The sequence below is a fragment of the Heteronotia binoei genome, chromosome 4 (assembly GCF_032191835.1).
Source record: "Heteronotia binoei isolate CCM8104 ecotype False Entrance Well chromosome 4, APGP_CSIRO_Hbin_v1, whole genome shotgun sequence".
NCBI classification, from domain to species: domain Eukaryota; kingdom Metazoa; phylum Chordata; class Lepidosauria; order Squamata; family Gekkonidae; genus Heteronotia; species Heteronotia binoei.
Genome location: NC_083226.1, coordinates 183,959,469 through 184,081,684, shown reverse-complemented (window position 1 = coordinate 184,081,684; position 122,216 = coordinate 183,959,469). Strand labels below are relative to the sequence as shown.

Here is a 122,216-nt window from a genome sequence, read left to right as displayed (position 1 = left end):
TGAGGAAGCCTGTTCCATTTAGGGAAGAAAAATCCAATGCATAGCTATAGGATGGGGGAGACTTGTCTTAGCAGTAGTATGTGCGAAAAGGATCTAGGGGTATTAGTGGATCATACACTGATTCATGTAAGGCCCTCTTCACACATACTACTGCTAAGACAAGTCTCCCCCGTCCTATAACCATGGGTTGCATTTTTCCTACCTAAATGGAACAGGCTTCCTCGGGAGGCGGTGGGCTCTCCTTCCTTGGAGGTTTTTAAACAGAGGCTAGATGGCCATCTGATAGCGATGAGGATCCTGTGAATTTAGGGGGAGGTGTTTGTGAGTTTCCTGCATTGTGCAGGAGTTTGGACTAGATGACCCTGGAGGTTCCTTCCAACTTTTCCTACTTAAATGCAGAACTTTACATTTATACCTGTTAAAATTCATTTTATTGGTTTTAGCCCAGTTTTCCAGCGTGTCAAGATCATCCTGGATCCTGTTTCTGGGTTCTACTGCAGGGGTGGCCAATGGTAGCTCTCCAGATGTTTTTTGCCTACAACTCCCATCAGCCCCAGCCATCAGCCATGCTGGCTGGGGCTGATGGGAGTTGTACGGGAAAAAAATCTGGAGAGCTACCATTGGCCGCCCCTGTTCTACTGTATTTGCTATCTTTCCCAATTTAGTATCATGTGCAAATTTAGTAAGTGGTCCCTCTATTCCTTCATCCAAATCACTTATTAGGATTTTGAATAAAACAGGTCCCAGGACAGATCCCTGAGTCACTCCTCTTGTCCCTCCACTTCAAGAGGATGAGGAGCCATTCACAAGCACTCTTTGGGTGTGATCTGTCAGCCAGTTACAGATCCACCTAACGGTAACAGGATCCAAACCACATTTTACCAACTTGCCAACAAGGGTAGTATGTGGAACCTTATCAAAAGGCCGTTGACACTATATAAACTCTTGTACAAAGCATGCATCTACACAGAAATCTTACCCTAACTAGGAAGAAATGTTAAAAATGCTTGGATTGTGGAAGGAGTTTCAGCCATGTTTGAAGCCCTCAAATAGATCTCACAGGGAAGAAAGCAGAGATGGGTTCTGCCGATTGAAAGAGATTCAAGACCTTATAGATGCTCAGGGTGTGGCAAGAGCTTGAAGCACAGATCTGATTGTCATATTCCTCAGAGGATCTACAGAGGGGTGAAACATTCCTATATTTGGCTCTGAGGAGGGTCTTCTTTAGACACACAGCTCAGAAAGAAGTTACACAAAAAGCTTCCGGTTTCAGCATGGCCACGAGCAGTTGCATTCCCGATCGCTCTTGCGGGGGATGGGCTTTTGGGGTCAACAGAAGCAGGTAGACCGAGTAGGACCCCAGTCGGGGGGTTCTCAAGGCAGGGGGAGCAAGAGGAGGGTTGAGCTGGGGCTGTCGGCTCCATTTTGAGCCTCCTGGTATCCCCAAAGCCCGGGTTGTTGCGGACGCCTTAATGGCGAAGAAACTGAGAATGCCGGAGAGGAGGAGAAAGGGCAGCAATGTTTTTACAACTGAGAAGACACTTCCAACAAAAGGCAATAGACAGAGCTAAGTGATTTACTATGTGCTAAAGAATAAGCAGCGGCTTGGAATTTATGCTCGGGCGATGAAAGTGGGGTGAACTGAGGGCGGCGACGGAGAAGAGGAGAAGTTTGGAACTGACGACGGCAACAGCTGAAATGGATTAAAGATTTAGCATTTGGTATACTTGGTTAGCAGGCAGATTGCGGCTGCTGATAGACCTATAGCTGATTATTGTTATAAATACAAACTTTCTATTCAATTAATTTTGACTGCATGATTTTTGGGGCTGTAAAAATAATAGTATGTAACTGCTGCTCTTGTGCTACATGGACGGTGTTCTGGAAGGGACAGAATAGCGGAAATCAAAACACTAAATGAAACTGGCTGGTGAGATTTATTCCAGAGCGAGTGGACGGGAAGAGGAAGAGAGAAGTCTTAATGCAGGGGTGGCCAACAGTAGCTCTCCAGATGTTTTTTGGCTGATGGCTAGGGCTGATGGGAGTTGTAGGCAAAAAACATCCGGGGAGGTACCGTTGGCCACCTCTGTCTTAATGAAAACATTTTGGACTTTAAATGAAAACATGAGATGATAACACGTTAAGGCGGCAATAACTGGAAGCAGGAGAGAGAGAAAAGAGTAAATGTGGTTGGTTTTGTGTGAGTGGAAAGCTAAGTGACTAGGTGCGGTTGGTTGCTTAGTAAATATAGTGGAAGTGGAAAAATTATAGACAGATACAGTGAATTGATGGAACTAGATTTATGATAGTTAAACTATAAACTGTAGAAGGAACAAGGTGGGAAGAAGGAAGGAAGAACAAGGTTGGAAGATTCAAAGTGGCTGACAGCAAGACGTGTTTATTTGAACTTTAAATTTCAGGAGAGATACTGGACTGTATAGAAGAGAGTGTGGGATGACTGATAAAGAGTGGAGGTTGGAGTGCTTGGGTTAACATGGATGAGTGATTGGTGTAGGATGCAATGATAAAGCATGAGTAAAGAGAGGAGCGTATGAGAGGCATGTATAGGTGTGAATGTTTAATTATTAGAAAATAGAAGTAATTATTACTGAGATATTGTGAACGGTTTTGGGTGTTTGACCACTGCAAAACAGAAGTAATTAATGGTTAAGTTTGATTATAACTAATTGTAATTAAAGATGTAATCAGTACTTGATTAACCGTAATTAATTACTTTAAAAAAGAAATAGATAATTTAAGTTGGTATAGCATGATCCTGTCAACTAATGAATTGAGTAGTTTAATTTGATTCTGAGCAGGGAAAGGGGGAGATATAACATTTTTGTTAAATAAGTAAATTGAGGAGTAGGAGATAAACTCAGCCCGTCTGAGATGAGTAAGACAGACAGATCGACACCCTTACTGGGGATCCCTGAACCGGCGCATATTGTGATTTCACAGGAGATCCTTGAAGAGTGGTAAACTGGCATGCAAATGTACCTAGCAACAGCGTTGAGTCAGATGCAGGCCAATCTAATGGTTCAGATCGGAGGGTCTTCTTCAGACACCCAAGCGCCAGTCATTTCCGACTCTGGGGTGACGTTGTTTTCAAAATGTTTTCACGGCAGACTTTTTATGGGGTGGTGGCCTTCTCCAGTCTTTTACACTTTCCCCCCAGCATGCTGGGGACTCATTTTACCGACCTCAGAAGGATGGAAGGCTTAGTCAACCTTGGGCCGGCTAGCTGAATCCACCTTCCGCCGGAATAGAACTCAGGTCGTGAGCAGAGAGTTCTGACCACAGTACTGCAGTACTGCTGAACATGTTCCTTAATCCTGATTCTCTTCCCACCCCCAGATTTTCCCAGGAAGGATATGCAAGTTTCTCTCCTCCTGCTCCTTCCCCCTCTCCCTAAAACCATGAGCCAGAAATGCCCCAGAGGAAACCCTGGGCCGAGGTAACTCCCCACCTCTGACACCTCAGAGGTCCCCTTGAATTCCTCCTTGGAGATTATGACCATGCAGCAGGGTGAGAGATTTCCTCTCACTACTTGATTTTGGAAAGGTCTCTGCATTAGGGTTGCTAACAGACCTGAAAGGGTGGGGGGGGGGGGGGATCCTGTCTTTTCCCTAGAGGCTTTGTGGGTGGAAATGGGCATCTGAAGAGATAAATAACAGCCCATCGTGCCTCTGTTAAAGGGAGAGAATGCTTTTTTTCTGGGAGAACCTGGTTTGATTCTCCACTCCTCCATTTGCAGCTGCTGGAATGGCCTTGGGTCAGCCATAGCACTTGCAGGAGTTGTCCTTGAAAGTGCAGCTGTTGTGAGAGCCCTCTCAGCCCCACCCGCCTCACAGGGTGTCTGTTGTGAGGGAGGATGGTAAAAGACATTGTGAGCCACTCTGAGATTCAGAGTATGGGACGGGGTATAAACAATATCTTCTTCCCTCCTCTCTCCACATTCAGCATCCTATACCTTGGAAAAGTAAAGCCCAGTTCTGAGCTGCCGGCCACTAGGTCAGGCCGTCCAGGACTTGGGGTGGGGGGGGGAGCCTCACTTTCCCCTCTGAGTCAGTTTGGTATAGTGGTTAGGAGCACAGACTCTAATCGAGAGAACTGGGTTTGATTCCCCACTCCACATGCAGCTGCTGGGTGACCTTGGATCAGCTGCAGTTCTCTAAGATGTTCTCTTAAGAGCAGTTCTTTTTCTTTCCCCATTTCCATTTTTATTACATTTTATATTACCTAACACATAATGCAATAAAAATACAAAACAAAATACAAATGCTGAATTAACATAATGGAATTTAGGGTTTCCTTTGAATTGTCAAGCAGCCCCGTGGCGCAGGGTGGTAAAGCAGCAGTACTGCAGTACTGTGATCTGAAGTCTCTGCTCACGACAGTTCTATTCCAGCGAAAGCTGGTTGTAGTAGCCAGCCCAAGGATTGACTCAGCCTTCCATCCTTCCGAGGTCAGTAAAATGAGTACCTAGTTTGCTGGGGAAGGCAATGGCCAACCACCCCGTAAAAAGTCTGCCGTGAAAACATTGGGAAAGCAACGTCACCCCAGAGTTGGAAACAACTGGCATTTGCACAGGGGAACTTTCCTTTCCTTGGATTGTCAAATACATATAACTTTCATGGTTTCAAACTTTAAAAGTATATCAAGTTAGCATACAAAGGGTTATTTGGTATAATATCATTTTGCGATAAATGTTCAATTACCGGAAACCATGGTCTAACAACCTTTTTTGATATTTGCCTGAAGGAGGCAGTGGTCCGCCCTCTCTTGAAAAAGGCTACATCAGACCTGGCCGAATTGGCCCACTACCGGCCGGTCTCAAACTTGCCCTTTTTGGGCAAAATCATAGAGAGGACTGTGGCGTTGCAATTACAGGAATTTCTGGATGACGCTTCCACCTTAGATCCGTGCCAGTCCAGCTTCCGCCCGGGCCATGGGACAGAGACAGTTCTGGTCGCCCTCATGGATGACCTTCGGCGACACCTTGATCGAGGCGGCTCGGCAGTGTTGCTGCTGTTAGACCTATCGGCCGCGTTCGATATGGTCGACCATCGGCTGCTGAGCCGCCGCCTCGCCGATGCAGGAATTCGGGAGCTAGCCTTACAGTGGCTCTCCTCGTTCCTGGAAGGTCGGGAACAAAGGGTGGCGATTGGAGGGGAGCTGTCCCAGAGACGCCCACTTAATTGTGGGGTGCCTCAGGGAGCGGTTCTCTCCCAATGTTGTTTAACATCTACATGCGCCCCCTTGCCCAGATCGTCCGGGGGTATGGGCTGGGTTGCCACCAGTACGCTGATGACACCCAGCTCTATCTACTGATGGACGGCCGGACTGACGATGTCCCTATAAACCTGGACCGGGCGTTGCAAGCCGTGGCTGGTTGGCTCAGGCTGAGCGGGCTGAAACTGAATCCAGCGAAGACTGAGGTCCTTTGGGTAGGCCGCGGCAGGCCTGGAGGGGAGATCTCCCTACCAACTTTTGACGGTGCGTCACTGATACCAGTGCGCAGGGTCAAAAGTTTGGGAGTGCTACTGGAGCCTTCCCTGACAATGGAAGCCCAGATAGCTGCCACTGCTAAATCCGCCTTTTTCCATCTTAGGAGGGCGAGGCAGTTGGCCCCCTTCTTGGAACGTAGCGACCTGGCAATTGTGATCCATGCAACGGTCACCTCGAGATTAGACTACTGTAATGCCCTCTACGTGGGGCTGCTCCTGTACAGAACCCGGAAGTGGCAGCTAGTGCAGAATGCGGCAGCCAGGCTGTTAGTGGGACTACCTCACTGGGAACACGTACAGCCTTGGCTGCGGGAACTGCACAGGCTGCCAATTGTGTTCCGAGTTCGCTACAAGGTGCTGGTTATTACCTTTAAAGCCCTATATGGCCGAGGATCTGCCTACCTTAGGGACCGCCTCTCCCTATATGTTCCTCAGAGAGCACTGAGATCTAGTTCTCAAAATCTTTTAAAAATCCCTGGACCAAGGGAGGCTAGATTGAAATCAACGAGGGAGCAAGCCTTCTCAACAATGGCTCCCCAATGGTGGAATCAACTACCAGAGGAGGTGCGAGCCCTGCGAGACCTAAACCAGTTTCGGAGGGCTTGCAAAACCGTCCTCTTTCAGCTCGCTTTTAGATGAAGGCTGGCCCTGCCGAAACAGCCCAGGAGGGGATCCCAACAGTCTCTTACAGTGGGCACGCCCAGGAGGGATTAACCTGCATGGTTGCTTTTTTGGTAGGGCTGGGAAAGGCTGCCAGCCCCGCCCCCTCCGGACGGGAATCCCTCCAGCGCTGCCCATGGAGGGCAACCCACGGCTCTCCTCTAATCTCACCTTTCAGGTGTTGCTTATGTAAAGGTGGGGGGAGGGTTATTTCACCCTTAAAGCATGAGATTTCAGGAGAAACCTGGAGTGCCGTGGGTGGGGGCGCTTTTAGCAAAGCCAGGAGTCTTCCTGAGCATATAAATGAACATAGGAAGCTGCCTTCTGCTGAATCTGACACCCCTGAGTCCATCAAAGTCAGTCTTGTCTGCTCAGACTGGCAGCGGCTCTCCAGGGTCCCTACTTGCCTGGACCCTTTTTAGTGGGAGATGCCGGGGATTGAACCTGGGACCTTCTGCTTACCAAGCAGATGCTCTACCACTGAGCCACCGTGCCTCCTGGGAGATCCTACTCGCCGACCCCCAAAGGGGGGAACACCCTCCCTGTAGGCCGGCTGCCACCCCCTCCTTCCAATGGGGCACCCGCCCACCCGAGAACTGCGCCCAGAGGAGGAGGTGCAGGAGAAGCCAGGGCGGCCCGACAGGGTGGAAGGGATCCAGCAGCCGCATCCTGCCAGGTGTCCCCCTGGCTTTCTGCCTCTTGGGCGCTGGAGCCAGACTGGAGCCCAGTGGCCCCTGGCTGGCTCTGATCCCTGGGTTTGGGCCACCGCTGCCCCGCCAGGAGATGGCGCCGCTTGGCCTGCTCAGTGGAGCAAAAAGGCCTTCAACCGGACGCTGATTCTGCTATGGAGCTTGGGGGGCCCTTGGGGTTCTTCCGCCTCCTCCCTCCCTGCAACAGCCCTGCAAGCAGGCCAGGCTGAGAAGCATGGGAGGCCCCCCAGTGCTGCTTCAGGAGGACGAAGCCGGGTATTGTGTATGTGGACTCCAGTGAGAACTGAATGGGGTGTTCCTGCCTGGCTCATTGGAGCCAGACGACCAGAGCTTGGGAATTTGGGAGCAATCTAATCCCTGCTGCCCTGCTCCAATCACAGGCCCCCTGCTGGTTTGAATGGACCAATAGAGTTGGAAGGGGCCTCCAGGGTCATCTAGTCCAACCCCCTGCACAAAGCAGGAAACTCACAAACACCTCCCCCTGAATTCACAAGATCTTCATTGCTGTCAGATGGCCCTCTAGCCTCTGTTTGAAAACCGCCAAGGAAGGAGAGCCCACCACCTCCCGAGGAGGAAGCCTGTTCCACTGAGGAACCGCTCTAAGGGTCAGGGAGTTCTTCCTAATGTTGAGCCGGAAGCTCTTCTGATTTAATTTCAACCCACTGATTCTTGTCCAACCTTCCAGGGCCACAGAAAACAATTCTACACCATCGTCTATATGACAGCCCGTCATGTCCTTGAAGATGGTGATCATATCACCTCTCAGCCGCCTCCTCTCCAGGCTAAACATCCCCAGCTCCTTCAACCTTTCCTTATAGGACTTAGTCTCCAGACCCCTCTCCATCTTTGTCTTCCTCCTCTAGACCCGTTCCAGCTTGTCTACATCCTTCTTAAAATGTGGTGCCCAAAACTGAACACAATACTCCAGATGAGGTCTTCAGAGCAGATTAAAACGATTCCATCACATAAAGTGATCTGGACACTACACTTCTGTTGATACAGCCCAAAATTGCATTTGCCTTTTTAGCCACCGCATCACACTGTTGGCTCATGTTCAGCGTATGATCCACTAAGACCCCTAGATCCTTTTCGTTGATGTGTGTGTGTATATAGTTGGCTCTGTTGGCCTAGTCTTCTGCTTCACCTGTACTATGCTGAAATCAATAAAGAGCTGACTGCCACCTCGCCTCATCGATCCATAGAATCCACTATAATATACCGGGCTTTTGAACCCAGCTGTTCTCCCAGGCTGGCTGGCCACAGCCCCATCTCAGCAGTGCTCAAAATGTTCAGGGCCCAAGAAAGGAGGTGCAAAAGCTGAAGCGATCCTAGATAGATCCATGAAGCTGCCGCCTTCTACTGAATCAGACAACCCCACTCTGTCCCTTCAGGCCAGGCCTGCCTCTACTCAGACTGGTAGTGTCTCAGCCCAGGGCTTTCCCATCAACTTGGTTCCCCCCCCACCACCATTAGGTCCTTTTCTACTGGGAATTTCATGCAGAAGGAGCATTAGATGCTGGCTCCATTAGAGCGATTCCTCAGTGGAACAGGCTTCCTCCTCGGGAGGTGGTGGGCTCTCCTTCCTTGGGGTTTTTTAAACCCAGGCTAGATGGCCACCTGACAGCAATGAGGATCCTGTGAATTTAGGGAGAGGAATTTGAGTTTCCCGCATCGTGCAGGGGGTTGGACTAGATGACTTTGGAGGGCCCTTACAACTCTATGATTCTATGAAAGATCCAGGTGGGCAGCCGTGCTGGTCTGAAGCCAAGAAGAAGAAGAAAAATTGCAGATTTATACCCCACCCTCCTCTCTGAATCAGAGACTCAGAGCAGCTTACAGTCTCCTATATCTTCTTCCCCCACAACAGACACTCTGTGAGGCGGGTGGGGCTGAGAGGGCTCTCACAGCAGCTGCCCTTTCAAGGACAACCTCTGCCAGAGCTATGGCTAACTCAGAACCATTTCAGCAGGTGCAAGTGGAGGAGTGGGGAATGAAGCCGGGTTCTCCCAGATAAGAGTCCATGCACTCAACCAGGACACCAAACTGGCTCTCCCGTAGAACAAAGCAGGAGTTTAGTGGCCCCTTGAAGACCAACTTTTATTTAGAATGGAAGTTTTCGTGTGCTAGAAGCACACCACTTCAGACGAGGAATGGGGTACAGTGAGCAGAGCTATATGGAGCTGGTGGGGTTTAGAATGCAAAGGAATACCAAGTGAAAATCCAATAGCGGAATTGTAAAATTAACACATTCAGAAAACCTTTGATCCCACGCTAATGCAATCCAGAATAAAGGGACACGGGGGGGGGGGGGGGCAGGAGTTGTTCTTGGACTCCTGCTTTGTTCTACTGGGAATTCCAGGAATTGAACCCGGGGACCTAATGCGTGCCAAGCAGATGCTCTACACCTCAGCTCCTCCCCAGTCATGCATGAACTCATGAAGCTGCCTTATGCTGCCTCAGCCCCTCTGGCTTCATATCTTCTACTCAGACTCACTGTAAATATTTCAGGGGGGGTCAAAGTCCAATGACTGAGGCATATGCGGTGGCAGTCTTTCTGGCATTGGATGTGAAAGTGGGCACTTCCAGTGATGAGCCAAAAAGCGAGGCTCTGGTCTAGGTGGCATGATACCACTTCTTCCGCAAAGTGTGCTGGCACCCTGCCCTGTGGGAGTTGCCAACCTCCAGGTGGGGCCTGGAGATCTCCCAGAATTGCAAGTGATCTCCAGACCACAGAGATCCGTTCCCTGGGGGAAAATGGCTGCTTTGGAGGGGGGGAGGGAGACTCTCTGGCATTAGACCCCACTGAGGTTCCTCCCTGCTCTCCCCAAATCTCGAGGAATTTCCCAACCCAGAGCTGGCAACCCTATCTCCCAGCCAGCCTCATAATTTGACAAACGATTTACGATCTTACTTTAGAGCAAAGGGACCTTTCACATCAGTTGGGCGTGGGGGGGGGGGGGTGGCACTGGGATAGAAGCGCTAGCAGCCCCTCTTGGGGGGGGGAGTAGAGATGGGAGGCCGGGGAAACAGAGGTGAAGATGTTGGCGGGACACAAGGGGATGGGGCAGGAGTTGTCCTTGAAAGGGCAGCTGCTGTGAGAGCCCTCTCAGCCCCACCCACCTCACAGCTTGTCTGTTGTGGGGGGACAAGATAAAGGAAGGAGATTATAAGCCCCTCTGAGTCTCTGATTCAGATAGAAGGGAGCGGTATAAATCTGCACTTCTTCTGAAACATAAGAACATAAGAGAAGCCCTGTTGGATCAGGCCAATGGCCCATCCAGTCCAACACTCTGTGTCACATAAGAACATAAAAGAAGCCCTGTTGGATCAGGCCAATGGCCCATCCAGTCCAACACTCTGTGTCACATAAGAACATAAGAGAAGCCCTTTTGGATCAGGCCAGTGGCCCATCCAGTCCAACACTCTGTGTCACATAAGAATGTAAGAGAAGCCCTGTTGGATCAGGCCAGTGGCCCATCCAGTCCAACACTCTGAGTCACATAAGAACGTAAGAGAAGACCTGTTGGATCAGGCCAATGGCCCATCCAGTCCAACACTCTGTGTCACATAAGAATATAAGAGAAGCCCTTTTGGATCAGGCCAGTGGCCCATCCAGTCCAACACTCTGAGTCACATAAGAACATAAGAGAAGACCTGTTGGATCAGGCCAGTGGCCCATCCAGTCCAACACTCTGAGGCACATAAGAACATAAGAGAAGCCCTGTTGGATCAGGCCAGTGGCCCATCCAGTCCAACACTCTGAGTCACATAAGAACATAAGAGAAGCCCTGTTGGATCAGGCCAGTGGCCCCTCCAGTCCAACACTCTGAGTCACATAAGAACATAAGAGAAGACCTGTTGGATCAGGCCAGTGGCCCATCCAGTCCAACACTCTGAGTCACATAAGAACATAAGAGAAGCCCTGTTGGATCAGGCCAGTGGCCCATCCAATCCAACACTCTGAGTCACATAAGAACATAAGAGAAGCCATGTTGGATCAGGCCAATGGCCCCTCCAGTCCAACACTCTGTGTCACATAAGAACATACGAGAAGCCCTGTTGGATCAGGCCAGTGGCCCCTCCAGTCCAACACTCTGAGTCACATAAGAACATAAGAGAAGCCCTGTTGGATCAGGCCAGTGGCCCATCCAGTCCAACACTCTGAGTCACATAAGAACATAAGAGAAGCCATGTTGGATCAGGCCAATGGCCCCTCCAGTCCAACACTCTGTGTCACATAAGAACATACGAGAAGCCCTGTTGGATCAGGCCAGTGGCCCATCCAGTCCAACACTCTGTGTCACGTAAGAACATAAGAGAAGCCCTGTTGGGTGAGGCCAATGGCCCCTCAGTTCAACACTCTGTGTCACAAAGTGGCCAAAAAAACCACCCCAAGTGTCATCAGGAGGTTCCTCTTCTTCCTTTTCCTCTGCTGCTCAATCAACCAAAGGTCTCCCTGCACCCCGGCACCTTCCACTCTCGGACCGCAGCTTGAGGGGCCCAACAAGCTGCTTTGCCACCCAGGTGCTAGAGGAGGAGGTTTGCAAGATTCTGCATGGGATAGAGAAGGTGGAAAAAGAAGAACTTTCCTCCCTTTCTCACAATACAAGAACTGATGGACACTCAATGAAATTGCTGAGCCGTCGGGTGAGAACGGATAAAAGGAAGTCCTTTTTCACCCAAAGGGTGATTAACACGAGGAATTCACGGCCACAGGAGGTGGCGGCAGCTGCAAGCATAGCCAGCTTCAAGAGAGGGCTGGATAAACATCTGGAGCATAGGTCCATCTGGATCTTAGCCACAGGGTATAAATGGAACTCTTTCTGGGGCAGTGATGCTCTGTTTTCTTGTTTCTTGGGGGGAAATAGTGGGAGGGCTTCTGGAGTCCTGACCCTGCTGGTGGACCTCCTGAGGGCCCCTGGTTTGTTGGCCACTGTGTGACGCAGTGTTGGGGTGGAGGAGCCACTGGGCTGATCCAACAGGGCTTCCCTTATGTTCTTCTGTCTGGGGCAGGGATGCTCTGTATTCTTGGTGCTGGGGTGGGGTGGGGGGCAACAGGGCTTCTCTGAGGTCCTTCCCCTGCCCCGGCCGAGGGCTGCAGCAGCAGCAGCATCCAGCCACTGTCCATCTGCCCCTCCCTGTCCTGCAGCCTCCCCAGATCTGGTGCAGAAGAGCCACAAAGCCCTGAGCAGCAGCCGGAGCTCCTCTCGGCGCAGGAGACGGCGGGGCGCCCCTTGCCTCCCTCTGCAGCGCCGAGAGGGTTAAAGCCAGCGAGTGGGCGGCTGGAGCGGCCGCGGGAGGACCGGGAAGGCGGGGAGGGGGCGGAGCAGGGTCTGCAGCCCGCGGAAGAGGAGCGGGAAGCCGCGGAGGTGGGTGGTCCTCCCGGGGGAGAGCTGGAGACCCCCCTGGAGGTTGGCAACCCCAGCAGGCAGCAGCAGACGGAGGGAGGGGTTGCCAGCTCCCGGGCGGGCGGGAAGTCCCTGGGCATTGGGGGAGGGGTGCATGGCGGGGAGGGCCAGCTGGGGGGGGAACCCGAGACGGGGACAGCCACCCCTCTCCCTCCCTCCCTCCCTCCGGGGCCCGGGCTCCCCCCCTGAAAACTGGTCTCTCCCGGCGGGAGGTGGGTGGTCATCCCGGGGGGAGAGCTGGAGACCCGCCTGGAGGTTGGCAACCCCGTTTGCAGTGGGGGGCGGGGGAGGGAGTCCGGAAGGAAGCGCCTCCCTGGCCACACCTCGGCTCTGTCTGCAGCTGGAGACAAAGGGGCAGCTTGAGCTGGAGGCAAATGGGGCTCAGTTTGGGGCCCCACATTTGAAGAAGGGTCTAGACCAGCTGGAAGGGTCCAGGGGAGGGCGACGAAGATGGAGAGGGGTCTGGAGACCAAGTCCTAGGAGGAAAGGTGGAAGGAGCTGGGGATGTTTAGCCTGGAGAGGAGGCAGCTCAGCATTAAGAAGAACTTCCTGGCCGTTAGAGGGATTCCTCAGTGGAAGAGGCTTCCTCCTCGGGAGGTGGTGGGCTCTCCTTCCTTGGAGGTTTTTAAACAGAGCCTAGATGGCCATCTCACAGCAATGAGGATCCTGTGAATTTAGGGGGAGGTGTTTGTGAGTTTCCTGCATTGTGCAGGGCTGGACTAGACGTTCCTGGAGGTCCCTTCCAACTTTTCCTACTTAAATGCAGAAAGGAGGCCCAAAGGGGATCTAATGGGATGACTCTTTCATGCTGATTGGCTGGCGGGAATGCCAAGCACTTTGGCTTCCCCTGCAGTGGAGAATGCAGTGCTGTATCTCCATTCGCTTTGACTTTCCATGTGACTGTCTGTGACTTTGCTTTCCTCCAGAGAGACGCTGCTCTTCATACCCAAGGGACTAAAGGCATCATTACCCGGTCAGAGGAGACCAGAGAGAAGGGAAAAGAGATGGAAGAGCAGAACCCAGAAGGACCTGGAACTGGCAAGGCAGCAACTGAAAGCCTTCATCCCACCCAAGCTGGGAGTGATGTTGAATTCTGGGAACGCCTGGTGCCAATTATCCATGATCAGCTCACTGCCATCTCAGATGTAGATTGCAGACGCTTCCGGCAATTCTGCTACCCGGAGGCCGATGGGCCCCGAGAGGTCTGCAGCCAGCTCCATGGACTTTACAGCCAGTGGCTGAAGCCAGAGAGGCTCACCAAGAAGCAGATTGTGGACCTGGTGATCCTGGAGCAGTTCCTGACTGTTCTGCCCCAGGAAATGCAGAGCTGGGTCAGGGAATGTGGGCCGGAGACCAGTTCCCAGGCAGTGGCTCTGGCCGAAGGCTTCCTCCTGAGTCAGGCAGAGGAGAAGAGGCAGGCAGAACAGGTGAGGGGACTCCATCCAGGTATGTCCAATTCAAGCAATCATATCTGGCCTTCTCCCAAAGGTTCCCTGCCAGACATCTGTCCAAGTGCTAATCATCCAAATGGGAGATTGTGTTTTAACAATTTATTAATAACACATGGTTACAATATTTAATTATCTTTTTCTTACACTAAACCATATGATATTTCACCCACTTCCCTCCAATCTTGACTTCCCCGAAGTTACAAATTTGAATTCAATTTTAAAGGTACCACTAATCTATCAAAATATAATACTTTTAATTAATACTAAAAAATTGCCGAATGTCTTTTTATGTTCCACTCGTTCTCCAAATATCCTTTGAATTTCTTCCACTCCTTTTTAAAGAAGTCTAAGTCATAGTCTTTTAAAGTTTTAGTTAATTTGTCCATTTCACTCCATGATAAAACTTTCACAATCCAATCCCATTTCTCTGGTATTTTTCCTTGTTTCCAAAGCTGCGCATACAATGTCCTAGCAGCTGAGAGCAAGTACCAAATTAAAGTCCTGTCTTCCTTTGGAAATTTTTCTAATTGTAATCCAAGCAAAAAAGTCTCTGCAATTTTCTTGAAGTCATAACCCAAAATTTTGGAGATTTCTTGTTGTATCATGTTCCAATACTCCTTCGCTTTTTCACAAGTATTTCTCTATTCACATTAATTGCCCATTTTACCATTTGAGATTTTACTACTTCTTCTTCTGTAAACCATTTCAATAGTAATTTATATACTTTCGATATTAATTTTTCATTATCTCCAAGCAGGACCCTTTCCAGTTCCATTTGCTTGCGTCTAATTCCATCCATTTTAATATCATTTTCCATCAAGCTTTTAATTTGTTGCATCTGAAACCATCATATTTATTATTTAACTCTTCCGCAGATTTTAATTCAATTTTGTTTCCTTGGATCTTAAGCAGTTGATTGTATGACATCGCTCTTTCTTCATCAGATTCAGCTGTTATTTTTATTACTTCCGCTGGGACTATCCAAAGCGGCTTTCTCTCGTCGACATATTTCTTATATTTTATCCAAGTGTTTAACAAACTATTTCTCATATAATGGTGAGAGAAAAAGCCGTCCATCTTATTCTTCCCATAACACAGATATGCGTGCCAGCCGAATTTATTCCCATGAGCTTCTAACCATAAAGGTTTTTTATCTAACAGCATTATCCAATCTTTGATCCATGTCAAACAGACCGCATCATGATACAATCTTAAATCTGGGAGCTGAAAACCACCTCTCTCTTTGGCATCTATTAAAATCTTCATCTTAATCCTTGGTTTCTTTCCAGCCCATACAAAATCAGAAATTTTCCTTTGCCATTTGTTAAATTGTTTGGTATCCTTCACAATCGGGATAGTTTGGAACAAATACATTATTCTTGGCAAAATGTTCATCTTTATTGCAGCTATCCTGCCCAATAAGGACAAGTTAAGTCTATTCCATTTCATCAAATCTTTGTCCATCTTACACCACAGTTTTTCATAATTATTTTTAAACAAATCAATATTCTTCATAGTTATTTCCACTCCAAGATACTTAACTTTGGTCGTGACTTCACAACCCATCACCGTTTGCAATTCTTTAAATCTATTTGGTTGCATATTTTTACATAAAAATTTCGATTTCTCTTTATTTATGTTTAGTCCTGCTAACTCTCCATATTCTTTTATCTTAGCTAACAGCAACGGTGACACTTGAATCGGATTCTCTATTATGAACACAATATCATCTGCAAAAGCTTTATATTTATAAGAGAATCCTCTTATTTTTAATCCTTCTATTTCATTGTCATTTTGTATTTGTTGTAATAGAATTTCAAGAGTCATTATAAACAACAATGGTGATAACGGACATCCTTGTCTTGTACCTTTGCTTACCTTCAACTCTTTTGTAAGATCTGCATTTATACACAATTTTGCATATTGTTCCGTGTATATTGCTTTCGTCATCTTTATAAATATTCCCCTAAATTTATTTTTTCCATTACTACAAACATAAAGTCCCAGTTTAAATTATCAAAGGCTTTTTCTGCGTCCACAAAAAATAAAGCCGCTTCCTTTTCTGGATGTTTCTCATAATATTCCACAACATTGATAACAGCTCTTACATTGTCTCTTATCTGTCTTTTAGGAAGAAATCCGGCTTGGTCTTTTTTTATAAAATTAATCAAATATTGCTTCAGTCATTCTGCCAAAATTCTTGTATAGATCTTATAGTCATTATTTAGCAATGAAATTGGTCTGTAGTTCTTTACATTTGTGACATCTTTATCTTCTTTAGGAATCAAAGAAATTATAGCTTCTCTCCGAGTATTTGGAATTTTTCCATTTTCTCTTATTGTGTTTAACAATTTCATCAGTTTGGGTGTTATCTCGTCTTTGAGGATTTTATAAAATTTAGATGTGAATCCATCTGGCCCAGGGGCCTTACTTTCTTTCTTTCTTTCTTTCTTTCTTTCTTTCTTTCTTTCTTTCTTTCTTTCTTTCTTTCTTTCTTTCTTTCTTTCTTTCTTTCTTTCCTCACAAAAAAGAATTTTATTTACAACAACAAAAGACAAAAAACAAATAAACAATTAAACAACAACAACAACAACAAAAGCATTATTGACAAACCTATATACATTTATCTAATGGAGCGAAATTACTGAGACTAATACAAGTAATGTTATTCTATCCATTCAAATCCCAATTGTTTGGCCCATTCATACATTGGATACCAAGTTTTCTTACACTCTTCCAGATTACCATCTTTCAACCTATAAGTTAACATATCCATTTCTGCAGCATCACGAAGGTTAAACATAAACTCCCTTTTAGTTGGTATCTGAGACGTTTTCCAATATTTGGCAAATAAAATCCTCGCTACTGTAATAATGTGGATTAGTAACTTTTTCGTTGTTTTAGGTAGTGGAACTTTACATATATTTAATAAATATAGTTCTGGTACGTGGGGAATGCTTACTTTTAATATCTTTTTGCACCAAAGCGATACTTGTACCCAGTATTTTTTGGCAAGGTCGCATTTCCACCACATATGAAATAAGGAACCTTTTACTTTGCCACATTTCCAACATTTATCAGATGTATTCGGAAAGGCTCTAGAAAGCTTTTCCGGGGTAAAATACCATCGATGGGCCATTTTGTATAAATTTTCTTTAAACTGGGAGGATCTTGTCAATTTCAAATTCTCTTTCCATATTTTCTCCCATTCACTTAATTCAATAGCATAACCAAAGTCCTGCATCCATTTAACCCAATTTTCTTTCACACTTTCATCTTGCATTTTCAAGTCCAACAGCCAATTATAAATTTTTGAAATAAGTTTCCGATCTGTTTCCAATATAATACGGTCAAATTCATTTAACTTTTTGGAAAATCCTAATCCCTTATCCATTTTGCATCTTGATCTAACTTGCACTTTAAGCCACCAATCCATGTTGGTATTTTCCTCAATATTCAATTCGTGCTTGGCATCAAGTAGGGACTCATAGGTGTAATTATCTCCCCAGTGAAAGAGATTTGGGTGCATCGAAGCTTCAACTGGAGAGAGCCATTTAGGAGTATACCTGTACACCTGTTTTTTGATTTCAGACCACGTCTTGAACAATGATTTTCTTATTTCATGCCTGAGGAAGATACTTCCTTTTGTTGGGTCTTCGTACCATATATATGAGTGCCACCCTTTAGCCAAATCAGCACCTTCCAGTGTTAAGAGTCTTTTATTTTCTAATAACAACCAATCCTTGGCCCAGGTCAAGACACACGCTTTATGATAGATTTGCCATTCTGGCAGGGCAAACCCACCTCTTTCTTTATTATCTTGTAAGACTTTCAGTTTGATCCTGGGTTTTTTATTTTGCCAGACAAAACTTGCCACTATTTTATTAAGTTGCTTGAAGAAGATTTTTGGAAGTATAATTGGTATCATTTGGAACAAAAACAATACTCTCGGGAGTACATTCATTTTGACTGTTGCAATTCTACCCAACAGAGAGATTTGCAGGTCAACCCACCGTTCTAAATCTGCTTTGATCTCTTTTAGTATTTTTTTATAATTATCTCTTACCAATGTTTTCAATTCTGTTGTTAAATTTATACCTAAATATTTTACTTACCATACCATACCATACCAAACCTTTAATGGCATAATAGATTCAGATAAAAATACACAGAATATAAAAATTTAAACATTGGAGATAAAATCAAAATAAAACCGAGCTTACAGATACATTCAAACATGGTCAGAGTTAAATTTAAGGATGTCAGCCAGAAATTTTGCCACAGCCTCACTAACCACCCCCTCAGTATCACTCAATAAATAATAACAGGGTGGCAGAATAGACAAATCTGGAGAAAAAGAAAGCTTGCCAAATAAATCTTTACGGAGGTTATGGTAAAAAGAACAATCAAGCAATATATGCTGGATTGAGTCAGGGGTATTCGCTCCACAGGAGCAAAGTCTGTCGGCTAAAGGGACTCGCTGATATCTCCCTTGTAAAACTTTGGAGGGAAACGCGTTTAGTCTGGCCAACATAAATGCCCTGCGATGACTTGGAGTGGTTAGGTCTGATAGATAATTGGGCATTTTGCCACAAAAAGCATAAAGACCTAAGGAAGCTGGAGAGCAAGTATAAGGGAGAGTTGGCCGTAATTTCGTTTCCTCCAATTCCCACTTTTTTTTCATAATGAAATCCTGATTTAATTTCCAGTTCAGATATTTGTTCTTTCGTCATATTTTTGGATAGAAACTTTGTTTTTTGATAGTTAACCTTGAACCCTGCTACTTCGCCATATTGTTTTAGGCAGATCATCAACTTTCCAATTGAGCAATTTGGGTCTTCCAAAGTAATTAATATATCATCGGCGAAGGCCTGCGTTTTATAAATTTCTCTCTTGATCTTCACGCCTTTGATCTCCAAATCTTCTCTGATCATTTGCAGTAACGGTTCCAATGCTAACACAAAGAGGATAGGGGACAATGGGCATCCTTGCCTGGTACCTTGCTCAATTTTTATTGGATCGGTCAGGGAGCCGTTAACATTGATTCTCACTTTTTGGCTTGAGTAAATTGACCTAACCAATTTTACAAAATTTTCTCCACAACCAATTGATGTCAAAGTTTTAAGGATGAAGCTCCAGTTAACATTATCGAAGGCTTTCTCCGCATCTAATGTGATTGCTGCAAGTTGCTTATCCGGGTGTTCCTTATAATATTCTAGGATGTTCATAAGTACTCTTACATTTTGTCTCATTACTCTTCCTGGAATAAAGCCCGACTGGTCTTCATGTATAATATTCGGAATAACTTTTTAAAGTCTGTTCGTTAATATAGTTGCAAAGATTTTATAATCCGCATTCAACAAAGAGATCGGCCTATAGTTTTTAATATCAGTTGGTTCAGTCCCTTCTTTATGCAGTAATGAGATTAGCGCCTCTTTCCATGACTCAGGCATTTTAGTTGTTTCATTTATTCCTTCCAGTACTTTCTTATATGGCAGTAGGAGAGTCTCTTCGAAGCACTTATAGAATTCGACCGGTAGGCCATCTAAACTGGGGGCCTTATTATTTTTCTGGTTTTTTATTGCTTCAACAATTTCTTGTATTGTTATCGAGTTTTCCAAAGATTCCCGTTGTTGATTTGTAATTTGTTTCATCTTAGCTTGCTCTATATACTCATTCTGTTGAGACTCAGATGTTTGCTGTTTCTGATATAGTTTCAAATAGAACTTTGTGACCACTTCTTTTAATTGTGCCTCTTTCACCACTTCTGTTTGGTTCTCATCTTTTAATGATCTAATAATTTTTTTTTCTCTTTCTTTTCTCAATTTAAAGGCTAGCCACCTGCTGGTTTTGTTTGCATTTTCAAAATAATTTTGTCTAGTCCATTTTAACTTCTTCTCGAGCTCTTCTGATAATAATAAGTTTATTTGATGTTGCAAAGCTCGAATCTTTGTTTTTATCTGATCTGTATTACTCACTTTCTGCAAATTTTCTTGTTTACGTAGGCTATCCAATAGGTCGTTATATTTTTGAGTTCTTTGCTTCTTTTTTTTGACCGAATAACAAATTGCTAAGCCTCTGAAGAAGGCTTTAAAAGTGTCCCATATTGTTTGGATTGGGGTATCTTCTTCCCGGTTACAGTCGAAAAACATTCTTATTTTTTCTTTGGATTCCATTACAAAATCTTTATCCTTTAAAATTTGCAAGTTTAAAGTCCAACGAGGTCTAGGAGTTGGATGTCGACATCGGTGGCAATATCAGTGGAGCAAGCTGATATACTTCCAAAGACCTACACTGATCATAGCCCAATTCAAATAACTTTGGGAAAATCAACTCCTAGACCTCGTTGGCCTTACCTTCTTTCATTGCTTTTATTGCTGCTTCGATTTCAATTTTCTCTATTGGGTCATTTAAAGTCTTTTTCATGTACTCAGTCAAAGGTGCCACTTGAAAATTCCGTAGATATTCTTCCATTTTTCCTTTCTTTATTTTCACACCTTTAAATAAATTTGCATAATATTTAAAAAATTCTTTTTTAATTCCATCTTGATCAACTATTGTTTTTCCATCAGTCATAATTTTATTAATAGTTTTCTTTTCTTTCTTTTTCTTCAGTTGCCAAGCCAAATACTTTCCAGGTTTATTCGCACTTTCAAACGATTTCTGTTTCAGACTTTTTAAGTTCCATTCTAGTTCTTTATTCAGCAAATGTCTTACTTGTGATTGTAATATTGTAATTTCTTTTATTAATTTCTTTTTCCCAGGCCTTTTTTTTAATTCCCTTTCTTTTTTACTTATTTCATTTTTTAATGCTGACAGACGTTCTTCTTTAGCCCTCTTATCTTTATTGTTCAATGTAATTAATATTCCTCTCATTACTGCTTTATAAGTGTCCCATACTGTTTGAAATTCCATGTCATCAGTTTCATTTATTTGGAAGAAAGCCGCAGTTTCCTTTTCCTTTCGCTCCATTGGGCGCATATAATCCTAATAATAACGTTTTTTTCGCCTCAATTATCACTTCTACAGCAATATATCTTCCTTCCTTGTCTTTAAATATTAGTTTTGGTTGTAATTGTTCTTTAATATAGAAGACTACCCCTCTTTTCTTTTGTTCCGCCAATGAAAAAAATTCCAGTCCCAAATTTTTATTCCACAGAAATTTACGGTCTTTTTGTTGTATATGGACTTCCTGTAAACATATTATGTTACATTTTTGCTTTTTAATCCAATGAAATGTTGTTCTTTTTTGTGGTGAATTTAGTCCATTTATGTTCCAAGATAGTAATTTATACTCCATTATGATGTAGACTTTTTATTCTCTTCAAAAAAGCTATGCATCTCTTGTTCGCTCTTTATTATAATCCTTGTTCCATGATGTTCAAAGCCAAGACCCTCAGGTAACATCCATCTGAATCTTGTGCCCTCTGTACGTAGTCTGTCTGTTAACTTCTTGTATTTCTTCCTGTCATTAATCACTTGTTTTGGTAGCTCTTTCATTATTTTGACTTTACTCCCTTCTATGATCCAATCTTTTTGAAAACCTTTAAGATTTTTCCTGCTATATCTTTAGATCTTAGTCTTATAACAATATCTCTTGGTAGGCCTTTATTCTTTGCATATGCTGAGTTAACTCTGTAAGCTCCATCCAACATACTTCTGAATTTTTCAGGATCTTCTTCTAAGTATTCAGTAACAATATTCACCATGTGATCCATTAAATCTGCCTCCTCCCCTTCAGGTATTCCTCTCAAGCGAACTTGTGTTTCCATCAACTTGCAATCATGTATAGTAACCTTCTCTTGGAGTTTTAACAAGGTAGAAGTATGTATATCCACTTTTTCCTCTACCTCCTTAACTCTATCCTTAATCTCATCCTTAAAGCCCTCAATATCTTTCCTGAGATCTCCAACTTCTTTTTAAAAATCTTTTCTCATTGCCAATTGCATCTTATCCATTGCCTTTAAGATTTTCGCTTCAAGGGCTTCAAATTGAGATTGCATTTTGTCAAATGAGTGGGCACTTGCACGAGTTACCCTTCCTTCTGACATAAAAATACCCCCCAGAGCTTAAAAGTTTTTCCAATCAAAGTTCAACACAAAATCCAGTAGCTTAGGGCCTGCTGTATCAAACAAAACTAGTCCTGTTTTTCTCTTAGCTTCCCAAGTTGAGATATTGATTTTTAACCAATTTGGCAGTTTTATTTCCCTTTAAAACGGCACTCGTTCTTTCTCTATGGTTAGAGGGGTCCTTCTTGATCTTTGCTTTAATTCCTTCCTGGTTCAAATGTCACAGCTTTTATAATCCTTCCAGACTTTATTTAATTGGTCAAAACCTTTAACTTCCTGGGTCAAATTGCTCTGTTCACGTGTCAAGTATCGCAGTCTTTGGAATTTGTAGGGATGTAGAATTCGTCTGCGTCACAATCCCAGCTGCAAACATTCAGAAAATCTTTCTCTTTTTCCTCCTAGCTCTTTCAAAGCGATTAAACTCAGTTCTGGCAGGCTGCCATCTTCATTAATTCAGTTGTATTTCAACTCAGTTCATTTATAAGTTCCAACAATATTTAAAGCCTGTAGAAGTGTATAATATCCACAGAAGAAAAACACCTGCTTCGTCCTTTTCCCGAGCCTTGCCAAAGCCCCCAAATGTACAAAGTTCTAAAAGTCCAAAATTGGCAGGCAACCATCCTCCCACGATTCCTTCTGTTTATAAACTCCCGCAACTTTTAGATAAGCTTAGAAAATCTCCAGAGTAGAAATGTAAACCAAAAGCACCTTAAATAGATATTCTTGGCACTTCAGCTTTTCATCATCTTGCAATTATAAATCCTTTTCTTAAGTGTCTGGATTCCGGCAGGCTTAAGTCAAATGAATGACTTTTTAATCCTCTGCAGATGTTGTTTTGACGTCCCTCTGATAACGCCGGACATCAAGATTTAAAAGAGGTGGCTCCCCACCTTTTCCAAATCGATATCAACAGCTCAAGGGTCGTGACGTCATCTTGGATTAATTTTTAACTAAAATTCATAGGCATAGACCCCCCCCGAAGAGGTCTTTTATACCCTGAACAGAGAAATAAAAATCCCCCTTAATAGGGAGCTTCCGTCTGCCTTCCAAGCCAAACAGGAAGATCATCCAAATGGGAGATTGAACAGGCTTTTTCAGCAGACTCTTCTACTAGAGAATTTCTGATCCCTCCAGATAACTGAACAGATCTGCTGATGGGAGGGTGCAGAGTCTGGGAGTGGGGCAAGATCTCTTCCTTGGTCTCGCTTCCATTCCATCTCTTACACCTCTCCCTCGCTGCTGTTTCAGATGTGGGCACCATCCGTGAAGACAGAAGCTGCAATTCCTGAGGCAGAAGGAGCTTCTTTGGAGCAAGGGCAGAGGGCGCAGGCCACGGAGCAGGCCCAAGATGCCCTCTGCTGTGGTAAAGACCTGTCGTAGCTGGGTGCAACCGTGGCACACTGTGAATTTAATGGGCAGAAACTAGTTGGGGGTGAGGAAGAGAATTAAAATCCTTCTTCACGCAACACAGAGTTAATTTGTGGCACTCCATGTCCACTCACTGTGATGCCTCTAAAAGGAGATCACGCAAATTCATGGTGATTCCTCCTATTCATTTAAATATTCATATCTCACCTTCCTTCCAGAAGAGAAACTAAGGTGGCTTTACTTAGTTATTTTGTTTGATTTTTAGCCCGCCGTTCGCTTAGGTCAGGCGTAGGGTGGGCTACATCGTAAAAACCTCTTCGTAAAAACAACCAACAATTAAAATACGTTAAAATTTATATAAAATATCCAAAATTTCAGAAAACAATAGAGACTAGAATGGCAGATTCTGCCTCACAAATATGGCCTCTTGCCCAGGGCCAGCAAGGGTGGTCCTTGAAAGGACAGCTGCTGTGAGAGCCCTCTCCAGCCCCACCCACCTCACAGGGAGTCTGTTGTGGGGGAAGAAGATATAAGAGATTGTAAACTGCTCTGAGTCTCTGTCCTTGAAAGGGCAGCTGCTGTGAGAGCCCTCTCAGCCCCACCCACCTCACAGGGTGTCTGTTGTGGGGGAAGAAGGGGAGGAAGGGAAAGGAGATTGTGAGCTGCTCTCAGACTCTTCGGAGTGGAGGGTGGGATATAAATGCAATATCTTCTTCTTCATCATCTTCTTCTAGAATGGTCATAGAATAATAGTTAGAAGGGACCTCTAGGGTCATCTAGTCAAACCCCCTGCACAATGCAGGAAACTCACAGATACCTCCCCCTCAATTCACAGGATCTTCATTGCTGTCAGATGGCCATCTAGCCCCTGTTTCAAAACCTCCAAGGAAGGAGAGCCCACCACCTCCCGAGGAGGAATCCTGTTGCACTGAGGAACTGCTCTAATGGTCAGGAATCATAGAATCATAGAGTTGGAAGGGACCTCTAGGGTCATCTAGTCGAACTCCCTGCACAATGCAGGAAACTCGCAAACACCTCCCCGTAAATTCACAGGATCTTCATTGCTGTCAGATGTCCATCTAGTCTCTGTTTAAAAACCTCCAAGGAAGGAGAGCCCACCACCTCCACAGGAGGAAGCCTGTTCCACTGAGGAATCGCTCTAACTTGCTCTAGGTCCCTGGTGCTTCTCCCATAATGTAATAAAAAGTGTTAAAGAATTTGCTCAGGGAAGGTTTAAGACTCCTGGGGGGGTGTGCAGGAGGGAAGAAACAAGCAAACTCTCTTCCTCCTTCCTTTATCTCAGTAACAAGCAGTGAAGAGATGCTGTTGAGTGTTCCTCTTTTCAGAGATGTGAAAACGACTGCTGCAGCTCCAGTCCAGGTAGGGGAGATGAGCAGGGAGGGGGGACAGCCTGGGTCCCTCTTCCTCTCGGGGGGAGGGGGCTTTTGCTCCTGCAGTCGCTACAAGGTGTGTGAGTGAGAGTTCCTCCGAACCCAGTTCCTTCTGTCTGTCCCTGTACCTTCCCAGACGACTCCCTTCCCTGGTGCCACCTCTGCCTGGTGTGATGTCTGAGGAGGGAATCTGCTTTTTCTTCCAGGGACCCTTTTCCTTCGAGGAGGTGTCCGTCTCTTTCACGGAGGCTGAGTGGGCCCTCCTGGATCCAGGACAAAGAGCTCTGTACAGGGAAGTCATGCTGGAGAACTCTGGGAGCGTGGCCTTTCTGGGTAAGGATCTTTCATAGGGGTCACAGGTGCCAATTGCTGCCATTGTGATGAGGCTTGAATCAAAAGATTCAATAGCAGTACACTGTTTTGAGGGCTATCCTGCTACTGTGGCTCACTGGCAGAGCCTCTGCTTTGCATGCAGAAGGTCCCAGGTTCAACCCCCAGCAGCATCTCCAGTTAAAAGGATCAGGTTGGAGGTGATGAGAAAAACCTCTACCTGAGACTGTGCAGAGCTGCTGCCAGACTGAGCGGACAAGACTGACTTCAATGGACCAAGTGTCTAATTCCGTAGCAGGCAGCTTCATGTGTTTGAGTGTGTGTGTACTTGCCCAGGGGCAACTGAGGCCAGTGTTGTGGCCATCCCTCAACCGGAGAAGGTGCCCTGGCTTGAGCCAAAGGGGATGAGAATTTATTTATTTATTTATTTATTACATTAAGCTTATATCCCGCCCTCTCCGCAAGCGGATTCAGGGCGGCTCACAACATCGCATTACTTCCATTAAAACCCAATAAAACATGTAAAACATAATTACATATTTAAATTATTTAAAACATTTCATAGTGCTGTGTTAATACAATACAATATAGCGGTTCTGAAAGTTTGGTGGTGACCACCGGTACTCTGCATGGTGCTTTATATGATGTCCAGTGGCAGCTCTCTCTCGGTTTAATGTTGAAGGCCTGTTGGAACAATTCGGTCTTACAGGCCCTGCGGAACGTAGACAAATCCCGCAGGGCCCTTATGGCCTCCGGGAGAGCGTTCCAGAGTTCTGGCGCTGCCACCGAGAAGGCCCTGGCTCGTGTCGTACGCAACTTGGCTTCTTTTGGTCCAGGGATGGACAATAGATTTTTTGTCCCTGAGAGCCAGTTTGGTGTAGTGGTTAAGTGTGTGGACTCTTATCTGGGAGAACCGGGTTTGATTCCCCACTCCTCCACTTGCACCTGCTGGAATGGCCTTGGGTCAGCCATAGCTCTGGCAGAAGTTGTCCTTGAAAGGGCAGCTGCTGTAAGAGCCCTCTCCAGCCCCACCCACCTCACAGGGTGTCTGTTGTGGGGGAGGAAGGTAAAGGAGATAGTGAGCCGCTCTGAGACTCTTCGGAGTGGAGGGCGGGATATAAATCCATCTACCTCACAGGGTGTCTGTTGTGGGGGAGGAAGGTAAAGGAGATTGTGAGCCAATCTGAGACTCTTCGGAGTGGAGGGCAGGATATAAATTCAATATCTTCATCTACCTCACAGGGTGTCTGTTGTGGGGGAGGAAGGGAAAGGAGATTGTGAACCGCTCTGAGACTCTTCGGAGTGGAGGGCGGGATATAAATCCAATATCTTATTATCTTCTTCTTCTCTGGGGAATATTGTAGTTTTTACTTGGCCAAATTTATATCTCAACTCAATTTAGTGGGTAAACAATCAATTAGGTCCAAATATACTCAATCAATTTACAATCAGTATTAAACCTCAAATAATAATAATAACCCTCAGAAATCCTTATTTCTCTGAAGCTAAACTTTACAACACACCTGCCTGTGATCTGGAAACGGTCATGTGCAGAACCGAAGCCTGGGTCTCCCTGAGTCCTCACTCTTTGTACCCAGGCAGCACCCAGTTCAGTGGGCACAGGAGGAGAGTGTGCACAAGTAATGCAAACCCTCTTTTAAGATATATAAAAGTTCATTAAAGATTTTTAAACATCGCTAAACAGCACAGTTTCTGCAGCACGGCAACAAAAAAAGAAGAAAAGTTAGTTGCACTGGCTTGCAGACTTCGAGTATCAGGTGCCAGAATGGAGAAAGATAGGGTTGTTTAGTCCAAGGTCAGGGCTCCAGAAGCCAAGCAAGGCAGAGTTGGTGGCTTAGCATCTTTCGTACACATTGTATCCATGCCTGACAGCCTCTCTTGGATGGCTTTATATCCCAAGGCTAAGGATCATGCTTGCAGCGAAGTGCCTGGGAACAGTCCTGCAACTACCTATCTTTGCTATCAGCAAGCAGCTGGCGTCAGGCCAGGAGACTGCACTTTGCCGTCTTGTCTGTAGCTCTGTACTCAGCCTCCATCTGCAGCGCTCTAATTTTGTGGGTGATACCCGAGGGCTGGGGACAGCTGACTGAGGTTACCTGCCGAGGGTTTCGGTGGCTCTGCCCTAGCTGTTGGCTGTGAATCCTGACAAGCCTGCAGCTCGTATTCCTTCTGGTCAGCCGGCTGGCTACAGGGGACTCCCGTTGTACTGAGGAGTCCTCACTATTGCTGAGGCCTGGCTGACCCACAACACCGACTGAACTATCTAATACATGAAATACTTTGTATTAGATGACAACTCTTGTTGTAGCATGAATATACCAGCTGTAGCCTAAGTTACTCTACATAAAACTATTCTTCATGATGAAGCAGGATAATATCAAGGTGTACTAGCATGGCTTCCCTCTGGGCGATACCCGTAGTATACATTGTACCTTTACCTCAGGTGGTCCTAACGACCCAATCAAGGGCCCTTCTTGATGGAATTTTCCAGAGGTTGTCAGCAGCCTCCTAATGCCGCCTCCCTCCTGGTTACACTATTGGTTACAGGTTCTCATGATTAACCAATTGCCACATTCTGTAGTCTGGCCCTGAAGAAGGTAATGCTGCAGAGAGACACAAATCGCAAACTCCTGAGAGTTGGACCCCTCTCTCTCTTGGCTTGACTTCGCGAACGAAGATTTAAGAAGAATGCAATAGTCCACGTCTGCTGCAGGCTCGCTGGTGGCTGACAAAACCAATTCGGGACAGTCAGATCTGGCCACAGTGGCTGCAGGGAAAAGTCTGATTTGGGGTTGGTGCTGTAGCAGTGCGATTCTTCCTCAATCTCCTGTTGTCCTCAAGACCAGCTATGCGTGCGTTCTCAAAGGAAGAGACAGCCTGGTGGATGGTGTGCCTCCATGCTTTGCGATCTGAGGCTAGGTCAGACCACTGGTGATGGTTGATGCAACAGGTACCAAGGGATTTCTTCAAGGAGTCCTTGTACCTCTTCTTTGGTGCCCCTCTAATTCGATGGCGGATGAGGATGGTGCGAAGGCAGCGCTGATGAAAGCGCTCAAGGAGTCGCAGGTGATGACGGTATAAAACCCACGATTCGGAGCCGTAGATGAGGGTTGTCATCACAACCGCTTTGTAAACATTGATCTTTGTGCCTTTTTTCAGATACTTGTTGCTCCACACTCTTTTGTGCAGTCGGCCAAATGCACGATTTGCCTTTGTCAGCCTGTTGTCAATCTCCTTGTCGATCTTGGCATCTAAGGAGATGATGCACCCCAGGTAGCTGAACTGCTGGACTGTCTTCAGAATTGATTCACCCACAGTGATGCAGGGAGGGTGATAATCTTCCTGGGGTGCAGGCTGGTGGAGAACTTCTGTCTTCTTCAGACTAACTTCTAGGCCGAATAGCTTGGCAGCCTCTGCAAAGCAGGACGTCATATGCTGCAGAGCTGATACCGGGTGGGAGACGAGTGCACCATCATCAGCAAATAGTAGCTCTCGGATGAGTTTTTCCATTGTCTTGGAGTGAGCCTTTAGTCGCCTCAGGTTGAACAGGCTGCCATCGGTGCGATAGCGGATGTAGACACCATCGTCATCATCTAGATCCACTGCGGCTCTTTGAAGCATCATGCTAAAGAAGATTGTAAAGAGAGTTGGCGCGAGAACGCAGCCTTGCTTTACACCTGTGCCTATTGGGAAGGGCTCCGAGAGGTCGTTGCAGTGCCTGACTTGGCCTCGCTGGTCTTCATGTAGCTTGATGATCATGCTGAGGAACCTTGGGGGACATCCTAAACGTTCCAAGATTTGCCACAGGCCTTTCCTGCTAACGGTATCGAAAGCTTTGGTAAGGTCGACAAAAGTCACATATAGACCCTTGTTCTGTTCCCTGCATTTCTCTTGGAGCTGCCTGAGAACAAATACCATGTCGGTGGTGCTCCTGTTAGCTCTGAAGCTGCACTGGCTCTCTGGGAGGAGTTCTTCTTCAATGGTGGGCACCAGTCTGTTCAGGAGTATTCTGGTAAGGATTTTGCCTGCGATGGAGAGCAGGGTTATCCCCCGGTAGTTGGAGCAGTCTGACTTTTCTCCTTTGTTCTTGTGTAGAGTGATGATGAATGCATCGCGAAAGTCCTGTGGTAGTCTGCCTTGTTCCCAGCAGGTGACAAGTACTTTGTGAAGTGTGCTATGTAGTACTGTGCCCCCCTGCTTCCAGATCTCTGGTGGGATTCCATCAACTCCCGCTGCCTTGCCACTTTTCAGTTGCTTGATGGCTTTAACAGTCTCTTCTAGGGTGGGGATCTCATCCAACTCTGTTTTCACTGGTTGAAGTGGGTTGAGGTGGATTGCTGAATCTTGAACTACGCGGTTGGCACTGAAGGGAGCCTGAAAATACTCCGACCACCGGTTCAGTATGGATGCCTTATCTGTGAGGAGCACTTGGCCGTCTGCACTACGCAAGGGACTCTGAGCCTGATATGATGGGCCATATACTGCCTTCAGGGCTTCGTAGAACCCTCTTAAATCACCAGTGTCTGCACACAGCTGGGTTCTCTCTGCAAGCTTGGTCCACCACTCGTTCTGAATGTCTCGAAGCTTGCGCTGGAGGTTGCTACATGCAGCGTGAAAGATTGCTTTTTTCCCGGGACAGGAGGGATGAGCTAGATGTGCTTGGTAGGCAGATCTCTTTTTCGCTAGTAATTCTTGGATCTCTTGATTGTTCTCGTCAAACCAGTCCTTGTTTTTCCTTGTGGAGAACCCAAGGACTTCTTCAGAGATCAACAGGATGGTAGTTATTAGGTGTTCCCAGAGTGCTTCTGGAGAAGGGTCTGTGGGGCAACTGGGGTCCTCAATTCTTGACTGGAGTTTTGCCTGGAAGGCAGCTTTAACTTCGGCTGACTGAAGGCTGCCAACCTGAAGCTTCCTCCGAGGGATACCTCCTCTCCTGGGTGTGGGTTTAAAGTGAAGACGGAGATTGCAGCGTACAAGACGATGATCCATATGGCATTCCACACTGGGCATTACTCGGGTGTGTAAGACATCTCGAAGGTCTCTCTGGCGCACCAGAATGTAGTCGATAAGGTGCCAGTGCTTGGACCGTGGGTGCATCCAGGTTGTCTTCAGGCTGTTCTTCTGTTGAAAGATAGTGTTGGTGATGGTGAGCTGGTGCTCCATGCAGAATTCTAGCAGGAGGCGCCCGTTATCATTACACTTGCCAATACCGTGTTTGCCAAGTACTCCTTTCCAGGCTTCCGAGTCTTTACCTACTCTGGCATTGAAGTCGCCAAGGATGATCACCTTGTCCTCTGTAGGGGTCTTCCATACGAGGTTGCGTAGATCAGCATAGAACTTGTTCTTTTCTGCAGGATCTGCTTGAAGGGTTGGGGCATACACACTGAAGAGTGTTGCATGCTGCTTGTTTTGAAGTGGGAGGCGCATGGACATGATGCGATCTGAGTGACCTGTTGGGAGGTTTTCGAGTTTGGAGGCAATGGAGTTCCTGACCATGAAGCCAACGCCAGAAAGGCGGCTCTCAGCCTTTGACTTACCCGACCAGTAGAGGGTATAGCCAGCACCATGTTCTCGAAGACTACCTTCCTCAGGGAAACGGACCTCACTGAGAGCTGCTATATCAATATTCAACCTGAGAAGTTCGTGGGCAACTAGAGCAGAGCGTCGTTCAGGGCAACCACTGTCTACTGTGTCAAGCATGGTTCTGATGTTCCAACACGCAAGCTTTAGTCTTTGCACACTTTGTGAGGCAGGTGCATGCCTTTTCTTTGTTGTTATTTTTTGACCGCAAGTAAGGATGCCCGTTGACCGCGGCTAGCCAACTGGGGTGGGGGAGACGAGCTTTGTTTAGGCCACCATTTCTAGGCCCCTCTCCGTGCGGAGCAAGCAGTGCTGTCCCTAGATAAGGCTGCTTGGTTGTTCAGGGTGCTGCCGAAAGATGCTTTCGTCTCCGGGTCAGCATCAGGCGACCAATACCCTGAACCGCCTACATGCAGGATTGGGACTGTGGCTTCCAGTGGCATCTTCCACCTGCCGTTTCGCCCCTTGCCCATCGCTGCAGGACTTGGTGTGTTGTGGGTTGTGGATGTGGATATGCCCTTCAGGCCTGCGCAGAGGAATTTTTAGGTGAAGCACAGTGTGCGCGGTACTGGCTCCACCCTTTCACCTTGGCGTCATCTGCCATGGCCCAGTAAGCCGCGACGCTGGCAGCGAGTCCTCCAGGTGGTAGGTGTTACATTAACGAGCTCTATCTGCCCGGGTTTGATGTTAGAGTTTTCCTTCTCTTGGCTGGCGAGGTTGGTGAGCCCAGCCTGCCCATCCGGTTATACCGCTGGACATTCGGTTGCACCATGACGTGGCAAACTCTGTGAGAAACGGGGGGGGACCCGCGGGAAGGTATGCCACGGATGCAGTAATGCAGGAGAGGCCATTGCAGTGACCATCTGCCAGGCATAGGCGGACAGTGACCACGCGGCGTTCACTACACCGGGAAAGGAGAGGCTATGTATTGCGCATACACTTTCCCTGGGGGGGCAGGATAACCAAGAGGGAGCCCACCCACCCCTCCCCCCCAAGAGTTGGACCAGGTGACTTAATAATCACATTAACCTTTGAGAGGGGGTGCTTTGCCTCAGAGATCCGTATCCCTTATAGCCATTTTGGTGTAGTGGTTCAGTGAGTGGACTTTTATCTGGGAGAACCAGGTTTAATTCCCCATTCTTCCAGGTTAAACTGTTGGAGTGACTTGGGTCAGTCCTAACTCTGTCAGAGTTGTTCTCTCAAGAGCAGTTTCTGTCAGAGCTCTCTCAGCCCTCACAGGGCATCTTTTGTGGGGAGGGGAAGGAAAAGGAGATTGTAAGCTGCTCTGAGACTCCTTTGGGTGGTGAATGGCAGGGTTTAAATCCAATCTCCTCCTCCTCCTCTTCTTCACTTTGATCTTGACCACGACTTCATCCTTCCAGAAGAATTTTTACTCTTGACTTTCTTTCCTTTCCCATATAAGAATGATCAGTCTCTCTCTTTCTCTCTCTCTCTCTCTTTCTCTTTTTGCAAAAGAAATGAGAAGTATAAGAAAGACAGTGGTGGAAACAGACCATGGCTTTGCATCCAAAGAAAGGCTGGAGAGTTCAACAAGAGGATCCGAAGAGCATATTTCCTTCCCAAATGAGCTGGCTGAGAGTGAGTATCCTTTATGGTTATGTCAAGGGAAGAGGCAAGGAATAGCCACAGGGGATATCTGGTTTACTGCTGAGCAACAAGCATAAAGCCCTCTGAGTAAGGAGGAAGAGAGGGAGTGTGGTCTTCTGGGAACTGAAATCTGGAATTGCAGAAACTCGTTCTGGGCAAGAGCTCTGCTGTGGCTCTTGAGGGAGTGTGAGGTATCCTTCAATACTAAATAATCTGGGGAAAGTTGGTTAAGATCAGGCAAGCTGGATGAGGCCAAGGGGCCGTCAATCCTTTCCTTAAGTAGTCACATAGATGCCTTTGGACCTTACAAACCTCCCAGGTACTAAAAGGGCCTCTCTATTTATTCCAGCAGAGGATGATCAGAGAAATGAGGAGGACGAGGAACTTCATCAGCAAATGCCAGTCAGAGTTAAAAATGGCTTGAAAGGAAATGTCAGTTTTCGAGGCCTACCCACATTGGAGAAACCTTCTGATTGCTCAGAGTGTGGAAAGAGAATCAATTGGAGTGGCTGTCCCCAACAGCATCAAGTAACCCACACGGGAGAGAAACCTTTTGAATGCTCAGAGTGTGGAAAGAGATTCAATAGGAGTGCCCATCTTCAACAGCATCAAGTAACCCACACGGGAGAGAAGCCTTTTGAATGCACAGAGTGTGGAAAGAGATTCAGTCAGAGAAGCAATCTTCAAGTCCATGAAAGAACCCACACAGGGGAGAAACCTTTTGAATGCTCAGAGTGTGGGAAGAGATTCAGTACGAATAGGTGGCGTCAGCATCACCAAGTAATCCATACAGGGGAGAAACCTTTTGAATGCACAGAATGTGGAAAGAGATTCAGTCGGAGAAGCAGTCTTCAAGTCCATCAAAGAACCCACACAGGGGAGAAACCTTTTGAATGCACAGAGTGTGGAAAGAGATTCAGTCAGAGAAGCAGTCTTCAAGTCCATCAAAGAACCCACACAGGGGAGAAACCTTTTGAATGCTCAGAGTGTGGGAAGAGATTCAGTACGAATCGGTATCTTCAGCAGCACCAAGCAATCCACACAAGGGAGAAACCTTTTGAATGCACCAAGTGTGGAAAGAGATTCAGTCAGAGTATCAGTCTTCAGCTGCACCAAAGAACCCACACAGGGGAGAAACCTTTTGAATGCTCAGAGTGTGGGAAGAGATTCTGTCATAGTAGCAGTCTTCAAGTCCATCAAAGAACCCACACAGGTGAGAAACCTTTTGAATGCTCAGAGTGTGGTAAGAGATTCAGTTGGAGTCGCAGTCTTCAAGAGCATCAAACAACCCACACAGGGGAGAAACCTTTTGAATGCTCAGAGTGTGGGAAGAGATTCAGCACGAGTTGCAGTCTTAAAGATCATCAAAGAACCCACACAGGGGAGAAACCTTTTGAATGCTCAGAGTGTGGAAAGAGGTTCAGTGAGAGTAGTAATCTTCGAACGCATCAAAGAACCCACACAGGGGAGAAACCTTTTGAATGCACAGAATGTGGAAAGAGATTCAGTCATAGTAGCAGTCTTCAAGAGCATCAAAGAACCCACACAGGGGAGAAACCTTTTGAATGCTCAGAGTGTGGGAAGAGATTCAGTCGGAGTTGCAGTCTTCAAAAGCATCAAAGAACCCACACAGGGGAGAAACCTTTTGAATGCACTGAGTGTGGAAAGAGATTCAGTGAGAGTAGTCATCTTCGAACGCATCAAAGAACCCACACAGGGGAGAAACCTTTTGAATGCACAGAATGTGGAAAGAGATTCAGTCATAGTAGCAGTCTTCAAGAGCATCAAAGAACCCACACAGGGGAGAAACCTTTTGAATGCACAGAGTGTGGGACGAGATTCACTCGGAGAAGGAATCTTCAAGTCCATCAAGGAACCCACAGAGGGGAGAAACCTTTTGAATGCTCAGAGTGTGGGAAGAGATTCAGTACAAATGGGTATCGTCAGCAGCACCAAGCAATCCACACAGGGGAGAAACCTTTTGAATGCACCGAGTGTGGAAAGAGATTCAGTCAGAGTATCAGTCTTCAGCTGCACCAAAGAACCCACACAGGGGAGAAACCTTTTGAATGCTCAGAGTGCGGGAAGAGATTCAATCAGAGTCACAGGCTTCAACGGCACCAAACAATCCACACAGGGGAGAAACCTTTTGAATGCACAGAGTGTGGAAAGAGATTCTGTCAGAGAAGCAGTCTTCAAGTCCATCAAAGAACCCACACAGGGGAGAAACCTTTTGAATGTTCAGAGTGTGGGAAGAGATTCAGTAGGAGTAGCAGTCTTCAACAGCATCAGAGAACCCACACAGGGGAGAAACCTTTTGAATGTTCAGAGTGTGGAAAGAGATTCAGTTGGAGTCGCAATCTTCAAGTCCATCAAAGAACCCATACGGGGAGAAACCCTTTTAATTCTCAGAGTGTGGAAAGAGATTCATTTGGACCGGCCATCGTTCACCAGACCTAAGAACCCAAAGGGAAGAAACATTTTGAGTGCTCAGAGTGACTGATTAACGATAGGAGACTGATTAACAATAGAAGTCCTCAATCGCAATACAGAGGATAATTGCTCAGAATGTGCATTTTAACTCAGCTTGGAAATCATCTAGAGAATCTAAGAACCACCAGAAAGAGAAAAGGTGAAAATGCTTACCCCCCAAAAAGGTCTTTCTTCATATTTTACACCTATAAGACAACTACTCTTCATATAAAACATTAGAATGATAGAGTTGGAAGGGATCTCGAGGGTCATCTAGTCCAACCTCCTGCACAATGCAGGAAGTTCAGAAATACCGCTCCCTAAATTCACAGGATCCTCATTGCTGTCAGATGGCCATCCAGCCTCTCTTTAAAAACCTCCAAGGAAGGAGAGCCCACCACCTCCCGAGGAAGGCTGTTCCATTTAGGTAGGAAAAATCCAATGCATAGCTATAGGATGGGGGAGACTTGTCTTAGCAGTAGTAGGTGTGAATAGGATCTAGGGGTATTAGTGGAACATATGCTGACTCATGTAAGGCCCTCTTCACACATGCTACTGCTAAGACAAGTTTCCCCCATCCTATAACCTTGGATTGGATTTCTCCTACCTAAATGGAACAGGCTTCCTCGGGAGGCGGTGGGCTCTCCTTCCTTGGAGGTTTTTAAACAGAGGCTAGATGGCCATCTGATAGCGATGAGGATCCTGTGATTTTAGGGGGAGGTGTTTGTGAGTTTCCTGCATTGTGCAGGAGTTTGAACTTGATGACCTTGGAGGTCCCTTCCAACTTTTCCTACTTAAATGCAGAACTTTACATTTATACCTGTTAAGATTCATTTTATTGGTTTTAGCCCAGTTTTTCAGTGTGTCAAGATCATCCTGGATTCTGTTTCTGTCTTCTACTGCAGGGGTTGCCAAAGGTAACTCTCCAGATGTTTTTTGCCTACAACTCCCTGTTAATATTATGAAAGCCAAGCAGTTTCTAAGCACATGCTGGGAAAGTGAAAGAAACAGATCAGCCAGGTAGATCATGGGCTTTTGGGGTCACTAGAAGCAGGTAGACCCAGTAGGACCCCAGTCGGGAGGTTCTCAAGGCAGGGGGAGCAAGAGGAGGATCGAGCTGCGGCTGTCGGCTCCATTTTGAACCTCCTGGTATCCCCGAAGCCCGGGTTGTTGCGGACGCCTTGATGGCAAAGAAGCTGTGAATGCCGGAGGGGAGGAGAAAGGGCAGCAAGGTTTTTACAACTGAGAAGAGACTTCCAACAAAAGGCAATAGACAGAGCTAAGTGATTTACTATGTGCTAAAGAATAAGCAGCGGCTTGGAATTTATGGTCGGGCGATGAAAGGGGGGTGAACTGAGGGCGGCGACGGAGAAGAGGAGAAGTTTGGAACTGATGACGGCAACAGCTGAAATGGATTAAAGGTTTAGCATTTGGTATACTTGGTTAGCAGGCAGACTGCGGCTGCTGATGGACCTATAGCTGATTATTCTTATAAATGCAAACTTTCTATTCCATTAATTTTGACTGCATGAGTTTTGGGGCTGTAAAAATAATTGTATGTGACTGCTGCTTTTGTGCTACATGGACGGTGTTCTGGAAGGGACAGAATAGCGGAAATCAAAACACTAAATGAAACTGGCTGGCGGGATTTATTCCAGAGTGAGTGGACGGAAAGTAGAAGAGCAACAGGAAGAGGAAGAGAGAAGACTTAATGAAAACATTTTGGACTTTAAATGAAAGGATGGGGTGATAACACGTTAAGGTGGCAGTAACTGGAAGCAGAAGAGAGAGAAAAGAGTAAATGTGGTTGGTTTTGTGTGAGTGGAATGCTAAGTGACTAGGTGCGGTTGGTTGCTTAATAAATATATCTGTGAAGTGGAAAAATTATAGACGGGGATACAGTGAATTGGTGGAACTAGATTTATGATAGTTAAACTATATACTGTAGAAGGAACAAGGCGGGAAGAAGGAAGAAAGAACAAGGTTGGAAGATTCAAAGTGGCTGACAGGAAGTCGTGTTCATTTGAACTTTCAATTTCAGGAGAGATACTGGACTGTATAGAAGAGTGTGGGATGACTGATAAAGAGTGGAAGTTGGAGTGCTTGGGTTAACTTGGATGAGTGATTGGTGTAGGATGCAATGATAAAGCATGAGTAAAGAGAGGAGCGTATGAGAGGAATGGTGTATAGGTGTGAATGTTTAATTATTAGAAAATAGAAGTAATTCTATTACTGAGAGATATTGTGAATGGTTTTGGGTGTTTAACCACAGCAAAATAGAAGTAATGGTTAAGTTTGATTATAACTAATTGTAATTAAAGATGCAATCAGTACTTGATTAACTGTAATTAATTACTTTAAAAAATAAATAGATCACTAAAGTTGGTATAGCGTGATCCTGTCAACTAATGAATTGAGTAGTTTAATTTGATTCTGAGCAGGGAAAGGGGGAGATATAACATTTTTGTTAAATAAGTAAATTGAGGTGTAGGAGATAAACTCAGCCCGTCTGAGATGAGTAAGACAGAGGGATCGACACCCTTACTGGGGATCCCTGAGCCGGCGCATGTTGTGATTTCACAGGAGATCCTTGAAGAGTGGCAAACCGGTATGCAAATGTGCCTAGCGACAGCAAATGTACCTAGTCAGATGCAGGCCAATCTAATGGTTAAGATCGGAGGGTCTTTTTCAGACACCCAGGTGCTGAAGGCTCAGAAAGTAGTTACACAAAGGAGGGCTTTTTTAGTGGTCCCCCCCCCCAATGAAACTTGCTACTTCATGTTATCTGACATCTACAAAAGTTTTTCTGACATCTACAAAACTGGCAGAAACATTTCCTTTTCCAAATCCTGTGATGAAATGGACGAGTTGAGGATAAGAGATCCCTGCAGCCTCTCTGCTACGGGCATAAACATCGTGTGACCAGCCGACAGCCTTAGTTGAGAAACTTCTTAAATCTGACAAGTAGCTCTTGAGAGGCATTACACAACCCTCTCATCTCCCCCGTCCAGCCTGCTGTGCGTGTTTTTTGGGTGTTATTACCTTGAAGCCCAAAGAGTTCTGGTGATAGGATTTATTTGGGTTGGAAAGAAAACCTTGTGTCTCCTTACCCAACAACTCAGTAAGTTCTAAGAGGTCAGATGTGCACACACACAGAGTATTATCCAGCATTGTGGAAATGGAATAGTATCTGTGGAGTTGGCATGTGAACCTTGTGGAAGGTGAAGGAAGGAAAAGAAAGGTCCCCTGTGCAAGCGCCAGTCGTTTCTGACTCTGGGGCGACGTTGTTTTCAAAATGTTTTCACGGCAGACTTTTTATGGGGTGGTTTGCCATGGCCTTCCCCAGTCTTTTACACTTTCCCCCCAGCATGCTGGGGACTCATTTTACCGACCTCGGAAGGATGGAAGGCTGAGTCAACCTGGGGCCGGCTACCTGAATCCACCTTCCGCCGGAATTGAACTCGGGTCGTGAGCAGAGAGTTCTGACCACAGTACTGCAGTAATGCTGAACATGTTCCTTAATCCTGATTCTCCTCCCACTTCCACCCCCAGATTTTCCCAGTAAGGATATGCAAGTTTCTCTCCTCCTGCTCCTTCCCCCTCTCCCTAAAACCATGAGCCAGAAATGCCCTGGAGGAAGCCCTGGGCCAAGGTAACTCCCCACTTCTGACTCCTCAGAGGTCCCCTTGAATTCCTTGGAGATTATGACCATGCAGCAGGGTGAGAGATTTCATGGAACCAGCTGCCGGAAGAGGTGCGGGCCCTGCGGGATCTAGGGCAATTCCGCAGGGCCTGTAACAGTCCTCTTCCGGCAGGCCTATGACATTAGCTGACAATGTAAAACATCTTGGATGGAACAAAATGTATCTATAGGCCGCCGGTTTTATTCTATCTTGTTTTTTTTTTTTTTTTACTAATTTATGGTTTAATTGTATTTTTAAATGTTTTAAACTGAAGTTGTTTTAATTATTATGTTGTAAGCCGCCCTGAGACACTTAGGTGAGAAGGGCGGGGTATAAATCTTAATATAAATAAATAAAATAAATAAATCTCACTACTTTAATTTGGAAAGGTCTCTGCATTAGGGTTGTTAACAGACCTGAAAGGGTGGGGGGGGGGGAGGAGATCCTGTCTTTTCCCCAGAGGCTTTGTGGGTGGAAATGGGCATCTGAAGAGATAAATAACAGCCCATCGCGCCTCTGTTAAAGGGAGAGAATGCTTTTTTCCCCTTCAGGCAGTGAGCGACTTTAGAAAACAAAACTCAGTTTAGGAAGGGGCACAGCTCAGATTAAAGAGATGATGATTTGCACCTGGCAAATCAGACTTTGTGTTTTCTGTGTTCAGCAGGTTTTTAATGAGTTGGTCTTCATTAAATCCACAGGAGGCTTGGAAGGACGTTGAGTGCCCTTTACCAGGTCACCTTTTCAGGCTAACCGACCTTGTCAGAGAGCTTTAAGGACTAATTTTTTTTTTTGGAGGGGAGCCCTTATTCAAAGAGATATGTTTGATAGGTGTGGAAATCTCATGACTTTTACATTTATTTATTTCTAAGTGGGCAAGGACGTGGGGGATGCATCTCATTCCCCCCCACAAACACTGTTTCATATTTCCCTTTCGTGAAAGACCTCCTTTTCTCATGCTTCCTTCTCTCCTTCCCACACCATAGCCAACCTATATTTTCTGTCCCCGTTTTCAGCATTCCAGTTTGATGTAGTGGTAAAGTGTGCGGACTCTTATCTGGGAGAACCAGGTTTGATTCTCCACTCCTCCACTTGCACCTGCTGGAATGGCCTTGGGTCAGCCATAGTGGTTAAGTGTGCAGACTCTTATCTGGGAGAACCAGGTTTGATTCCCCGCTCCTCCACTTGCACCTGCTGGAATGGCCTTGGGTCGGCCATAGTGGTTAAGTACGCAGACTCTTACCTGGGAGAACCGGGTTTGATTCTCCACTCCTCCACTTGCAGCTGCTGGAATGACCTTGGGTCAGCCATAGCTCTCGCAGGAGTTGTCCTTGAAAGTGCAGCTGCTGTGGGAACCTTCTCAGCCCCACCCGCCTCACAGGGTGTCTGTTGTGAGGGAGGATGGTAAAAGAGATTGTGAGCCGCTCTTAGATTCAGAGTATGGGACAGGGTATAAACAATATGTTCTTCCCTCCTCTCTCCACATTCAGCATCCTCTACCTTTGAAAACTAAAGCCCAGTTCTGAGCTGCCGGCCACTAGGCCAGTCCCTCCAGGACTTCAGGTGCGGGGGGAGCCTCACTTTCCCCTCTGAGCCAGTTTGGTATAGTGCTTAGGAGCACACACTCTAATCGAGAGAACTGGGTTTGATTCCCCACTCCACATGCAGCTGCTGGGTGACCTTGGATCAGCTGCAGTTCTCTTAAGATGTTCTCTCAAGAGCAGTTCTTTTTCTTCCCCCGGTTCCATTTTTATTACATTTTATATTACCTAACACATCATGCATTAAAAATACAAAACAAAATACAAACGCTGTATTAACATAACGGAATTTAGGGTTTCCTTTGAATTGTCAAGCGGCCCCGTGGCGCAGGGTGGTAAAGCAGCAGTACTGCAGTACTGAGATCTGAACTCTCTGCTCACGACAGGAGTTCTATTCCAGCGAAAGCTGGTTGAAGTAGCTGGCCCAAGAGTTGACTCAGCCTTCCATCCTTCCGAGGTCAGTAAAATGAGTAGCTAGTTTGCTGGGGGGGAAGTGCAGATGACTGGGGAAGGCAATGGGAAACCACCCCGTAACAGGGGACCTTTCCTTTCCTTGAATTGTCAAATATATATAACTTTCATGGTTTCAAACTTTAAAAGTATATCAAGTTAGCATACAAAGGGTTATTTGGTATAATATCATTTTGCGATAAATATTCAATTACTGCAAACCATGGTCTAACAACCTTTTTTGATATTTATCATCAAGAGCGGTTCTTGAAGAGCTCCATCAGCCCCACCTACCTCACAGGGCAGGGAGGGGGAGGGAAAGAGACGGTAAGTTTAAATCCCTCCATTCTAGCCTATTGGCCCATAGGAAAGAACGGACTCCATTCTTTTGTAGGGGCCACAGGATAGATGGGAGTATCAGGCCTTCACTGCGCCTCCCATCCCTCCATTTTATTCTATGGGCTCATAGGACAGAATGAGGGAGGGACGCACAAGTCCTTAGTTTTGGCGAGGGCGCAAAAGGCTCTAGGGCCAGCCCAAGGGAACGCAAGGCTGTCCTAAAATCTTGTCGTCTCAGGGTCACTGGAAGTGGTTGGTGGGCGCACTGCAGGGCCTCAGGTCACCACGGGGGATGGGGGGCTTTCCCGGCCTTGCCAAAACTGGGCCCTGCCTCAACTCAGACTGGCAGCATCTCAGCCCAAGGTCTTTCCCATCACCCCTGACACACATGCAGCTTTGGATCCTTTTAAAGTGGGAATTTCAGGAATTGAACCTGGGGACCTTCCTGACCATTAGGAGCCACTGCTAAGTTCGAATTTTTTCATCTTAGGCGGGTGAGGCAGTTGGCCCCTTTCCTGGAGCATGACGATCTGGCAACGGTGATCCATACAATGGTCACCTCGAGGTTGGACTACTGTAATGCCCTCTACATGGGGCTGCCCCTGTGCCGAACCCGGAAGTTGCAGTTAGTGCAGAATGCTGCTGCCCGGCTGCTATTAGGGCTCCCTAGATGGGAGCACATCCAGCCGGGGCTCCAGGGACTGCACTGGCTGCCAATAATATACCGAGTTCGGTACAAGGTGCTGGTTATTACCTTTAAAGCCCTATATGGCCTAGGACCTTCCTACCTTAGGGACTGTCTCTCCCCACATGTTCCCCAGAGAGTGCTGAGATCGGGTTCTCAAAATCTGCTTGTAATCCCTGGGCCAAAGGAGGCCCGTCTGAAGTCGACCAGGGACAGGGCCTTTTCAATTACAGCCCCTTGCTGGTGGAACCAGCTACCGGAAGAGGTGAGGGCCCTGTGGGACCATGGGCAGTTCCGCAGGGCCTGCAAGACAGTCCGCTTCCGGTTGGCATATAACTGATCGGTACTTGAAAACTTCTTAGGAAGGCTGTAGTATAGTACTTTGGCAGACCACTTTGTCTTATTGTTTTATTAGTATATTGTTTTATTGTTTTAACTGATGTAATTGATGTATTTTAAAACTTAATCCTATTTTAGAACTTTTGTGTTGTGAGCTCCCCTGAGCCGCTTCGGTGGGGAGGGCGGGATATAAATCGAATAAAATGAAATGAAATGAAATTTGGAGTACCGTGTACAATTCTGGTCACCGCACCTCGAAAAAGATATTATAGCATTGGAAAAGGGCAACTAGAATGATTCAAGGGTTGGAACACTTTCCCTATGAAGAAAGGTTAAAACGCTTGGGGTTCGTGGGCGCTCAATGAAATTGCTGAGCAGTCGGGTTAGAACGGATAAAACAAAACCCTTCTTCACCCAAAGGGGGATTAACACGTGGAATTCACTGCCACAGGAGGTGGCGGTGGCTGCAAGCATAGACAGCTTCCCAAAGGGATGGGATGAACATATGGAGCAGAGGTCCATCAGTGGCTATTAGCCGCAAGGTATAGATGGAACTCTCTGTCTGGGGCAAGTCATGCTCTGTATCTTTGGTGCTTCAGAGGGGCAACAGTGCGAGGGCTTCTGGTGTCCTAGCCCCACTGATGGACCTCCCGGTGGCACCTGGTTTGTTGGCCACTGTGTGACACAGAGTGTTGGACTGGATGGACCATTGGGCTGATCCAACAGGGCTTCTCTTATGTTCTAATCTCTGGGGCAGGGATGCTCTGTGTTCTTGGTGCTTGCGGGGGGGTGGGGGGACAACAGTGGGATGGCTTCTAGTGCCCTGGCCCCAGTGATGGACCTCCTGATGGCACCTGGTTTTTTGGCCACTGTGTGACACAGAGTGCTGGACTGGATGGACCATTGGCCTGATCCTACAGGGCTTCTCTTATGTATGAACTCATGAAGCTGCCTTATGCTGCCTCAGCTCCTCTGGTTTAATATTTTCTACTCAGACTCTAAACATTTCCTCTGTGTGTGTGTGTGTGTCAAAGTCGGAGGCGTATGCAGTTGTCGATGTCCTGGAATTTGGCGTGAAGGTGGGCATGTCCAGTGATCAGCCAAAGTAGGACTCTGTTCTAGGTGACAAGATGCCACCTGTTCTGCAAAGTGTGCTGGCACCCTGCCCTGTGAGAGTTGCCAACCTCCAGGTGGGGCCTGGAGATCTCTTGGAATTACAAGTTATCTCCTGATGACAGAGATCTGTTCTCTCGGGGAAAATGGCTGCTTTGCAGGGGGGACTCTCTGGTATTAGACCCCACTGAGGTTTCTCCCTGCCCTCCCCAAATCTCGAGGAATTTCCCAACCAGAGTCGGCAACCCTATCTGCCAGCCAAAACGTTCTCCACCCAAAGGGTGATTAACACGTGTAATTCGCTGCCAGAAGAGGTGGTGGCAGCTGCAAGCATAGCCAGCTTCAAGAGGGGATTGTATAAAATTATGGAGCAGAGGTCCATCAGTGGCTCTTAGCCACAGGTATAAATGGAACTCTGTCTGAGGCAGTGATGCTCTGTATTCTGGGTGCTTGATGTGTAGGGGGGAATAGTGGGAGGGCTTCTAGTGTCCTGGCCCCACTTATGGACCTCCTGATCGCGCCTGGTTTTTTGGCCACTGTGTGACACAGAGTGTTGGAGCGGATGGGCCACTTGGCTGATCCAACAGGGCTTCTCCCACCCCCAGATTTTCCCCAGAAGGGGAACCAAGTTTCTCTCCTCCCACTCCTCCCCCCCCCCCTAAAACCAGAAATGCCCCGGAGAGAGCCCTGGACCAAGGTTACTCCCCACCTCTGACTCCTCAGAGGTCCCCTTGAATTCCTCCTTGGAGATGATGACCTTTCAGCAGGGTGAGAAATTTCATCTCACTGCTTTAATTTGGAAAAGCATCTGCATTTGAGGTTGCTAACAGGCCTGAAAGGGTGGGAGGAAATCCTGTCTTTTCCCCAGAGGCTTCATAGGTGGAAAGGGCATCTAAAGAGTGAAACAGCCCATAATGCCTCTCCCCGCCCCCCCCCCCTCCAGGCGGTGGGCCACCCTAGAAAACAAAACTCAGTTTGGGAAGGGTCACAGCTCAGATTAAAGAGATGATGATTTGCATCAGGGAAATCAGACTTTGTGTTTTCTGTGCTTAGTGCGTTTTTTACGAGTTGGGCTTCATTAAATCCACAGTAGGACTCCATTCTTTTCTATGGGTCAAAGGATAGAATGGCGGGATCAGGCCTCTGCTGCGGCCCACCTCTAGAGGAGGGGATTTAAACTTTAACCCCCTTCTCTGGTGTCACCCTGAGGCCCCCGATCCCTCCGTTTTATTCTGTGGGCTCTTAGGATAGAAGGGAGGGGGGGGGGTGCAAGCAGTAAGTTTTGGCAAGGGTGCAAAAGGCTCTAGGACTGGATTTTCACGCGCACAGCCCAATGGCCTCTTGCTGGGCCACGGAGCCCTCCAGCAGCACAGCATGTCATGGGTGCTGGGGACCCTGCAGGAGAAACTGTGCCCCTGCCACCTGCACCAGTGCCCCTGCCTTCTGCGGGAGAAGATCCAAGCCCCCCTGCCTCGCCCTCTCGGGTGGCTCGTGTGCGTGACCGCCTTCGTCAGGACCTCAGGGATCGGAGGAGGGCGGCACGCTCACGAGGAAGACGCTCCCTGAGCCCTGAGTTTTAAAAGGATTCTGGCCCTTCTAAGAGTGAGGATGCTTGAGTCTCAGCAGGATCCTGGCCGCCTCTCTGAGCCAGCAATTAGCCCAAATGAGCAACAGACAGCAGACGGCTATATAACTGTGGGCTTTGGGAGGAGGCTTTGTGGAAGCAACTAGTCACCTACCTGATGTTCTAGCATCCACTTTGGCTTCTGACTTTGGCTTTTGGACCCCCTGACTTTGGCATTGACTTCTGGACCCCCTGACTTTGGCTTCTGAACCTCTGACCTGCGATACCTGGACTGTGATTCGGTTTTGGCGCTTTGGACCCTCCCTGCTCACCAGCTACAGACCTTGGACTGCCCCTGGACTTCGCCTGACTTGGCCCCAGCCCGTGACACAGCACACCTTTCCAAGGGAAGGGAAGGCTGTCCTGAAATCTCATCTTCTTGGGGTCACTGGAAGTGATTTTTTAGGAGACCACTGGACTGCCAGGGTTGGTGGGCGCACTGCAGGGCCTCAGGTCACCACGGGCGGGGAGGGGGGGCTTTCCTGGCCCTAACAAAACAGCCCAGGAGGGGATCCCAGCAGTCTCTTACAGTGGGCACGCCTAGGAGGGATGGCCCTGTGTGGTCACTTTTTTGGTAGGGCTGGGAAAGGCCGCCAGCCCCGCCCCCTCCGGACAGGAATCCCTCCAGCGCTGCCCATGGAGGGCAACCCACGGCTCTCCTCTAATCTCACCTTTCAGGTGTTGCTTATGTAAAGGTGGGGGGAGGGTTATTTCACCCTTAAAGCATGAGATTTCAGGAGACAACTGGAGTGCCGTGGGTGGGGGCGCTTTTAGCACAGCCAGGAGCCTTCCTGAACATAGGAAGCTGCCTTCTGCTGAATCAGACCCCCCTGAGTCCATCAAAGTCAGTCTTGTCTGCTCAGACTGGCAGCGGCTCTCCAGGGTCCCTACTTGCCTGGACCCTTTTTAGTGGGAGATGCCGGGGATCGAACCTGGGAACTTCTGCTTACCAAGCAGATGTTCTACCACTGAGCCACCGTGCCTCCTGGGAGATCCTACTCACTGACCCCCAAAGGGGGGAACACCCTCCCCGTAGGCCGGCTGCCACCCCCTCCTTCCAATGGGGCACCCGCCCACCCGAGAACTGCGCCCAGAGGAGGCGCAGAAGAAGACGGTGCGGCCCGACAGGGTGGAAGGGAGCCAGCAGCCCCATCCTGCCAGGTGCCCCCCTGGCTTTCTGCCAGACTGAGCCCAGGAACCCCTGGCTGGCTCCGATCCCCTGGTTTGGGCTGCCACTGCCCCGCCAGGAGATGGCACCGCTTGTCCTGCTCAGTGGAGCAAGGAAAGACCTCCAACTGGACGCTGATTCTGCTACGGGGTTTGGGAGGGGCCCTTGGGGTTCTTCTGCCTCCTCTCTCCCTGCAACAGCCCTGCAAGGCAGGCCAGGCTGAGAAGCATGGCAGGCCCCCCAGTGCTGCTTCAGGAGGACGAAGCCGGGTGTTGTGTATGTGGACTCTAGTGAGAACTGAATGGGGTGTTCCTGCCTGGCTCATTGGAGCCAGACGACCAGAGCTTGGGAATTTGGGAACAATCTAATCCCTGCTGCCCTGCTCCAATCACAGGCCCCCTGCTGGTTCGAATGGACCAATAGAGTTGGAAGGGACCTCCAGGGTCATCTAGTCCAACCCCCTGCACAATGCAGGAAACTCACAAACACCTTCCCCTAAATTCACAGGATCCTCATTGCTGTCAGAGGGCCATCTAGCCTCTGTTGAAAAGCCTCCAAGGAAGGAGAGCCCACCACCTCCCGAGGAAGCCTGTTAGAATCATAGAAAAGTTGGAAGGGACCTCCAGGGTCATCTAGTCCAATCCCCTGTACAATGAAGGAAACTCACAGATATCTCCCCCTAAATTCACAGGATCTTCATTGCTGTCAGAGGGCCATCTAGCCTCTGTTGAAAAGCCTCCAAGGAAGGAGAGCCCACCACCTCCCGAGGAAGCCTGTTCCACTGAGGAACCGCTCTAACGGTCAGGAAGTTCTTCCTAATGTTGAGACAGAAACTCTTTTGATCTAACTTCAACCCATTGGTTCTTGTCCAACCTTCCGGGGCCACAGAAAACAATTCTACAGCATCGTCTATATGACAGCCCTTCAAGGACTTGAAGATGGTGATCCTATCACCTCTCAGCCACCTCCTCTCCAGGCTAAACATCCCCAGCTCCTTCAACCTTTCCTCATAGGACTTGGTCTCCAGACCCCTCACCATCTTTGTCGCCCTCCTCTGGACCCGTTCCAGCTTGTCTAGATCATTCTTAAAATGTGGGTCCAAAACTGAACACAATACTCCAGATGACGTCTTACCAGAGCAGAATAAAGCGATCCCATCACATCATGTGATTTGGACACTATACTTCTGTTGATCCCACGCTAATGCAATCCAGAATAAAGGGACACGGGAGGGGGGGGGGCAGGAGTTGTTCTTGGACTCCTGCTTTGTTCTACTGGGAATTCCAGGAATTGAACCCGGGGACCTTCTGCGTGCCAAGCAGGTGCTCTCCCGCTCAGCCCCTCCCCAGTAATGCATGAACTCATGAAGCTGCCTTATGTTGCCTCAGCCCCTCTGGCTTCATATTTTCTACTCAGACTCACTGTAAATGTTTGGGGGGGGGGGATCAAAGTCCAATGACTGAGGCGTATGTGGTAGCAGTTTTTCTGGCACATGGCGTGAAAGCGGGCACTTCCAGTGATGAGCCAAAAAGCGAGGCTCTGATCTTGGTGGCAAGATACCACTTCTTCCGCAAAGTGTGCTGGCACCCTGCCCTGTGGGAGTTGCCAACCTCCAGGTGGGGCCTGGAGATCTCCCAGAATTGCAAGTGATATCCAGGCCACAGAGATCCGTTCCCTGGGGGGAAATGGCTGCTTTGGAGCGGGGGGGGGGGTACTCTCTGGCATTAGACCCCACTGAGGTTCCTCCCTGCTCTCTCCAGATCTCGAGGAATTTCCCATCCCAGAGCTGGCAACCCTATCTTCCAGCCAGCCTCATAATTTGACAAACGATCTACGACCTTACTTTAGAGCAAAGGGACCTTTCACATCAGTTGGGCGTGGCGGGGGGAGTGGCACTGGGAGAGAAGCGCTAGCAGCCCCTCTTGGGGGAGGGGGAGTAGAGATGGGAGGCCCGGGAAACAGAGGTGAAGATGTTGGTGGACACACAGGAGGGGGAGGAGTTGTTCTTGAAAAGGCAGCTGCTGTGAGAGCCCTCTCAGCCCCACCCACCTCACAGGTTGTCTGTTGTGGGGGGAGAAGATAAAAGAAGGAGATTGTAAGCCGCTCTGAGTCTCTGATTCAGAGAGAAGGGAGGGGTATAAATCTGCAGTTCTTCTTAAACATAAGAACGTAAGAGAAGCCCTCTTGGATCAGGCCAGTGGCCCATCCAGTCCAACACTCTGTGTCACAAAGTGGCTAAAAAAACCATCCCAAGTGTCATCAGGAGGTTCCTCTTCTTCCTTTTCCTCTGCTGCTCAATCAACCAAGGGTCTCCCTGCCCCCCACCCCCGGCACCTTCCACTCTCTGACCGCAGCTTGAGGGGCCCAACAAGCTGCTTTGCCACCCAGGTGCTAGAGGAGGAGGTTTGCAAGATTCTGCATGGGATAGAGAAGGTGGAAAGAGAAGAACTTTCCTCCCTTTCTCACAATACAAGAACTGATGGACACTCAATGAAATTGCTGAGCAGTCCGGTGAGAACGGATAAAAGGAAGTCCTTCTTCACCCAAAGGGTGATTAACACGTGGAATTCATGGCCACAGGAGGTGGGGGCAGCTGCAAGCATAGACAGCTTCAAGAGAGGGCTGGATAAACATCTGGAGCATAGGTCCAAAGGGTATGAATAGAACTCTGTCTGGGGCAGTGATGCTCTGTATTCTTGGTGCTTGAGGGGAAATAGTGGGAGGGCTTCTAGTGTCCTGGCCCCTGATGGCACCTGTGTTTTTGGCCACTGTGTGACACAGAGTGTTGGAGCGGATGGGCCACTGGGCTGATCCAACAGGGCTTCTCTTATGTTCTTATGAGACACAGAGTGTTGGACTGCATGGGCCATTGGGCTGATCCAACAGGGCTTCCCTTATGTTCTTCTGTCTGGGGCAGCGATGCTCTGTATTCTTGGTGCTGGGGCGGGAGGCAACAGGGCTTCTCTTAGGTCCTTCCCCTGACCTGGCCGAGGGCTGCAGCAGCAGCATCCAGCCACTGTCCATCTGTCTGCTTCATAAGAACATAAGAGAAGCCATGTTAGATCAGGCCAATGGCCCATCTAGTCCAACATTCTGTGTCACACAGCGGCCAAATATATATATATATATATATATATATATATATATATATATATATATATATATATATATATATATATATATATATATATATATATCCCCAAATCAGACTTTTCCCTGCAGCCACTGTGGCCGGACCTACCTGTCCCGCATTGGTCTTGTCAGCCACCAGCGAGCCTGCAGCAGACGTGGACTATTGCACCCTTCTTAAATCTTCGTTCGCGAAGCCAAGCCGAGATATACACACACACACACACACACTGTGGCTAATAGCCACTGATGGACCTCTGCTCCATATTTTTATCTAACCCCCTCTTGAAGGTGGCCATGCTTGTGGCCGCCACCACCTCCTGTGGCAGTGAATTCCACATGTTAATCACCCTTTGGGTGAAGAAGGACTTCCTTTTATCCGTTTTAACCTGTCTGCTCAGCAATTTCATCGAATGCCCACGAGTTCTTGTATTGTGAGAAAGGGAGAAAAGTACTTCTTTCTCTACTTTCTCCATCCCATGCATTATCTTGTAAACCTCTATCATGTCACCCCTCAGTCGAAGTTTCTCCAAGCTAAAGAGCCCTAAGCGTTTCAACCTTTCTTCATAGGGAAGTTGTTCCAGCCCTTTAATCATTTTAGTTGCCCTTCTCTGGACTTTCTCCAATGCTATAATATCCTTTTTGAGGTGCGGCGACCAGAACTGCACACAGTACTCCAAATGAGACCGCACCTCGTGGCTCTCTGTCCCTTCGTGGCTCTCTGCCCCTTCCTGCCCTGCAGCCTCCCCAGATCTGGTGCAGAAGAGCCACCCAAGCCCTGAGCAGCAGCCGGAGCTCCTCTTTCCTCCCTCTGCAGCGCCGAGAGGGTTAAAGCCACCGAGTGGGCGGCTGGAGCGGCCGCGGGAGGACCGGGAAGCCCTTCTCCTTTTGGGCGGGGAGGGGGCGGAGCAGGGTCTGCAGCCCGCGGAAGAGGAGCGGGAAGCCGCGCATGCGCCGGAGGTGAGTCCCAGGCTTGCAGGGCGAGTCCCTGGGCATTGGGGGAGGGGGTGCATGGCGGGAAGGGCCAGCTGGGGGAGGGGATCCCGAGACGGGGACAGCCAGTGCCGCAGAGTCCTCCCCTCTCCCGGTGCCAGAGTTTGCTTGCGGAGAGCCAACCTCTGCCGGCAGGAGGTGGGTGGTCATCCCGGGGAGAGAGCTGGAGACCCCCCTAGAGGTTGGCAACCCCTCCAGGCACTCCTTCTGCCTCCCCTCTGCAGCAGCAGCCGGAGGGTGTCGGGCAGGGGGCCTCGGAGGGGAGTCCCAGGCTGGCAGGTGCAGGGAGGGAGGGGCTGCCAGCTCCCGGGCGGGAAGGAAGTCCCTGGGCATTGGGGGAGGGGGTGCATGGCGGGAAGGGCCAGCTGGGGAAGGGGAACTTGAGAGGAGGAAGCCACCCCTCTTCCACCCTCCCTCCGGGGTCAGAGCTTCCCCCCAAGAAAGCTGGGCTCTGCCGGCGAGAGGTGGGTGGTCCTCCCGGGGGAGAGCTGGAGACCCCCCTGGAGGTTGGCAACCCCAGCAGGCAGCAGCAGCCGGAGGGTGTCGGGCAGGGTTGCCAGCTCCCGGGCGGGCGGGAAGGAAGTCCCTGGGCATTGGGGGAGGGGTGCATGGCGGGGAGGGCCAGCTGGGGGGGGGGAACTTGAGAGGAGGAAGCCACCCCTCTTCCACCCTCCCTCCGGGGTCAGAGCTTCCCCCCAAGAAAGCTGGCCTCTGCCGGCGAGAGGTGGGTGGTCCTCCCGGGGGAAAGCTGGAGACCCCCCTGGAGGTTGGCAACCCCAGCAGGCAGCAGCAGCCGGAGGGTGTCGGGCAGGGGGCCTCGGAGGGGAGGCCCAGGCTGGCAGCTGCAGGGAGGGGTTGCCAGCTCCCGGGCGGGAAGTCCCTGGGCATTGGGGGAGGGGTGCATGGCGGGAAGGGCCAGCTGGGGGGGGGAACCCGAGACGGGGACAGCCAGTGCCTCCATGCTCCCCCCTCGGTGCCAGGGTTTCCTCCCGGTGAGCTGGTCTCTCCCGGCAGGAGGTGGGTGGCCCTCCCGGGTGGAGAGCTGGAGGCCCCCCTGGAGGTTGGCAACCGCACCAGGCACTCCTCCTGCCCTTCCCTCTGCAGCAGCAGCCGGAGGGTGTCGGGCAGGGGGCCTCGGAGGGGAGTCCCAGGCTGGCAGCTGGAGGGAGGGGTTGCCAGCTCCCGGGCGGGCGGGAAGGAAGTCCCTGGGCATTGGTGGAGGGGGGCATGGCGGGAAGGGGCAGCTGGGGAAGGGGAACTTGAGAGGAGGAAGCCACCCCTCTCCCACCCTCCCTCCGGGGTCAGAGCTTCCCCCCAAGAAAGCTGGCCTCTGCAGGCGAGAGGTGGGTGATCATCCTGCGGGAGAGCTGGAGACCCGCCTGGAGGTTGGCAACCCCAGCAGGCACTCCTCCTGCCCTCCCCTGTGCAGCAGCAGCCGTAGGGTGTCGGGCAGGGGGCCTCGGAGGGGAGTCCCAGGCTGGCAGGTGGAGGGTGTCAAGTCGAGGGATTAAAGAACGAGTCAAAGTTGATACTAAGACTGCATTTATTGATACTGGTACTCTGGCGCAAGCCTCTAGCTTGCTAAGAATGAAGCCAATACATTGATACATTGCATACCTACGGGCGGGGGCTTCACAGGAAGGAACATTCACACACAACTACTAGATACGGTCTCAGGCGATAGCCGACCAACTGGCCTTGTATTCTCGTGCATAGCTTCCTCCCACCTCTGAGCCCTGAGAAGGCGCAGACTGTTTCATTCACACCAGTTACAATTCAAAAGAAGAAAAAGGGGGCAGGGGAGTTGACTAGAAGGGAACGTTAGCAGCAGTGGATCCATTATGATTTTAACAGGGCCTATTTGGTAGGCCATGATCCCTCAGTCTCTTAGTCAGGAATGTCCATCTTGTCAGAGAGAGGGAGGGGGTTGAAAGCTCCCGGGCGGGAAGTCCCTGGCTATTGGGGGAGTGGGTGCATGGCGGGAAGGGCCAGCTGGGGGGAGGGGAACTTGAGAGGATACCATCACATCATGTGATCTGCACACTATACTTTTGTTGATACAGCCCAAAATTGCATTTGCCTTTTTAGCCACCGCATCACACTGTTGACTCATGTTCTGCGTATGATCCACTAAGACCCCCTAGATCGCACATACTACTAAGACAAGTCTCCCCCATCCTATACCATGCATTGGATTTTTCCTACCTAAATGCAGAACTTTACATTTATCCCTGCTAAAATTTATTTTATTGGTTTTAGCCCAGTTTTCCAGCCTGAAGGTCATCCTGTATCCTGTTTCTGTTGTCTTCTGTGTTTGCAACCCCTCCCAATTTAGTATCATCTGCAAATTTAGTAAGCATTCCCTCTATTCCTTCATCCAGATCATTTATAAAGATGTTGAACAATACAGGTCCCAGGACAGATCCTTGAGGCACTCCCCTTGTCACTCCACTTCAAGAAGATGAGGAGCCATTCACAAGCACTCTTTGGGTGCAATCTGTCAGCCAGTTACAGATCCACCTAACAGTAACAGGATCCAAACCACATTTTACCAACTTGTCAACAAGGATAGTATGTGGAACCTTATCAAAAGCCTTACTAAAATCAAGATAAATGATGTCTACAGCATTTCACCAATCCAGCAAGGTAGTCACTTTCTCAAAAAAAGAGATCAGGTTAGTCTGACATGACTTGTTCTTGAGAAAACCATGCTGGCTCTTAGTAATCACATTCATTCTTTCTAAATGTTCCAGGACCGACTGATGATTTGTTCTAAAACTTTTGCAGGTATAGACGTCCAGCTGACATGTCGGTAGTTACCCGGATCCTCTTTTTTCCCCTCCTTGAAGATGGGGACAACATTTGCCCGCCTCCAATCTTCCGGCACCTCTCCTGTTCTCCAAGAATTTTCAAAAATAATAGCCAGAGACTCAGAAATTACATCCCCAAGCTCTTTTAGAACCCTTGGATGCTATTCATCTGGCCCTGAGGACTTAGTTTCATTTAAAGAAACTAGGTGTTCATGTACTACCAATTAGAGTCCGTACTCCTAAGCACTATACCAAACTGGCTCATAGGGGAAAGTGAGGCTCTCCCCCCCCCCCCCCCGAAGTTCTGGAGGGGCTGACCTAGTGGCCGGCAGCACAGAACTGGGCTTTAGTTTTCCAAGGTAGAGGATGCTGAACGGGGAGAGAGGAAGGAAGAAGATATTGTTTATACCCCGTCCCATACTCTGAATCTCAGAGTGGCTCACAATCTCTTTTAGCGTCCTCCCTCACAACAGACACCCTGTGAGGTGGGTGGGGCTGAGAGAGCTCTCACATAAGAACATAAGAGAAGCCATGTTAGATCAGGCCAATGGCCCATCTAGTCCAACATTCTGTGTCACACAGCGGCCAAATATATATATACACACACACACACACTGTGGCTAATAGCCACTGATGGACCTCTGCTCCATATTTTTATCTAACCCCCTCTTGAAGGTGGCCATGCTTGTGGCCGCCACCACCTCCTGTGGCAGCGAATTCCACATGTTAATCACCCTTTGGGTGAAGAAGTACTTCCTTTTATCCGTTTTAACCTGTCTGCTCAGCAATTTAATCAAATGCCCACGAGTTCTTGTATTGTGAGAAAGGGAGAAAAGTACTTCTTTCTCTACTTTCTCCATCCCATGCATTATCTTGTAAACCTCTATCATGTCACCCCTCAGTCGACGTTTCTCCAAGCTAAAGAGCCCTAAGCGTTTCAACCTTTCTTCATAGGGAAGGTGTTCCAGCCCTTTAATCATTCTAGTTGCCCTTTTCTGAACTTTCTCCAATGCTATAATATCCTTTTTGAGGTGCGGCGACCAGAACTGCACACAGTACTCCAAATGAGACCGCACCATCGATTTATACAGGGGCATTATGATACTGGCTGATTTGTTTTCAATTCCCTTCCTAATAATTCCCAGCATGGCGTTGGCCTTTTTTATTGCAAACGCACACTGTCTTGACATTTTCAGTGAATTATCTACCACGACCCCAAGATCTCTCTCATGGTCAGTCTCTGCCAGTTCACACCCCATCAACTTGTATTTGTAGCTGGGATTCTTGGCCCCAATGTGCATTACTTTGCACTTGGCCACATTGAACCGCATCTGCCACGTTGACGCCCACTCACCCAGCCTCAACAGATCCCTTTGGAGTTCCTCACAATCCTCTCTGGTTCTCACCACCCTGAACAATTTAGTGTCATCCGCAAATTTGGCAACTTCACTGCTCACTCCCAACTCTAAATCATTTATGAACAAGTTAAAGAGCATGGGACCCAGTACCGAGCCCTGTGGCACCCCACTGCTTATCGTCCTCCACTGCGAAGACTGCCCATTTATACTCACTCTCTGCTTCCTATTACTCAGCCAGTTTTTATTTATTTATTTTATTTATTTATCTGGGATTTATATCCCGCCCTTCCCACCGAGTGGCTCAGGGCGGCTTACAACATATATAAAACTAACATAAAAATATAAAATTACAATTTAAATTAACATTTCACAATATATAATTAAAATCAAACATTTGTTATAACTATACATCATTAAAACAGCCAGCAGTCGTGGAGCTACACTCTATTCAGCTTCAGATAAAAATTCAGTATACAATATACAGCATTCAGTAGTCGGTATACAGGGCCGTTAGTTGTGGGCCAGCCGGAAGAGGACTGTCTTACAGGCCCTGCGGAATTGGGTGAGATCCCGCAGGGCCCTTACCTCCTCCGGCAGCTGGTTCCACCAAAATGGAGCCATTACAGAGAAGGCCCGGTCTCTTGTGATCTTCAAGCGGGCCTCCTTTGGCCCGGGGACAACCAAAAGATTTTGAGATCCCGATCTCAGTGCTCTCTGGGGAACATGCGGGGAGAGACGGTCCCTCAGGTAGGCAGGTCCTAGACCATATAGGGCTTTAAAGGTAATAACCAGCACCTTGTATCGAACTCGGTAGGATATTGGCAGCCAGTGCAGCGCCCGAAGTCCCGGCTGAATGTGCTCCCACCTTGGGAGCCCCAATAACAACCGGGCGGCGGCGTTCTGCACCAGCTGCAATTTCCGGGTTCGACACAGGGGCAGCCCCATGTAGAAGGCATTGCAGTAGTCCAGCCTCGAGGTGACCGTAGCATGGATCACCGTTGCTAGATCGTCGCGTTCCAGGAAGGGAGCCAGCTGTCTAGCCCGCCTAAGATGGAAGAATGCGGACTTGGCAGTGGCTGCTATCTGGGCCTCCATAGTTAAGGAAGGCTCCAGAAGTACCCCCAGGCTCCTGACCCTGTGCGCCGCCATCAGCGGCGCACCGTCAAAAACCGGAAGGGGTATTTCCCCCCCTGGGCCACGACGGCCCAAGCAAAGGACCTCTGTCTTCGCTGGGTTTAGCCTCAGCCCGCTCTGTTTGAGCCACCCAGCCACAGCCTGTAGCGCCCGGTCCAGATTTTGTGGGGCGGAGACCGGCCGGCCGTCCATAAGCAGATAGAGCTGGGTGTCATCAGCATACTGGTGACAACCCAGCCCGTACCTTCGGGCAATCTGGGCGAGGGGACGCATGTAGATGTTAAATAACATCAGGGAAAGAACCGCACCCTGAGGCACCCCGCAATCAAGCGAGTGCCTCCGGGACAGCTCATCCCCAATCGCTACCCTCTGTCCCCGACCTTCAAGGAAAGAGGAAAGCCATTGCAAGGCCAACCCCTGAATCCCCACGTCGGCGAGGCGGCGGGCAAGTAACTGATGGTCGACCGTATCGAACGCTGCCGATAGGTCCAACAACATCAGTACCGCCGAGCCGCCCCGATCCAGATGCCGTTGCAGGTCATCTACTAAGGCGACCAGCACCGTCTCCGTCCCATGGCCCGGGCGAAAGCCGGACTGAAGAGAATCAAGGACGGAAGCGTCATCCAGGAAGGTCTGTAACTGCATCGCCACTGCCCTCTCAATAAGTTTGCCCAAATAGGGCAAATTCGAAACGGGCCGATAGTGAGCCAATTGGGCCGGATCTAGAGATGTTTTTTTTAAGAGGGGGCGGACCACCGCTTCTTTAAGCTGTGTTGGAAATTGCCCTTCCGCGAGGGATCTATTTATGATATCCCGTACAGGATATCTAAGCTCCCTCTGGCAAGATTTAATGAGCCAGGAGGGGCACGGGTCCAATTTACAAGTTGTCGGGCGTGCAGATAAGAGGATCCTGTCAACTTCCTCCAAACTGAGAGGGCTGAAACCATCCAGAACATAATCCGAAGACAGGCCCGGAGCCTCGGTTTCACTAACTGCCTCCAATGTGGCAGGGAGGTCAAGGCGGAGCGACGCGATCTTGTCCGCAAAGAAGTTCACAAAAGCCTCACAGCCAATCTCCAATTCCTTACAGTTTAGTCTGCCCTGAGGCAGTGTTGTTAGATTCCGAATTATGCTAAATAATTGTGCCGGGCGCGACGTTGCGGACGCAATCTCAGCTGCAAAGTATGTTCTCTTTGCAGTTTTGATTGCCACCTCATAGGACTTCAAAATCTCTCTATAAGATGTTTGAGTCGCTTCATCTCGAGTACACCGCCATTGCCTCTCTAATCGTCTGAGTTCCCGTTTTAGTCGCCGCAAACCCTGGTTATACCAGGGAGTCGACTTCAAACGGGGGCGCAGAGGACGCCTAGGTGCGATTTCTTCGATAGCTCTGGAGAGTCTATCATTCCAGGACTCCACCAGACCATCCAAGGAATCGCCAGGGGGCTCAGGGTCCCGTAGGGCCGTCAGGAACCGTTCCGGGTCCATCAGGCTCCGCGGGCGAGCTAAAATACGCTCTCCGCCTAAACAGGTTTGGGGTGGCACACCCACACGAGCCTTAAGGGCATAGTGGTCCGACCATGGCACTGCTGTAGCAGTCATATCGTCCACTAAAACTCCCGCCGCGAAGACCAGGTCTAACATGTGCCCCGCCCGATGAGTGGGCGTTGTAACAACTTGGGAGAGTCCCAGTGTCGCCATGGATGACACCAGGTCCATCGCCTGAGTGGAGGCCGCGTCATCGGCATGAACATTGAAGTCACCCAAGACCAATAGCCTTGGGTGCTCCAATGCCCAGCCCGCCACGGCCTCCATCAGGGATGATAAGGCGCCGGCCGGTGCGTTAGGCGGACGGTACACCAGCCAGATCGCCAACCCCTCCCCAACGTCCCACCTCAGGCCGACACACTCAACACCCCTGATCTCCGGGTCCGGGAGAGCCCTAAAGGAGTAAGCCTCTCGTATGAGAAGTGCCACTCCTCCCCCCCGCCCACTGGTCCGGGACTGGTGAAAGACCGAGTATCCCGGGGGCGCCATTTGGGAGAGGGCTACAGTCTCCCCATCGCGCATCCAGGTCTCGGTCACGCAAGCCAGGTCCGCCTCCTGTTCCAATAAGAAATCCCGGAGGACAGCAGTCTTGTTATTAATGGACCTGGCATTACATAACACCAGTGTCGGGGGTGGGTAAGATCGCCTGGCCCCACTACCTGTCACCATCGGGATGGGACACAGGCAGGAAGGTGGGCGAGCACTACTATGTCTCGGCCTCCTTCCCCTATTAGTCTGCCTGCTCCCACCGTCGTACCTTCCCCTCCCCAGGAGCACTGGAATCCCCGAGCCAGCCATCTCCTGCAGGTAAGAACCAGCTCATCAACTGGCTGAGCTATAGAAGTATACCAATCTATTCCTATCCCCATTCAACCCTATTATTACCAATAGCAATTCGCCCTCCACCAGCCAACCACCAATAACCCCTAGTTATTCAATCTGTCCTTCTCCCTAATTCACCTATAACTCCTTAGCTAACAATAAGTTAATTTAAACGTCTATAAGCTCCTTAATTAAAAACCTTACCCACTAACTATCTCCAATTAAGTTGCCATGAATAAATCCACTTAGCTAATCAATAAATACAAGTTAAATAACTATAAATTAATTACAAATTGGTAGTTGGTTAATAAATAGCCAGTCACAAAAATTGGTAGTTAGAATACTCAGGGTTGAGGAGTAAAGTGCTATAATTGGAAAGTAAAGTGCAAGCTCTCTTTCTTGTTGTTAGTCAGTTTCCAAAGTGCATCTGTGTTAAAGTGCGTCAGCGTTCGTAGGGTTCCCATGAAGTGCAGGAAAGCACTTCGTTCTTACTTTGAGGGAAGAGGGGGGGGGAGCTGGGCTCTTACTCAGGGCGCAGCGTATTATCCAACCGTTTTGCTCCTCTGATTGCAGCTCACCCCACAGGCCGTCGCAGCTTATTCCAGCTCGAGGTTTTTCCCCACAACCCTCGTCGGGGGGGGGGGGGAGGGAAGGGGGGGGGGGAGATGGGGGCCGTCGTCCCATTAGCAGCGCAGCTGCCGCGGTACTTCGCCCCGTCTTCTCCTGCTGTTTCGCTCCATCCCTCCTTACCGCCGGCCTTATCAGGTTCACCGACCGCACCCCGCACTTTTTGATCCACAACAGGACCTGTCCTTTTACTCCATGACTCTCAAGCTTTCTAAGGAGCCTTTGATGAGGAACTTTATCAAAAGCTTTCTGGAAGTCAAGGTAAACAACATCCATCGGGTCTCCTTTGTCCACATGTTTGTTCACCCCCTCACAGCAGCTGCCCTTTCAAGGACAACTGCGAGAGCTATGGATGACCCAAGGCCATTCCAGCAGGTGCAAGTGGAGGTATGAGGAATCAAACCCAGTTCTCCCAGAGTAGAGTCTGTGCACTTAACCACTATGGCTGACCCAAGCCCATTCCAGGAGCTGCAAGTGGAGGAGTGGAGAATCAAACCCGGTTCTCCTGCGCACTTCACCACTACACCAAAGCTGAAGACGGGGGCAGAAAATATAGGTTGGCTATGGGGTGGGAAGGAGAAGGAAGCATGAGAAAAGGAGGTCTTTTGGGAAAGGGAAATATGAAACGGTGTGTGTGTGTGTGGGGGGATGAGATGCATCCCCCAAGTCCCTGCCCACTTAGAAATAAATAAATGTAAAAGTCATGAGATTTCCACACCTATCAAACAAATCTCTTTGAATACGGACTCCCCCCCCCCCCCCAAAACCCCAGTCCTTAAAGCTCTCTGGCAAGGTCGGTTAGCCTGAAAATGTGACCTGCTAAAGGGCACTCAGTGTCCTTCCAAGCCTCCTGTGGATTTAATGAAGACCAACTCATTAAAAACCTGCTGAACACAGAAAACACAAAGTCTGATTTGCCTGGTGCAAATCATCATCTCTTTAATCTGAGCTGTGCCCCTTCCTAAATTGAGTTTTGTTTTCTAGGGTTGCTCACTGCCTGAAGGGGGAAACAGAGGTACGATGGGTTGTTATTTATCTCTTCAGATGATCCCCTCCCCCACCCTTTCAGGCCTTTTAGCAACCGTAATGCGGATACCTTTCCAAATTAAAGTAGTGAGATGAAATCTCTCACCCTGCTGCATGGTCATAATCTCCAAAGAGTGGTCAAGCAGCAGTACTGCAGTATTGTGATCTGAACTCTCTGCTCAGAACCCAAAAAAGATATTACAGCGTTGGAAAAAGTCCAGAAAAGGGCAACTAGAATGATTCAAGGGTTGGAACACTTTCCCTATGAAGAAAGTTTAAAACGCTTGGGGCTCGTGGGCGCTCAATGAAATTGATGAGCAGTCAGGTTAGAACGGATAAAAGGAAGCTCTTCTTCACCCAATGGGGAATTAACGTGGAATTCACTGCCACAGGAGGTTGTGGCGGCTACAAGCATAGCCAACTTCCTGAGGGGATTGGATCAACATATGGAGCAGAGGTCCATCAGTGGCTATTAGCCACAAGGCATAGGTGGAACTCTCTGTCTGGGGCAAGTGATGCTCCGTATTCTTGGTGTTTCGGAGTGGCAACAGTGGGAGGACTTCTAGTGTCCTGGTCCCACTGATGGACCTCCTGATGGCACCTGGTTTGTTGGCCACTGTGTGACGCAGAGTGTTGGAGTGGAGGGGCCAGTTGTCCTGATCCAACTCTTATGTTCTTTATCTGGGGCAGTGATGCTCTGCATTCTTGGTGCTGGGGACAACAGCAGGAGGAATTCTGAGGTTCTGGCGCTGCTGGTGGACCTCCTGAGGACCCCTGGGTTCTGGCCACAGTGTGGCAGAAGAGCGCTGGAGCGGATGGGCCACTGGCCTGATCCAACAGGGCTTATCTTATGTTATTCTGTCTGGGGCAGTGATGCTGTGTATTCTAGGTGCTTGATGTGGGGGGGAAATAGTGGGAGGGCTTCTAGTGTTCTGGCCCCACTGATGGACCTCCTGATGGTGCCTGGTTTTTTGGCCACCGTGTGACACAGAGTGTTGGAGCGGATGGGCCACTGGGCTGATCCAACAGGGCTTCTCTTATGTTCTGTCTGGGGCAGGGATGCTCTGTATTCTTGGTGTTTTGGAGGGGCAACTGTGGGAGGACTTCTAGTGTCCTGGTCCCACTGATGGACCTCCTGATGGCATCTGGGTTTCTGGCCACTGTGTGGCACAGCGTGTTGGAGCGGATGGGCCACAGGGCTGATCCAATAGGGCTTCTCTTATGTTCTTCTGTCTGGGGCAGGGATGCTCTGTGTTCTTGGTGCTGGGGCGGGGGTGGGGGACAACAGCAGGAGGGATTCTGAGGTTCTGGCCCCACTGGTGGACCTCCTGATGGCACCTTGATATTTTGGCCAGTGTGTGACACAGAGTGTTGGACTGGATGGGCCATTGGCCTGATCCAACATGGCTTCTCTTAAGTTCTTCTGTCTGGGGCAGTGATGCTCTGTATTCTTGCTGCTGGGGCGGGAGGCAACAGCAGGAGGGATTCTGAGGTTCTGGCCGTGCTGGTGGACCTCCTGAGGACCCCTGGGTTTTGGCCACTGTGTGACACAGAGTGTTGGAGCGGATGGGCCACTGGGCTGATCCAACAGGGCTTCTCTTATGTTCTTCTGTCTGGGGCAGGGATGCTCTATATTCTTGGTGCTGGGGCGGGCGTGGGGGGGGCAACAGCAGGAGGGATTCTGAGGTTCTGGCCGCACTGGTGGTCCTCCTGAGGGCCCCTGGGTTTTGGCCACTGTGTGACACAGAGTGTTGGAGTGGAGGGGCCACTGGGCTGATCCAACAGGGCTTCTCTTATGTTCTTATGTGACACAAAGTGTTGGACTGGAGGGGCCACTGGCCTGATCCAACATGGCTTCTCTTATGTTCTTATGTGACACAGAGTGTTGGACTGGAGGGGCCACTGGCCTGATCCAACAGGGCTTCTCTTATGTTCTTATGTGACACAGAGTGTTGGACTGGAGGGGCCATTGGCCTGATCCAACATGGCTTCTCTTATGTTCTTATGTGACACAGAGTGTTGGACTGGAGGGGCCATTGGCCTGATCCAACTTGGCTTCTCTTATGTTCTTATGTGACACAAAGTGTTGGACTGGAGGGGCCACTGGCCTGATCCAACAGGGCTTCTCTTATGTGACACAGAGTGTTGGACTGGAGGGGCCATTGGCCTGATCCAACATGGCTTCTCTTATGTTCTTATGTGACACAGAGTGTTGGACTGGATGGACCATTGGCCTGATCCAACAGGGCTTCTCTTATATTCTTATGCGACACAGAGCGTTGGACTGCATGGGCCACTGGCCTGATCCAACGTGGCTTCTCTTATGTTCTTCTGTCTGGGGCAGTGATGTTCTGTATTCTTGGTGCTTGGGGGGGGGGGATAGTGGGAGGGCTTCTTGTGTCCCGGCCCCAGTGGTGGCACCTGGTTTTTTTTGGCCACTGTGTGACATAGAGTGTTGGACTGCATGGGTCACTGGCCTGATCCAACAGGGCTTCTCTTATATTCTTATGCGACACAGAGCGTTGGACTGCATGGGCCACTGGCCTGATCCAACAGGGCTTCTCTTATGTTCTTCTGTCTGGGGCAGTGATGTTCTGTATTCTTCGTGCTGGGGGGGGGGCAACAGCAGGAGGGCTTCTAGTGTCCTGGCCCCACTGATGGACCTCCTGAGGGCCCCTGGGTTCTGGCCACTGTATGACAGAAGAGCGCTGGAGCGGTTGGGCCACTGGGCTAATCTAACAGGGCTTCTCTTATGTTCTTCTGTGACACAGAGTGTTGGACTGGATGGACCATTGGCCTGATCCAACAGGGCTTCTCTTATATTCTTATGCGACACAGAGCGTTGGACTGCATGGGCCACTGGCCTGATCCAACGTGGCTTCTCTTATGTTCTTCTGTCTGGGGCAGTGATGTTCTGTATTCTTGGTGCTTGGGGGGGGGGGATAGTGGGAGGGCTTCTTGTGTCCCGGCCCCAGTGGTGGCTCCTGTTTTTTTTGGCCACTGTGTGACATAGAGTGTTGGACTGCATGGGTCACTGGCCTGATCCAACAGGGCTTCTCCTATATTCTTATGCGACACAGAGCGTTGGACTGGAGGGGCCACTGGCCTGATCCAACAGGGCTTCTCTTATGTTCTTCTGTCTGGGGCAGTGATGTTCTGTATTCTTCGTGCTGGGGGGGGGGCAACAGCAGGAGGGCTTCTAGTGTCCTGGCCCCACTGATGGACCTCCTGAGGGCCCCTGGGTTTTGGCCACTGTATGACAGAAGAGCGCTGGAGCGGTTGGGCCACTGGGCTGATCCAACAGGGCTTCTCTTTTGTTCTTATGCAACACAGAGCGTTGGACTGCATGGGCCACTGGCCTGATCCAACGTGGCTTCTCTTATGTTCTTCTGTCTGGGGCAGTGATGTTCTGTATTCTTGGTGCTTGGGGGGGGGGGATAGTGGGAGGGCTTCTTGTGTCCCGGCCCCAGTGGTGGCACCTGGTTTTTTTTGGCCACTGTGTGACATAGAGTGTTGGACTGCATGGGCCACTGGCCTGATCCAACAGGGCTTCTCTTGTGTTCTTCTGTCTGGGGCAGTGATGTTCTGTATTCTTCGTGCTGGGGGGGGGGGGCAACAGCAGGAGGGCTTCTAGTGTCCTGGCCCCACTGATGGACCTCCTGAGGGCCCCTGGGTTTTGGCCACTGTATGACAGAAGAGCGCTGGAGCGGTTGGGCCACTGGGCTGATCCAACAGGGCTTCTCTTTTGTTCTTATGCAACACAGAGCGTTGGACTGCATGGGCCACTGGCCTGATCCAACGTGGCTTCTCTTATGTTCTTCTGTCTGGGGCAGTGATGTTCTGTATTCTTGGTGCTTGGGGGGGGGGGATAGTGGGAGGGCTTCTTGTGTCCCGGCCCCAGTGGTGGCACCTGGTTTTTTTTGGCCACTGTGTGACATAGAGTGTTGGACTGCATGGGCCACTGGCCTGATCCAACAGGGCTTCTCTTATGTTCTTCTGTCTGGGGCAGTGATGTTCTGTATTCTTCGTGCTGGGGGGGGGGGCAACAGCAGGAGGGCTTCTAGTGTCCTGGCCCCACTGATGGACCTCCTGAGGGCCCCTGGGTTTTGGCCACTGTATGACAGAAGAGCGCTGGAGCGGTTGGGCCACTGGGCTGATCCAACAGGGCTTCTCTTTTGTTCTTATGCAACACAGAGCGTTGGACTGCATGGGCCACTGGCCTGATCCAACGTGGCTTCTCTTATGTTCTTCTGTCTGGGGCAGTGATGTTCTGTATTCTTGGTGCTTGGGGGGGGGGGGATAGTGGGAGGGCTTCTTGTGTCCCGGCCCCAGTGGTGGCACCTGGTTTTTTTTGGCCACTGTGTGACATAGAGTGTTGGACTGCATGGGCCACTGGCCTGATCCAACAGGGCTTCTCTTATGTTCTTCTGTCTGGGGCAGTGATGTTCTGTATTCTTCGTGCTGGGGGGGGGGGCAACAGCAGGAGGGCTTCTAGTGTCCTGGCCCCACTGATGGACCTCCTGAGGGCCCCTGGGTTTTGGCCACTGTATGACAGAAGAGCGCTGGAGCGGTTGGGCCACTGGGCTGATCCAACAGGGCTTCTCTTTTGTTCTTATGCAACACAGAGCGTTGGCCTGATCCAACGTGGCTTCTCTTATGTTCTTCTGTCTGGGGCAGTGATGTTCTGTATTCTTGGTGCTTGGGGGGGGGGGGGGGGATAGTGGGAGGGCTTCTTGTGTCCCGGCCCCAGTGGTGGCACCTGGTTTTTTTTGGCCACTGTGTGACATAGAGTGTTGGACTGCATGGGCCACTGGCCTGATCCAACAGGGCTTCTCTTATGTTCTTCTGTCTGGGGCAGTGATGTTCTGTATTCTTCGAGCTGGGGGGGGGGGCAACAGCAGGAGGGCTTCTAGTGTCCTGGCCCCACTGATGGACCTCCTGAGGGCCCCTGGGTTTTGGCCACTGTATGACAGAAGAGCGCTGGAGCGGTTGGGCCACTGGGCTAATCCAACAGGGCTTCTCTTAGGTCCTTCCCCTGACCCGGCCGAGGGCTGCAGCAGCAGCATCCAGCCACTGTCCATCTGTCTGCTTCTTGGCTCTCCGTCCCTTCCTGTCCTGCAACCGGGGTCAGGTCTGCTCCCAAGATCTGGGGCTGAGCAGCAGCCTGGCCAAGCGGGAGGGGACCGGGCGCCTTCGCTCCCTCCTCTGCAGCGCCGAGAGGGTTAAAGCCAGCGAGTGGGCGGCTGGAGCGGCCGCGGGAGGACCGGGAAGGCGGGGAGGGGGCGGAGAAGGCTCTGCAGCCCCGCGGAAGAGGAGCGGGAAGCCGCGGAGGTGGGTGGTCCTCCCGGGGGAGAGCTGGAGACCCCCCTGGAGGTTGGCAACCCCAGCAGGCAGCAGCAGCCGGAGGGTGTCGGGCAGGGGGCCGCGGAGGGGAGTCCCAGGCTGGCAGCTGCAGGGAGGGAGGGGTTGCCAGCTCCCGGGCGGGCGGGAAGGAAGTCCCTGTGCATTTGGGGAGGGGGTGCATGGCGGGAAGGGTCAGCTGGGGGGGGGGAACCCGAGACGGGGACAGCCACCCCTCTCCCTCCCTCCCTCCCCCCCAGAAAACTGGCCTCTGCCGGCGAGAGGTGGGTGGTCATCCCGGGGGAAGAACTGGAGGCCCCCCCTGGAGGTTGGCAGCCCCGTTTGCAGTGGGGGGCGGGGGAGGGGAGTCTGGAGGGAAGCGCCTCCCTGGCCACACCTTGGCTCTGTCTGCAGCTAGAGACAAAGGGGCAGCTTGAGCTGGAGACAAATGGGGCTCAGTTTGGGGCCCCACATTTGAAGAAGGGGCTAGACCAGCTGGAAGGGTCCAGGGGAGGGCGACGAAGATGGGGTCTGGAGACCCAGTCCTAGGAGGAAAGGTGGAAGGAGCTGGGGATGTATAGCCTGCAGAGGAGGCGGCTGAGAGGTGATAGGATCACCATCTTCAAGGACTTGAAGGGCTGTCCTATAGAGGATGGTGTGGAATTGTTTTCTGTGGCCCCAGAAGGTAGGGTTGAAATTAAAAGAATCTCCGGCTCAACATTAGGAAGAACTTCCTGACCATTAAAGTGGTTCCTCAGTGGAACAGGCTTCCTCCTTAGGAGGTGGTGGGCTCTCCTTCCTTGGAGTTTTTTCAACGGAGGCTAGATGGGCATCTGACAGCAATGAGGATCCTGTGAATTTAGGGGGAGGTGTTAGTGAGTTTCCTGCATTGTGCAGGGTTGGACTAGATGTTCCTGGAGGTCCCTTCCAACTCTTCTATGATTCTAACAGGCTTCCTCCTGGGAAGGTGGTGGGCTCTCCTTCCTTGAAGGTTTTTAAACAGAGGCTAGATGGCCACCTGACAGCAATGAAGATCCTGTGAATTTAGGGGGAGGTGTTTGTGAGTTTCCTGCATTGTGCAGGAGGTTGGACTAGATGACCCTGGAGGTCCCTTTCAACTTTAATGCAGAAAGGAGGCCCAAATGGGATCTAATGGGATGACTTATTCATGCTGATTGGCTGGCCGGAATGCCAAGCACTTTGGCTTCCCCTGCAGTGGAGAATGCAGTGCTGTATCTCCATTCGCTTTGACTTTTCATGTGACTGTCTGTGACTTTGCTTTCTTCCAGAGAGACGCCTCTCTTCATACCCAAGGGACTAAAGGCATCATTACCCGGTCAGAGGAGACCTGAGAGAAGGGGAAAGAGATGGAAGAGCAGAACCCAGAAGGACCTGGGACTGGCAAGGCAGCTACTGAAAGCCTCCATCCCACCCAAGCCGGGAGTGATGTTGAATTCTGGGACTGCCTGGTGCCAATTACCCATGATCAGCTCACTGCAATCTCAGATGTAGATTGCAGACGCTTCCGGCGATTCTGCTACCAGGAGGCCAATGGGCCCCGAGAGGTCTGCAGCCAGCTCCATGGACTTTGCAGCCAGTGGCTGAGGCCGGAGAGGCACACCAAGAAGCAGATTGTGGACCTGGTGATCCTGGAGCTGCTCTTGGCCATTCTGCCCCAGCCAATGCAGAGCTGGGTCAGGGAATGTGGGCCGGAGACCAGTTCCCAGGCGGTGGCCCTGGCCGAAGGCTTCCTCCTGAGTCAGGCAGAGGAGAAGAGGCAGGCAGAACAGGTGAGGGGACTCCATCCAGGTATGTCCAATTCCAGCAATCATATCTGGCCTTCTCCCAAAGGTTCCCTGCCAGACATCTGTCCAAGTGCTAATAATCCAAATGGGAGATTAAACAGGCTCTTTCACAGACTCTTCTACTAGAGAATTTGTGATCCCTCCAGATAACTGACCAGATCTGCTGATGGGAGGGTGCAGAGTCTGGGAGTGGGGCAAGTTCTCTTCCTTGGTCTCTCTTCCATTCCATCTCTTACCCCTCTCCCTTTCTGCTGTTTCAGATGTGGGCACCATCCGTGAAGACAGAAGCTGCAATTCCTGAGGCAGAAGGAGCTTCCTTGGAGCAAGGGCAGAGGGCGCAGGCCACGGAGCAGGCCCAAGATGCCCTCTGCTGTGGTAAAGATCCGTCGTGGCTGGGTGCAACCGTGGCACACTGTGAATTTGATGGGGAGAAACTAGTTGGGGGTGAGGAAGAAAATTAAAATCCTTCACACAACACAGAGTTAATTTGTGGCACTCTATGTCCACTCACTGTGATGTCTCTAAAAGGAGATCACGAAATTCATGGTGATTCCTCCTATTCATTTAAATATTCATATCTCACCTTCCTTCCAGAAGAGAAACTCAAGGTGGCTTTACTTATTTATTTATTTTGTTCGATTTTTAGCCCGCCCTTCGCGTAGGACAGGCTCGGAATGGGTTACATCGTAAAAACAGCCAACAATTAAAGTCAGTTAAAATATATATAAAATATCCAAAATTTCAGAAAACAATAGAGACTAGAATGACAGATTCTGCCTCACAAACATGGCCTCTTGTCCAGGTCCAGCAAGGGTGGTCCTTGAAAGGACAGCTGCTGTGAGAGCCCTCTCCAGCCCCACCCACCTCACAGGGTGTCTGTTGTGGGGGAGGAAGGGAAAGGAGATTGTGAACCGCTCTCAGACTCTTCGGAGTGGAGGGCGGGATATAAATCCAATATCTTCTTCATCATCTTCTAGAATGGCAGATTCTGGCCTCTTGTCCAGGTCCAGCAGGGATGGACTGAAAGGGGGAAGGCCAATAAGAAGTGATGGGTGATATTCACTGTCTCAGCTGAAAGCCTGGTGAAAGAGCTCTGTTTTACACGCCCTGCGGAACTGAATTAAATCCTGCAGGGCCCGCATCTCCCAGGAGGAGCTCATTCCACCAGGCAGGGGCCAAGGCTGAAAAGGCCCTGTCCGTTGTTGAGGCCAGACAGACTTCTCTGGGGCCGAGTATCACCAAGAGGTGTTGGGCCAGTGATCCTAAAGACCTATGGGGCTCATACAGGGAGAGGCGGTCCCGAAGGTATGCTGGCCCCTTTAAAGAGAAAAGGCAGACAAACCTGGGGAGAGCCATTCCACTCAGTAAATCAAGGGAGCCCCCATTTCTGGGGCAGCAGAGCTCTGAAAACCAGATTCCGGGGTCCGGTGATAATGGCGGAATGCGGCTTCTAAGCCCGAACTTAAAAAGGGCATCTGGCAGCCTGCTGTGGGAAACAGGAAGCTAAACTAGGGAAGGGGTGGTCTGTTCCCCCAGCAGTTGTTTTTTTTTGGGGGGGGGGGCTTGGGGCAGGTGTGATGTCATGTTTATGTTGCATCTGGTTGAAAAGCTGGTTGTAATATGAGCGTGCCAAAAGACACTCTGAAAACTCATTCCTGTTACTCTCAAGTTTCCAGATGCACATGTGGGCTGAATTTATTTGATTTTATTTATATCCCGCCCTCCCCGCCGAAGCAGGCTCAGGGCGGCTCGCAGCAACAAACGAAAACAATCCATTTAAAAACAGCATGACATTAATAGGAGCATTTAAAAATCAATCATTAAAACAATCTGGTGCTGATATAAGTTGTAGTTTTTTCGTTTCCAATGCCTTCAGTATTCTTACATTTGCTCCCGCAATACGGTAACTCTAGATCAGTTAAAGGCTAGCTGGAAGAGTGTGTTTTTACAGGGCTTGCAGAACTGGGCGAGGCCCCGCAAGGCCCTCGCGTCCTCTGGTAGCTGGTTGCACCAGTAGGGAGCTGCTACCAAGTAGGCCCTCTCTCTGGTAGATTGGGAATGTGATGGTAAGATGTCATGCAACGTCAATGCAACATCCCCCACCCCCTTCACTTCAAGCCTGTTCCACTGAGGAATCGCTCTAACTCGCTCTAGGTCCCTGGTGCTTCTCCCATAATGTAGTAAAAAGTGTTAAAGAATTTGCTCAGGGAAGGTTTCAGACTCCTGGGGAGGGGGGGAGGTGTGTGCAGGAGGGAAGAAACAAGCAAACACTCTTCCTTCTTCCTTCATCTCAGTAACAAGCAGTGAAGAGATGCTGTTGAGTGTTCCTCTTTTCAGAGATGTGAAAACGACTGCTGCAGCTCCAGTCCAGGTAGGGGAGATGAGCAGGGAGGGGGGACAGCCTGGGTCCCTCTTCCTTTCGGGGGGGGGGGGGCTTTTGCTCCTGCAGTCGCTACAAGGTGTGTGAATGAGAGTTCCTCTGAACCCTGTTCCTTCTGTCAGTCCCTGTACCTTCCCAGACGACTCCCTGCCCTGGTGCCACCTCTGCCTCGCGTGATGTCTGAGGAGGGAATCTGCTTTTTCTTCCAGGGTCCCTTTTCCTTTGAGGAGGTGTCCGTCTCTTTCACGGAGGCTGAGTGGGCCCTGCTGGATCCAGGACAAAGAGCTCTGTACAGGGAAGTCATGCTGGAGAACTATGGGAGCGTGGCCTTTCTGGGTAAGGATCTTTCATAGCGGCCAAAGGTGCCAACTGCTGCCATTGTGATGAGGCTTGAATCAAAAGATTCAATAGCAATACAGCATTTTGCGGCCTGTCCCGCTACTGTGGCTCACTGGCAGAGCCTCTGCTTGGCACTCAGGAGGTCTCAGGTTCAACCCCAGCAGCATCTCCAGTTAAAAGAATCAGGTTGGAGGTGATGTGAAAAACCTCTGCCTGAGACTGTGGAGAGCTGCTGCCAGACTGAGCGGACAAGACTGACTTCAATGGACCAAGGGTCTAATTCCGTAGCAGGCAGCTTCATGTGTTTGAGTGTGTGTGTTCTCGCCCAGGGGCAACTGAGGCCAGGCAACTGTAATTATTTAAAAATTATAGTTTGTTTCACAACCAACCTCTTTTAAGATAACTTGTAAGATGAATATTGTGGTAATTTTTTTTGTCTGTTTTTTTTCTTTGCTTTAATGAAGTAATAAAATATTATATTAAAAAAAATATTTTTATTTTGTGTTGTGGCCATCCCTCAACCGGAGAAGGTGCCCTGGCTTGAGCCAAAGGGGATGAGAACCCTCAGAAATCCTTATTTCTCTGTGCCTGAACTTTACAACACACCTGCCTGTGATCTGGAAACGGTCATGTCCAGAACCGAAGCCTGGGTCTCCCTGAGTCCTCACTCTTTGTACCCAGGCAGCACCCAGTTCAGTGGGCACAGGAGGAGAGTGTGCACAAGTAATGCAGACCCTCCTTTAAGATATATAAAAGTTCATATAAGAACATAAGAGAAGCCATGCTGGATCAGGCCAATGGCCCATCCAGTCCAACACTCTGTATCACACAGTGGCCAAATATATACATACACACACACACACACACACACACACACACACGTACATTGTGATGAGGCATGAATCAAAAGATTCAATAGCAATACATTGTACATATATACATACACATGCGCACACACACGCACACACACTGGCTAATAGCCACTGATGCACTTCTGCTCCATATTTTTATCCAATCCTTTCTTGAAGCTGGCTATGATTGTAGCTGCAACCAGGTCCTTTTAAATAAGACATCGCTAAACAGCACAATTTCTGCAGCTCGGCGATAAAAACAGAAGAAAAGCTGGTTGCATTGGCTTGCAGACTTCGAGTATCAGGTGCCAGAATGGAGCATGATAGGGTTGTTTAGTCCAAGGTCAGGGCTCCAGAAGCCAAGCAAGGCAGAGTTGGTGGCTTAGCATCTTTCGTACACATTGTATCCATGCCTGACAGCCTCTCTTGGCTGGCTTCATAGCCCATGGCTAAGGATCATGTTTGCAGCGAAGTGCCTGGGAGCAATCCTGCAACTACCTATCTTTGTTATCAGCAAGCAGCTGGCGTCAGGCCAGGAGACCGTGGCGTCTTGTCTGTAGCTCTGTTCTCAGCCTCCGTCTGCAGCGCTCTAATTTTGTGGGTGATACCGGAGGGCTGGGGACATCCAACTGAGGTTACCTGCTGAGGGTTTCGGTGGCTCTGCCCTAGCTGTTGGCTGTGAATCCTGACAAGCCTGCAGTTCATATTCCTTATGGTCAGCCGGCTGGCTACAGGGGGCTCCTGTTGTACCGAGGAGTCCTCACTATTGCTGAGGCCTGGCTGACCCACAACACCGACTGAACTATCTAATACATGAAATACTTTGTATTAGATGACAACTCTTGTTGTAGCATGAATATACCAGCTGTAGCCTAAGTTACTCTACATAAAACTATTCTTCATGATGAAGCAGGATAATATCAAGGTGTACTAGCATGGCTTCCCTCTGGGCGATACTCGTAGTATACGTTGTACCTTTACCTCTTCCAGAGATTGTCAGCACCATCCTAATGCCACCTCCCTCCTGGTTACACTACTGGTTACAGGTTCTCATGATTAACCAATTGCCACATTCTGTAGTCTGGCCCTGAAGACGATAATGCTGCAGAGAGACACAAATCGAAACACCTGAAAGTTGGACCCGGTGACTTAATAATCACATTAAACCTTGGGGAGGGGGTGCTTTGCCTCAGAGATCCGTATCCCTTATAGCCAGTTTGGTGTAGTGGTTCAGTGAGTGGACTTTTATCTGGGAGAACCAGGTTTGATTCCCCATTTTTCCATGTTAAACTGTTGTAGTTATCTTGGGTCAGTCCTAACTCTGTCAGAGTTGTTCTCTCAAGAGCAGTTTCTGTCAGAGCTCTCTCAGCCCCACCACCTCACATGGCATCTGTTGTGGGGAGGGGAAGGAAAAGGAGATTGTAAGCTGCTCTGAGACTCCTTTGGGTAGGGAACGGCAGGGTTTAAATCCAATCTCCTCCTCCTCCTCCTCTTCTTCACTTTGATCTTGACCACGACTTCATCCTTCCAGAAGAATTTTTATTTTTGACTTTCTTTCCTTTCCTATATCAGAATGATCAGTCTCTTTCTCTCTCTCTCTCTCTTTCTGCAAAAGAAATGAGAATTATAAGAAAGACAGTGGTGGAAACAGACCATGGCTTTGCATCCAAAGAAAGGCTGGAGAGTTCAACAAGAGGATCCGAAGAGCATATTTCCTTCCCAAATGAGCTGGCTGACAGTGAGTATCCTTTATGGTTATGTCAAGGGAAGAGGCAAGGAATAGCCACAGGGGATTTCTGGTTTCCTTCTGAGCAACAAGCATAAAGCCCTCTGAGTAAGGAGGAAGAGAGGGAGGGTGGCCTTCTGGGGACTGAAATCTGGAGGTGCAGAAACTCATTCTGGGCAAGAGCTCTGCTGTGGCTCTTCAGGGAGTGAGGTATCCTTCAATACTAGATATTCTGGGGAAAGTTGGTTAAGGTCAGGCAGGCTGGATGAGGCCAAGGGGCCGTCAATCCTTTCCTTCTGCAGTCACATAGATGCCTTTGGACCTTACAAACCTCCCAGGTACTAAAAGGGCCTCTATATTTATTCCAACAGAGGATGATCAGAGAAATGAGGAGGACGAGGAACTTCATCAGCAAATGCCAGTCGGATTTAAAAATGAAGACTTGAAAGGAAACGTCAGTTATCAAGGCCTACCTCAGAGAAAGTACGGCGGCCATATGGCTGAGAATCAAGATGGAAGAAAGCGTAAGATAACTAAGCACAGGATAATGAAGTCAAGTAAATCTGTTCATTGTGGAAACTACTTCAGAAGTACATCGCAGCTCCTTGTGGACCAAGGAACCCACACAGGGGAGAAACCTTTTGGATGTTCAGAGTGCGGGAAGAGATTCAGTACGAGTAGGTATCTTCAACAGCACCAAAGAACCCACACAGGGGAGAAACCTTTTGAATGCTCAGAGTGTGGGAAGAGATTCAGTACGAGTGGGTATCATCAGCAGCACCAAGCAATCCATACAGGGGAGAAACCTTTTGAATGCACAGAGTGTGGAAAGAGATTCAGTCAGAGAAGCAATCTTCAAGTCCATCAAAGAACCCACACAGGGGAGAAACCTTTTGAATGCTCAGATTGTGGGAAGAGATTCAGTACGAGTGGGTATCTTCAGCAGCACCAAGCAATCCACACAGGGGAGAAACCTTTTGCATGCACTGAGTGTGGAAAGAGATTCAGTCAGAGAAGCAGTCTTCAAGTCCATCAAAGAACCCACACAGTAGAGAAACCATTTGAATGCTCAGAGTGTTGGAAGGGATTCAGTACGAGTAGGTATCTTCAGCAGCACCAAGCAATCCACACAGGGGAGAAAGCTTTTGAATGCAGAGAGTGTGGAAAGAGATTCAGTCATAGAAGCAATCTTCAAGTCCATCAAAGAACCCACACAGGGGAGAAACCTTTTGAATGCTCAGATTGTGGGAAGAGATTCAGTACGAGTGGGTATCATCAGCAGCACCAAGCAATCCATACAGGGGAGAAACCATTTGAATGCTCAGAGTGTGGGAAGAGATTCAGTAGGAGTGGCTGTCTCCAACGGCATCAAGTAACCCACACGGGAGAGAAACCTTTTGAATGCAAAGAGTGTGGAAAGAGATTCAGTCATAGAAGCAATCTTCAAGTCCATCAAAGAACCCACACAGGGGAGAAACCTTTTGAATGCTCAGATTGTGGGAAGAGATTCAGTACGAGTGGGTATCATCAGCAGCACCAAGCAATCCATACAGGGGAGAAACCATTTGAATGCTCAGAGTGTGGGAAGAGATTCAGTAGGAGTGGCTGTCTCCAGCGGCATCAAGTAACCCACACGGAAGAGAAACCTTTTGAATGCACAGAGTGTGGAAAGAAATTCAGTCAGAGAAGCAATATTCAAGCCCATCGAAGAACCCACACAGTGGAGAAACCTTTTGAATGCTCAGAGTGTGGGAAGAGATTCAGTCAGAGAAGCAATCTTCAAGTCCATCAAAGAACCCACACAGGGGAGAAACCTTTTGAATGCTCAGATTGTGGGAAGAGATTCAGTACGAGTGGGTATCTTCAGCAGCACCAAGCAATCCACACAGGGGAGAAACCTTTTGAATGCTCAGAGTGTGGGAAGAGATTCAGTAGGAGTGGCTGTCTCCAACGGCATCAAAGAACCCACACAGGGAAGAAACCTTTTGAATGCACAAAGTGTGGAAAGAGATTTAGTCAGAGTCGCAGTCTTGAACTGCATCAGAGAACCCACACAGGGGAGAAACCTTTTGAATGCTCAGAGTGTGGGAAGAGATTCAGTTGGAGTAGCAGTCTTCAAGAGCATCAAAGAACCCACACAGGGGAGAAACCTTTTGAATGCATAGAGTGTGGAAAGAGATTCAGTCAGAGTAGTCATCTTCGAAAGCATCAAAGAACCCACACAGGGGAGAAACCTTTTGAATGCTCAGAGTGTGGGACGAGATTCAGCCGGAGATTCACTCTCCAACAGCATCAAGTAACCCACACAGGGGAGAAACCTTTTGAATGCACAGAGTGTGGGAAGAGATTCTTTCAGGGTGGCAGTCTTCAACTGCATCAGAGAACCCACACAGGGGAGAAACCTTTTGAATGCTCAGAGTGTGGGAAGAGATTCAGTCGGAGTAGCAGTCTTCAAGCGCATCAAAGAACCCACACAGTGGAGAAACCTTTTGACTGCTCAAAGAGTGGGAAGAGATTCAGTCAGAGTCACAGGCTTCAACGGCACCGAACAATCCACACAGAGGAGAAATCTTTTGAATGTTCAGAGTGTGGGAAGAGATTCAGTCACAGTAGCAGTCTTCAAGGCCATCAAAGAACCCATACAGGGGAGAAACCTTTTGAATGCACAGAGTGTGGAAAGAGATTCAGTCACAGTAGCAGTCTTCAACTGCATCAGAGAACCCACACGGGAGAAAACTTTTGAATGCTCAGAGTGTTGAAAGATTCAGTCAGAGTAATAGTCTTAAAGAGCATCAAAGAACCCACACAGGGGAGAAACCTTTTGAATGCTCAGAGTGTGGGAAGAGATTCACTTGGAGCGGCATTCTTCAACAGCATCTAAGAACCCATACAGGGAGAAACCCTTTTAATTCTCAGAGTGTGGAAAGAGATTCATTTGGAGTGGCCATCGTTCACCAGACCTAAGAACCCACAGGGAAGAAACATTTTGAGTGCTCAGAGTGACTGATTAACGATAGGAGACTGATTAACAATAGAATTGCCTCAATGGCAATACTGAGGAAAAATGCTCAGAATGTGCAGTTTAACTCAGCTTGGAAATCATCTAGACAATCTAAGAACCACCAGAAAGAGAAACGGTGAGAATGTTTATCCCCAAAAAAGGTCTTTCTTCATATTTTACACCTAAAAGACAACTACTCTTCACATAAAACATTAGAATGATAGAGTTGGAAGGGACCTCGAGGGTCATCTAGTCCAACCTCCTGCACAATGCAGGAAGTTCGGAAATACCGCTCCCTAAATTCACAGGATCCTCATTGCTGTCAGATGACCATCCAGCCTCTCTTTAAAAACCTCCAAGGAAGGAGAGCCCACCGCCTCCTGAGGAAGCCTGTTCCATTTAGGTAGGAAAAATCCAATGCATGGCTATAGGATGGGGGAGACTTGTCTTAGCAGTAGTATGAAAAGGATCTAGGAGTATTAGTGTAACATTATTAGAGTATTAGAGTATTAGTGTAACATATGCTGACTCATGTAAGGCCCTCTTCACACATAAACAGATGGCCATCTGATAACGAGGATCCTGTGAATTTAGAGGGAGGTGTTTGTGAGTTTCCTGCATTGTGAGGGAGTTCGGACTAGATGACCCTGGAGATCTCTGCCAACTTTTCCTACTTAAATGCAGAACTTTACATTTATACCTGTTAAAATTCATTTTATTGGTTTTAGCCCAGTTTTCCAGCGTGTCAAGATCATCCTGGATCCTGTTTCTGTCTTCTACTGCAAGGTTGGCCAATGGTAGCTCTCCAGATGTTTTTTGCCTAAACTCCCATCAGCCCCAGCCATCAGCCATGCTGGCTGGGGCTGATGGGAGTTGTACGGAAAAAACATCTGAAGAGCTACCATTGGCCGCCCCTGTTCTACTGTATTTACAACCCCTCCAAATTTAGTATCATCTGCAAATTTAGTAAGTGGTCCCTCTATTCCTTCATCTAAATCATTTATTAGGATTTTGAATAAAACAGGTCCCAGGACAGATCCTTGAGGCACTCCTCTTGTCACTCCTCTCCAAGAGGATGAGGAACCATTCACAAGCACTCTTGGGGTGTGATCTGTCAGCCAGTCACAGATCCACCTAACGGTAACTGGATCCAAACCACATTTTACCAACTTGCCAACAAGGGTAGTATGTGGAACCTTATCAAAAGGCCATTGACACTATATAAACTCTTGTACAAAGTTGAATCTGCACAGAAATCTTACCCTAACTAGGAAGAAATGCTAAAAATGCTTGGATTGTGGAAGGAGCTTCAGCCATGTTTGAAGGCCTCAAATAGATCTCGGAAGAAAGCAGAGATGGGTTCTGCCGATTGAAAGAGATTCAAGACCTTATAAATGCCCTGGTGTGGCAAGAGCTTGAAGCACAGATCTGATTGTCATATTCCTCAGAGGATCTATAGAGGGGTGAAACATTCCTATATCTGGCTCTGAGGAGGGTCTTCTTTAGACACCCAGGTGTTGAAAGCTCAGAAAGAAGTTACACAAAAAGCTTCCGGTTTCAGCATAGCGACGAGCAGTCGCATTCCCAATTGCTCTTGTGGAAGATGGGCTTTTGGGATCACCAGAAGCAGGTAGACCGAGTAGGACCCCAGTCGGGGGGTTCTCAAGGCAGGGGGAGCAAGAGGAGGGTCGAGCTGGGGCTGTTGGCTCCATTTTGAGCCTCCTGGTATCCCCGAAGCCCGGGTTGTTGCGGACGCCTTAACGGCGAAGGAGCTGTGAATGCCGGAGAGGAGGAGAAAGGGCAGCAAGGTTTTTACAACTGAGAAGAGACTTCCAACAAAAGGCAATAGACAGAGCTAAGTGATTTGCTATGTGCTAAAGAATATGCAGCAGCTTGGAATTTATGGTCGGGCGATGAAGGGGGGGTGAACTGAGGGCGGCGACGGAGAAGAGGAGAAGTTTGGAACTGACGACTGCAACAGCTGAAATGGATTAAAGGTTTAGCGTTTGGTATACTTGGTTAGCAGGCAGTTTGCGCCTGCTGATGCACCTATAGCTGATTATTCTTATAAATACAAACTTTCTATTCAATTAATTTTGACTGCATGATTTTTGGGGCTGTAAAAATAATTGTCTGTGACTGCTGCTTTTGTGCTACATGGACGGTGTTCTGGAAGGGACAGAATAGCGGAAATCAAAACACTAAATAAAACTGGCTGGTGAGATTTATTCCAGAGCGAGTGGACGGAAAGTAGAAGAGCAACACGAAGAGGAAGAGAGAAGACTTAATGCAGGGATGGCCAACAGTAGCTCTCCAGATGTTTTTTGCCTGGTGTTTTTTGGCTGGTGGCTGGGGCTGATGGGAGTTGTAGGCAAAAAACATCCGGAGAGGTTCTGTTGGCCACCTCTGTCTTAATGAAAACATTTTGGACTTTAAATGAAAGCATGAGATGATAACATGTTAAGGCAGCAATAACTGGAAGTAGGAGAGAGAGAAAAGAGTAAATGTGGTTGGTTTTGTGTGAGTGGAAAGCTAAGTGACTAGGTGCGGTTGGTTGCTTAATAAATATAGTAGAAGTGGAAAAATTATAGACGGGGATACAGTGAATTGGTGAAACTAGATTTATGATAGGAACAAGGCGGGAAGAAGGAAGAAAGAACAAGGTTGGGAGATTCAAAGTGGCTGACAGCAAGACGTGTTTATTTGAACTTTAAATTTCAGGAGAGATACTGGACTGTATAGAAGAGAGTGTGGGATGACTGATAAAGAGTGGAAGTTGGAGTGCTTGGGTTAACATGGATGAGTGATAGGTGTAGGATGCAATGATAAAGCATGAGTGAAGAGACGAGAGTATGAGAGGCATGGTGTGAATGTTTAATTATTAGAAAATAGAAGTAATTATTACTGAGAGATATTGTGAACGGTTTTGGGTGTTTGACCACTGCAAAACAGAAGTAATTAATGGTTAAGTTTGATTATAACTAATTGTAATTAAAGATGTAAGTAGTACTTGATTAACTGTAATTAATTACTTTCAAAAAGAAATAGATCATTTAAGTTGGTATAGTGTGATCCTGTCAACTAATGAATTGAGTAGTTTAATTTGATTCTGAGCAGGGAAAAGGGGAGATATAACATTTTATTAAATAAGTAAATTAAGGTGTAGGAGATAAACTCAGCCCATCTAAAATGAGTAAGACAGAGAGATCGACACCCTTACTGGGGATCCGTGAGCCAGCGCATGTTGTGATTTCACAGGAGATCCTTGAAGAGTGGCAAACCGGTATGCAAATGTACCTAGCGACACCATTGAGTCAGATGCAGGCCAATCTAATGGATCAGATCGGAGGGTCTTCTTCAGACACCCACTTCAGACACACAAAGGAGGGCTTTTTAAGTGGTCCCCCCCCATGAAACTTTCTACTTCAAGTTATCTGCAAATCTAAGTTTTTCTGACATCTACAAAACTGGCAGAAACATTTCCTTTTCCAAATCCTGTGATGAAATGGACGAGTTGAAGATAAGAGATCCCTGCAGCCTCTCTGCTATGGGCATAAACGTCGTGTGACCAACTGGCAGCCTTAGTTCAGAAACTTTTTGAATCTGAAAAATAGCTCTTGAGAGGCATTACACAACCCTCTCATCTCCCCCGTCCAGCCTGCTGTGCGTGTTTTTGGGGTATTAATACCTTGAAGTCCAAAGAGTTCTGGTGATAGGATTTATTTGGGTTGGAAAGAAAATCTTGTGTCTCCTTACCCAACAACTCAGTAAGCTCTAAGAGATCAGACGTGCACACACACACAGTATTATCCAGCATTGTGGAAATGGAATAGTATCTGTGGAGTTGGCATGTGAACCTTGTGGAAGGTGACCAGCGCCAGTCGTTTCCGACTGAGGTGACGTTGCTTTCAAAATGTTTTCACGGCAGACTTTTTACGGGGTGGTTTGCCATGGCCTTTCCCAGTCGTTTTCACTTTCCCCCCAGCATGCTGGGGACTCATTTTACTGATCTCGGAAGGATGGAAGGCTGAGTCAACCTTGGGCCGGCTACCTCAATCCACCTTCCGCTGGAATTGAACTCAGGTTGTGAGCAGAGAGTTCTGACCACAGTACTGCTGAACATGTTCCTTAATCCTGATTCTCTTCCCACCCCCAGATTTTCCCAGGAAGGATATGCAGGTTTCTCTCCTCCTGCTCCTTCCTCCTTCCCCTAAAATCATGAGCCAGAAATGCCCTTGAGGAAGCCCTGGGCCGAGGAAACTCCCCACCTCTGACTCCTCAGAGGTCCCTTTGAATTCCTCCTTGGAGATTATGACCATGCAGCAGGGTGAGAGATTTCATCTCAGTACTTTAATTTGGAAAGGTCTCTGCATTAGGGTTGCTAACAGACCTGAAAGGGTGGTGGTGGGGGATCCTGTCTTTTCCCCAGAGGCTTTGTGGGTGGAAATGGGCATCTGAAGAGATAAATAACAGCCCATCGTGCCTCTGTTAAAGGGAGAGAATGCTTTTTTCCCCTTCAGGCAGTGAGCAACCCTAGAAAACAAAACTCAGTTTAGGAAGGGGCACAGCTCAGATTAAAGAGATGATGATTTGCACCAGGCAAATCAGACTTTGTGTTTTCTGTGTTCAGCAGGTTTTTAATGAGTTGGTCTTCATTAAATCCACAGGAAGCTTTGGAAGGACTTTGAGTGCCCTTTAGCAGGTCACATTTTCAGGCTAACCGACCTTGCCAGAGAGCTTTAAGGACTAATTTTTTTTTTTTATGGAGAGGAGCCCTTATTCAAAGAGATGGAGTGGGAAAAGTTCAGAAGATATGTAGAAAAAGGGTGGAAAATAATAGGGCATTGAACAATTTTTGATAATGATTAAGTCTTAGAAAAAACATTAATTTTCGTTTTTATTAGTTAAGCGTACCTTTAAACATTAGTACTTTTCAAGTAATGGGGGGAGGGGTGGATAGAAAGTAATATATGGGATAGATAAAAGAAGTTATTAATGATGCAAGTAATATAATTTGTTACCATATATTACCAAATAAAATTGTTTTAACCGTGAAACTCAGGTCGTTAGCAGAGGTTAGAAGTGCAATGCTGCAGCTTTAGCACTCTGCACCGCTGGGGCTCTTATTTCTCTGATTATCTGCATGTAAATGTTTCATGGGAAGCCTGAATATAAGTGACTAGCCCCATTTTGTCAGAGCTTGGAAGCCAGTAGGGTTAGCCATGTAACAGTAGCCTCTGCGATCTCTTACCACTGTCCAGCCCCACACATTTCATAGAAACCACTGTGGTGTAGTGCTTAGTTTTTACATTTATATCCTGTTTCCCTCCCTAATCAAGATACCAAGCAGCTTATCAAATGGTTTTCCCCTTTTCCATTCTATCTTCGCAACAGCAACCTTGTGAGGTAGGCTAAGGCAAGAGAGCGTGATAGGCTCAAAGTCACCAGCAATCTTGCATGGCAGAGTCAGTATTTGAACTTGATGGTTCCGGATCCTAGTGTGGCCCTCTAATGACTACCCTAGTTGAGTACATTGTTTTACATTTGTGTAAGCTGCCTTCAGTCTCATCAAAAAAAGGGGGGGGGCTACAGTAAAGTAAGTAAAATACTCCACTGGCTCTAGCGGGTTAAGTGTTAAACAAGAACCTAGGAGAGTTGGGTTCAAATGCAACTCGCTGGGTGACATTGGCAAAGATGAATAATAAGATGCCAGACAGATGTTGGAAATGTAAAAAACATGAAGGTTCTTTCTACCATATGTGGTGGACTTGTGAAAGAGCAAAAAAGTATCGGCAGATGATTCAACAAGAACATTTCTAAGATTTCGGGATACGAATTTAAGAAAGTTGCAGAGACTTTTCTGTTGGGATTACAAATGGAAAAATTTCCAAAAGAAAATAGAACTTTAATCTGGTACTTGCTTTCAGCTGCTAGGACATTGTATGCACAGTTGTGGAAGCAGAAAAAATACCAGAGAAATGGGATTGGATTGTAAAAGTTATGACACGGGGTGAAATGGACAAGTTAACAAGAACCTCAAGAGACTATGATTTAGAAGTATTTAAGATGGAGTGGAAAAAGTTCAGAAGATACGTAGAAAAAGAGTGGAAAATAAAAGGACATTGGACAATTTTTGATAATGACTAAGTACAAGAGGGAGGAGGATATTAATTTTGGTTCTTATTAATTAAGGGTACCTTTAATATTAAGATTTTAAGTATATAACACCTGCGGGTGTCAAGTAACGGGGGGAGGAGTGGGTAGAAAGTAATATATGGGATAGATAAAAAGTAATTATTAATGATGTAAGAAATTTAAATTTATTACCATATGTTACTAATAAAATTGTTTGAAATAAAAACATTTCTCCACCCTCAGATCGCAATCTTGCCAGGTTTTTTTTTTTAATCTTCACCTGCATGGCTTCTGCAAAGGGAAGTCCTGCCTCGCCAACCTTTTGGAGTTCATTGAGAAAGACTCGCCAGAGATTCCTGAGTAAACTTAGCAGTCACGGGATAAGAGGATGGGTTCTCTTTCTGATTAAAAACTGGTTAAATGACAGGTAGTAAAGAGTAGGAATCGGTGGACAATTCTCACAATGGAGGGAAGTAAGCTGCGAGGTCCGACAAGGATTGGTATTGGGGCAAGACTATTTCATTTATTCATAAATGATTAGGAACTAGGGGAGAGGTGTGTGGCAAATTAAGTTTGGTGCTGGTAAGTGTAAGGTGATGGCACAGTGGGACAAAAAATCCCCACTTTGAGTATAAGCTAATAGGGATAGAACTTGCTGTGACTGAGAGGGGGAAAATCCCAAGTGTGTTGTGGATAGTTCGGTGAAAGTGTCAACCCGGTGTGTTGCAGCAGTGAAAAAGGCAAAGCCTGTGGTAGGTATTCTTGGGAACGGGATTGAGAATAAAACAGCCGATATTGTAATGCCCCTGTATAGATCTATATCGCAGCCTTGTTTGGAATAGTGTGTACAATTCTGGTCGCCGTATCTCCGAAAGGACACTGCAGAGCTAGAAAAAAGTACAGAGAAGGGCAACAAAGTTGATTAGGGGGTTGGAGCACCTTTCCTATGAGGAAAGGCTGATGAGTGACTTTTCAGTTTAGAAAAGAGATGGCTAAGTGGGGGAGGGGTCAAGATAGAGGTTTATAAAATTATGCAAGGGGTAGAGAGAGTTGGCAAACAGAACTTTTTCTCCCTTTCAAAATACTAGGACTCAATACAACGAGGCTGATAGCATATTCAGGGTGGAGAAAAGGAAATACTATTTTACACCGAGAGTGATTAAAATGTGGAATTCGCTCCTCTGCCTGCATCCTTGGTTCATCAAGGAGATCAGTTCCTAGGCTGACCATGACCCACAACCTCCTCTTCTCCCTAAAGCAGCAACAATAAACTCTTCTTTTTCTTCTTCTTTTTTTTAGAACCCTAGGCAACCTCTCATTGTCAGACGATGGAGCTTCAAAGTAAAAGACCTTGCATTTGATACAATGTTAAGACTTTATTTGATAGCCCTTAGTTCCTGAGCATAAAGGCTTTGGAACTGATGCAGGTTGCCAGCAGAGTATACATTTTAAGCAGATACACATCAAAGGATTCTCTAGGCGATTCTACAGTCTCATAATAAAGTGATACATTTCACACGTTTGCCCTGTCTTATCTCTTGTGGTTCCCTTTCTCACAGGAATAGCCTTGCAGGAATAGCCTTCCCTTTCTCACAGGAACAGCCTCTCCCTGAGGCATTTTATCTTCAAAGGCCAGTCGCTTTTGTTAGTACTAAGGACAGGAATTCAAAGAGAGGTTAGTAACAGCCCGCTTCTACTTTGAGATGCAAGGTCCCATTTGGTGTTAGTAATAAGGTTAGCAAAGGTTTACAAAATGGAGTCAGTTATGCCAAGCAGTCATATAACATATTTAATACATAAGAATTCTCCAGTGTCTGACATACTGCCCCCCCCCCTTAGTTCTTGCTTGGGGTTTGTCTGGGCGTAGTAGATAAAACTTCTTTAGAAGGAGAGGTGCCCATAGGTCTGATGACTTGACCCACTCATCACAACTCGGAGGAAAGTATTTCCAACGGACCAGATAATACAATAGTCCCCTTTTCATTTTGGCATCTAGTATCTCCTGCACCTCATGATGACTCTGACCCTTCACTTGAATTGGAAGGGGCTCTGGGGGGCATGGATGCCAAGACGTACTTCCAGGGTGTCTCTGAAGGAGACTACAATGGAAAATGGAATTTTACTAAACATTTTAGGAAATTCCAGTTCCACAGTCACTTTGTTTATCACCCGTTTTATTTTGAACGGACTCAGGAATTTGTACGCCAGTTTTTTATAGGACTGTGGTAATGGCAGGTTCTTGGTGGAAAGGAACACATTCTCCCCTACTTTAAAGTCCCATTCTAGGGAGTGCTTCTTGTCGAAGTAAGTTTTATAGTCCTTTTTAGCCATTTCTAAATTTTCTTGAATGACCATCTATCCTTTCTTTATGCCCTCCCACCATTGCTGGCAGGAGGTAGGTGGCGCTGTTCCCCCAGGATCTGGCAACGGTGGGAACGGTCTCCCCTCATAAACGTTCACTACTTGAAAAGGTGAGGCTTTGGTGGAGCTGTGCAAGCTGTTATTGTAACCGTATTCTGCGAAGGGGAGCAGCTCCACCCAGTTAGATTGCTGGTAGTTTATATAGCACCTTAAATATTGTTTGAGAAGGCCATTCACACGTTCTGTCTGGCCGTCCGTCTGGGGGTGGTAGGTGGAACTCAGCCCCTACTCGATTCCCGCCATTTTACAAAACTGCCAGAAGTTGGCAAAAAATTGCGGGCTGCGGTCGCTAATGACCTTGTCTGGGAATGAGTGGAGTCTAACCACATGTTGGAAGAACAGATAAGCCAGCTTTTTGGCTGTGGGGAGTTGTTTGCACAGGATGAAGTGCGCTTGCTTGGAAAAAGTATCCACCACCACTAAAATTATGGTTTTCCCTTGAGAGACCGGGAGTTCTACGATAAAGTCCATAGAGACCACTGACCACGGTCTAGTGGCTGTGGGGGTGGGCTGGAGGAGCCCCGGCGGTTTTCCCCCTCTCCGCTTGGTCATGATACAAGTGGGGCAGGACCCTACAAAATTGGAAATGTCTTTTTTCATTCGCGGCCACCAAAACTGACGATTCATCAAGTGCAAAGTTTTTATGTAACTAAAGTGCCCTGCTAGTTTGTTACAGTGGAAATGCTGCAGGACTTTGGAGCATAGGGTCTTGGGCACGTATAGCTTCCCCTCATTGTACCAGTACCCTCCTTCCCCCTTCAAAATCCCTTCCGGCCGCCCTTCTCCCTCTTTTTCAGTCTCATCGATCAGGCGATTTCCCCCCCAGGGTTCAGCTCTCCCTGTTTTCTTCCCTGATCGGGTGGTCACTCCCCCAGCAATGGCAGAGGGAGGAATGTTCGAGTCAATCACCTCCTCCCTTTGGCTTTCATGTTGGGGTAGCCGGGAGAGGGCGTCTGCTAAAAAGTTTTTCGACCCGGGGATGTGCCTGAGAGTGAAGTCAAATTTCACGAAGAACCCTGCCCACCGAATTTGTTTAGCCGTTAGCTTCCTCCGGCATGTGAGCGCTTCTTGATTTTTATGATCTGTCCATATCTCAAATGGCACTCTTGCCCCCTCTAGCCAGGACCTCCAGGTTTTCAAGGCGTAAGTCACCGCAAACGCTTCTTTGTCCCAGACTGACCAGTTGCGTTGCTCGTGTGAGAATTTTCAGGAAATGTAGGCGCAGGGTCTCAGCCTCCCCTCCTCATCTTTCTGCATTAATATGGCTCCGACGGCTACATCGGAAGCGTCGCACTGGACCACGAAGGGCCTCAGTTCGTTTGGATGGGCCAGTACCGGTTCACTAGTGAACAGTCTTTTGAGCTCATCGAAAGCCGCTTGGCACCTAGGCGTTCACGGCAATCGGGCTCCGGGCTTCTGTGCTTCTGGCCCCTTCACCTTTGTTTTCAGTAAGTCTGTGAGGGGAAGCATCACTTGGGTGAACCCCTGAATGAACTCCGTAGAAATTAGCGAACCCGAGGAAAGATTGGAGTTGTTTACGTGTCCTCGGAGGTTCCCAGTCCAACGCTACTTGTATTTTGGCTGGGTCCATCGCTAATCCCTTCCCGGAGACCCGGAAACCTAAGTAATTTAGTTCCGTTTGGTGGAACTCGCATTTGGATAGCTTTGCGTACAATTTGTGCTGGTATAGGGTGGAAAGCACTTTTCTGACCAACGGCACATGGGATTCTAGATCTTTCGAATAGATAATGTAATCCAGGTACACCACCACCCCCTTGTAAAGCTACTCACAAAACACCTTGTTGATGAAATTCATGAACACCCCGGGGGCCCCCTGCAGTCCAAACGGCATTACTAAGTACTCGAATTGTCCCATGGGCGTATTGAACGCCGTTTTCCACTCGTCCCCCTCCTTGATCCAGACTCGAAAGTAAGCGTCCCTCAGGTCCAATTTGGTGAATATGGACCCTTCAGACACCGTGCTCAACAAGTCTTTGATCAAGGGGATGGGGTAGGCATTGGACATTGAAATCCCGTTTATTCCACGAAAGTCTGTGCAAAGTCTCAGGCTCCCGTCCTTCTTCCAAAAGAGGACTGGGGCAGCATGGGGGGCGGCAGCTGGCCTAACAAACCCTCGCTTTAGATTTTTGTCGATAAATTTTCGCAATTCTGCCCACCCCATCGAATACAGCTTCGCTTTTGGTAATTCCTGCCCCGGGATCAGCTCGATGGCGCAATCGGTGTCCCTGTGTGGCGGCAGTTCATTCGCTTCCTCTTCGCTAAACACTTTGTGGAGGTCTCAATAATCTTTGGGAATTGATTGGACCTCCTCCACCAATACACACTGTGACGGAACCGGCCCGATTCTGACTTCAGACCCGGTCCCGTCAGCTCCCTATTGAGTCGCCAACTCCTGGAGGGAGCTATTTCTCCTCCTGCCCCTTGGGCTCGCTGCCACCACCTGCTCAGTCCCGGGGTTCAGATTGAGAGGAACAGGACTCCCAATCCCCCTTTCCAGCTGTGAGGCTAGGCCTCCAGGTCCTCTGCCACCCTGCACTTGGCTGCTTGCCTGTGGGCTCCTGCCTGGGAGGCTCCAGGCAGTAAGACAAAGTAAGTCATTCTCTTAGGCAGATCAAGTATAGACCAGGGACAATACGATGCGTTTAACAACCACCTTTATTTTGTTATGCTGTTTGCTGTGCTTTGCTGTGCTGGGCTGTGCTGTGCTAATTTGGTAGATGCAACTGTTTTTGTTTTGTTTTTCTTCCCCTATCCTTTTCCCTTTTAAATAAATGTTTTTTTTTCTGTTTTAAATGCTGGCAGTTAATCTCTGTACCACCTAGATCCCCAGACCGCTTTAGACCACGCTGTTTTTATAAAGGGGGCCCCGGGGAAGGGGGAAGGCATGCAGGTGGATAAGGTGCCAATCCTCCAGGGGTGCCCCAAAGAAGCGCTGAGGTCTCTGTGAAACCCAAGTGCAGGGTGGCAGAGGACCTTGAGGCCTAGCCTCATAGCAGGAGAGGGGGATTGGGAGTCCTGTTCCTCTCAATCTGAACCCCGGGACTGAGCAGGTGGTGGCAGCGAGCCCAAGGGGCAGGAGGAGACATAGCTCCCTCCAGGAGTTGGCGACTCCATAGGGAGCTGACGGGACCGGGTCTGAAGGCAGAATCGGGCCGGTTCCGCCACACACACATTTTTTCGTTCTTAGGGGGTGGCACCGGTCCCCACTGCCCTTGCCAATGCTGGTGGGTGCACCGCCGGTCGGTAAAGTCTATTGCTTGCGCCTCCCACTGTATGTCCGGTTGGTGCCAGGCCAACCACCCTACCCCCAGTACTACGTTGAACGAGGACAAAGGGGCGATGACAAAAATTTCCACTCCCCAGTGTTCCTTTTTGACCCCACATTACTATGGGTACCCCCTGAGTCTCTTCAGTGCATGGTTCCCCCCTCATGGCAGTCCCATCCATCTGTTCGAATTGGATCGGGTGGGGAAGGGGGGTCTTGGACAACCCTAGGGCGTCTACCAGCCTTGGTGCAGCCTGAGTCGGCTAGAGCCCGGGCATGCATGAATCGCTTCAGTTTTGGGTTCAACAAAGTCACTGGTACGAACAGTAGGGCCCCAGTTATCCTCACCCTTAGCGGTGGCGTTACGTCCACGACCTGCTGTCCGGCACCCTTCAGTGCAGGTCGTCCTCGTTTCCTGCCGGCTACGGCTCCCACGACTCTTTTCCCGAGTCCTCGGCAATAATAGTATCCTCGTCAAATGCCATCGACGTGGTGACGTTGCCCCGACTGGGTTCTTTGGGTTTCTCCGTTGTCTTCTTGGGCCCCGCAGCCGTCGGTTTCGGGGTCAGAAGAGGGCCTCGGGGTTTCTCCGGGCATTGGGCGGCCAAGTGCCCCGGGTCGCCGCATCGAAAGCACTTCCGGTCCGTCGCTGGCTTGGTGGAACCCCCTTGGGTTGGTGCTTTTTTAGGTTCGGGTTTGGGTCCCGATTTGACTTCGCACCCTGCTTTGGCTCCTTGTTGCCGCTGCCGTTGCAATGCTACGTGCTTCAAGTTGGTCTCGACTTCCCCTGCCAGTTGTATCCACCCCACCAAAGTGGTGGGTCGCGCCTGTTGGAAGGCTCGGTCTAGGACGCTGGCGTTCAGGCCCTGCTGGCGTTCAACTTTTTTTGATATTTTTCATCAAGAGCAGTTCTTGAAGAGCTCCCTCAGCCCCACCTACCTCACAGGGCATCTGTTGCAGGGAGGGGGAGGGAAAGAGATGGTAAGTTTAAATCCCTCCATTCTAGCCTATTGGCCCTTAGGAAAGAATGGACTCCATTCTTTCGTAGGGGCCATAGGATAAAACGGAGGCATTAGGCCTCCACTATGGCTCCCAGTCCCTCCATTTTATTCTATGGGCTCATAGGACAGAATGAGGAAGGGGCGCAGAAGTTGTTAGTTTTGGCGAGGGTGCAAAAGGCTCTAGGGCAAGCCCCTGACGTGATTTTCCAGTGCACAATCCAATGCCCTCTTGCTGGGCAAGATAGTCCTCCACCACCGCGGGGACTGGAGGGGCTCCAGCAGCACAGCACGCCTACCCAAGGAAACGCAAGACTGTCTTAAAATCTTGTCTTCTCTGAGTCACCAAAAGTGGGTTTTTTAAGAGACCCATTGGATTGGCAGGGTTGCTGGGTGCACTGCAGGGCCTCAGGTCCCCACAGGGGATGGGGGGTTTTCCCCGCCCTGCCAAAACTGAGCCCCGCCGGATCTGGCAGCGTCTCAGCCTAAGGTTTTCCCATCACCCCTGACACACACGAACCCCTGGGTCCTTTTAAACTGGGAATTCTAGGAATTGAACCTGGGGACCTTCCTGACTGTTAGAGCAGTTCTTCAGTGGAACAGGCTTCCTCCTCGGGAGGTGGTGGGCTCTCTCTTTCCCTGGAGGTTTTTCAACAGAGGCTAGATGGCCATCTGACAGCAATGCGGATCCTGTGAATTTAGGGGGAGGTATTTGTGAGTTTCCTGCATTGTGCAGGGGGTTGGACTAGATGGCCCTGGAGGTCCCTTCCAACGCTATGATTCTATGACCACCTGCGTGCCAAGCAGATACTGTGCAGCTCACCCACTGCCCCTCCCCTGTGACGTGTTCCTAAGGACTGGAAGGAAGCTAATGTCACCCCCATCTTTAAAAAGGGCTCCAGAGGGAAATTACAGGCCAGTCAGTCTGACTTCAATACCGACAAAGTTGGTGGAAACCATTATCGAAGAGAGAATTAGTAGGTATATTGATGGACAAAAATTATTGAGGAAGACTCAGTATGGGTTCTGTAAGGGAAGATCTTGTCTCACTAACCTGTTAAGAGTTCTTTGAGAGGGTGAACAAACATATGGACAAAAGCGACCCAATAGATGTTATTTACCTTGACTTCCAGAACGCTTTTGATAAAGTTCCTCATCAAAGGCTCCTAAGTAAGCTCAAGAGTCATGGGGTAAAAGGACAAGTCCTCTTGTGGATCAAAAACTGGCGAATTAATAGGAAACAGAGTTAGTTTAAATGGACAGTTTTCTCAGTGGATGGTGGTAAGCAGTGGGGTGCCGCAGGGCTCAGTATTGGGTCCAGTACTTCTTAACTTGTTCATTAATGATTTGGAGTTGGGAGTAAGCAGTGAAGTGGCCAAGTTTGCGGATGACACTAAATTGTTCAGGGTGGTGAAAACCAGAGAGGATTGTAAGGCACTCCAAAGGGATCTGTTGAGGCTGGGCGAGTGGGCGTCAACGTAGCAAATTAGGTTCAACGTGGCTAAGTGCAAGGTAATGCATATAGGGGCCAAAAATCCTGACGATAAATCCAAGCTGATGGGGTGTGAACTGGAGACGACTGACCGAGAGAGATCTTGAGAACAGTATTATAATGCCCCTGTATAAATCGATGGTGCAGCCTCATTTGGTGCCGACGCAGGGATTCAGGGGCTGGCCTTACAATGGCTTTCCTCTTTCCTCGATGGTCGGGTGTGCCAGAGACACACGCTTGATTGTGGGGTGCCTCAGGGGGCGGTGCTCTCCCCGATGTTGTTCAACATCTATATGCGCCCCCTTACCCAGATTGCCTGAAGGTATGGGTTGAGTTGCCACCAGTACGCTGATGACACCCAGCTCTATCTACTTATGGACGGCCGGCCTGCCTGTGTCCCAGAAAATTTGGACCTGGCATTACAAGCCGTGGCTAGATGGCTCAGGCTGAGTGGATTGAAGCTAAACCCAGCGAAGACAGAGGTCCTTTGCTTAGGTCGTCGTGGCCCAGGAAGGGAAATTCCCATACCAGTCTTTGACGGTGCGTCACTGACAACGGTGCACAAGGTCAGGAGTCTGGGGGTACTATTGGAGCCTTCCTTGACAACGGAGGCTCAAATAGCAGCCACTGCTAAGTCCGCATTTTTTCATCTTAGGCGGGCGAGGCAGTTGGCCCCTTTCCTGGAGCATGATGATCTAGCAATGGTGATCCATGCAACGGTCACCTCGATGTTGGACTACTGTAATGCCCTCTACATGAAGCTGCCCCTGTGCCGAACCCGGAAGTTGCAGCTAGTGCAGAATGCCGCTGCCCGGCTGCTATTAGGGCTCCCTAGATGGGAGCACATCCAGCCGGGGCTCCGGGGACTGCACTGGCTGCCAATAATATACCAAGTTCGGTACAAGGTGCTGGTTATTACTTTTAAAGCCCTATATAGCCTAGGACCTGCCTACCTTCGGGACCGTCTCTGCCCACATGTTCCCCAGAGAGTGCTGAGATCGGGTTCTCAAAATCTGCTTGTAATCCCTGGGCCAAAGGAGGCCCGTCTGAAGTCGACCAGGGACAGGGCCTTTTCAATTACAGCCCCTTGCTGGTGGAACCAGCTACCGGAAGAGGTGAGGCCCCTGTGGGACCTTGGGCAGTTCTGCAGGGCCTGCAAGACAGTCCTCTTCCGGTTGGCATATAACTGATCGGTACTTGAAAATTCTTAGGAAGGCTGTAGTATAGTACTTTGGCAGACCACTTTGTCTTATTGTTTTATTGTTTTATTGTTTTATGACTATATTGTTTTATTGTTTTAACTGATGTAATTGATGTATTTTAAAACTTAATCCTATGTTAGAATGTCTGTATTGTGAGCCGCCCTGAGCCGCTTCTGGGGAGGGCGGGATATAAATCGAATAAAATGAAATGAAATGAAATTTGGAGTATCGTGTACAATTCTGGTCCAGAAAGGTAGGACCAGAACCAATGGGTTGAGATTAAATTAGAAGAGTTTCCGGCTCAACATTAGGAAGAACTTCCAGACCGTTAGAACAATTCCTCAGTGGAACAGGCTTCCTCGGGAGGTGGTGGGCTCTCCTTCCTTGGAAGTTTTTCAACAGAGGTTAGATGGTCATTTGACAGCGATGAAGATCCTGTGAATTTAGGGGGAGGGGTTTGTGAGTTTCCTGCCTTGTGCAGGGGGTTGGACTAGATGGCCCTGGAGGTCCCTTCCAACTTCCAAAGAAGAACTTTCCTCCCTTTCTCACAATACAAGAACTCGTGGGCACTCAATGAAATTGCTGAGCAGTCTGGTGAGAACGGATAAAAGGAAGTCCTTCTTCACCCAAAGGGTGATAAAGACGTGGAATTCACGGCCACAGGAGGTGGCGGGAGTTGCAAGCATAGTCAGCTTCAAGAGGGCTGGATAAACATCTGGAGCATAGCTCCATCTGGATCTTAGCCACAGGGTATAAATGAAACTCTGTCTGGGGCAGTGATGCTCTGTCTTCTTGGTGCTTGGGGGGGCACAGTGGGAGGGCTTCTAGTGTCCTGGCCCCACTGGTGGACCTCCTGTTGGCGCCTGGGTTTTGGCCACTGTGTGACACAGAGTGTTGCAGCGGATGGGCCACTGGGCTGATCCAACAGGGCTTCTCTTAGGTCCTTCCAAGCCTCCTGTGGATTTAATGAAGACCAACTCATTAAAAACCTGCTGAACACAGGAAACACAAAGTCTGATTTGCCTGATGCAAATTATCATCTCTTTAATCTGAGCTGTGCCCCTTCCTAAACTGAGTTTTGTTCTCTAGGGTTGCTCACTGCCTGAAGGGGGAAAAAGCATTCTAACTTTAACAGAGGCAGGATGGGCTGTTATTTATCTCTTGAGATGATCCCCCACCCACCCTTTCAGGCCTGTTAGCAACCCTAATGCAGATACCTTTCCAAACTAAAGTAGTGAACATATATGAACATATGAAGCTGCCTTATACTGAATCAGACCCTCGGTCCATCAAAGTCAGTATTGTCTTCTCAGACTGGCAGCGGCTCTCCAGGGTCTCAAGCTGAGGTTTTTCACACCTATTTGCCTGGACCCTTTTTTGGAGATGCCAGGGATTGAACCTGGGACCTTCTGCTTCCCAAGCAGATGCTCTACCACTGAGCCACCATCCCTCCCCAAATCTCTTACCCTGTTCCATGGTCATATTCTCCAAAGACTGGTCAAGCAGCAGTACCGCAGTACTGTGATCTGAACTCTCTGCTCACAACCCAAAAAAGATATTACAGCATTGGAAAAAGTGCAGAAAAGGGCAACTAGAATGATTCAAGGGTAGGAACACTTTCCCTATGAAGAAAGGTTAAAACGCTTGGGGCTTGTGGGCACTCAATGAAATTGATGAGCAGTCAGGTGAGAATGGATAAAAGGAAGTCCTTCACCCAAAGAGGGATTAACATGTGGAATTCACTGCCACAAGCATAGCCAACTTCCTGAGGGGATTGGATGAACATGGAGCAGAGGTCCATCAGTGGCTATTAGCCACAAGGCATAGATGGAACTCTCTGTCTGCGGCAAGAGATGCTCTGCATTCTTGGTGTTTCGGAGGGGCAACAGTGGAGAGTCCTGGTCCCCAGTGGTGTAGGGAGGGGGGGCGGGTCGCCCCAGGTCTGGGGGGCCCCGAGCGGGTCTGTCGCCGACGGGCCCGGGCGCATCTCGCCTCCCTCCCCGCCTCCCTCCTTCCGCCGCGCCGTGCCTAGGGCAGAATCGCGCCCGGGATCGACAGACGGAGCCCGCCCTGAGTTGCTGCTGCTGCTTCGCACAGGCTCGAGAGGGAGAGCGCCCGCGCCCCGGGCAGAGGCTCCGCGAAAACAACTTTCCTCCCAAGGGAGCTTTTGCAGCCCAAGACCGGGGCATGCCGAAGCGGACCGAAGATCGGCCTCCGCGTGAGTTGCTGCTTCCTCCCGGCGTTTTTAGGGCTTCTCAGGAACTTTTTTTTTTTTTTTTGCGGAGGGGTTGCAGCTTAAATTGCCCCGCCTGCTGGGGTTGCCAGCCTCCAGATGGGACCTGGGGATCCCCTGGAACTAAAGCTCAGCTCCAGACTATGGAGATCAGTTCCCCTGTTGGAAATGACTCCTCTATCGGCCCACTGAGGCCCCTGTCCTCCCCGCAGAGTGTTGGAGCGGATGGGCCACTGGCCTGGTCCAACAGGGCTTCTCTTATGTTCTTCTGTCTGGGGCAGGGATGCTCTGTGTTCTGGGTGCTTGGGGGGCAGAGTGGGAGGGCTTCTAGTGTCCTGGCCCCACTGGTGGACTTCTTGATGGCACCTGGTTTTTTGGCCACTGTGTGACACAGAGTGTTGGAGCGGATGGGCCACTGGGCTGATCCAACATGGCTTCTCTTATGTTCTTCTGTCTGGGGCAGGGATGCTCTGTATTCTGGGTGCTTGATGTGGGGGGGACAACAGTGGGACGGCTTCTAGTGTCCAGGCCCCACTGGGGGACCTCCTGAAGATCCCTGGGTTTTGGCCACTGTGTGACGCAGAGTGTTGGACTGCATGGGCCATTGGCCTGCTCCAACAGGGCTTCTCTTATGTTCTTCTGTCTGGGGCAGGGATGCTCTGTATTCTTGGTGCTGGGGCGGGAGGCAACAGGGCTTCTCTTAGGTCTTTCCCTGACCCGGCCAAGGGCTGCAGCAGCAGCAGCATCCAGCCACTGTCCATCTGTCTGCTTCGTGGCTCTCCGTCCCTTCCTGCCCTGCAGCCTCCCCAGATCTGGTGCAGAAGAGCCACAAAGCCCTGAGCAGCAGCCGGAGCTCCTCTCGGCGCAGGAGACGGCGGGGCGCCCCTTCCTCCCTCTGCAGCGCCGAGAGGGTTAAGGCCACCGAGTCGGCGGCTGGAGCGGCCGCGGGAGGACCGGGGAGGCGGGGAGGGGGCGGAGAAGGCTCTGCAGCCCGCGGAAGAGGAGCGGGAAGCCGCGGAGGTGGGTGGTCCTCCCGGGGGAGAGCTGGAGACCCCCCTGGAGGTTGGCAACCCCAGCAGGCAGCAGCAGCCGGAGGGTGTCGGGCAGGGAGCCTCGGGGGGAGTCCCAAGCTGGCGGGTGCAGGGAGGGAGGGGTTGCCAGCTCCTGGGCGGGCGGGAAGTCCCTGGGCATTGGGGGAGGGGTGCATGGCAGGAAGAGCCAGCTGGGGGAGGGGAACCCGGGACGGGGAGAGCCACCGCTCTCCATCCCGCCCTCCCTCCGGGGCCCGGTCTCCCCCCCCCAGAAAACTGGCCTCTCCCGGCGGGAGGTGAGTGGTCAACCTGGAGGTTGGCAACCCCGTTTGCAGGGGGCGGGGGAGGGGAGTCTGGAGGGAAGCGCCTCCCTGGCCACACCTCGGCTCTCTCTGCAGCTAGAGGCAAAGGGGCAGCTTGAGCTGGAGACAAATGGGGCTCAGTTTGGGGTACCACATTTGAAGAAGGGTCCAGACAAGCTGGAAGGGTCCAGGGGAGGGCGACGAAGGTGGTGAGGGGTCTGGAGACCAAGTCCTAGGAGGAAAGGTGGAAGGAGCTGGGGATGTTTAGCCTGCAGAGGAGGCGGCTGAGAGGTGATAGGATCACCATCTTCAAGCACTTGAAGGTCTGTCCTATACAGGATGGGGTGGAATTGTTTTCTGTGGCGCCAGAAGGTTGGACCAGAACCAGTGGGTTGAAATTAAATCCAAAGATTTTCTGGCTCAACATGAGGAAGAACTTCCTGACCGTTAGAGCGGTTCCTCAGTGGAACAGGCTTCCTCCTCGGGAGGTGGTGGGCTCTCCTTCCTTGGAGGTTTTTAAACAGAGGCTAGATGGCCATCTGATAGCAATGAAGGTCCTGTGAATTTAGGGGGAGGTGTTTGTGAGTTTCCTGCATTGTGCAGGGGGTTGGACTAGATGATCCTGGAGGTCCCTTCCAACTTTTCCTACTTAAATGCAGAAAGGAGGCCCAAATGGGATCTAATGGGATGACTCATTCATGCTGATTGGCTGGCCGGAATGCCAAGCACTTTGGCTTCCGCTGCAGTGGAGAATGCAGTGCTGTATCTTCATTCGCTTTGACTTTCCATGTGACTGTCTGTGACTCTGCTTTCCTCCAGAGAGACGCCTCTCTTCATACCCAAGGGACTAAAGGCATCATCACCCAGTCAGAGGTGCAGGGGAAAGAGATGGAAGAGCAGAACCCAGAAGGACCTGGAACTGGCAAGGCAGAAACTGAAAGCCTCCATCCCACCCAAACCAAGAGTGATGTTGAATTCTGGGACTGCCCGGTGCCAATTATCCATGATCAGCTCACTGCCATCTCAGATGTACATCGCCAACGCTTCCGGCAATTCCACTACCGGGAGGCCGATGGGCCCCGAGAGGTCTGCAGCCAGCTCCATGGACTTTGCAGCCAGTGGCTGAGGCCGGAGAGGCGCACCAAGAAGCAGATTGTGGACCTGGTGATCCTGGAGCAGTTCCTGGCCATTCTGCCCCAGGCAATGCAAAGCTGGGTCAGAGGATGTGGGCCGGAGACCAGTTCCCAGGCGGTGGCCCTGGCCGAAGGTTTCCTCCTGAGTCAGGCAGAGGAGAAGAGGCAAGCAGAACAGGTGAGGGGACTCCATATGTCCAATTCAAGCAATCATATCTGGCCTTCTCCCAAAGGTTCCCTGCCAGACATCTGTCCAAGTGCTAATCATCCAAATGGGAGATTAAACAGGCTCTTTCACAGACTCTTCTACTAGAGAATTTCTGATCCCTCCAGATAACTGACCAGATCTGCTGATGGGAGGGTGCAGAGTCTGGGAGTGGGGCAAGATCTCTTCCTTGGTCTCTCTTCCATTCCATCTCTTACACCTCTCCCTCACTGCTGTTTCAGATGTGGGCACCATCCGTGAAGACAGAAGCTGCAATTCCTGAGGCAGAAGGAGCTTCTTTGGAGCAAGGGCAGAGGGCACAGGCCACGGAGCAGGCCCAAGATGCCCTCTGCTGTGGTAAAGACCCGTCGTGGCTGGGTGCAACTGTGGCACACTGTGAATTTGATGGGTAGAAACTAGTTGGGGGTGAGGAAGAGAATTAAAATCCTTCTTCACACAACACAGAGTTAATTTGTGGCACTCCATGTCCACTCACTGTGGTGCCCCTAAAAGGAGATCACGCAAATTCATGGTGATTCCTCCTATTCATTTAAATATTCATATCTCACCTTCCTTCCAGAAGAGAAACTCAAGGTGGCTTTACTTAGTTATTTTGTTCGATTTTTAGCCTGCCCTTCGCGTAGGTCAGGCGCAGGGTGGGCTACATCATAAAAACAACTAACAATTAAAATCCGTTAAAATTTATATAAAATATCCAAAATTTCAAATAACAATAGAGACTAGAATGGCAGATTCTGCCTCACAAACATGGCCTCTTGTCCAGGTCCAGCAGCGGTGGTCCTTGAAAGGGCAGCTGCTGTGAGAGCCCTCTCCAGCCCCACCCACCTCACAGGGTGTCTGTTGTGGGGGAGGAAGGGAAAGGAGATTGTGAGCCGCTCTGAGACTCTTCGGAGTGGAGGGCGGGATATAAATCCAATATCTTCATCTACCTCACAGGGTGTCTGTTGTGGGGGAGGAAGGGAAAGGAGATTGTGAGCCGCTCTGAGACTCTTGGGAGTGGAGGGCGGGATATAAATCCAATATCTTCATCTACCTCACAGGGTGTCTGTTGTGGAGGAGGAAGGGAAAGGAGATTGTGAGTCGCTCTGAGACTCTTCGGAGTGGAGGGCGGGATATAAATCCAATATCTTCTTCTTCATCATCTTCTTCTAGAATGGCAGATTCTGCCTCACAAACCTTGCCCAGTTCCGCAGGGCCTGTAAGACAACCCTCTTCCGGCTGGCTTATGACTAGCTGGTACAAGAAACCAAGTGTGGTTATACTAGATTTCTGCTGTCCCTAATGTTTTAATATTTAAATGTATTAATTATCTTAACTGTTTTTATGCTTAAACTTTATTTATGTGAAATTTTGTGTTGTGAGCCGCCCTGAGCCACTTGCTGGGAAGGGCGGGATATAAATAATAAAATAAATAAATAAATAAACATGGCCTATTGTCCAGGTCCAGCTGGTTGTAACATGAGCTGCCAAAAGACACACTGAAAACTCATTCCTGTTACTCTCAAGTTTCCAGATGCACTCAAGTCACATCTGGGCTGAATTTGTTTGATTTGATTTACCGTATATCCCGCCCTCCCCTGAGGAGACAGGTTAAAACAGATAAAAGGAAGTACTTCTTCACCCAAAGGGTGATTAACATGTGGAATTCACTGCCACAGGAGGTGGTGGCGGCCACAAGTATAGCCACCTTCAAGAGGGGTTTAGATAAAAATATGGAGCACCTGTCCATCAGTTGCTATTAGCCACAGTGTGTGCGTTTGCTGTGAGCCGCCCTGAGCCATTTTATGGGAAGGGCGGGATATAAGTTATAGAATAAATAAAAAATTTTGCCACTGTGTGACACAGAGTTTTGGACTGGATGGGCCGTTGGCCTGATCCAACATGGCTTCTCTTATGTTCTTATGTTCCCCGCTGAAGCAGGCTCAGGGTGGCTCGCAGCAACAAACGAAAACAATCCATTTAAAAACAGCATGACATTAATAGGACCATTTAAAAATCAATCATTAAAACAATCTGGTGCTGATATAAGTTGTAGTTGTTTCGTTTCCGATGCCTTCAGTATTCTTACATTTGCTCCCGCAATACGATAACTCTAGATCAGTTAAAGGCTAGCTGGAAGAGTGTGTTTTTACAGGCCTTGCAGAACTGGGCGAGGTCCCACAAGGCCCTTGTGTCCTCCGGTAGCTGGTTCCACCAGTAGGGGGCTGCTACCGAGAAGGCCCTCTCTCTGGTAGATTGTGAATGTGATGGTAACATGTCATGCTATGTCATTTCAACATCCCCCACCCCCTTCACTCCTCCCAGGCCAGCCCCACATCTCATAAAGGTTTGAAATATTTTGGCAGCATTTCGAATCCCCAAAGCTCATAGGTCATAGAATAATAGAGTTAGAAGGGACCTCTAGGGTCATCTAGTTGAACCCCCTGCACAATGCAGGAGACTCACAAACACCTCCCCTCAATTCACAGGATCTTCATTGCTGTCAGATGTCCATCTAGTCTCTTGTTTAAAAACCTCCAAGGAAGGAGAGCCCTCCACCTCCCAAGTAGGAAGCCTGTTCCACTGAGGAATCGCTCTAACTCGCTCTAGGTCCCTGGTGCTTCTCCCATAATGTAATAAAAAGTGTTAAAGAATTTGCTCAGGGAAGGTTTCAGACTCCTGGGGAGGGGGTGGGAGGTGTGTGCAGGAGGGAAGAAACAAGCAAACACTCTTCCTTCTTCCTTTATCTCAGTACCAAGCAGTGAAGAGATGCTGTTGAGTGTTCCTCTTTTCAGAGATGTGAAAACGACTGCTGCAGCTCCAGTCCAGGTAGGGGAGATGAGCAGGGAGGGGGGACAGCCTGGGTCCCTCTTCCTTTCTGTGGGGGGGGGGGGCGCTTTGCTCCTGCAGCCACTACAAGGTGTGTGCGTGAGAGTTCCTCTGCACCCCGTTCCTTCTGTCTGTCCCTGTACCTTCCCAGACGACTCCCTTCCAAGGTGCCAGCTCTGCCTGGCATGATGTCTGAGGAGCGAATCTGCTTTTTCTTCCAGGGTCCCTTTTCCTTTGAGGAGGTGTCCGTCTCTTTCACGGAGGCTGAGTGGGCCCTGCTGGATCCAGGACAAAGAGCTCTGTACAGGAAAGTCATGCTGGAGAACTATGGGAGCGTGGCCTTTCTGGGTAAGGATCTTTCATAGGGGCAAAGGTGCCAATTGCTGCCATTGTGATGAGGCTTGAATCAAATGATTCAATAGCAATACAGCATTTTGAGGCCTGTCCCGCTACTGGGAGAGCTGCTGCCAGACTGAGCGGACAAGACTGACTTCAATGGACCAAGGGTCTAATTCCGTAGCAGGCAGCTTCGTGTGTTTGAGTGTGTGTGTACTCGCCCAGGGGCAACTGAGGCCAGTGTTGTGGCCAGCCCTCAACCGGAGAAGGTGCCCTGGCTTGAGCCAAAGGGGATGAGAACCCTCAGAAATCCTTATTTCTCTGTGGCTAAACTTTACAACACACCTGCCTGTGATCTGGAAACAGTCATGTGCAGAACCGAAGCCTGGGTCTCCCTGAGTCCTCATTCTTTGTACCCAAGCAGCATCCAGTTCAGTGGGCACAGGAGGAGAGTGTGCACAAGTAATGCAGACCCTCTTTAAAGATATATAAAAGTTATTAAAGATTTTTAAACATCGCTAAACAGCACAGTTTCTGCAGCTCGGCAACAAATAAAGAAGAAAAGTTAGTTGTGCTGGCTTGCAGACTTGGAGTATCCGGTGCCAGAATGGAGCAAGATAGGGTTGTTTAGTCCAAGGTCAGGGCTCCAGAAGCCAAGCAAGGCAGAGTTGGTGGCTTAGCATCTTTCGTACACATTGTATCCATGCCTGACAGCCTCTCTTGGCTGGCTTTATAGCCCACGGCTAAGGATCATGCTTGCAGCAAAGTGCCTGGGAGCAATCCTGCAACTACCTCTTTGTTATCAGCAAGCAGCTGGCGTCAGACCAGGAGACCGTGCACTTTGCCATCTTGTCTGTAGCTCTGTTCTCAGCCTCCGTCTGCAGCGCTCTAATTTTGTGGGTGATACTGGAGGGCTGGGGACAGCCAACTGAGGTTACCTGCTGAGGGTTTTGGTGGCTGTGCCCTAGCTGTTGGCTGCGAATCCTAACAAGCCTGCAGCTCATATTCCTTATGGTCAGCCGGCTGGCTAAAGGGGGCTCCTGTTGTACTGAGGAGTCCTCACTATTGCTGAGGCCTGGCTGACCCACAACACCGACTGAACTATCTAATACATGAAATACTTTGTATTAAATGACAACTCTTGTTGTAGCATGAATATACCAGCTGTAGCCTAAGTTACTCTACATAAAACTATTCTTCATGATGAAGCAGGATAATATCAAGGTGTACTAGCATGGCTTCCCTCTGGACGATACCCGTAGTATACGTTGTACCTTTACCTCAGGTGGTCCTAACGACCCAATCAAGGGCCCTTCTTGATGGAATCTTCCAGAGATTGTCAGCACCCTCCTAATGCCACCTCCCTCCTGGTTACACTACTGACTACTGGTTACAGGTTCTCATGATTAACCAATTGCCACATTCTGTAGTCTGGCCCTGAAGAAGATAATGCTGCAGAGAGACACAAATCGCAAACACCTGAAAGTTGGACCAGGTGACTTAATAATTACATTAGCCCTTGTGGAGGGGGTGCTTTGCCTCAGAGATCCGTATCCCTTATTGCCAGTTTGGTGTAGTGGTTAAGTGGACTTTTATCTGGGAGAACCAGGTTTGATTCCCCAATCAATCCTCTCTCTGTTAGAGCTGTTCTCTCAAGAACAGTTTCTGTCAGAGCTCTCTCAGCCCCACCACCTCACAGGGCATCTTTTGTGGGGAGGGGAAGGAAAAGGAGATTTTAAGCTGCTCTGAGACTCCTTTGGGTAGTGATTGGCAGGCTTTAAATGCAATCTCCTCCTCCTCCTCTTCTTCACTTTGATCTTGACCACGAGTTCATCCTTCCAGAAGAATTTTTATTCTTGACTTTCTTTCCTTTCCCATATAAGAATGATCAGTCTCTTTCTCCCTCCCTCTCTCTCTCTCTCTCTCTCTTTCTGCAAAAGAAATGAGAAGTATAAGAAAGACAGTGGTGGAAACAGACCATGGCTTTGCATCCAAAGAAAGGCTGGAGAGTTCAACAAGAGGATCCGAAGAGCATATTTCCTTCCCAAATGAGCTGGCTGAGAGTGAGTATCCTTTATGGTTATGTCAAGGGAAGAGGCAAGGAACAGCCACAGCGGATTTATGGTTTACTTCTGAGCAACAAGCATAAAGCCCTCTGAGTAAGGAGGAAGAGAGGGAGGGTGGCCTTTTGGGGACTGAAATCTGGAGGTGCAGAAACTCATTCTGGGCAAGAGCTCTCCTGTGGCTCTTCAGGGAGTGTGAGGTATCCTTCAATACTAAATATTCTGGGGAAAGTTGGTTAAGATCAGGCAAACTGGATGAGGCCAAAGGGGCGTCAATCCTTTCCTTATGTAGTCACATAGATGCCTTTGGACCTTACAAACCTCCCAGGTACTAAAAGGGTCTCTCTATTTATTGCAGCAGAGGATGATCAGAGAAATGAGGAGGACGAGGAACTTCATCAGCAAATGCCAGTCAGAGTTAAAAATGGCTTGAAAGGAAACGTCAGTTTTCGAGGCCTACCTGAGAGAAAGTACGGTGGCCATATGGCTGAGAATCAAGATGGAAGAAAGCATAACATAACTAAGCACATGATAATGAAGGCAAGTAAATCCGTTAAGTGTGGAAAGTACTTCAGAAGTAGATCACAGCTCCTTGTGGACCAAGGAACCCACACAGGGGAGAAACCATTCAAATGCACAGAGTCTGGAAAGAGATTCAGGAGCTTTGCAAATCTTCAGGAACATCAGAAAACTCATACAGGGGAGAAACCATTTTCCTGGAAAGAGTGTGGAAAGAGATTCAGGAGGAGTGGCCGTCTTGAAGAGCATCAAAGAACTCACATGGGGGAGAAACCATTTGAATGCACAGAGTGTGGGAAGAGATTCAGTCAGAGTATCAGTCTTCAGCTGCACCAAGGAACCCACACAGAGGAGAAACCTTTTGTATGTTCAGAGTGTGGAAAGAGATTCAGTACGAGTGTGTATCTTCAACGGCACCAAAGAACCCACACAAGGGAGAAACCATTTGAATGCTCAGAGTGTGGAAAGAGATTCAGTCAGAGCGGCAATCTTCAAGCCCATCAAAGAACCCACACAGGGGAGAAACCTTTTGTATGTTCAGAGTGTGGAAAGAGATTCAGTACGAGTGCGTATCTTCAACGGCACAAAAGAACCCACACAAGGGAGAAACCTTTTGAATGCTCAGAGTGTGGAAAGAGATTCAGTTGGTGTAGCGATCTCCAACGGCATCAAGTAACCCACACGGGAGAGAAACGTTTTCAATGCTCAGAGTGTGGAAAGAGATTCAGTCAATGTGTCAGTGTTCAACTGCATCAGAGAACCCACACAGGGGAGAAACCTTTTGATTGCTCAGAGTGTGGGAAGAGATTCAGTCGGAGTAGCAGTCTTCAAGAGCATCAAAGAACCCACACAGGGGAGAAACGTTTTGAATGCACAGAGTGTGGAAAGAGATTCAGTCAGAGTAGTCATCTTCGAAACCATCGAAGAACCCACACAGGGGAGAAACCTTTTGAATGCTCAGAGTGTGGGATGAGATTCAGTCGGAGTTACACTCTCCAACATCATCAAGTAACCCACACAGAGCAGAAACCATTTGAATGCACAGAGTGTGGGAAGAGATTCAGTTGGAGTTGCAGTCTTAAAGAGCATCAAAGAACCCACACAGGGGAGAAACCTTTTGAATGCTCAGAGTGTGGGAAGAGATTCAGTCGGAGTATCAGGCTTCAGCTGCACCAAAGAACCCACACAGGGGAGAAACCTTTTGAATGCTCAGAGTGTGGGATGAGATTCAGTCGGAGTTACACTCTCCAACATCATCAAGTAACCCACACAGAGCAGAAACCATTTGAATGCACAGCGTGTGGGAAGAGATTCAGTCAGAGAAGCAATCTTCAAGTCCATCAAATAACCCACACAGGGGAGAAACCTTTTGCATGCTCAGAGTGTGGGAAGAGATTCAGTCGGAGTATCAGTCTTCAGCTGCACCAAAGAACCCACACAGGGGAGAAACCTTTTATATGTTCAGAGTGTGGAAAGAGATACAGTACGAGTGTGTATCTTCAACTGCACCAAAGAACCCACACAGGGGAGAAACCTTTTGCATGCTCAGAGTGTGGAAAGAGATTCAATTGGAGTGGCAGTCTCCAACGGCATCAAGTAACCCACACGGGAGAGAAACCTTTTGAATGCACAGAGTGTGGAAAGAGATTCAGTCAGAGAAGTAATCTTCAAGTCCATCAAAGAACCCACACAGGGGAGAAACCTTTTGAATGCTCAGAGTGTGGGAAGAGATTCAGTACAAATAGGTATCTTCAGCAGCACCAAGAAATCCACACAGGGGAGAAACCTTTTGAATGCACCGAGAGTGGAAAGAGATAACAGTACGAGTGTGTATCTTCAACTGCACCAAAGAACCCACACAGGGGGGAAACCTTTTGTATGTTCAGAGTGCGGAAAGAGATTCGGTACGAGTGTGTATCTTCAACAGCATCAAAGAACCCACACAGAGATGAAACCTTTTGAATGCTCAGAGTGTGGGAAGAGATTCACTTGGAGCAGCATTCTTCAACAACATCTAAGAGCCCATACAGGGAGAAACCCTTTTAATTCTCAGAGTGTGGAAAGAGAACCCACAGGGAAGAAACATTTTGAGTGCTCAGAGTGACTGATTAACGATAGGAGACTGATTAACAATAGAAGTCATCTATGGCAATATAGAGGAAAAATGCTCAGAATGTGCAGTTTAACTCAGCTTGGAAATCATGTAGAGAATCTAAGAACCACCAGAAAGAGAAATGGTGAAAATGCTTACCCCCCCCAAAAGGTCTTTCTTCATATTTTACACCTAAAAGACAACTACTCTTCATATAAAACATTAGAATCATAGAGTTGGAAGGGACCTCGAGGGTCAACTAGTCCAACCTCCTGCACAATGCAGGAAGTTCGGAAATACTGCCCCCTAAATTCACAGGATCCTCATTGCTGTCAGATGGCCATCCAGCCTCTCTTTAAAAACCTCCAAGGAAGGAGAGCCCACTGCCTCCTGAGGAAGCCTGTTCCATTTAGGTAGGAAAAATCCAATGCATGGTTATAGGATGGGGGAGACTTGTCTTAGCAGTAATATGTGCCAAAAGGAACTAGGGGTATTAGTGGAACATACGCTGACTTATGTAAGGCCCTCTTCACACATTCTACTGGTAAGACAAGTCTCCCCCGTCCTATAACCAAGGATTGGATTTTTCCTATCTAAATGGAACAGGCTTCCTCGGGAGGCAGTGGGCTCTCCTTCCTTGGAGGTTTTTAAACAGAGGCTAGATGGCCATCTGATAGTGATGAGGATCCTGTGAATTTAGAGGGAGGTGTTTGTGAGTTTCCTGCATTGTGCAGGAGGTTGGACTAGATGACCCTGGAGGTCCCTTCCAACTTTTCCTACTTAAATGCAGAACTTTACATTTATACCTGTTAAAATTCATGTTATTGGCTTTAGCCCAGTTTTCCAGCATGTCAAGATCATCCTGGATCCTGTTTCTGTCTTCTACTGCAGGGGTGGCCAATGGTAGCTTTCCAGATGTTTTTTGCCTACAACTCCCATCAGCCCCAGCCATCAGCCATGCTGGCTGGGGCTGATAAGAAGAAGAAGATATTGGATTTATATCCCGCCCTTCGCTCCGAAGAGTCTCAGAGCGGCTCACAATCTCCTTTACCTTCCTCCCCCACAACAGACACCCTGTGAGGTGGGTGGGGCTGGAGAGGACTCTCACAGCAGCTGCCCTTTCAAGGACAACCTCTGCCAGAGCTATGGCTGACCCAAGGCCATGCTAGCAGGTGCAAGTGGAGGAGTGGGGAATCAAACTCGGTTCTCCCAGATAAGAGTCCGCACACTTAACCACTACACCAAACTGGCTGTTGTACGCAAAAAACATCTGGAGAGCTACACTTGGCCGCCCCTGTTCTACTGTATTTGCAACCCCTCCCAATTTAGTATCATCTGCAAATTTAGTAAGTGGTCCCTCTATTCCTTCATCCAAATAACTTATTAGGATTTTGAATAAAACAGGTCCCAGGACAGATCCTTGAGGCGCTCCTTTTGTCCCTCCACTTCAAGAGGATGAGGAACCATTCACAAGCACTCTTTGGGTGTGATCTGTCAGCCAGTTACAGATCCACCTAACGGTAACAGGATCCAAACCACATTTTACCAACTTGCCAACAAGGGTAGTATGTGGAATCTTATCAAAAGGCCATTGACACTATATTAACTCTTGTACAAAGCATGAATCTACACAGAAATCTTACCCTAACTTGGAAGAAATGTTAAAAATGCTTGGATTGTGGAAGGAGCTTCAGCCATGTTTGAAGCCCTCAAATAGATCTCACAGGGGAGAAAGCAGAGATGGGTTCTGCCAATTGAAAGAGATTCAAGACCTTATAAATGCCCAGGGTGTGGCAAGAGCTTGAAGCACAGATCTGATTGTCATATTCCTCAGAGGATCTAGAGAGGGGTGAAACATTCCTATATCTGGCTCTGAGGAGGGTCTTTAGACACCTAGGTATTGAAAGCTCAGAAAGAAGTTACACAAAAAGCTTCCGGTTTCAGCATAGCGAGAAGCAGTCGCATTCCCGATGGCTCTTGTGGGGGGTGGGCTTTTGGGGTCACCAGAAGCAGGTCGACCCAGTAGGACCCCAGTCAGGGGGTTCTCAAGGCAGGGGGAGCAAGAGGAGGGTCGAGCTGGGGCTGTCGGCTCCATTTTGAGCCTCCTGGTATCCCCAAAGCAGATGCCTTAATGGCGGATGCCTTAATGACGAAGAAGCTGTGAATGCCGGAGAGGAGGAGAAAGGGCAGCAAGGTTTTTACAACTGAGAAGAGACTTCCAACAAAAGGCAATAGACAGAGCTAAGTCATTTACTATGTTCTATAGAATAAGCAGTGGCTTGGAATTTGTGGTCGGGCGATGAAGGGGGGGTGAACTGAGTGCGGCGACGGAGAAGAGGAGAAGTTTGGAACTGACGGCAACAGCTGAAAGATTAAAGGTTTAGCGTTTGGTATACTTGGTTAGCAGGCAGATTGCGGCTGCTGATGGACGTATGGCTGATTGTTCTTATAAATACAAACTTTCTATTCAATTAATTTTGACTGCATGATTTTTGGGGTTGTAAAAAATAATTGTATGTGACTGTTGCTTTTGTGATATATGGACGGTGTTCTGGAAGGGACAGAATAGCAGAAATCAAAACACTAAATGAAACCGGCTGGTGAGATTTATTCCAGAGCGAGTGGATGGAAAGTAGAAGAGCAACAGGAAGAGAGAAGACTTAATGCAGGGGTGGCCAACAGTAGCTCTCCAGATGTTTTTTTGCCTGGTGTTTTTTGGCTGATGGCTGGGGCTGATGGGAGTTGTAGGCAAAAAACATCCGGAGAGGTTCCTTTGGCCACCTCTGTCTTAATGAAAACATTTTGGACTTTAAATGAAAGCATGAGATGATAATACATTAAGGCGGCAGTAACTGGGAGCAGGAGAGAGAAAAGAGTAAATGTGGTTGGTTTTGTGTGAGTGGAAAGCTAAGTGACTAGGTGCGGTTGGCTGCGTAATAAATATATCTGTGAAGTGGAAAACTTATAGACGGGGATACAGTGAATTGGTGGAACTAGATTTATGATAGTTAAACTATAAACTGTAGAAGGAACAAGGCGGGAAGAAGGAAGAAAGAACAAGGTTGGAAGATTCAAAGTGGATAACAGCAAGACGTGTTTATTTGAACTTTAAATTTCAGGAGAGATACTGGACTCTATAGAACAGAGCATGGGATGACTGATAAAAGAGTGGAAGTTGGAGTGCTTGGGTTAACATGGATGAGTGATTGGTGTAGGATGCAATGATAAAGCATGAGTGAAGAGAGGAGCGTATGAGAGGCATGGTGTATAGGTGTGAATGTTTAATTATTAGAAAAATGAAGTAATCATTACTGAGAGATATTGTGAACGGTTTTGGGTGTTTGACCAGTGCAAAACAGAAGTAATTAATGGTTAAGTTTGATTATAACTAATTGTAATTAAAGATTTTATTTATGATTTGTATCCCGCCCTTCCCACAAAAGTGGCTTCCCACATGATGTAATCAGTACTTGATTAACTGTAGTTGATTACTTAAAAAAAAATAGATAGTTTAAGTTGGTATAGCGTGATCCTGTCAACTAATGAATTGAGTAGTTTAATTTGATTCTGAGCAGGGAAAGGGGGAGATACAACATTTTTGTTAAATAAGTAAATGAAGAGTAGGAGATAAACTCAGCCCGTCTTAAGATGAGTAAGACAGAGAGATTGACACTTTTACCGGGGATCCCTGAACCGGCGCATGTTGTGATTTCACAGGAGATCCTTGAAGAGTGGCAAACCGGTATGCAAATGTACCTAGCGACAGCGTTGAGTCGGAAGCAGGCCAATCTAATGGATCAGATCGGAGGGTCTCCTTCAGACACCCAGGTGCTGAAGGCTCAGAAAGTAGTTACACAAAGGAGGGCTTTTTTAGTGGTCCCCCCCCACCCCCCAGTGAAACTTGCTGCTTCATGTGATCTGCCAATCTAAGTTTTTCTGACATCTACAAAACTGGCAGAAACATTTCCTTTTCCAAATCCTGTGAGGAAATGGACGAGTTGAGGATAACAGATCCCTGCAGCCTCTCTGCTACGGGCATAAACATCGTGTGACCAACCGGCAGCCTTAGTTCAGAAACTTCTTAAATCTGACAAGTAGCTCTTGAGAGGCATTACACAACCCTCTCATCTCCCCCGTCCAGCCTGCTGTGCGTGTTTTTGGGGTATTATTACCTTGAAGTCCAAAGAGTTCTGGCGATAGGATTTATTTGGGTTGGAAAGAAAACCTTGTGTCTCCTTACCCAACAACTCAGTAAGTTCTAAGAGGTCAGACGCACACACACACATCCAGCATTGTGGAAATGGAATAGTATCTGTGGAGTTGGCATGTGAACCTTGCGGAAGGTGAAGGAAGGATAGGAAAGGTCCCCTGTGCAAGCGCCAGTCGTTTCCGACTCTGGGGTGACATTGCTTTCAAAATGTTTTCATGGCAGACTTTTTATGGGGTGGATTGCCATGGCCTTCTCCAGTCTTTTACACTTTCCCCCCAGCATGCTGGGGACTCATTTTACCGAGCTCGGAAGGATGGAAGGCTGAGTCAACCTTGGGCCGGCTACCTGAATCCACCTTCCACCGGAATTGAACTCAGGTCATGAGCAGAGAGTTCTGACCACAGTACTGCAGTACTGCTGAACATGTTCCTTAATCCTGATTCTCCTCCCACCCCCAGATTTTCCCAGGCAGGATATGGAAGTTTCTCTCCTCCTTCTCCTTCCCCCTCCCCCTAAAACCATGAGCCAGAAATGTCCCGGAGAGAGCCCTGGGCCAAGGTAACTCCCCACCTCTGACTCCTCAGAGGTCCCCTTGAATTCCTCCTTGGAGATTATGACCATGCAGCAGGGTGAGAGATTTCATCTCACTACTTTAATTTGGAAAGGTCTCTGCATTAGGGTTGCTAAAGACCTGAAAGGGTGGTGTGGGGGGATCCTGTCTTTTCCCCAGAGGCTTTGTGGGTGGAAATGGGCATCTGAAGAGATAAATAACAGCCCATCGTCTGTTAAAGGGAGAGAATGCTTTTTTCCCCTTCAGGCAGTGAGCGACTCTAGAAAACAGATGCCAAGGATTTTGGCTTCCCCTTCCCCTGCAGAGGGCAATGGAGTGGTGAGAGCGAGTTTGGTGTGGTGGTAAAGTGTGCGGACTCTTATCTGGGAGAATCGGGTTTGATTCCCCCCTCCTCCACTTGCAGCTGCTGGAATGGCCTTGGATCAGCCATAGCTCTTGCAGGAGTTGTCCTTGAAAGTGCAGCTGCTGTGAGAGCCCTCTCAGCCCCACCCACCTCACAGGGTTTCTGTTGTGAGGGAGGACGGTGAAAGAGATTGTGAGCCACTCTGGGATTCAAAGTATGAGACGGGGTATAAACAATATATCCTTCCTTCCTCTCTCCCCATTCAGCATCCTCTACCTTGGAAAACTAAAGCCCAGTTCTGAGCTGCCGGCCACTAGGTCAGGCTCTCCAGGACTTCGGGGGGGGGGGGGGGAGCCTCACTTTCCCCTCTGAGCCAGTTTGGTATAGTGGTTAGGAGCACAGACTCTAATCGGGAGAACTGGGTTTGATTCCCTACTCCACATGCAGCTGCTGGGTGACCTTGGATCAGCTGCAGTTCTCTGAGATTTTCTCTCAAGAGCAGTTCTTTTTCTTTCCCCATTTCCATTTTTATTACACTTTATGTTACCTAACACATCATGCAATAAAAATACAAACCAAAATACAAACCCTGTATTAACATAACGGAATTGTCAAGCAGCCCCGTGGCGCAGGGTGGTAAAGCAGCAGTACTGCAGTACTGTGATCTGAACTCTCTGCTCACAACATGAGTTCTATTCCGGCGGAAGCTGGATTCAGGTAGGCAGCCCAAGGTTGACTCAGCCTTCCATCCTTCCGAGGTCGGTCAAATGAGTACCCATCTTGCTGGGGGGAAAGTGTCGAGGACTGGGGAAGGCAATGGCAAACCACCCCGTAAAAAGTCCGTAATGAAAACGTTGTGAAAGCAACATCACCCCAGAGTTGGAAACGACTGGCGTTTGCACAGGGGATCTTTCCTTTCCTTGAATTGTCAAATATATATAACTTTCATGGTTTCAAACTTTAAAAGTATATCAAGTTAGCATACAAAGGGTTATTTGGTATAATATCATTTTGCGATAAATGTTCAATTACCGGAAACCATGGTTTAACAACCTTTTTTGATATTTATAATAAAGAGTGGTTCTTGAAGAGCTCCCTCAGCCCCACCTACCTCACAGGGCGTCTGTTGCGGGGAGAGGGAGGGAAAGAGACGGTAAATTTAAATCCCTCCATTCTGTCCTATTGGCCCATACAAAAGAACGGTCTCCATTCTTTCGTAGGGGCCACAGGATAGAACGGAGGGATCAGGCCTCCACTGCGGCTCCCAGTCCCTCCATTTTATTCTATGGGCTCATAGGACAGAATGAGGGAGGGGCGCACAAGTCGTTAGTTTTGGCGAGGGTGCAAAAGGCTCTAGGGCCAGCCCTTGACGTGATTTTCCAGTGCGCAATCCAATGCCCCCTTGCTGGGCAAGGCAGCCCTCCACCACCACGGGGACTGGAGGGGCTCCAGCAGCACAGCACGCCTACCCAAGGGAACACAAGGCTGTCCTAAAATCTTCTCTTCTCGGGGTCACCGGAAGTGGTTGGTGGGCGCACTGCACGGCCTCAGGTCCCCACGGGGGATGGGTTTTCCCGGCCCTGCCAAAACTGAGCCCCGCCTCAACTGGCAGCGTCTCAGCCCAAGGTCTTTCCCATCACCCCTGACACACACGAACCCCTGGGTCCTTTTAAACTGGGAATTCCAGGAATTGAACCTGGGGACCTCCCTGACTGTTAGAGCGGTTCTTCAGTGGAACAGGCTTCCTCAGGAGGTGGTGGGCTCACCTTCCCTGGAGGTTTTTCAACAGAGGCTAGATGGCCATCTGACAGCAATGAAGATCCTGTGAATTTAGGGGGAGTTATTTGTGAGTTTCCTGCATTGTGCAGCGGGTTGGACCAGATGGCCCTGGAGGTCCTTTCCAACGCTATGATTCTATGACCACCTGCATGCCAAGCAGATGCTGTATTGCTCAACCACTGCCCCTCCCCTGAGGACTGGAAGGAAGCTAATGTCACCCCCATCTTTAAAAAGGGCTCCAGAAGGAAATTACAGGCCAGTCAGTCTGACTTCAATACCGGCAAAGTTGGTGGAAACCATTATCGAAGAGAGAATTAGTAGGTACATTGATGGACAAAAATTATTGAGGAAGACACAGCATGGGTTTTGTAAGGGAAGATCTTGTCTCACTAAGCTGTTAAGAGTTCTTTGAGAGGGTGAAGAAACATATAGACAAAGGGGACCAAATAATAATAATAATAATAATTTTATTTATATCCTGCCCTCCCCCCTGAGGCAGGCTCAGGGCGGCTCACAGACATGGAAAGTGCCATGAATTACAGTAAATACATTATACGATAAAATACAATAAAATACATTAAATAAATGGATTAATTAATTAAAACCACAACAGATAAGGTGCTATAATACAAGACAGTGTATATCAGATGGCTGGATGTCATTTCAGGATTCAATCTTCTAGGCCATTTGAAAAAGGATAGTTTTGCATGCCCTGTAGAACTGATTATAGTCCCGCAGGGCTTGAACTTCCGCTGGTAATTGATTCCACCAATGGGGAGCCGTTACTTAGAAGGCCTGCTCTCAAGTTGTTATTTACCTTGACTTCCAGAATGCTTTTGATAAAGGTCCTCATCAAAGGCTCCTAAGTAAGCGCAAGAGTCATGGGGTAAAAGGACAAGTCTTCTTGTGGATCAAAAACTGGCGAATTAATAGGAAACAGAGAGTGAGTATAAATGTGCTATTTTCTCGGTGGACGGTGGTAAGCAGTGGGGTGCCGCAGGGCTCAGTATTGGGTCCGATACTTTTTAACTTGTTCATTAATGATTTGGAGTTGGGAGTAAGTAGTGAAGTGGCTAAGTTTGTGGATGACACTAAATTGTTCAGGGTGGTGAAAACCAGAGAGGATTGTGAGGCACTCCAAAGGGATCTGTCGAGGCTGGGCGAGTGGGCGTCAGCGTGGCAAATGAGGTTCAACGTGGCTAAGTGCAAGGTAATGCATATTGGGGCCAAAAATCCTGACGATAAATACAAGCTGATGGGGTGTGAACTGCAGACGACTGACCGAGAGAGATCTTGAGAACAGTATTATAATGCCCCCGTATAAATCGATGGTGCAGCCTCATTTGGTGCCGACGCGGGGATTCAGGGGCTGGCCTTACAATGGCTTTCCTCTTTCCTTGATGGTCGGGGACAAAGGGTGGCGATTGGGGGTGAACTGTCCCAGAGACACACGCTTGATTGTGGGGTGCCTCAGGGGGCGGTGCTCTCCCTGATGTTGTTTAACATCTATATGCACCCCCTTGCCCAGATTGCCCGAAGGTATGGGTGGGGTTGCCACCAGTACGCTGATGACACCCAGCTCTATCTACATATGGACGGCCGGCCTGCCTGTGTCCCAGAAAATTTGGACCTGGCGTTACAAGCCATGGCTAGATGGCTCAGGCTGAGTGGATTGAAGCTAAACCCAGCAAAGAAGAGGTCCTTTGCTTAGGTCGTCATGGCCCAGGAAGGGAAATTCCCATACCAGTCTTTGACAGTGCGTCACTGACAACGCCGCACAAGGTCAGGAGTCTGGGGGTACTATTGGAGCCTTCCTTGACAATGGAAGCTCAAATAGCAGCCTCTGCTAAGTCCGCATTTTTTCATCTTAGGCAGGCAAGGCAGTTGGCCCCTTTCCTGGAGCATGACGATCTGGCAACGGTGATCCATGCAACGGTCACCTCGAGGTTGGACTACTGTAATGCCCTCTACATGGGGCTGCCCCTGTGCCGAACCCGGAAGTTGCAGCTAGTGCAGAATGCCGCTGCCCGGCTGCTATTAGGGCTCTCTAGATGGGAGCACATCCAGCCGGGGCTCCGGGGACTGCACTGGCTGCCAATAATATACCGAGTTCGGTACAAGGTGCTGGTTATTACCTTTAAAGCCCTATATGGCCTAGGACCTGCCTACCTTAGGGACTGTCTCTCCCCACATGTTCCCCAGAGAGTGCTGAGATCAGGTTCTCAAAATCTGTTTGTAATCCCCGGGCCAAAGGAGGCCCATCTGAAGTCAACCAGGACAGGGCCTTTTCAATTACAGCCCTTTCCTGGTGGAACCAGCTACCGGAAGAGGTGAGGGCCCTGTGGGACCTTGGGCAGTTCCGCAGGGCCTGCAAGACAGTCCGCTTCCAGTTGGCATAGAACTGACTGATACTTGAAAACTTCTTAGGAAGGCTGTAGTATAGTACTTTGGCAGACCGCTTTGTCTAATTGTTTTATTACTATATTGTTTTATTGTTTTAAATGATGTAATTGATGTATTTTAAAACTTAATCCTATGTTAGAATGTCTGTGTTGTGAGCCGCCCTGAGCCGCTTCGGTGGGGAGGGCGGGATATAAATCGAATATGAAATGAAATTTGGAGTACCGTGTACAATTCTGGTCACCGCACCTCGAAAAAGATATTATAGCATTGGAAAAAGTGCAGAAAAAGGCAACTAGAATGTTTCAAGGGTTGGAACACTTTCCCTATGAAGAAAGGTTAAAACGCTTGGGGCTTGTAGGCACTCAATGAACTTGCTGAGCAGTCGGGTTAGTACGTATAAAAGGAAATCCTTCTTCAACCAAAGGGGGATTAACACGTGGAATTCACTGCCACAGGACGGGGTGGCGGCTACAAGCATAGACAGCTTCCAGAAGGGATGGGATGAACATGGAGCGGAGGTCCATCAGTGGCTATTAGCCACAAGGTATAGATGGAACTCTCTGTCTGGGGCAAGTCATGCTCTGTATTTTTGGTGCTTCAGAGGGGCAACAGTGCGAGGGCTTCTGGTGTCCTGGCCCCACTGATGGACCTCCTGGTGGCACCTGGTTTGTTGGCCACTGTGTGACACAGAGTGTTGGACTGGATGGACTATTGGCCTGATCCTACAGGGCTTCTCTTATGTTCTAATCTCTGGGGCAGGGATGCTCTGTATTCTTGGTGCTTGCGGGGGTGGGGGGTGGGTGGGACAACAGTGGGATGGCTTCTAGTGGCCTGGCCCGTGATGGACCTCCTGATGGCACCTGGTTTTTTGGCCATTGTGTGACACAGAGTGTTGGACTGGATGGACCATTGGCCTGATGCTACAGGGCTTCTCTTATGTTCTTATGCATGAACTCATGAAGCTGCCTTATGCTGCCTCAGCCCCTCTGGTTTAATATTTTCTACTCAGACTCTAAATATTTCCTGTGTGTGTGTGTCAAAGTCTGAGGCGTATGCAGTGGTCGATGTCCTGGCATTTGGCGTGAAGGTGGGCACATCCAGTGATAAGCCAAAGTAGGACTCTGTTCTAGGTGGCAAGATGCCACCTGTTCTGCAAAGTGTGCTGGCACACTGCCCTGTGAGAGTTGCCAACCTCCAGGTGGGGCCTGGAGATCTCTTGGAATTACAAGTTATCTCCTGACGACAGGGATCTGTTCTCTTGGGAAAAATGGCTGCTTTGGAGGGGGGGGGGCTCCCTGGCATTAGACCCCACTGAGGTTCCTCCCTGCCCTCCCCAAATCTCGAGGAATTTCCCAACCCAGAGTCGGCAACCCTATCTGCCAGCCAAAACAAAGTTTTCCACCCAAAGGGTGATTAACACATGTAATTCACTGCCAGAAGAGGTGGTGGCAGCTGCAAGCGTAGCCAGCTTCAAGAGGGGATTGTATAAAAATATGGAGCAGAGGTCCATCAGTGGCTCTTAGCCACAGGGTGTAAATGGAACTCTGTCCGAGGCAGTGATGCTCTGTATTCTGGGTGCTTGGGGGGAAATAGTGGGAGGTGCCCCAGTGTCCTGGCCCCACTGGTGGACCTCCTGAGGGTCCCTGGGTTTTGGCCACTGTGTGACACTGTGTTGGATCGGATGGGCCAGTTGTCCTCATTCAGCTCTGATGTTCTTCTATCTGGGGCAGTGATGCTCTGTATTCTGGGTGCTTGATGTGGGGGGGAAATAGTGGGAGGGCTTCTAGTGTCCAGGCCCCACTGGGGGACCTCCTGAGGACCCCTGGGTTTTGGCCACTGTGTGACGCAGAGTGTTGGACTGGATGGGCCACTGGGCTGATCCAACGTGGCTTCTCTTATGATCTTCTGTCTGGGGCAGGGATGCTCTGTATTCTTGGTGCTGGGGCGGGAGGCAACAGGGCTTCTCTTATGTTCTTATGTGACACAGAGTGTTGGACTGCATGGGCCACTGGGCTGATCCAACATGGCTTCTCTTATGTTCTTCTGTGTGGGGCAGGGATGCTCTGTATTCTGGGTGCTGGGGCGGGAGGCAACAGGGCTTCTCTTATGTTCTTATGTGACACAGAGTGTTGGACTGCATGGGCCATTGGCCTGATCCAACATGGCTTCTCTTATGTTCTTCTGTGTGGGGCAGGGATGCTCTGTATTCTGGGTGCTGGGGCGGGAGGCAACAGGGCTTCTCTGAGGTCCTTCCCCCGACCCGGCCGAGGGCTGCAGCAGCAGCATCCAGCCACTGTCCATCTGCCCCTTCCTGCCCTGCAGCCTCCCCAGATCTGGTGCAGAAGAGCCCCCAAAGCCCTGAGCAGCAGCCGGAGGTCCTCTCGGCGCAGGAGACGGCGGGGCGCCCCTTTCCTCCCTCTGCAGCGCCGAGAGGGTTAAAGCCAGCGAGTGGGCGGCTGGAGCGGCCGCGGGAGGACCGGGAAGGCGGGGAGGGGGCGGAGAAGGCTCTGCAGCCCGCGGAAGAGGAGCGGGAAGCCGCGGAGGTGGGTGGTCCTCCCGGGGGAGAGCTGGAGACCCCCCTGGAGGTTGGCAACCCCGTTAGGTGGCACGTTTGCACTGGGAAGGAAAGGGAGTCGAGCAGAAAGCGCCTCCGTGGCCACAAAATTGGGTCCGGCTGGCTCTTTGCTGATGCATGCGTCTGACATTTCATTGCTGGTCCTCTTAACCTGCAGAAAGCTTCCCCCCAAGAAACGAGAAGGAGGCCTTTCCCTTGTCAGATGAGCAATGAAGGGGGGTTTGGGAGGCCCTGCCTGCATAGGAATCGCCCCCAGCCCCTTCCCGAGACCCAGATGCGCTCCCACGGTGGGCTGCCAGCCGGTCTCCAAGGCCCACTCAGCAGAAGGGAGGGGAAACGTTTCAGAACTGGCTGAGAAGGTGCAGAGAGCAATGCTGAGAATGATCCACTTCCCCACTGTCACTTCCCCCATGTCACTGCGGGGTGACATGATAGAGGTTTACAAGATAATGCATGGGATGGAGAAAGTAGAGAAAGAAGTACTTTTCTCTCCCTTTCTCACAATGCAAGAACTCGTGGGCATTCGATGAAATTGCTGAGCAGACAGGTTAGAACGGATAAAAGGAAGTACTTCTTCACCCAAAGGGTGATTAACATGTGGAATTCACTGCCACAGGAGGTGGTGGCGGCCACAAGCATGGCCACCTTCAAGAGGGGTTTAGATAAAAATATGGAGCACAGGTCCATCAGTGGCTATTAGCCACAGTGTATGTGTGTATATGAAATTTTTTGCCACTGTGTGACACAGAGTGTTGGACTGGATGGGCCGTTGGCCTGATCCAACATGGCTTCTCTTATGTTAATGCCCCTCAATCACAGCCCAAGGTGACTCCCCTCAGAGAGGCGGGGCATGCTGATATAACCACACCCCCTACACCTGGGTGCACGTCGCTGGGAGGACCCCGACACGAGCCACAGGACCTCTGCAGTAAAGAAACCCGGGCAATGCCGCAGATGTGGGATGTTCAGTGATAGTGAAATTTTGGACCGATGTCTTAAACTGGATTGAATTTATTACATCTCACCAGGTTCCTTTTAATCCTGCTCTCAGCTTCCTAAATTTTTGGGACTCTATCTCTATCCCCAAAGTGCGACAGGAGTGAATTGTTAAGCTTGTTAGTAGCGGCCAAAGCTACTTTTGGGAAGGTGTCCGCAGTTTGCGTTGTTACCATCTGGCTCGCTAAAGTAGGGGAGCATTTCAGCATGGAAAAGATCTAGTCCAACCTACGACACTCTTAACCCCTCTAATTTCTCTGCTAAGTGGTTTTCTTTTGTTGATTATATTACCTCTCAGGAAATTCCTCCTTATACTTCTTCACAAATGTCTCTGGTTTACTTTTAATCTGTGATTATCCTACCTCTGTCCTTTATTCTTTTTTCTCGACACAGGAGTGGCTCCTACTGCTTCACAATTATTCCTGATCTTGTTTTGTTTTATTGTTGTTGTTTGTTTGTTTCTCTTTTCTTTTCTTCTATTCTCTTTTCTTTTATCCTTTTCTTCATTTTTGCCTCATCCCGTCTACAAATTGTCTATAGTTCACCTCCTCCCCAAGTTCTATTACTGTTACATATTTACATCCAATATGAATGATTTTGATTTTATATCTTTAAAGGTCTCCTTTTGAGTTATGTTATTCTTTCTATACAGACTTAAACTCTATATTTGGTTAAAAATGTCATCTTTAGTCTCATTTTACAATGCTATTTGTCATGTTTTCTGCATGACAAATTCTTATCCATCATTCCATTGTTCTATTTTTATCTCTTTTCTTTTATTCTAACCCTAACCCTGAAAAATCTTAATAAAATTGTTTGAAAGAGAGAGAGAGAAAAAAAGAGAAAGAGCCAGTTTGGTGTAGTGGTTAAGTGCACGGACTTCCATCTGGGAGTACCGGGTTTGATTTCCCCACTTCTTCACTTGCAGCCATTCCAGTGTTTCACCTTGTGAGGTAGGTGGGGCTGAGAGATCTCCAAGAAGCTGCCCTTTCAAGGACAACTCCTACGAGAGCTATGACTGACCTAAGGCCATTCCAATGGCAAACCACCTTGTAAAAAGTCTGCCGTGAAAACGTTGTGAAAGCAACGTCACCCCAGAGTCAGAAACGACTGGTGCTTGCACAGGGGACCTTTCCTTTTCCTTTCCCCTGCAGTGGAGAATGCAGTGCTGTATTTCCATTCCCTTTGACTTTCCGTGTGACCGTCTGTGACTTTGCTTTCCTCCAGAGAGACGCCTCTCTTCATAGCCCAATGACTAAAGGCATCTACCCAGTCAGAGGTGACCTGAGAGAAGGGGAAAGAGATGGAAGAGCAGAACCCAGAAGCACCTGGAACATCAAAGAAAGGTCCCTGTTCCACCCAAGTTGGGAGTGATGATGAATTCTGGGAACGCCTGGTGCCAATTATCCGTGATCAGCTCACTGCCATCTCAGATGCAGATCGCCAACACTTCCGGCAGTTCCGCTACCGGGAGGCCGTTGGGCCCCGAGACGTTTGCAGCCAGCTCCATGGACTTTGCAGCCAGTGGCTGAGGCCGGAATGGCGCACCAAGAAACAGATTCTGGACCTGGTGATCCTGGAGCAGTTCCTGACTGTTCTGCCCCAGGCAATGCAGAGCTGGGTCAGGGAATGTGGGCCGGAGACCAGTTCCCAGGCGGTGGCCCTGGCCGAAGGTTTCCTCCTGAGTCAGGCAGAGGAGAAGAGGCAGGCAGAACAGGTGAGGGGACTCCATCCAGGTATGTCCTATTCAAGCAATGATATCTAGCTTTATCCCAAAGGTTCCCTGCCAGACATCTGTCCAAGTGCTAATCATCCAAATGGGAGATTAAACAGGCTTTTTCAGTAGACTCTTCTACTAGAGAATTTGTGATCCCTCCAGATAACTCACCAGGTCTGCTGGTGGAAGGGTGCAAAGTCTGGGAGTGGGGCCGGATCCATTCCTTGGTGTCTTTTCCAGTCCAACTCTCACCCCTCTCCCTCTCTGCTGTTTCAGATGTGGGTGTTGGGTAAATAACGCAGAGGTGATGGATCGTTAATTTTAAAATAAAGCTGTTTATCTAAGTTTATTGGGGGGAGGAGAACATTGGGATAGTCCTAGAAAACTAACAGGGGTTCTAAAAGAAAATAATTCCATGTTTACAAGATAGGTTTACAGAAAACAAGGTAGCGGCAGCCGCAATGGAGTGCAGACAGATAGTTAGGGAGCTAAGCAGGCAGGTTAGGGTAATAGGAAATTAGCTTCTTTTCTGCATTTCTGATTGGAAGAAACTAACTCAGTAGTTAAGCAAGCAGGCAGCCGTGTTGGTCTGAAGCAGTTGAACAAAGCAGGAGTCAAGTGGCACCTTTTAAGACCAGCCAAGTTTTATTCCGAACGTAAGCTTTCGTGTGCTCTCTAAGCACACGTCATCAGACGAGCGGATCAGGTATTTTTCAGTCTGATGACGTGGGCTTAGAGAGCACCCGAAAGCTTATGTTCTGAATAAAACTTGGCTGGTCTTAAAGGGCAACTTGACTCCTGCTTTGTTCAATAGTTAACCAAACGCTGATAAATTAAAACCACGTAAACGGTTCATAACATAAAGGATTGGCCCTGAGCCAAGTTGTACTTCCAGGTCAGTGTCAGGCAATTAGATCTCAAATCAACGAGTCCTTGAAATGATACAAAGTTAGGCTTCATTTGATAATCCATATGCATTGAAGGAAAAGAAATTGGGACAGATACCAAACAATGTTTCAAAGCATACTTAAGGATACTACATCAAAGGTTTCCCAAACAGAAGCTGCTATTCTAAACAACAGGGAGTCCAAGTGTGAAGATTCACAAGGTAACTTTCTCTTATCGGTATCCTGTGGTCTCTCTTCCTGGGACTCAATGACACTTTGTCCCTGGAGGCACTTATCTTCAAAGGAATGCATTCCTGCATTGTTAGTAATTGCAAAGCGAGTTCAAACAGTACACTGGCAACATTACACTTTGATGTGCATAGCATTCTATAGTGTTAGTAACATTGGTTCAACATGGCTACTAGGTTTTAATAGGCGTAATTAAATTCAGGTAGATTGACATTGCCTGACAGTCAGGTCTGCCCTGGAATCAAAACAAATGCGTTAACCCTCTAATGCCTGAAACGTAGATCTTGCCATATCCCAACAGGGACCATCATCTGTGGAGAGAGAAGCTACAATCCCTGAGGCAGAAGGGGCTTTCTTGGAGCAAGGGCAGAGGGCACAGGCCATGGAGCGTGCCGAAGATGCCCTCTCCTGTGGTAAGGACTCCTTGTGCCAAGGTGTGATTGGGGCACACTGTGGATTTGATGGGTAGAGACTAGTTTAGCCAGGAAAAGATTTAGATACTTCTTCAGACAGCACAGAGCTACTTTGCGGCACTCAATGTCCACTAATTACGATGCCTCTAAAAGGTGGTCACACAAATTCATGGAGGGCAATCTTTCCCCTTGATTTGCATCTTCATAGCTTACCTTCCTTCCTTCCAGAAGAGGAACTCAAGGTGGCTCACAAGAGGAAAGATCGACAAACCTTGACAGAGCAATTCAACCTGGTGAATAAAAGGAACATCCACCTTCCGGGGCAGCAAAGCTCTGAAAACCAGATTCTAGGACCCAATAATAATAGGAAAATGTGGGGTCTGTGCCCAAACTAAAGGCATCTGGCAGGCAGTGCCTCCCCCCAAGAACTTTGGGGGTGCTTTTGGGAAGGTATCGAAGCAGGTGTGATGTCATGTCTATGTTGTGTCTGTGGAAAACCTGGTTGTGAGGTTAGCATGCTGAGAGACCGTCTGAGAACTCATTCCTGTTACCTTTGAATCTCCAAGCGCACTCAAGTCATATCTGGGTTAAATGTGGTAATGATGTGTCATGCAGTGTCATTTCAACACCCCCCCCTTCACTCCTCCTAGGCCAGACCCCCCCCCCCCCCCCCCAGGTCTCACAGTGGTCTTCAATACATTGGCAGCATTTCTGCTACCTCTCAAGAGTGCTGCTTGCCATGATATTGTTACTGTGTTCATTAGAACTCATCTGGAACCTGTAATAACCTTAATGCCTTGCTTTGCACGCTATCTTATCTGCTGCTTGCTGCCTGGTCACATTCATGAAAATACTTCATGAATGTGACCAGGCAGCAAGCAGCAGATAGATAGTGTGCAAAGCAAGGCATTCATGAAGTATTTTTCACACTCTGCCGTGCACCTCAAGATCGATGTCTGGTTCTAAGAGACTGGCTTGCACCAGTATACACATGTATACACATGAAGTATACACACTGCACCAGTATACACATGAAGTATACACATTCATGAAATATTTTTCACTCTCTGCCGTGCATCTCAAGGTCGATGTCTGGTCTAAGAGACTGGCTTGCACCAGTATACCCATGTATACACATGAAGTATACACATTGCACCAGTATACACATGTATACACATGAAGTATATTCATTCATGAAGTATTTTTCACTCTCTGCCGTGCATCTCAAGGTCGATGACTGGCTTGCACCAGTATACCCATGTATACACATGAAGTATACACATTGCACCAGTATACACATGTATACACATGAAGTATATACATTCATGAAGTATTTTTCACTCTCTGCCATGCATCTCAAGGTTGATGACTGGCTTGCACCAGTATACCCATGTATACACATGAAGTATACACATTGCACCAGTATACACATGTATACACATGAAGTATATACATTCATGAAGTATTTTTCACTCTCTGCCATGCATCTCAAGGTTGATTACTGGCTTGCACCAGTATACCCATGTATACACATGAAGTATACACATTGCACCAGTATACACATGTATACACATGAAGTATATACATTCATGAAGTATTTTTCACTCTCTGCCGTGCATCTCAAGGTCGATGTTTGGTTCTAAGAGACTGGCTTGCACCAGTATACCCATGAATACACATGAAGTATACACATTCATGAAGTATTTTTCATTCTCTGCCATGCACCTCAAGGTCGATGTCTGGTTCTAAGAGACTGACTTGCACCTGCAAACAAGGGGACTGCTGGGGTTGGACTATGGGGGGTGGGACTGTTGGCTTTTGGTGCCTTTGGCTTTGAAATGTATGACAGCTGACCCTAAGGTATATGTAGAGGGGCTTTGCCCGCCAAACGCTAGTTTTAGCAAGGACCCTCTTGCCTGTCATGTCTTCTTGCTATTAAACCGACTCTTCCCAAATCCTTGAGTTCGTTTGTATGGGGAAGAACTTGCAATCCTTGACAATATCTTAAGCTCATAGGTTCCTTCTGCTTCTGCTTCTCCCAGAATGTAGTAAAAAGTGTTAAATAATGTATTGAGTATGCACAGGGTGCATAAGAGCCCCGTGGCGCAGAGTGGTAAAGCTGCAGTACTGAAGTCCTAAGCTCTGCTCACGACCCAGAAGCTGGGTTCAGGTAGCCGACTGGAGGTTGACTCAGCCTTCCATCCTTCCAAGGTCGGTCAAATGAGTCCCCAGCTTGCTGGGGGGAAAGTGTAGATGACTGGGGAAGGCAATGGCAAACCACCCCGTAAAAAGTCTGCCATGAAAACGTTGTGAAAGCAACATCATCCCAGAGTCAAAAACGACTGGTGCTTGCACAGGGGGACTACCTTTACTTTTATACACAGGGTGAGGTTTCAAACTCCTGTGAAGGGGTGTGTGTGTGTGAAGCAGGGCAGAAACAAGCAAACACCCTTCCTTCCCCTTTTGTCTCAGTCACAGGCAGTGAAGAGATGCTGTTGAACGTTCCTCTTTGCAGAGGTGTGGAAATGGCTGCTTCAGCTCCAGTCCAGGTAGCGGAGATGAGCAGGGAGGGGAGACAGCCTGGGACCTTCTTCCTTTCTGGGGGGGGGAGGGGCTTTTGCTCCTGCAGTTGCTACAAGGAGTGTTGAGTGAGAATTCCTCTGAACCCCACTCCCTTCACCCATCCCAAGCCTTACCTATCTTTGTACCTTCCCAGACAACTCTGTTCCAGGGTGCCACCTCTGCCTGCCGTGATCTCTGTGGAGGGAATCTGCTTTTTCTTTCAGAGTCCCTTTTCCTTTGAGGAGGTGTCCGTCTCTTTCACGGAGGCAGAGTGGGCCCTGCTGGATCCGGAACAAAGAGCTCTGTACAGGGAAGTCATGCAGGAGAACTCTGGGAACGTGGCCTTTCTGAGTAAGGATCTTTCATAGGGGCCAAAGGTGCCAATTGCTGCCGTTGTGATGAGGCATGAATCAAAAGATTCAATAGCAATACAGAATTTTGAGGCCTGTCCCGCTACTGTGGCACACTGGCAGAGCCTCTGCTTGGCATGTAGGAGGTCCCAGGTTCAACCCCCAGCATCTCCAGTTAAAAAGATCATGTTGGAGGTGATGGGGCGACCTCCACCTGAGACCCTGGAGAGCTGCTATTGCAATGAGTGGACAAGACTGACTTCAGTGGACTAAGGGTCTTATTCAGTAGAAGGCAGCTTCATTTGTAAAGGCAGATATTGGGCTGTATCAACAGTAGTGTCCAGATCACGTGAAGTGATGGTATCGCTTTACTCTGCTCTGGCAAGACCTCACCTGGATTATTGTGTTCAGTTTTGGGCACCACGTTTTAAGAAGGATATAGACAAGCTGGAACGGGTCCAGAGGAGGGTGACGAAGA

The 122,216-nt window shown here is 48.6% G+C and overlaps 6 protein-coding genes and 1 long non-coding RNA gene across 7 annotated transcripts; all 7 read left to right on the top strand.

Annotated features, from left to right (window-relative positions):
* The first annotated feature begins 7,094 nt into the window (after positions 1-7,094).
* LOC132570187 (zinc finger protein 394-like) lies at positions 7,095-23,097 on the top strand. Its single transcript, XM_060236621.1, has 4 exons — positions 7,095-7,135; positions 12,030-12,249; positions 13,332-13,734; positions 23,057-23,097. The coding sequence occupies exons 1-4, from the start codon at positions 7,095-7,097 to the stop codon at positions 23,095-23,097; spliced, it is 705 nt and encodes a 234-aa protein (XP_060092604.1).
* Positions 23,098-31,979: 8,882 nt separating this feature from the next.
* LOC132569825 (uncharacterized) lies at positions 31,980-32,522 on the top strand. The gene is made up of 2 exons (XR_009555291.1): positions 31,980-32,097; positions 32,456-32,522. It is a non-coding gene; the product is annotated as an uncharacterized LOC132569825 (long non-coding RNA).
* A 14-nt stretch (positions 32,523-32,536) lies between these two features.
* LOC132570186 (oocyte zinc finger protein XlCOF6-like) lies at positions 32,537-34,491 on the top strand (the record flags this gene model as incomplete). The annotated part of the gene is made up of 2 exons (XM_060236620.1): positions 32,537-32,542; positions 32,629-34,491. Coding segments are annotated over exons 1-2 (1,869 nt in total), but the record flags the coding sequence as incomplete, so codon positions are not given.
* A 15,055-nt stretch (positions 34,492-49,546) lies between these two features.
* On the top strand, positions 49,547-66,584 carry LOC132569822 (zinc finger protein 24-like). Its single transcript, XM_060236265.1, has 3 exons — positions 49,547-49,606; positions 65,594-66,094; positions 66,370-66,584. The coding sequence occupies exons 2-3, from the start codon at positions 65,672-65,674 to the stop codon at positions 66,568-66,570; spliced, it is 624 nt and encodes a 207-aa protein (XP_060092248.1). The 5' UTR covers positions 49,547-49,606; positions 65,594-65,671; the 3' UTR covers positions 66,571-66,584.
* A 5,131-nt stretch (positions 66,585-71,715) lies between these two features.
* LOC132570185 (gastrula zinc finger protein XlCGF17.1-like) lies at positions 71,716-73,854 on the top strand (the record flags this gene model as incomplete). The annotated part of the gene is made up of 3 exons (XM_060236619.1): positions 71,716-72,082; positions 73,031-73,701; positions 73,786-73,854. Coding segments are annotated over exons 1-3 (1,107 nt in total), but the record flags the coding sequence as incomplete, so codon positions are not given.
* An 18,273-nt stretch (positions 73,855-92,127) lies between these two features.
* Positions 92,128-101,977, top strand: LOC132570184 (zinc finger protein 436-like; the record flags this gene model as incomplete). The annotated part of the gene is made up of 9 exons (XM_060236618.1): positions 92,128-92,158; positions 93,075-93,193; positions 94,326-94,817; positions 95,087-95,201; positions 97,597-97,673; positions 97,895-98,021; positions 99,950-100,072; positions 100,431-100,638; positions 101,014-101,977. Coding segments are annotated over exons 1-9 (2,256 nt in total), but the record flags the coding sequence as incomplete, so codon positions are not given.
* A 16,767-nt stretch (positions 101,978-118,744) lies between these two features.
* LOC132569823 (zinc finger protein 620-like) lies at positions 118,745-121,825 on the top strand. Its single transcript, XM_060236266.1, has 3 exons — positions 118,745-118,826; positions 121,305-121,375; positions 121,613-121,825. Exons 1-3 carry the CDS (start codon positions 118,796-118,798, stop codon positions 121,754-121,756), a joined length of 246 nt encoding a protein of 81 aa, XP_060092249.1. The 5' UTR covers positions 118,745-118,795; the 3' UTR covers positions 121,757-121,825.
* The last annotated feature ends 391 nt before the right edge of the window (positions 121,826-122,216 follow it).

Coding starts and splice junctions, on each gene's coding strand:
- LOC132569823 (XM_060236266.1), top strand. CDS start 118,796: ATGGAGCGTGCCGAAGATGCCCTCTCCTGTG. Junction 118,827..121,304: donor CGAAGATGCCCTCTCCTGTG/GTAAGGACTCCT, acceptor TCTCAGTCACAG/GCAGTGAAGAGATGCTGTTG. Junction 121,376..121,612: donor CTGCTTCAGCTCCAGTCCAG/GTAGCGGAGATG, acceptor TTTTTCTTTCAG/AGTCCCTTTTCCTTTGAGGA.
- LOC132569822 (XM_060236265.1), top strand. CDS start 65,672: ATGGAAGAGCAGAACCCAGAAGGACCTGGGACTGGCAAGGCAGCTACT. Junction 66,095..66,369: donor AGAAGAGGCAGGCAGAACAG/GTGAGGGGACTC, acceptor CTGCTGTTTCAG/ATGTGGGCACCATCCGTGAA.
- LOC132570187 (XM_060236621.1), top strand. CDS start 7,095: ATGGGAGGCCCCCCAGTGCTGCTTCAGGAGGACGAAGCCGG. Junction 12,250..13,331: donor AGGAGCGGGAAGCCGCGGAG/GTGGGTGGTCCT, acceptor GGAACTGGCAAG/GCAGCAACTGAAAGCCTTCA. Junction 13,735..23,056: donor GGTGAGGGGACTCCATCCAG/GTATGTCCAATT, acceptor CTGCTGTTTCAG/ATGTGGGCACCATCCGTGAA.